General features: G+C 28.4%; 11 protein-coding genes and 1 long non-coding RNA gene across 18 annotated transcripts in view; 7 read left to right on the forward strand and 5 right to left on the reverse strand.

The window, feature by feature from the left end:
- Positions 1-1519, reverse strand: part of LOC118064903 (uncharacterized) — a 1996-nt gene extending 477 nt beyond the window's left edge. For both annotated transcript variants that reach the window (XR_004690115.1, XM_035079832.1), the window contains exons 1-3: positions 1376-1519; positions 1114-1255; positions 1-527 (exon numbers count right to left, since the gene is read on the reverse strand). The exon at positions 1-527 is cut by the window's left edge. Coding sequence is in view for 1 of the 2 variants with exons in the window: in XM_035079832.1 (XP_034935723.1) it covers positions 1-527; positions 1114-1255; positions 1376-1456 (750 nt within the window). In the remaining variant the exon portion in view is untranslated. The remainder of the gene's footprint in view (positions 528-1113; positions 1256-1375) is intronic.
- Positions 1520-2074: 555 nt separating this feature from the next.
- On the forward strand, positions 2075-5102 carry Snx6 (sorting nexin 6). Of its 2 annotated transcripts, XM_035079593.1 has the most exons (9): positions 2075-2263; positions 2435-2650; positions 2718-2839; positions 2920-3364; positions 3446-3628; positions 3930-3947; positions 4223-4286; positions 4593-4678; positions 4772-5102. In XM_035079593.1, exons 1-9 carry the CDS (start codon positions 2204-2206, stop codon positions 4820-4822), a joined length of 1245 nt encoding a protein of 414 aa, XP_034935484.1. In that variant the 5' UTR covers positions 2075-2203; the 3' UTR covers positions 4823-5102. The 2 variants fall into 2 exon arrangements, with proteins under 2 accessions (XP_034935484.1, XP_034935495.1); XM_035079604.1 differs by lacking the exon at positions 3930-3947 and having other exon boundaries at positions 4772-5097.
- Positions 5103-6707: 1605 nt separating this feature from the next.
- dpr12 (defective proboscis extension response 12) lies at positions 6708-13412 on the reverse strand. Its single transcript, XM_035079613.1, has 7 exons — positions 12745-13412; positions 10755-10841; positions 10431-10621; positions 10055-10216; positions 9404-9538; positions 9085-9295; positions 6708-8713 (listed from the first exon to the last, which is right to left on the reverse strand). The coding sequence occupies exons 2-7, from the start codon at positions 10828-10830 to the stop codon at positions 8607-8609; spliced, it is 882 nt and encodes a 293-aa protein (XP_034935504.1). The 5' UTR covers positions 10831-10841; positions 12745-13412; the 3' UTR covers positions 6708-8606.
- Positions 13413-14294: 882 nt separating this feature from the next.
- On the forward strand, positions 14295-15586 carry ATPsynB (ATP synthase subunit b, mitochondrial). Its single transcript, XM_035079753.1, has 4 exons — positions 14295-14436; positions 14620-14799; positions 14895-15247; positions 15350-15586. The coding sequence occupies exons 1-4, from the start codon at positions 14409-14411 to the stop codon at positions 15521-15523; spliced, it is 735 nt and encodes a 244-aa protein (XP_034935644.1). The 5' UTR covers positions 14295-14408; the 3' UTR covers positions 15524-15586.
- A 148-nt stretch (positions 15587-15734) lies between these two features.
- Positions 15735-17451, forward strand: Ada (adenosine deaminase-like protein). Its single transcript, XM_035079740.1, has 7 exons — positions 15735-15964; positions 16110-16225; positions 16303-16494; positions 16562-16799; positions 16867-17002; positions 17089-17189; positions 17266-17451. Exons 1-7 carry the CDS (start codon positions 15923-15925, stop codon positions 17449-17451), a joined length of 1011 nt encoding a protein of 336 aa, XP_034935631.1. The 5' UTR covers positions 15735-15922.
- A 2415-nt stretch (positions 17452-19866) lies between these two features.
- On the reverse strand, positions 19867-90931 carry retn (retained). Of its 3 annotated transcripts, none has more exons than XM_035079855.1 (7): positions 90136-90931; positions 62053-62385; positions 61760-61948; positions 32711-32783; positions 22551-22734; positions 21322-21644; positions 19867-20667 (listed from the first exon to the last, which is right to left on the reverse strand). In XM_035079855.1, exons 1-7 carry the CDS (start codon positions 90238-90240, stop codon positions 19973-19975), a joined length of 1902 nt encoding a protein of 633 aa, XP_034935746.1. In that variant the 5' UTR covers positions 90241-90931; the 3' UTR covers positions 19867-19972. The 3 variants fall into 3 exon arrangements, with proteins under 3 accessions (XP_034935746.1, XP_034935756.1, XP_034935736.1); XM_035079865.1 differs by having other exon boundaries at positions 19867-20655; positions 61751-61948; XM_035079845.1 differs by having other exon boundaries at positions 61751-61948.
- A 6376-nt stretch (positions 90932-97307) lies between these two features.
- Positions 97308-99658, forward strand: LOC118064570 (maspardin-like). The gene is made up of 7 exons (XM_035079257.1): positions 97308-97423; positions 97601-97735; positions 97931-98036; positions 98185-98305; positions 98412-98520; positions 98648-98896; positions 98966-99658. The coding sequence occupies exons 1-7, from the start codon at positions 97325-97327 to the stop codon at positions 99047-99049; spliced, it is 903 nt and encodes a 300-aa protein (XP_034935148.1). The 5' UTR covers positions 97308-97324; the 3' UTR covers positions 99050-99658.
- Positions 99659-99766: 108 nt separating this feature from the next.
- Positions 99767-109808, reverse strand: LOC118064547 (uncharacterized). The gene is made up of 6 exons (XM_035079236.1): positions 109361-109808; positions 106975-109160; positions 106702-106906; positions 106416-106617; positions 104754-106332; positions 99767-100252 (listed from the first exon to the last, which is right to left on the reverse strand). Exons 1-6 carry the CDS (start codon positions 109576-109578, stop codon positions 100191-100193), a joined length of 4452 nt encoding a protein of 1483 aa, XP_034935127.1. The 5' UTR covers positions 109579-109808; the 3' UTR covers positions 99767-100190.
- LOC118064558 (major facilitator superfamily domain-containing protein 12-like) lies at positions 99812-103025 on the forward strand. 2 transcript variants are annotated; one of them, XM_035079247.1, is made up of 8 exons: positions 99812-100136; positions 100613-100916; positions 101034-101207; positions 101280-101316; positions 101440-101554; positions 101618-102019; positions 102178-102431; positions 102569-103025. In XM_035079247.1, the coding sequence occupies exons 2-8, from the start codon at positions 100652-100654 to the stop codon at positions 102687-102689; spliced, it is 1368 nt and encodes a 455-aa protein (XP_034935138.1). In that variant the 5' UTR covers positions 99812-100136; positions 100613-100651; the 3' UTR covers positions 102690-103025. The 2 variants fall into 2 exon arrangements, with proteins under 2 accessions (XP_034935138.1, XP_034935134.1); XM_035079243.1 differs by having other exon boundaries at positions 99816-100136; positions 101034-101316.
- Positions 109809-111351: 1543 nt separating the features above from the next.
- Positions 111352-112538, forward strand: Rpb5 (DNA-directed RNA polymerases I, II, and III subunit Rpb5). Its single transcript, XM_035079990.1, has 2 exons — positions 111352-111836; positions 112114-112538. The coding sequence occupies exons 1-2, from the start codon at positions 111535-111537 to the stop codon at positions 112442-112444; spliced, it is 633 nt and encodes a 210-aa protein (XP_034935881.1). The 5' UTR covers positions 111352-111534; the 3' UTR covers positions 112445-112538.
- An 872-nt stretch (positions 112539-113410) lies between these two features.
- Positions 113411-116738, reverse strand: drk (growth factor receptor-bound protein 2 drk). 2 transcript variants are annotated; one of them, XM_035079636.1, is made up of 7 exons: positions 116580-116738; positions 115843-116498; positions 115425-115522; positions 115089-115208; positions 114807-114972; positions 114509-114682; positions 113411-114170 (listed from the first exon to the last, which is right to left on the reverse strand). In XM_035079636.1, exons 2-6 carry the CDS (start codon positions 115918-115920, stop codon positions 114509-114511), a joined length of 636 nt encoding a protein of 211 aa, XP_034935527.1. In that variant the 5' UTR covers positions 115921-116498; positions 116580-116738; the 3' UTR covers positions 113411-114170. The 2 variants fall into 2 exon arrangements, with proteins under 2 accessions (XP_034935527.1, XP_034935516.1); XM_035079625.1 differs by having other exon boundaries at positions 115843-116081; positions 116159-116642.
- A 1-nt stretch (position 116739) lies between these two features.
- On the forward strand, positions 116740-119646 carry LOC118064775 (uncharacterized). The gene is made up of 4 exons (XR_004690087.1): positions 116740-117282; positions 117606-117784; positions 118864-118931; positions 119108-119646. It is a non-coding gene; the product is annotated as an uncharacterized lncRNA (long non-coding RNA).
- Positions 119647-121896: the final 2250 nt, after the last annotated feature.

Genomic DNA, 121896 nt, shown 5'->3' on the forward strand with positions numbered 1-121896 from the left:
CACGGAGAATTTTTCTATTATATCACCTGTTTTTTTATCAGTTGACGAATTGGTATTGATAAGTCTGCGATTAATATTTAATTTTTCAATACTATCAGGATATAAGCCATTATTTGCACCATCTGTGATGGTATTTGTCGATTCCTTTGTTCTACTTTCACGAGTATTAATATTACTGGATCTGTTATTGCTATGGTTTTCATCAGTGAATGAAGAATTATCGTTGTGAATTTTCGTCTTTGTTTTCGTGGTTGGATTTGTCATTCTACGATCCTTGAGTAAATATACTTTCTTGCGATTATCAACATGAATGATATTAATATTATGCCGATTTTCATTGTTGTTCATTTCAGGTAGTAATGATTTTTGTCTTTTTCTACCCGGAATATTATGACCATAAAGATAAGGTAATTTAGGTGGAGGACGACATTCAACATCATCATCTAACTTCCTTGTTAAAGTAGATGATTTTTTGGAGCTATCATTTACCATGATTGAATTACCATAAATTATTGAAGGGTGTTTATCTGTAAGAAGTTAGAAAAAATTTTTTAATTTCCATTAAATTTAAAATTTAAACAATTTTCTTTAGCCTTATTATCAATGTTATTGGATTTATTCACTTTATTCAAAGAAATTTGATATGATTAAAAAATCAATTTTTTTACGAGCTGAAATATTTATTCAAAATAATTGAGTATATGCTTATTATTTATAACCGTGAACTTTCTTGCACTATCTAATGTTGATTAATGATGAAGAACTGTCAGCTTCACCATAGATTTTTTTGTAGTCAACGAACAATTTTTATGTGTTGTTTAATTTTCATGCAACACAACACAAGTTCATAATAATATAGCAAGAAATCTGTATAAAATATAACTATATCTTAACCTCGCTGAGATCTCTTGCCATTTAAAAAAAAATCGTATGATCCTAAAAAATCAGCTCTATTAGTGGAATGATTATTCTTATTTTTTAACTGATTAATATTTTAAATGTTTCAAAATCCTTCTACAAGAGTGAAGATTCAAAATTTTTTAAAAATTTAAAACATTTTTCCGCTGCTTAGATTGCTACAGATATTAAAAACTAATTTGATGATAATCTTACGTAATTGACCAAAGTCATGCTGATAAGTCGTTTTCATCCATTCATGACTTATTTTCCTCAGTACCAATGGTAGTAAGAATGATTGAGATGAATTTCGCAGAATACTTGGTACTTTTTCATTATTTATCCTCCTATAGAAGTTCTGAAATAAAACAGTAGTGCAAAATATATTGAAATAATTAGATCAATTTTATTCTACTAAATCATTATTTCTAGTACAAAAATGATTGACCTTGAATAATTTTATTACATCAAACTATACCTGACAACTGCAATTTAAATTTTCCCATAATGAATTAAGATTCATTTTTTTATGCACCCTGATGGTTTCGTCAGAATGCATTTGCAAATAATAACATTACTCAATTTAGACTATCAAAAATAGATAAATCATTTTGAATTTCGAAAAAATCGAATTTATTCTTCTCAATTCATGCTTTGAACTGGAAATAATAAAAAGAGAAATTATTTTGAAGTTTGCGCAACTTCATTGTCAAATAATAGACAGCAGGGGCTTTTACGTGGATGTTTCAAAACAAAGTCTAGAGTGAAGTGTATTCTAACCATATCTCATCATTTGCTCATAATTAATTGACACATCCAATCCAATCATTATATGTACATATTGGTGCAAAGTACAGAGATTATTTAATTATAAGTACTTTGTATATTTTAAATCAGTATACTCATTACTTAAACTACTGCTTACAGTCTTCTAAGAAGTAAAATATTTTGTATCCGATACAGTATTTTTTTTTTATGAAACCATGATTCACTTATTCAAGGTACCTTTTTTATCTGTTGACTGTAACTTTTTTGCCGATTATCTTGGCCCTCTTGATAATCGACTGGGCATTAATTTTTCTGGCCTACGGGTGCTAGAGTTTGCCGGTAGAGGCGCTGCGGCTGCTACTACATTTTCTTTATCTATAGTCTCAAACATCACATTGTTGGAGACGCCATAATGGTAGGTGGGACCTGTTATCGCTTACAATCCAGTCGTGCTATTATTCATCGACGAATTCATTATTAAATAAAGTTACTTATCATTCACAACTTTCAATATTACTTGTAATTTTTTTGAATAAAAATGTTACAAGACGAAATTTGTGATAATTCTGATCTTATAAATAATACACCGCCACCTAAAGTGAGTTAAATATTTTTAAATTGAATAAAAATTGATTTTTTTATTTCAATAAATTTATAATAAAACTTTTAATTTATTTTTAGTTATTTATAGTTTGTTTTATGAATATTCAAAAAAGTATGGATATTTTTTTTTGATTTAGTGACGTCAATTTTCATAATATTTTTCTAGGTTATCCAATCTGACAACGTTGATCTGTCAGATAAATCATTACAAGTAGATATATCAGATGCATTGAGTGAAAAAGACAAAGTTAAATTTACAGTGCATACAAAAACAACATTACCCAAGTTTCAAAAACCAGAGTTTCTTGTTGTTAGACAACATGAGGAATTTGTATGGTTACATGATAGATTCGAGGAAGAAGAAGAATATGCAGGTTATATTGTAAGTATAATTAACAGCGAGTATTTTTCCAGCAAAATACAATGTAATAATTTAATAATATTTATAGATTCCACCATGTCCTCCAAGACCAGATTTTGATGCATCCCGTGAGAAATTACAGAAACTTGGTGAAGGTGAAGGTACTATGACTCGAGAAGAGTTTGCTAAAATGAAACAAGAATTGGAGGCGTAAGTACTAACTAAAAATAATCAGTAATATTTTACAGATTAAATTGAACAATATTATGATAAAATGTAATATTTTCCAGTGAATATTTAGCAACTTTCAAAAAAACTGTTGCAATGCACGAAATGTTTCTAACTCGATTAGCTCATCACCCTGTCTTCCGAAATGATCACAACTTACGAGTATTTCTTGAATATGATCAAGACTTGTGTGTTCGAGGGAAGAATAAAATGGAAATGTTTGGGGGACTAGTTAAATCATTTTCAAAAACTACTGATGAATATTATTTATCAGCCACTGTAAAAGATGTTAATGATTTCTTTGATCAAGAAATGACATTTCTTCAGCAATATCACACTAATCTCAAAGAAGCTACTTCTCGAGCTGATCGTCAGACAATGAAACATAAAGATGTTTCTGATTCCTATATTCGAATCTCTGCTAATCTTCTACAATTAGCTACAACTGACTCTGGAAAACTAGAAAGATTTCTGACTAAGATTTCGGAAACATTTGAAAAAATCCGGGTAAGTTTTATTTATTTATTTCTTTTGGAGTAATATTTTTTTGTGTGAATTATTGAACATTGAAATAATTTTATTTTGTAGAAAGTCGAAGGTAGAGTTGCTTCTGATGAGGATTTAAAACTTTCCGATACATTGAGATATTATATGAGAGATACTGCAGCAGCAAAAAGGCTACTATTTAGAAGATTAAAAGCATTACATGCTTATGAAGCTGCTAATCGTGCACTCGAAAAAGCTCGTGCTCGAAATAAGGACGTTCATGCGGTAAGAAATGCTTTAACATTTTTTCAAGTACTCTATAATAGATGTTGAAAATTCTCAACTCCAAAACTGTATATATAATTCTCCAAATTGGGCTTGCATGTGGTTTCTCACACTGTATTTGTTACGTTGACACTATTACACTATCATATAAAATTGCAACACGCAATTAGACAATATACAGGAAAGTAAGAGAATATGCACATCATAAAAAATAATATAAATAATAATAATGATAATTTTGTAAGTTGATGGACTCATCGTTTCATCTTGATTAATTATTTAATTTTTCCGGCTCGTTCAGGCACTGGAGGTTGCAGAGGTGTGTGTTTTTTCTATAATACTTTTTATTATGATGCAAATTAATTACTCTAAAAAATCAATATTTAAGTAACATGGTTGTTTTTCATCATTAATTAAAATAGTATAGATTGGTATGATTTAAAACTTTTTAAAAATTGCATGCTCCATTTGTAGCGATGAAAATTTCACATCATTTGCATTGGTTAATTAATTTTCTTAAGTTTTTTAAATTTATTTAGTAATTTTGTTTGTCATTAAATAAAAAACATGGAAACAACTTGTGTTTTAATCTAGGCTGAAAAAACTCAAACAGCAGCTTGTGAAAAGTTTGAACAAATGTCTGATAAAGGAAAAGAAGGTCAGTATTATTTAAAACATTCAATAAGTTTTATGAAAAAAATATTAAAGGAAAAGTTTAGTGAAGAAAAGTTGAGTTAATACAACTTTTAAAACAACTTGATGATTCAATAAGAAAGAATGCTTAAAGTTAATCACGAAATTCAAGTAAAATTAAACAATATTAATAAGGTTTCGTTTTAATTTTTTTTTATATTGACAGTTTAGCGTTCACTAAACATTATTCCTTTAAAAGACCGTTTTATAATTTAATATAATACTAAATTTACCTGGTAATCAATAATTATTTATTTCATTATTGATTCAGAGCTAATGGATTTCACAACTCGGCGTATAGGAGCATTCCGAAAAAATTTAATAGATTTAACAGAATTAGAAATTAAACATGCGAAGGTAATAAATATATTGTCATTAATTGAAAAAGTTATTTATAAAATTTTTTTAAGAGAAGAATCAATATTATAATATAAAATATTTTTTTTCTAGACGCATGCTGATCTGCTTAAGAAATGTCTTCATGTTCTTCGAGAAGAATGATTCTCGTGATTATAAACAAAGTATAATATAATCTACAATAATACAATTATTATTACTACGACAACTATTCCTACTATTCTTACTATTACCATAATTACTATGAATAATAATGATAAATTATTAATGGCAATCAAAGTATCATTAATACATGTAGATTGAAGAGATTTTTCTACAAAGCAATGAAATAAAAATTAAATGATGATTATTCATTTTTAAATTGCAATATGCTTTGATAAAAAAAAATCTTATAATCTATTTAAAATATGTAAAAAAATTTTTTATCATAAACTAATTTAAAAAAGAGATAATCTAATTTATAAATAATATATGAAAATATTATTATGAACTACTGTAATTAGATTATAATAATAAAATTAAATAATTAATTTTATTCTGCTCAAAATGAACATTGAAATTTTATCTGACGTGAAAAGTAATCATCTGACGTGAATTTATTTTGAAATATTCTCATGTGTTCAGAATATTTGAAAGAATTCGAAAGTGTATGGAAAAAGAAATGAATACAAAAAAACATATGTCAAGTTAGTTTAGTTACAATAATTAACGTATAAATGTAATCAATATAAAGTTTTTTGCAAAATTATAATAAAATTCTAAATAGATAAAAAGTAAAATAGATAGTGTATACATATAAATGAATATGTTTAATAAATGTTTTCATAAAAATTATCAGCATTATTCATTTAAAATTTATATATAAGAATTCAAAGGAAAAAATGATAATATCTTGAATGAAAGTAATAATGTCAGTGAAATAAAATATTGATTAATTCATAATCCTTCAACATTAATAAATCTAAAATTTTTATCATAAAAAATGTAATTCGACCGAAAGTGTTGGTTTTGAAAATATAAAATCATTATCACTCATATTAATGTTTTTAATCATTACCCATATGCATAATCATTTCAATTAATTAAAAAATAATGACCCTCTTTATCGATATCATTTGTTTCTACAACCTTTTTGGTCATTTGCCACGATTTAATACCGTACTTTGTATACCAATAATATTTATGATAATAATAAATATGGACATAATAATTATTACTCTCAGTTTCGTACATATTTATTGAATTGAATGGCTTGTTCTCTATGATACATGATTGCTGACATATACTGAGAAATTTTTAAATTGTAAGGATCGTTTTAATTCATTAAGAATTATTTTGAAATTCCACCGTAATATATTTATATATATTTCCATTCATCAAAAAAATGTTGCCCGACATCTATATTTGCAATTCTCTATAAATATGTCTCTAGCATTTTTTTGATGATTGTTCATTTTCATTAGCTTACCTTATTTATTAACAGATTCTATGTATATTCTACATATATTATCTAGGCGATAAGGTATATCCATTTTTTTATTATCATTGTATATACACTCGATCGCCTATTGTTGATGTTAATAAATAAATCATTGTGATAATAATCGAATCAAAATACAAATATTATTTTTCAATATTTTTTCTTTTAATTTATATACTGATTGAATTTTAATTAAAAAAATAAAAATTCAATTTATAATAAATTGATATTTTTTACACCCCTAAGCGTCTTTATAAAATAATATATCTTAATTAATTAAATAATTTCTACTGTATTTATGTATTTAAAAGTATCGAATCAACTTTTTTCAATTCCAATTAATAAATTTAATTTTTATGGAATTATTTTCGAATTTTAATATATTATATACAAAATATTGATTTATCTTTTTATTTTCCAAGGACAAGAAGTTTAATCGAAATGTGGATGTAATGATTCCCAATAACAAACTAGGATTCAATTAATATAGCCATATTTATTAATCGTACGATTTCATACTTTCAATAGTTTAATAAATATCACGATTAAAACATAACATGATAATGAGTTTTTTTTTGCTTATTTTTTTGTACAACTGCGATTGCGTCCCCTCAATATAATTTTATAAAATGTCTCTAATCTGACAGCAAAAAATTTCACAGATAAATTATTTCTTTATAATCGATTGTTACAGTAAGATTAAACGTATATTTTTCTACAATTTTTATTTAATTTTGGTTCTCACTTTTTTGTAGTTCTTAAAAATTAAATAATATAATTAAATTAATAACGCTCTTGATCATTAATATATTAAATAAATAGAATTTTCTCTTAGTGTAAATAATGTTTATTATATAGTACTCCATTTCAATATTGATTCTATATTTTTAATATTTCCACTGTTCTATAATTTAATTCATAATAGTCAGTTACAAACGCAATGTTTCAACAACTTTGATATTGTTATAATTATTATAACTCTTCTCTTTATCTTACTTCACTTTTTCATCAACCTTTCATATTAAACAAATTTGTTAGTAAACTTTAAATAAAAATTTGAAGTATCGATAACCACATAAGAGAATTAATTACTGTTACTTCCAAAGTGAATATAGATGTATACAGAGTTGATGAAAGTCGATTCAACACTTTTTCAACAATCACGTAATGAATCACTTATTTTTTAAACACATTGATGATTACTTAATAAAGAATCAGTAATAAAAGTATTAAAATTCTTCTCATTTTTGTGATATATTTAATTAATATCAGTAATATGTTGGTAAATAACCAATTAAATATCTAAGAGATATAATTAATAATAAAAAAAATATATATTTATATATATTCAATTAATTTAAAACTTTTAGAGTGCATAATTTTTTTTTGCTCGGCAGTTACATGTAAAATTGACTCATAATTAGAGCTATGATTAAATGGTCATTTTTGTTCCACTATTTTTCAACCGAGCAATTCATCTGATAATTTAGACATATGAATTTTTTCTCCATGACATGATGAACGTTTAAAACTTTTACATATTTAGAATGTCATATTTGATAATTTTTTAATTATAATATACGTATAATGCCTAATGGTTAATGTTACAATAAGGGTGCGATAATCAATTAATTGACGATATCGATGTTGATCGATTAAATTATCGCTCTTTGTATATATTTATCATTAGAACAGTTTTCACTGTTTTTCATGTATTGCTTTATTATTCTCAGAAATATATAACAGACTTAATAAAAAGACTTGATAAATTTTTTCTTCTGAACAAATTCGTATACCTTCATTATCAATACATCTGGATTGTTTTCTAATTATATTGCATACTGTAGTATGACTTAAAAAATATTCAAAAATGTACAAACATATTCTTAAAATATTTCACATCATGATTATTATGAAGTTGTGTTTAACGAAAGGTCAAAGTGAATGTTATCACATACATCCATTGATGTTTATTATAATTATCTCGCATTTTATATTGTAAATACGTAATTATATTAATTATCGCTTAGGGGTGCTGTGTTGCAGCAAATAAATCATACAAGTTTAACAAATACTCATGACACACATAACGATCGTATAACATATATTCGTCAAAGATTTGCCAATCGCAGCCCTTAAAACATAATTATAATTATTTCAGAGTTAAAAACGGTTTATTTCAATAATCAAATTATTAATGGAAGATGAAAGTATTTACATTAATTTGCGCGTAATCGTCATTAATTAATAATATTTTTATTATTGAATTATTTTTCTTTCAAGAAAACTTTGTTCTTTGTGTCAATTGTTTAATAACATATAATTTTTTTAACTTAGTTCTTATCCTGGGTATCGGATAGGAGAAAAAATGAATCGTTTACATTATCAAGTACCTATGAAACATGACATCTGAATTAATGATAATAATGGACATTTCGGATGAAACGCTTATCGCACTAAAACGGTACTGGCCACAATGACCGCCAGTATCAAATCTCCTAATGTCCTCTCTGCACCGGACGTTTTACGGCGTAGAATTGCTGCCATTTTATCGCCTGCAAAATTCACATGAGCTTTCAATTTATCCGGATATAATACTTATTCTCATAAATCTACATTAAATCGTTGAAAAATAATAACAATTATCGCTTTCGAATATTTCAATTTTTTTATCAGCAAAAATAACAAAGAAGGTAAATATTCTGTGGCCGCAACAGATTGGAAGTCTCCATTTGGAGATCGTGTCTACAGAAAAATAAGTCAATGCAACAATTCCATCAAAGCCAACAGAAATTGAGACTATTTCGGAATCAAACCTCAGATCTGTTGCAGCAATAGAGCTTTTTTTCTACCGAGAAAATCTATGAATTGAATTGGATGAAATATCAGAATTAATTAATAAACATAAACATTGAATTAATGTTACCTTCTGTCACAAAGACATAAATTGATGCAGCTTTCGTATTAGATGCCCTGCATGTGTAATTTCCCGAATCCGATTCAACTGCTTGCTGAATGGTCAGTTGACTTTGAGTTGGTCCAGGTTCAGTTTGTACACTGACGCTACCTCGCGCTGTATCATAATTTATCATACGATTATTATGATACCAAAACACGTATTGAGGCGGCGTCGGGCTCTGAAAATTTTTAAAATATATGATTATTACAGAAATAGCCATTCCACTGGATGGTTTTAGTCACATTTTGTCATAAACATAATTGTTTTTCATTTTTTTCATACTTACTTTTTCTATAATGCAAACAAGACTTATTATAGAACCCACATCTACGTGATGTTCTTCGCCACCTAATATAAATGCTTCTGGTATAACAACATTTAGATTTACGAAATGTGATATTATTCCAGTACTTCTTGACACCTGCAAAAACAAAATATTCGGATCATTACTTTTTATAACATCTTGTTACTGATGATTGCAATTTATAAATCTATTATAACAGTTTTAATTTAATCAAATATTTCTGAAAGTATAAGATCACTAATTGATCCATAAAACTTTGATAGCAAGTATTTATAAGCTTAATTTGACCTTATTTTAAAAATATTTTTAAAAAATTCTTCTTCCTCTATATAATTCCAATAAAAAGATAAAATTTATAAACTATCGACTATATTTTTGAAATAAATAAGTTAAAATTAATTAGTAGGTGAATTAAATTAATAAAACTGAATAAAATTTTATTAATATTTTCAATCATTCGCATTTGAAGAGTGAATAAAATTAAATTAAATTAGCAAAAATATAACAAATAAAAGTCACTGGATTTAATAGTTGTTTTTTTTTCTAATTTAAATTGTGAACATATTATACATATACTAAGTGATATCAGACGTCAACGATAAATATAAAATGGTTTACTTTTGCAATAATTACCTGACATTCATATGTACCATTATCTCTCTCTTGAACATATTTTATTTGTAATGTCCAATCGTCTGAACCTTCTGGATGAAGAGCTTGGAATCGTTCGTCATTTGTGTATGTGAATAAAGAACTCGTCAATACATGCCAGTCTCGACGACGGATCCACGATATCTAAAATACAATGCAACGTTTTTTTTTTTTTTTAGCGCTCATACCTTTGATTGTATTTATTTGAATGCTGGTACAGAATAAATTCGCGTGATTACAGTAACAAAAAGAAGAAAAAAAAAAGATAAAAAGACATTGCAGTATGACAAAAAAAAAAAAAGATAAAAATGTAAAAATAAAAAAAATTGCATCTATAGAATATACCATTAATTCGTACCTCTGCATCAGAGATTGATCGTTCGCCTAAATTACGAACTTTACAATGCAAAAATGCAGTTCCACCTAATTGGACAGTTACATTAGAGACTGTGTTGTTGTCGCTTGCCTCATTGACTCTTTGCAGCTCATCAAGGTTGCTGTACCATAATGCCCTCCAGTCTGGTGGGATGTTATATGGAACTCGACGATCTTTGAATCATGAAAATTTTATCACTTAATGTTGCAAAAATTGAAAAATAAAATTTAATAACTGTGAATTATTGTTTATATAAATTGCATGCTTAAATATATATCAAATGTATACAGATAGAAATTTATATACCTTTATCAAGTGAACGAGCTAATAAAATTGTTGGAAGAATTAAAAACACCATGTACCATGATAGTCGATCCCTCATTTTTATTTGTTCTAAAAATTCAAAATTTCTATTAAATTATTGGCACTCTTGTTCACTGAGTTGTTTATGTTGCGTGAAAAATGATATTTAATAATATTTAAATAAAGAGAATTATTTTTTATTATGCAAGTTGAAAATAAAGCAGTACTTGTGAAACATAATATAGGTATATAACAGCTAAAGTTTTATAGAAAAAAAGTTGTGATATTCTAACTCTAATTAATATGAAAAAAAATTGATATAGTCGTCTTTTGAAATTTTCTTATAAAAATAATAAAAAATTTAATCAAGAATGTATTATAGAAGTTATTTAAATATCCCTTGTTTTCAACTGTGATTAAAAATAAATATGCTTCATTTATATTGCAAAGGAAATTTTAAGTGAATTTGTTTGTCGATTTGACATACTCTACATAAAGACAAATTATTTCAAACTACATATGTATATTCAATTTATGCTCAACTTATTTTCAGACATTCAACTGTGCATTACAACGAATTAATAATAATAAACAACAGGAAATATTGATTATAAAATTATATTATATTCTATTTTCTATTATCTTGAAATCTTGATTTTTGAATCAACAATAGTACTTATTATGCCAATTGGAAATCAACTTCTCCACAGTCATATCAAAAATTTGATAGTCAGATATTGAAAAGCCAACTGACAATTTTAAAATCACTAACAAAAAAAAATGGATATTTATTTCAGTAAAAATAATCTGATTATAACTTTATGTATACCCAAAGTATGATGGCGATAGAATATTGGATAAAGTTCAAAATTCACGCGTCAAGGGATTTAACTGCACCAATTGCCACTTACACACATGCAATAATTATTAAAAGCTCAAATCGACTAGCTAGTAATGGAATCTCAAATGTAGTAAATAATAAAATCCCTATTTTCACTTTATTTTTCATTTCACTTTAAAGTCATTGCAAGTACATGAATAACATTTAACGTGAATTGATCAATAATCGAACAAGCTAAAAATAAATCATTGCTAAATACCCTTCTAACTTCATCTAATTTACAAAGTACAATGTAGTTGATAGTTTTACAAAATAAAGTGTTGATTTTTAAAATTGTTATCTTTTACAACATGTTATAAACTAAACTGACACCTTTAACACTGCATATATATTTTTTTTTATTATCAAGTATTTACTCACGTACCATAAATTGAAATTATACTCCAAATCTCTGTTATATTTTCATAACAATAATATCAGTAATTATTAATGCTTTTAAAAGTATAAAATTATTTTAATATATTGGATAAAATAACATTGTGTATATACAGATGGTAAATAATTGTGATAAAAGTAATTAAAAGAATCAGTTGATAAAACAAAAATAACAATAAAAAAATATCCAATGGTTAAGAGAGCAGATGAGAACAAAAATCGTAATGGATAAACTTTTTTTCCTCTTTCTCTCTCTCTCTCTCTTTCTCTTTCTCTCCATGTATATAAAAAAAATATATATATATATAATATACGCGAATAATCCGATTTAACTCTTACTCGTAAAAAGGGGATGTCCATTTCGTCAGAGCTTACTCAATCATAAATTTTCAAGTAGTATTATCATCCAACTTATTGTTGATATATACGTGTATAATAATAATAATAAAAATTACTTCAACATTAACGATTATAAGGCAAATAATCAAGACATGAAATAAATAAAGAAGTAATGTATAAGGCTGCGTGTGAAAGGTCACAAGTAATATTTATATACATGATAAAAAAAGGGTGCTAAAGTGTTTGTATAAATTGCCAGAATATCCGTGATATAAGGTGTTTAAATTGACAGTGAGTGTGAGAGCAAGTACAGATGCAGGTGAAAAGGGTAGACCAAAATGAGAGAGAGAGAAAGAGGAAGAAGAGAAACAAACTTACCCTTAAGGCGCTAGATGGTATACGTCTAGAAATAAGGTGTTTTGCGTTGATTTTTCACAAATATATGTCTAGTATGTGTACAACTGTACGTAATAATTCCCAAGTAATGTCAACCCTCAAATGAGGGACCCGTACGGGAATACATCCCTTCAGTCAACGTATCAACTCTTGGCGTCTCTAATTACACGTTCAAATGCACACTTGAGGCAAGCAACGCCTGACAACAACCCACTTGACTCCTTATTGCACAATTTTTGACCACTTAAAGTTCGATGAAATTGACATCACTGATACACAATGTCTTATCGTATATCGAACTTTATAAAAAACACTTATTATTATTTTTCTTTAAAAAGATGTCGCACGTTAATATTAATTCCATGACAGTCGCCACCACAGTTTTATTAATATCAAGACAGCTTTGTAAATGAATTTGTTATTGTGTACAGCAAGTCGTCATCAAAGTGATGCACATCAAGTATTGTATCCAGTATTGTTTTAGATAGTAAAACTGCTTCAAGACTTATTGGTTGATTATTTTTAAGGGGTTTAGATATGGTACCAGCCCTATCCAGGAGTCCCTTACCCAGATCACAGACTTTTCTTTTGCTATGGTTCCAACACCCTGCACAGGCGCGAGGAGTTTTAGAATTTCCGTGGGCAGCGCACAACGAGGGATGTCGATCGTTGGTGGGAGTTATTTGAGGGGGTAGGGGATAAAAAGGTCCATGTACAAGAACGATATGTTAGTGGAAGAGGGGTGATATTGGAGGGCAGCGCAGGCGTTTTGGCGCACCAACGCATTGATCCTTGGAATTCGCAGCTGGGTTGTAGTAAAAGAGTGACAAAGAGAACGGTAGACTGCGTTAGAAGAAAGACAGCATCCAACAGCAGCGTTTCAACAACTACGAATTCTTTAGTAGAGTTTATTCGAGTAGAGCTTGCCTCATTCGACATTTATTTAAGACTTGGTTTCAGCAGCCAAGTTATACACATCTGATACATACATAACCAAGTCTTGTCAGCGAGCTTGTTATTTTTATGACTATGCATTGAATTCAAATTCGATTACTTCATCTGGAAAAAAATTGTTATTTCATCAATGAAATAATTAACGTCTAATAATTGTTACCTGTGTTTAATTAATAGTTCAAAAATTTTGGTATTAATTAATTCCACGGATTTGCAGTAATACATTAATGCTGAAATTCTTATTATATTCGAAATGAATGAATAATTCATCTGTCTTTCTTGACTATTCAATTAAGAATATTTAATAAATTGTTGGATATTTATTATTTATAAAGTATACTTGAGAGTTCAAATGCTAGAGTTGAAGAACCTCACAGGTCATTTTACTTGAAGCTTTTGAATGAAATGCTCAGTCGGTAATCATTTGATCTACTCAAATGGTGAGTCGGTAAATACCGCGCCAATATTAACATCTGAAAATAATTATTGAAAAATATTCTGTACAATATGAGTTGGACCTTCTACATGACGTATTTTATGGAATCCAATTATGTTGGTATTGACTTGGTTACTTGAGAAGATTATGATGGTATAACTGGACATTAGTAGATGGCCATATTTTTTGCTCAATTCGTTTGGTTCGTGTAGCTCATTGTAAAATTAGGTTGAGTTGACACAAGTATTAGAAAAAAATGTTGTCAAGATTGGCCGTACGAAATGGTAAGAATAATTTCTAAATAACATTAATAGCTTATTTAAAATATGTGACAAATTTATGTTCCTTTAAACATTCATTAGATTATTACTTTCATGACAGAGATAAAATTTTTGGAGTGAATTTTTTCGGTATATTATGTAATAATAATAGAAAATAAATTAATAATTATTTATTATTTATTTTAGTGGCCAGCTGTTGGCCTGCATTGACACGAACATCAAGTAGTGTACCTCAAAAAATAGAAACAGCATCTGTAACAGCCACCGGACAGCGAAAATCGCAACCAATTTATCCATCTCCAGTACGACATGGATTTATTCCAGAAGAATGGTTTCAAATTTTTTACAACAAAACTGGAGTTACTGGTAAGCACAATACCTTGATAATCAAATATACAGAATGAAAAGATTGAATCAATTTTGTTATTATTAAATTAACATTGTTTTTATGGAAATTTCAGGACCATACATGTTCTTCATTGGTCTGTCAACTTTCCTACTTTCGAAAGAATTCTATGTATTAGATCATGAATTTTATACCGGTGTAGGAGTACTTGCGACAAGTATATTAGTTGTCAAAACAGTTGGACCTGTTGCGACTAAATTTTTCGATCAAGAAATGGAAAAAGAAGATCAACAATTAGAAGAATCTCGTAATGCCGAAAAACAAGCTTATGAGAACCAACAAGCTGCCTTAAAGAGAGAGCAATGGAGAACAGAAGCCCAAAAAATGATCATAGATGCTAAGAAAGAAAATATTAAAATTCAACTTGAAGCTTGCTACCGAGAACGCGCGTTCAATGCTTATAATGAGGTTCATCTTAATGATAATTTATTATTCCATAATAATTACACGATAATCATTTTTACAATTTAATAGAAAAATAATTAAACATGATTAATGTTTTTATTTCAGGTGAAAAAACGTTTAGATTATCAACTTCAACTTGCTGGAGTTCATCGTAGAATAGCGCAGAAACACATGGCTCAATGGATAATAAAAAATGTTCTTAAATCAATTACTGCAGAACAAGAGAAGGCTGCTTTGCAACAATGTCTCGCTGATCTTCAAGCACTTGCACCTAAATAAAAAGTAATGATAAAAAATTAAGAAGAGTAAAGAACTGTAATAAAAGATATGATAGAAAAAGTATATAGCTTTTGAATTTATGTAATGATATGCCAATTAATTATCATGGGATATGATGATGTTCCATTAATTATTAATATTGTTAGAATTATACTAACACTGCTGTTGATGATGAATATTACTATTAAATAATAATAAATCTTATCACATGTAAGCAGTGATTGTAACAAAATAATAAAATCTAATGATCTATATATCTAAAGAGGGCACTAGTTGTCTTAACCATTTATATTTTCTGGTGTTACATAAATTTCTTAGATATATATACAACACTTGAGTTCATGTAAAGATATTTGTTTACAAACATAAAGAGTTGAAAATTGGACTGAATACAAGAATATGGAAGAAGAGCTTCAATTTTGTGAAAAAGTTCCAAAAATTGTATGTAATTATTTCTCTTTATTATCATGGATGGCTTTTAAATCTACTCCAAAAATTTTTGTAACAAATCGTAATAGAAATTGTGTTATTCAAAAATGTATTTTAACTTGTCAGTATTATTAAAACATATCATTAATACCTTTAGGAACTTCATGCTCACTTGAATGGTTCCATTTCTCTTGAAAAATTAAAATTACTGAATGACAATGATGTACCTACTTTGCCTCAATACGAAATTACATCATCAACTCCTTTAAAACAGTATGTAACAAAATTTTACAAATTATACAATTTTCTCTTTCAACTTAATCTTATTTAGAAGATTTAATTTTTTTCAGATGCTTTGAAGTATTTAAAATAGCTCATACAATAGTTAATAACCCTCTGAAGGTATATGAAGCAACACTTAGTGTTATTGAAGATTTTTATAAAGATAATGTTATTTACCTAGAATTGAGAAGCACACCACGGATGATTCCTGATATTATGACCAAGGATGTATATATTGAATCCGTAATTAAAGCTATACAGTAAGTATGAATATGTCACTTACAATTGATACAATTGATTAAAATATTCATACAAATTAATATTCAGGACTGCTTCTCTTACATTTCCCAAAATATTAGTCAAGTTTCTGATCTCTGTCAATCGAGCACATGGTATTGAAAATGCTACAGAAAATATACTGTCGGCAATAAAATATCATGAAATGTATCCTGAGTATGTAGTTGGACTAGATTTAAGTGGAGATCCATCAGAAGGAGAAGCTTTTTTACATTTATTGGAACGAGCTCGAAATGCTGGATTGAAAATAGCAGCACATTGTGCTGAGGTAAATATAATAAGCCTTTTATGTCGAATGAATTCAATTAAAATAAGTTATACATTAATTGTTATAGGTTCCTAATAATGACGAAGTTGAAGATATTTTAAATTTTAAACCGGACAGATTAGGCCATTGTACACACATTCATCCTGATTTAAATGGATCAAATGAGCTTTTTGAACAGCTTCTTACATCAAAAATTCCAATCGGTAATTAATTTAAAAAGAAAACAAATCTATCTATTGGTAAGGGTTTTGGAAGTATTTTAATAATAATATTGCAATTTTTTTTACAGAACTATGTATAACATCGAATATTAAATGTCAAACTGTGTCAGACTACTCGAAACATCAATTTAATTATTTCTACAAAGCTAATCATCCGATATGTATTGCAGTAAGTAAATTCTTTTATTTGCTTTATTATAATATCAACTAAATATATAAACTAAGAAAAAAATTTACTTTTCTAGACTGATGACAAGAGTGTCTTCAATACAACTTTGTCGAAAGAATTTCAAATTATTAAAACACATTTCAAACTTTCATCAAAAGAGTTAATTAAATTATCTCTAGCTGCTGTTGATTATTCATTTGCTACTAATAATGAGAAGGAAAAATTAAGACAAATAATTAAAAATTTTACCTACCTTGAATAATGAAAATATTCAAAAATAAGTATAAGAAATATTTTGTACTTTTATATTGAGGATTAAATATAAAAGTAATTTTTTGTACTTTGAGATTTTCGTATAAAATAAATATTTTTTTCCCAACAGAATTTGATGTAAATTACTGTAGCATTTATTGATAATTTCGGAACGTTTACATTGGCTTACAGAATAAAATGAAGTGTTTACTTAAAAAAAAGTTTTACATCATACGTTTTAGTGTCATTTAAATTCTAAATTGATTACAGTTTTATAACGTAAAAGCTATATGTACACAACATTTATTTTCTTGATCATTTTCTAGTTAGTATAATGCATTGACCATTTTATTCGTGATTTATGAATAAGAATTTACGTTTTTATTTAACTAAAAGATTAGATATGAGATACGTTCAAACTGACACCATAATATACAAATAAGTGATCTACTTCATAAAACAATAACAAAATTTATTCCATGTAATTCATTGATGTAATTATGTTAATTATTATTGTTATTACTACTATTATTATTATAATGATTACTATTAATATTATTTGTCATAATGATCTGTTTATTCTTCACATTGTATCTCTCAGCAAACCGATCGTCTCAAATACACATTTGTGTAATTAACTCACGGTATTTTTAACTGAAATGAGAAAAATAAAATAAATCAATCTATTTTAAGAAGTAAATAATAATAATAATAATAATAATAATAATAGCAATAATAATCATTTTGTCGTAACATGATAATCAATTCACTCCAATTATCACACACGCAATATTCTACAATTGATGAGATATTTAAAAAAATTTTCATTACTTAACATGAATTCATTATTATTCATTTAAATTAAATAATTATTAAAACTAATGAAATTTACAAATGATGAATTACAAAATGAGATTCAATACATGAATTTACAATTAATTATTTATTTATTTTTTTGTTAAAAATCAATTTAAAAAAATGAGAAATAATAAAGAGATTTTCAGCTTTTATGAATAGTTCGGTTTTTACGATCTATAGCAGAACAATTGAACATTATGAACAATTGTGTTTATAATACTTTTCTTAAAAAAAAAGTATTCATCATTATTACTACAATTGATGTTATAATTATTAATATTATTATACAAACAAGGTCTAATACCTTGATTGAAATTTTTCTACAATTCATCAAATATTATTTATATTATCGTTATTGTTATCATTAGTATTATTGTTGTGATATCATTATAATTGCCATTAATTATTTTCTTACATAACAGTCTTTTTGGCTAGTGTTTATACTACAAGCATTTTCTTTTTTAAAAATATTAACCAAACAGATAGTTTTACAATAACAAAAAATAAAATTCCTTTCCGACCTTCACATTGCTTTATATTTTTCAGATGATCATTTTCATTGGAAAATCATCTTCATCGGTAAATTTTATTTTGTCTACAAAAACAAATTTACTATTAACAATTAAATGTCAGTTTTTTATTTACCAATATAAAAAATTATCTAGCTCAATAAAATCTCGTCTCGATATGACATAAATCATGAATATGTTCTTTATAAAACTTTTTAAAAAAACCGAATCTATTCTAATTTTATTGATAACATTTCTCTGACTTAATTTTAATTTTATTATTGTTACTATTATTATTATCATTCAGTATTATGATTATATAATGATCATTAATACGTACAAATTCAATTACTAGTTTATTACAGTCATGAATTATTCGAAACAATCAATGCCTCTATAATAATAATTTTATATTAAATTGAATATTAACAATTTATAAGTTCTAATTGGAGACTATAAATTATTATAAGAAATTAATTTAGAACTTTACTCCTGTAATGGCAAAAATAATTAATATTTTCAATACTGTTCATCATCATTCTTTGACTCTTTCTATCTCCTAATCAAAAATCATTTGCATAAAATATAAAAGTGCAAAAATGATGGAATAATTCATTTGTAAATTTACAGTTGCTTAACAGCCACTTTATTAAAAAATGTTTAATCATTAATAAGTCCATGACTATATAAACATTTTGTTTATTTAAATACAAAATGTTGTGAAACTCTCATAATCAAAGAAAGTATTTTCGCATGTAATTATTAATAAATTAATTCACGGATTATTCCATCGTTTAAAAGTATTGCTTTTACATTGTAATAAAAGAGATATTTGATGAAAAGTATTGAAAATATTTATATCGCATAATAACTATGTAAAAATTTTAAATATACAATTTTATGCTTTTGTAGCATACATTAAACATTTTATTATCTATTCAATGTCAATGAATTTCAAATAGCAATGTCTATTATTAAAAAGATAATGAATAATATTAATAATAATAATAATAATAATGACAATAATAATAACAATAGGAAATCGTTAATGACTAAATAGACTAATCACTATTATGCATAAGAAAAAAATACAGATAATTATTTTAGAAAAAAATATTTAAGCGTATATTTTCTAAATTTCAGGTTTTATGCATCAATTTTTGTTTATTGAGAAACTAAACTTCGCTGTGTTTTTGTATTATTGTTGTTGTTTGTTGGATTAGCTGTTCTACCTTCACTTTGCGCAAATAAAACACCCTCATACATAATTCCATTAATTTCCATGCTAACAACTAAAGAATTGTCACCATTACGACCGTCACCACGATTTGAGATCTTGATATGAGTGCCACCACTAACGGTGGGCATATTATTTTTTTCTAAAAGCCCCTCATCATCGGAGAAGGATCTTTTGAAATTTTGTAGTCCAGGTGTACCAGTCAGATCATGATCTCTCTTAACTTGAATACTCCCACTAGAAGATGGAGGACTGTGTCTTACAGGAGATGATGATACTGACGAGGATCTACGTCCTAAATCTAATGCTTCACTTTGTGGTTCTGGACTTGATGTTTGAGGATGTGGTGAATGAGCTTGAGGTGATAGTGGTGGTTGTTGTCCTACGCCGGGATATAATGTATTATTATTATACATATTCCACAACGTTAATCGTGACATTTCTAATGCATTTAAAGCACTATCACGTGGCGGCGTTTCGGATGGTGATGTTACACTCCCTTGTCGGTGTATCATTGGTGGAGGCGTTCCTGCACCTGCATTTCTTAGTTCTTTGTTGAGAAGTTTTACATATTCCACCATTCTTGCTTCAAATTCAGCTGGTGCTAAACCTGGAATCAGCCCTACAATAAATTAATATTATTGATCAATAAAAGAGAATTATTTTAAAGTTAATCAACTAACGTGTTCAGTGTTGATGCTTGTTAAAAGAATAAAGAAGAAAAACACGAGTATTTGTTTGTGTAAAAAAATAAGAAAAAAATTAATAAACTAACACTACAAAACTAATATAGATGAAACTGTTAAAATTAGTGATTTCATGTCCTGGTAATAAGATTCATGATTACAAAACTCATTAAGAAGGTTCGTGGACAAGGTGATGTAGCAACAAACGAGAATTGGGATCACGTTCAAGGGTGAAAATGTAACATCCTATAAGAGATGAATAAGATAGACAACGGGTGCAAATAGTGTAGCGTCAAAAGACGAAGATAGGGAACTTTAGGAATGCTCGTTAGTGAGAGTCATCCGTTAACGCCTGCCTCTCGGCGGATTGTACAATCAATTACGCCTCTTCGCTCGCATCATCATCTCAGGGGAGGCCGAAAGTCTCTAAATACCGATTTAAAATAAACTTTCCTGCGTCTTCCTTTATTCTTTTACCATACAAGTCAACACAGATAAATTCAATAAATGAAAAAAAAAAAAAAGTATCAGATAGAAAAAAAATATTTCTGTAGTTGATTTGTTTAGATTAGTATATAAAGTTAATTTACCAGTGGATGGCTGTCCTTGTGGATGTTGAGGATGATGAGGATGATGTGGTAAAGGAGTATGTGCTGCACTTCCATTTGCTAATGCTTGGTGCTGTCCACCTACCCCCGTGACCAGAGATAATGGAGACATTTGAGCATGTAAAGATAGTGGATTAGGTGTGTGAGGACTTCTTTGAATCATACTGTCACCACCACCGCCCCCATATGCTCCATAACTGCTTCTACGTCCTTCTCTTCGATTTCCATCAATTGCTGCTTGGAGTTCAGCTGGAGTAGACAGTCGACGTTTCTCACATTCATATGGATATAAATACTTCATGTATCTTAACAAAAAAAAAAAAAATAATTATTATTAATTTGTGCTCCAAAATTCTCTCATACAGCATGATATTGTATGATAGAAGTGTAAAACTAATACAAGCTTATTTCATGAAAATTTTTTATAAACATAAAAAAAATGTATAATCAATTAAATTTATATGTTTAGTTTTATTGAAGTTCTTGGTAGGTAATGTTTGTATAAATTGAATGAGAAATTAACGAGTCTTCCTCAAGTTCTCTTGATGTTACCAGAAGCTAAAGTTGAGTTAAATGTTTGATATTATGTTCTTCTTCCCTCGGTTCTTTTGTAGTTCGCGGTGAAATATTTATTTTTGTTTCCTTCAAACGTCAGAACAGCTTGTGATATGGAGCCGCCATTTTAAACTTACCCACCAATTTTTTTTTCTACATCTCAATAATGATGATAACATCATCTAAACATTTTTTAAGTTTCTACTCGTAGATAAGTAATAAATAATTTTTCATTTATCATTAGACACTGTACCATATGTGTACATCAAGAAGAATCCTCTTTTATAAAACAAATATACTATAATGTTTATTAATTTTGGGAGATACGAATTAATGCTTTTGACAGAAATGAAGAAGAAAATGATGTCACAGTAAGGGAGTGAGATAGAGAAAGCAATGTATTAACTAGCACGAGGTCTAATATAAAATCCAAGTAAGCAATGCGACGCATGTTTCTTATATGAAAATAACTCAGCAACTCGGTCTTTATGTGACGTCCGACATTCTGTCAAGACGGTGGTACATTCATCATTCAAGCAATGAGACATATAATACATTAGATTGTGGAAATACTGGCATTCATTTCATTTTATCATTAATTATTTTCAACAACAATTAATACTACAAAAAAAATAACACATTCATTGAATACTTACTGTGTACGTAATGTGAATGCAGCAGAGGTAATGCTAGATGGCAAATGAAGTCCTTTGATGATTTCTTGCCACAGTTTCTTGTTAATAACGTCAACTAATCCACCTCGAGCAATCACTAAATTGTAAAGTTCATAAAGATCTAGAACTGACTTTGCCATTATTGGTAATCGATTGATTGGTGTGCCTGCAAATAAAAAAAGCAACAAATCATCATTAGAAGTATGTCTGAAGAAGATGAAACATTGTAAAAATTAGCAGATAAAATTTTAAATAAATTTATATTTTCTTGGATTGTTTTATCGATATGTAGTCATAAATAATATAAAAATGAATAAAAAATATATGAACAAGTTGGCTAAGACTTTGAAGAACCATCAGTGTTATTAACAAGAGTCATAACAAAATCGCGACTATCACGCAAGCAATGTATTACAGTTTTATGAGGTTGTGCTAAGGTACAGCAACGATATTGAGAACACACAATGAGATGGTATGGTGCATGAGTGTTGGGTATACAACTATTAAGTAGACAGACTCAGAATATACTGCAACCCTCTTGCTGGTACGTTGGCGAATCGCGAATCAAGTTGGATATGTAGCTGAGTCTTAACAGTAAGCTTGCGTTGTATAAGGATGTATTACCATCAGGATCAGCGGTATGGAGGATGAAGGGCGCTGCCGCCATTCCTGCCAGAGTAATAACACTATAGTTGTGGAAGGGGAACCAGCAATTTCGGGCTATCGAGACTTTACCCCTCTGGCTTTATTATTGGCCCTGCAATTATTGTTGATATACGTGGCCCAGCAACCATCAGTTTAATGCTCCCACATAGGACGCAACAATAAAATCCTGCAAGAAGGCAAAATGGCGGCACCGCAGTAATTTGTTTTGTATGCTTTTCTTTACAACAATAAAAATACCTTATGTTTTTTGGCACGTTTTACAATGTGAGAATAAAAATAGGCCAATTATTTGTCTGGTCAATAGCATCATTTATGTCTCATGGAAACTACTTTGTAATTTTTGTATTTCAATAAATACTCTTCATTTTTTTTCAAACTTTCTTTTACATATTATCGTTGTGTGTTCTTATCTATTGCATAATTCAACGCAAAGAGAATATTATCGCTATCACAATGTAATGATTTTATGAGCTGATAACTTGTAGATACTTCTGGGAATATTTTCTGATTTAAAAAATTAAATAAATAAATAAAATAGAGATTTTGAGAAAAATTACATTTTAAAAAAAGATGATATATGAAACAGAGAAATTTATAGAATAAAATTTGACAAATGTTACAAAGACTACAAATCATTGAATGATGAGAAAACCAAAGTGAGAAAGACCGTATCCTTAGCTTACTTATTTGGTGGTGATTCTGTACTCAACATGCCGCCAAGTCGTCAATATAATAGCCGTAGCTGTTGTGAAGCTTTTATGGCGAATACACGCGAGAAGCGTGATTCGAATGCCGGTGGTGGAGTGTATGCTGACTACAGTTGAGAACAAGTTTTACGAACTGCTGACTTTGGTGTATATTATAAGTAATGGAACGAAGGGAATAATAAATATTCGTATTATTTTTATGGACTTCTATTGTTAATAACATAAGTAGATATGCAACTTAACTATTTGCATTCAATAACAATCCAACACCTTTGTTGCTTTTCAAAACTTACTGAAGTGAATAAAAAGGAATATGATGAACTTGAATCATTGATGATCCAGGTTCCAGGTCTTGATTAGCAACGTTAATAGAAAAATTAGCTAAAGTTCTTCAACATCAAGGTGTGAGTCATCTTATTGTGTACCAAGATGATGGTATAGACATCAAAGTATAAGCAAAAGTTAAAGAGTTAAAGTGAGAAGGAGAAAACTGCAGAAACATTCAGGATGCGATTACGACTTTTCTTGGTAAGGCGTCCAATCAGCAGTTATTTTTATAATGACACTACACTGTACAGTCCCACTGCAAATAAATTATGTGAGGGTTGTATGCGCCATATTTGTTTTATTTTTTTCTTGCTATCTGAATCTTAGACTCGTAATAACCGCAAGTACACACATAAGTCTCTAATTGTTGGTCAATTTGCTGTTGAAATAACTGTTGGAGGATAAATAATTTTTTTAGGGTAAATAAATAAAGATGATAATATGATAAGTGTTAAGATGATAGACTTGATGATAATGATGATATTGGGTTTATACTCGATAGATTTCAGGGTCGTCGTCACGCGAGTGATTCTCAGAAAAGTCGTTTTGCACTCCCCAAAGTCTCGGTTCAACGCAGTTGTATATACGTGGGTTAATAAAGGCCTCTCAGCTTCTCTACTCAAGCCGATCGTTATTAGATTGGACACTCCTCTCTCCCGCATTGCCCATCACAATAACCCATAAAATGCAACATTTTGTTTCGTATACCAATTACCATTGACCACCTTGCCTCGCCTTCTTCAAAAAGTAACTCTGCTATAACGTACTAAAGTTCATCCTTTTATAACCAATATTTTATATCAATATTGATCAACTTTTAATTACATTATTATGTTTTATGGACACCTAACGGTTCTTTTTGTTGGAAAATATTTTGTTAGAAATAAATATTTAGCACTAGAATGATGGAGATTAGATATTTATAAAATAAAATGTGGAATCATGAAGAAAGAAATAATAGAATGAAGTCAACTAAGCTGAGTAATTACTTGATATTGATTTATCATGAATAATATTCATTTATGATAAATATATTAGTGCTAAAATAGACTCAAAGTCACATATAAGTTGTACTTTATTGCTTATCTACATATAGTTGATATTATTATCAATATTTTTTTCACTCATATTTTAAAAGCAATTCTGAGAATAAATATCTTAGCTAATTTATGCTCCACACAACTCAATATAATTCTATTTGATTTTAAATGGATTGGAAAAAAGAAAAATAGTTAATAAATGAACAAGAGCTAATCTATGTTATAAGATTAAAAGTCTGTAGACGTCAGGCTGAATAAGTGATGATTCGTATTTATTTTCAAGCCGTCAGAAAGATTTGCTACTTATTTCAGTGTGGAGAAAGAGAGAAAATGAAATCAGGAAGAATAAGAAAGATAAAAATGCAGAGAAATATATGACGATTGGGTTGGAGATGATGATGACGACTTGGTGTCTTTCAGGTTAACTTTGTTAGTGGCGCGGTATTATCAGCAAAGTAAAAGATGTGAAATTGGCATTGCGAGAATGGCCCCGACGAGAGGGTGGAGTCTCATATGAAATACACACGACATTTACAGCCTTACCGGCTAGCCCACAAGAGACGCAAACGTGTATTATAAATAGATCTACCCTCGGTCGATTTCTTTGAGGGCACGAGAGAGGTATTAAGATACTAAAATGTAGGGGCAAAGGGGGTTGTCTATGTGTTCGAGAGATAAACACAGTAGTGAGAGTGCTACAATCTCGTTTATAATCTTGTTAGGATTTCGCGGAAATATTGGTATAATTTATGGTGCGTCGCAAGTTAACTGCTGTCAGTTGCAATTCGTTCAGGGGAATCAAGAAAAAGCCAGACTAGACAAAGGACATGTGAATACAATAATATATCATTGTATTTCACATCTCAATGACTATCCTACTTTTTTGCTTAAAAATGCTTTTCAACAAGTCATTAGTGTCAATTAGAGATATTTGATCTAGACAAAAATCTGAGTTAAATAAATAACTTGATTACTATATACTCAAGGATCCTGTCAACACCTGACGCCACTTTTTCCTACTCCCTTATTATGTTGGAAACATATAACCACCCTAATTCAGACATATATAGAATAATGTACTGCTGTAGGGGGATATTACATGGTCTTATATTTATTTTTACCCTCTCCAGTAACACTTGTTGCTTCATTTAATATCCTTTTATTTGATGTTATAAAAATGAGAGATGAATTATTAGTACTTGGTGAATCACTGTACAGAATTATTTCAATTATAAATAAATGACATATCCAGGAAGAATAAAAAGTTGTTGGAATTATTTCAATATTCTTCATTGACATAGTTCAACTCTATTTTGAGACATATAGTCGTACAGTGAAATTACTCGGCAAACTGCTCAAGCACTTGCCAACAATGTGACGATGCTTTGATGTGACGTAAACTGACAGCCGAATATATTATTCATACAACTTTATTTTCTAATAATATTATTAGAACTTAAAAAATCAGCTCTGATAATTTAATGTAGCTTTCAAAATCAATTACACCCAACAAAAATTCTTGGATTCAAGATGTTGTTGATGAGAAAAAATAGTCAACATGATTCTTAGTTAAGAGATGACTTGTTCAATCCAAAGAAAAAAATGGAGTTAATGAAGTGAACATAAAATTGATGGAAGAATAGTGAATTTTTAAATATGTGTCAGGTCAATTCTTCACTCAACAACCTAATTTATGGCGTATGAATATTGTGGTTGAACAACAATATACGTCACATTGACAATATGTCATCACTTGCTAGACCTAAGACAAGGGATATTCTTGAAGGATTTCTTGACAAGTCTAGAGCTGGTAGTTCTTTCCTAGCATTGATGCAGTGCACATCGTAGTTAACTAACTATCTATGATCATTGATTCGTGTTATTCTTTGCTAAAAATGAATGTTCCAAGTCTTCATCAATATGTGAGAGAAATAGATTTTAATAAACTCAAGATAATTCCTCCAATGTGTGAAATATTTTTCAATCACCAAGAAGTGGAATTGAATTTATATATATATACAAAGTGAGTGTGTGATAAATTGAGTGAACCACGTGGCGTGTCTCACAGCAGGAAGAATGTGCCATAGTCAGTACAAAGTCGTTGAGTGTGTTCGAGAATGAAGTTGGAAAGGATCCATGAATGGGCGTCCTCGTGGCACGAGTCACGCGGGACACTCCTCTATTAGAGTGTATAGTGTAAGCCTGATGCTCGGGACTTTTCAACCAAGTCATCCAAGTGAGAAAACTACCTGTGTAATAGCGGCACATGTGTCGTTCACTAAACTATCTGCTCCTCTCAGAATAGCTTTTGAATGGGGACATATTTACTGTCATTTTCGACAAATATGAATTTCTAAATGTCTACCAGTGCTATTTTTTATCAGGAAAATTTTATCTTTTCATCTTCTGACAGAATAACTGCAAGAAAAAAAGATAGTGAATGAAATAATAGCTAAAGACAGGTGATTAATCAAGATAAATGAATGTATTTGAAGTAGAAATTTCAAATTTTATCGAATGAATTGGAGAAAAACAAGAATTCGACAATTACGTCATTGATGAATAATGAATGATAGAATGTAAGGGTAGTCGTAAAGCCAAAAGCGTCAAGTTGTCTAGCAGAATGTGCAAACGTCATTGAGTTAAATACCTTTCTTTCACAGCTACTAAGCATCTTGTCAGTACAGTTACGTATGTAAATTTCTCAACAACAAATTCTAACTGTCATTGTTTTTGTCATTATTTTGCATACTAAAACCGAATAATATCCAATAAATTATTTAATGTTTCCTGAATGCCATCAAAGTTAGCTATGGATTTAGCATAATTGCTTGATAGCAGAATATTAAAAGAATCCTGCTTCAAACTTCTCCAAGAATTAATAGAAAATGAAGAATGATGTCAACAGACTACATCAGCTTCTTCAGAGTCTGTAGTATCTCTGTCTTTTTTTTATTATTTCCTACAGACATAGAGGGTGGTTCGAAAACGATTCTCCAATAGCATATCCGTAATCCTGACATAATCCAGGTTTAAGGCCCACGAGAAGTCAGCGGGTGGGCTTAGAATCATACCGATTGAGGATTCATGTCGTCATCTCCATCCTTGTCTTTAAAATTTAGTCCCTTATAAGAATATTCCTCTTTTAACCTTCCTTTTTACTTTATTTCCGATCCAGCATCCTTTTTCTACATTATAGATACTCAGAGTCTACATAACTATATCCTTTTTGAATAATTCACTTTCCCTGCTTCCAAGAATCGACCCCAAGGTTTACGATCGATCCGTCAAAGACATCCGTCACGTACAATGACTCCATGACGAAAATCCTCCCATCGAAGTTGCTGTTTCTTTCTCGTTCTTCTCACGGCGTCGGTGTTGTGATGACCATCAAGGACTTACTTTATGGAGCTATCCAACATTTACGAGTGGAATAACACTTGGAATCGAGAGACCCGAATTATCCTTTAATATTTTATGTATTTGTCTCGGTGAAAACCATTTTATCCCATTTCTTGTCTTAAATTAATGACTTCAAAATCATTAATTATAATATTGAAAGGAAAAAAGTTTGAGTAAATTATGCGATAATGATAATGTGTAATTATAATCTTTGAGTGTTAATATTCATACGATTGATTTAAATAACTCTTTTACATTTCTTATTGACGTGTATCAAACTAGAGCGTATATAAATGACGAAACTATTTTCGCAAGCGAGTGTTACTTGGTTGATAGTTATATATATTATTGCGAAATAAAGTCAACCTCGGAACTACTAGTGGCGATATCCCATGTCCGTAGTTGTTAGTTAAGGTACGATTCATTACTAACTAAACTGTACGTGCTTCCAGAACAAAATAATATCAAGTAAAAAATACCAAAAGCTTTTGTAAATCACGTCGTGACTTTTGTTGTTTCATTCAGATCATATTCTCATTGTTGCTATAAGAATAATAACCATTTTTAAAACATCAATGAGTAAGTTTCATTTACTTTCAATGTTTATTTAATCTTCTTGAATTACTTTTATTTCTTTCTCTTCTTTTTTTAAGTCAATAACAATGAAAAATATTCATGTTAATTATGTCTTATTGATTAACAAAAAATTTAATAATCGATCTTGAATAAATAATACAAGGAAATTATAGACAGGATGCAATTAAGGTAATTATATCTCTCCCAAGTGTGTGACGAAAAAAGTACGGGCTGAACACGTGCATATTTAATGCAAAAGTGATGTTGAATATAACGGAAAAAATTATTGTCACTAAATGAAAACAACAGAAGGAATTTATCCATTCAGTTGGTTGATCTTTTTAACTTTCCATTAGGAAGTTACTTTATAATGGGGTCGATTTTTAAAATTCGTTATTCTATCGTAAGTGTTTACGACGTAATTAATATTTTTAATTGTTCATTTACTGAAACGTAACTTTCATACATTCATTATTTGTGTATATATTTATATATTAAAATTTTATTTGTTTATATAACCCAATTTCGTCGTTTTATGTACTGGACTGTCATTGTATCATCTGAACCTATTCATCTTCAGATAAGATAATATTTTTATTAAATTATTATTGATTAAAATAAAAATTATCTAATGATCTTTTCTTTTTTAGCACAGTGAAATTCCTGGCCCTAGTCATAACTTTACGCTTTGAGTCATTTGAAAGCATATTAGAAGGTTTTAAAATGAATGAACGTACGTGCATACGTACGTACGTATATCCGGTTCGTTTTTCATTTTCTATATTTCGAAAACAACTCAAGATATAGGCTTTGGACAAATTTCATTTAAAAGATAATACAATGAAGAAGATCTTATATCCCAAGATTTTATAAACGTGTTAAAATAACACACATAAAGTATATTCAATGTAAAATGCTCATAAACAAACTATACATGATTTGTCGACACTTTTTATGCATTTTATTGTGTGTCAAAAATCTATAGTTTGTTTACGGCATTTAACATTAAAGAGACTTAGTGTGTTAAAAGTATCTACAAGAGTAACACACTTGGATTTGTAGTGTAAGTGTTTACAATGTTAAACACTATAAACAAACTATAGCATGTTGATAAACGACAAGAAGCGTTTAAAATTAATGTAATTTGTTTATGGAATTTAACATTGTAAACACTTTAAGTGTTTAGTTTCTAAACACTTGGATTTACAGTGTTTTGATGGAATATTTTTGTCAATGTCATCATATTATCTATAACAATTGCATTTTGTTATAAAAAAATTTAAAAAAAATAGTAACAATGATATGATAAAATTACGAATTTCAATAAATAAAATAAAATAAAGCTTGATAAAATTTCCGGAAGATTTGAATAAAAAAATATATGATTAGAAAAAGCCAATAGGAATGGGAATTTTGTCATGTGGACACCAAGTGCATCCAGATCCATATTTAATTTTAAAATTGAATATAACTACTGTCAAAATATTACTTACTATAAAAAAACGATTAGAAAATAATACTTCCATGAACTCAATAAGAGAAGTGACGTATTGAAAGTAAATGATACTCAGCATTATGGATAATATTAATAACAGTCACCACCAACAATTCGTAGTGGCTACAGGTATAAATCTAGAGGTGCGGGGGTGATAAATGATCTTTTATATGTTCACTTGTCGACTATACATGGCGATATGCATATCATATATATATACATACATATATATTCGAAAATGTTGGTGTTGAATTATTGTGCGTGGGTTGAGAGTCGGCACAATATAATATAATAGAGCCCACAGGGGGGCAACCACTGACTCTCTTAAGAGTTCTGAATGGTCGTGTGCTCTAAAAATTAAATACCTCCACAACTTTAATTTATTATTTCATAAAAAATAATACTTAAATATTTGCATCAAATGTTATTATCGCCTACGAATCATTTCATTTATGAGATATATTATTTATATTACATGCTCCGAAGACAAAACAATTACTAAAATTAGATACTGCGCCATTTTTATGCTATTTATAAATGACAAATGATTTGGTCTAGGCAATTGTTCATTGTCATGATGTTGATAGCAGTTGGTTAAAGTGAAAATATCTTTTTTTTTAAATAAATCGACTTTATTAATTTGATTTTAGTCTAATTATTGTGAAAAATAAGACTGAAAGACAATAATAGCACCGTCTGTGTCTCGAAGCTCTTCTATCTCGTCAGATACAGAAGAGACCATGCAGAGAAAAAGGATCTATTTCTCAGCAGTTGATTGATGGACGCCTAGCGACTCTTATGTTTATAATTAGAGGTTGAAACGTTTCCGGTTACACGTGCAAGAATCGTCAAAAAAATTAATTTTCAAACTAAAAGTATGTAATATCCTGAAATATGATTATTTATTTATTATTTTTTTAGAACTATTATTTATTTAATGTATATAAATAATGTCATTTATTTGAATATAACTCTGTGATGATTGAAATAAATTCAACAATATTTTCTCTATATAATTATTTCTATTAGAGTGAATTTAAAACTTCCGCAATTTTTTTTGTTATCAAGAAACAATGTTAAAAGTTACGTGTGTAAAATAATTTTCCCGCGCATAAATTCAATAACCGTTGAATAAGAATAATTCACGTGTTCCGGAAGTACAACTGCGGGTTAAGCTTATAAAGTTTCTTATACACGTGTGCAAGTTTAGAAAAGTTTTCTTCAATAATTTTATTTAGGTAAAATAAAAAGAGTAAAAGAAAAATATATATATATATATACACACACGTCCCGTAAATTAATACTTGTAAAAAACATTCTCAAGTATCATTATTTGTATTATATTTACATAATTATTCTATCAAGATGATTATTATAATTAACATGGCGATAAGAAAAATGAAGAATAAAAAAATGAAAGTCCATTATTGTTAAATATTCACTGAAATAATGATATTGATTATAACTATATGAATAATAAAAAATAATAATTGAGTTTAAGGTTGACGTAATGAATAATAATTGATAAAATATAATTGTTATGTATAATACACACTTGGACAGTTGACTATATAATATTATAATAATGTGTATTATAAAATGGTTAGTATTATAGAGGAGTGGTCTGTTTGCCCAGAAATAAGTAATTCAAACCTTGAACATCGATCAAGAGTGTTAATATTTGCACGATTAATTCTTGATGTAAGACTCTTCCAAAGTATAGGAGGTATTTGTGTTAAGGCTTATTGCGAATTAAGATTGCCTTAGTCAAATCGGCAGTTGGCTCATAACATGACTGACCAATCAAACCTTTCTCTCAAGAGTTATTTTATCTTTCATTTATTTAATTATGACACTCATGTAAATTGAAAAAAAAAATATTCCCTCGTTTTTTTTTTATTTTTTATAATATACTATATCTCTACTCACCTCGTTTTTGCATATAACTGAAGAGATCATCGAGAAATTCCTTGCGTTTTGGGTCATCATTTATTTCATATAACTGTAAAGAGAAAAAAGTATGAAAATCAATAGAGATAATAAATAAATTAAAATGAGAATTATTCTTTTTTTTTTTTATATTAAAAAAAGAAGAAGGAAAAAATGATATCGTTATTTGTATGCTAAATTTTATAAATATACTGTATTAATTAATAAAAATATAATAACTCGAGTGTTTATGATGATGAATGTAGAATCGGGCAATTGGGCAAAAGTAAAATGTTATATTGGGGTGTGTAATAAAAACAGGAGTGAAACGAGTATGCTCGTAGCGACAGACAGATTAGTTAACTCCGATTATTAATGATTCCGTTTAACCCATCTCTTATTGGGTCCCAAACACATACCATTTCTCCCTTGTGTCCACGAGTGAATGAAAGCCGAACCCTTCAGGCTAATAAGCAAGCTGTATTATCATATTTGTTATGTACGATGTACTATATCTAATCTGAAACACTCTAATTGCTTTTATAATACGACTCTACCAATCCTTAAATATATATACCAACACCTATTCTGACTATTTCATTCTTTTTTATATCTCTTTCTTTGCCTTGTAAGTAACTTTGCTAAATTAATTTTCTTCAATCATTTCTCTATTACATCATTTACACCAATAATATTTATCTAACCATTTACACTGCAAATAATAATAATTTAAATATATTTCTATTATTTCGTGAAAAAAATCATTAACATAAAAGTAATGTTTGATAATAATGATTCATTTGAATATAAAAAAGGTAATTATTATTTTAAAAATTCTATCTACAGACTATCCAATTAAATGAAAAAAAAAAAAAAGTTAAAAAGTCACTTTGATAGATAGATTTTTTTATGTATATCAATCATAAGAGAATCTCTGAGAAAAAAAGAATAATAAAATTATATGTTATTTCTCTGATTAATATCATGAAAACGATGCCGATATTAAGATTGAAGAATGATCGGTTATATGATCCATAGATGATGGGGAAATGATCTAAGTAATCAAGGCAGAATGAACGAGGCCTTGAGAAATGATCTGGGTGGCAGGATCTTGATCGCCCGTTCATTTATTCCTATCCCGAGTGTTTTTTCCCGGCAACGCCCCCGTATAAGATCTTTCCCACCCTGTTGTATACACTCAAACGAAACACGGTATTTCTCAAGGGCCATTTTGTAACAATTCTTTTCTTTTTTTTATATATATATATTTTTGTTCTTTCGTACGTCTATCTTGGTCTGACTTGCCCGCGGAATACGAAAGATGAGCTCGTTAGGGGCAAGTAAAGCGGGGGCGAAGAGGAAAAGAGGCATATTGATTGATCTACAGTTAAGCGGACTGACGGCAGCCAGGGGAAAAAGACTGAAGAAAAGGAAATGAACGAGAGGTAAATAAAGATGGGGGCCACGGAATTTGCTCTCTCAAAGATGCATGCGCCACAGCCCCGCCTCTCCCACTCTCTTTTCTTCTTTTCTTCCTTCTCCTCCACCACCTTCACCACCAATATCGTCATCCTCCTCTTCATCCTTACACACTCACTACCTTCCTTTTTCTTTCCTCCAACTCCTTCTGTCTCTTCTTTTTGTGGTAGACCGTGAATAATAATTAACAGACGTTAATCGAGGCTCTTGACCTCAAGTATATACCCGTTCAACTTCTTAAATTGTCCAACTCTCTAGACTTGATCGTGATAGACATTAGTAAATGACATTGTATGTAATTACACTGTTAAATATTACAACTGATTAATCAATCAATTTTTATTTAACGATAATTACATGTAAATTAGTCAGTTGGATCAATTCATTTCGATCTTGGTGTTGGCTTTTTTCTTTTAATTTTATTTTACACTTTGGTTACATTGTAACTTTGTTTAATAACCAGCATATTGCGAGTATCGTTATCAGCAAGGCACATTTTAGAAACAATAAAATTATTTATTAGTGGTAGAGAAGTAGGTATTATTATATATGTATACTCTTGTGAAAAATTTCATATGTCCCCAGTCTGACGAAAATCTATATCGCTACTGAAATCACAAGAATTACTGATTGCGACAATTGATAATTTACTTCCGCTCATAATTATTTCCCAACCAAGTAATAAAAGTGAACTTTGCAGATAAATATTCTGTGATAAATTCAACTTATCTACCAGGGTCGTTCAACTCGAAGAATAACAATAAACAAATTCATAAAATTTATTTCTACAGGAAAAAAAAATTCAAGTTAATCATTTTTGTGGTGTGATATGAAAATATTTCATAAAAGTCGGAGAAATGAATGTATAAAAATGTCATAATATCGATTGGAAAAAGGTTAAGTACTGAGTAAAGATGACAATTTTTATAAGTCAGTTATTTCAGTAAATTTTTCGCTCGAGTGAATTGCTTGAGAATATAATAATCGAGTCAATCGAAGGATACTGATAATTACAGGTTTTAAATCATTTTACTGGATTATTTTTGTTCGTGGAAAGGCGAGCAATGAATGAAAGATAAATTTACCATGTTTTAAATCAAGATAAAATCTAAAAAAAATTATCAATAGCAATTATGTTTCAACAATACTAGTTAATTGTTCAATATGCTATAGCTTTGATGATTATTTCAATGATAATAATATTTGTGTTGCAGAAAGAATAGGAAAAAAAAAATTTTATTACTCGAAATGAGATACAAAGAAATGAAAAATAATTATCTCACAATCGTCTAAAAAAGAATATTTCAAAAAAAGGGAAAAAATGGCTAAAGTGAATCAGTATTTTACCTCACCAGATGTCGTCGGGTCTCTTTTACAAATAAAACATTCCATTCTGCGCCCCACACAATCCTCCTCCCTACTACTCAATACGTTTATATATAACTGAATTTTATGTTTTTAGCTAGAAATATTAAATCGTACTTAAATACGTTTTATGTCGACCGCCCAATAATCTCAACTTTTTCTAATTCATATGTATATAAATTCTTAACTTTCTTATATATTCATTTTTTCTTCTTAGCATATTTTTATAACATCAAAAATATTAAATAAAATTCAGAGAGTCCAGATTGAATTAAGGCATTAAATAATTCCAATAAAATAAATTATTGGAGTATAAAATATTTCAATGTAAAGGAAATTAATAAAAATATTAATAAACTGATGAACGAATTGATTAAAAAAAGAAAAGAAAGGAAAGAAAGAGTGTCCTCCTAGTTCATTGAAGAAATGATTTATCATCAATATGTTTCATGATTTTAATTCGGTAGCTTGGTTCAATTTGATCGTTTCTTGCGATATATAATCGAATACAACGATTTTCAATGATGATAAAACTACACTACAAAGTGTGTAATATATAATACACATCAGGTATATAAAATCCACTGAGAGAGCCTTAAGGCTTGGATAAAAAAAAAAATATAAAAATGATGCGATCCTGATACTCTTATTAATCAAGCCAAGATCAATTAACTTCTGGACAGAGATAGTATATGAAGGGGTGAGTATATCAAGGTGGCGCTCATCGTGCATATTCTTCAGCGAAAACTGGTCGCAAGGACCCTATCTCCCACGTCGGCGTGGATCAAATGAGCTCGCGGTTCGATTATAATAAATCAAAGCATAAATAATGTCGGGACGAATGGTCCGAGTGGGGTAATATGCATCCAGCAATCGAATATAGCCACAGACCAGTTGAGATTACTCTTTTTTCCTTTTCTCACCTAAACGTTCAACAGGAATTAATGTTCTTTTGCTCCAGGCATCGTATTGGTATAGGAATCAAACATTTGTACATCTTTTCTTTTTTGGTAAATTTTTGCTTGAAATATTTATTATCATCATCATAATAATAAATAAGTCTTTATATTAAGTTGTGTTAATATTTGAAAATAATTGATAAGACAGGGTATAAAAATAATGGAGTATTCCGACGATACTACCATATTCAACATCTCAACTTTGTATAAAACTCTTGTGGTCAGAACCTGGTCTTCATTTGCTGCGATTTCACTGGTTCAACATGCCTCATGCTTGATGTTCATGCAATGTTATTTCTTGCTTGTATTATTATTGTTTGTATATGTGGCCCTAGTGTGACTAGTGCTGTTGGGCTTATATAATTGTTTTAAATAAATAAATAATCAGTGTAAAAAACTAAACAGAAAATCCTTTGGTAAAAATTGCATGTGATCAATATTTTCAAAGATATAAAGGATAAAAGGTTACCAATCACAACTTGTTAAGTCTTAAGAAGACAAGAAATTTCTTTTTTATGTAGATATGTTCACGATATAAACTGATGATCACAGTGAATTACACAGTTCACACATCTAGGGAAAATTGGTGTAAACATATCGAACATAAGCTGGACAAAAAAGTGCTGATAAGAAAAAATGAGCAGAAATAGGAATGCTTTTGAATATGTAAAACTAAAAATTGCAAATAATGACAAAGACGATAAATAACCAAAATGAATATTGAATGGAATTATTAATAATTAATAAAAAAATATCAATGCAGCTTAAAAGAAAACATGAATTTTAAAATGAATATAAATCCGTAGTGTCATCGGAATTTGCCATTATTTTTAAACCCTACAGATGTGATGAATAATTTTTTATTTAACTGAGAAAGAGAAAGAAAGAGAGAGCAAAAAATGATCATTTAAACATCACTTGTATATCAAAGATTAGACTCTTTCTCTTGGTTTCCTCGTTGTATATTTGTTCGATTAGCGTAAAGGTGTAAGTTGTTTCGTTTCCTCGTTAATAAACGTCCTCCTTACGTTTCATCTCAGCGATTTCTCGAACTCAAGTCAGAAGTAATACATATCCGCAATAGTTCTCATGCTTACAACCACAAGAATATACATATAGTAAAAAGAGATCTAGACAATGCTTTAGCCTGTTTTTCTGCGTGAGACTTGGGTGAAATATCGAAAAATTCCTTTTTAAATATTACCCTCATAGTTATTTATATCACTGTAAATATTAGTGTTTTATTTTAATACATTAAAAGTGTCTTAATATGACGTCACACATTTAATTAACATTGTCTCATATTTAAAACGTTTTCAAGTGTCGTCACGTTTTAATATTACGTCATTGTTAAGTTGGTACTAAATTTGTATCGCGCGACACCTATGTAAGAGGATGAGATAGTGGAGTGAGGCAGTTGGAGCATAGCTGTTGCCGAGTAGATATGTAAAATCATTTTATGTTTAATAAAGTTTACGTTTTGTATTATTTAAAAAACAGTAATTATTATTTAATGAGAAATCATGAATAAATTAACAGTCATATTAAAACACTTTTAATGTATTAAAATACAACACTAGAATTTATAGCTATGTGATTAACAAAAAGAGAGAAAGTACAAAACGTCATTTTTTTTCGTTAGATAAATTTTCCAATAAAGTAATGATAGAAAGGAATAATGGATAAATGACGTAACGAATTTTCTAAACAATTGTCATAATTCTAACAAATTGAAATGGTATTTGTTGGATTCTCTGAACAAAAATGAATTTCAATTTATTCTTTATTTATTTAACAACTTAGTTTTAAGTTTAAGAAATATAAACATGTGTATTTTTAATACACATCTATAAGGACTCCAAACTATTCCTTTTTATTTTATTAACTTCCCATTAGGAAGTTATTGAAATTGGGTCGATTGGTGAAATTTGAATTTTTATCATATCTCAACGTTTCATGATATTTGCAACATACTGACCAATTTTTACTCTTTTTATTACACGGAAAAATTTTCTAGGAATTACTACTAATTAATTTAGAGTAAATTTTACTAGCCAAAAAAATTAATAATTTTTTTAGTAAAATAGCTAAAAAACTTAGGAAAAAGGCCTATGCAGGCTGGTAAAAATTTCTAGAAAAAAATTTATAAATTCAGAAATTTACTTTCTATTCAATATATCAATTAAATATAATTATACTTACATCAAAGGATTATTTTATACTTTCAGATGTTTTTACTTTACTATGGTAGAACACGTCTGTTTGCCTAATTTTATAACTTAATCTTTTTTTATTTTACTGCATTTGAAGAATATGTAATCCTTGACCATGTTCTCATCCGAAAATCGGTCTTCCTCAGTTATATGATGGTTAATCGCGATTATTGGAAGATGAGTACAATACTTTGTTTATTGCACTACGGAGTCCTACATTAAATATTATTTTTTGACTGTTATAAATTTTTTTCTAAAAATTTTTAGCTATTTTTACTAAAAAATTATTAATTTTTCATTTTTTTGGCTAGTAAAATTTACTCTAAATTGACTAGTAAAAATTCCTAGAAAATTTTTCCCGTTTATATCACCTTAAGTACTTGGGTCAGTCAAAGGACCCTTTGATTTTATTTAATATTATGCTACATACTGCAGTCATCTATAAATATGAACAAAGAAAAGAAGATTGGTTGTTTTTACTGTAGAGTAATGTTTAAGAACATTTTTAGTCAGTCTTAGAAAAGTCTCTGAAGGATACAGATGAGCTTTTCAGCACAATCCGCTGTTGTGGGTCCAAGAGTAACAAGATAGAAAAATATTCAAAGACAAGTTCTTTATTGTAAATTCGAAAATTCTATCGTCAGCTTTCTTACAATGTTCAGAAAATAAGTGTAAGGTTTAGAGAAAATGGGTTCCATGTCTGAAAATCCCCCGACAAAATATCCCCGACAAAAAATCCCCGACGAAATTTCCCTAAAAAAAAAAGTCCAACACAAAAATATTCCCCTTCTGAACAATCATTTTATTTTCTTACACTGCATATAAAATTTTTTGTCAATTACTTCATCAAAACATAATCAAAAAATAAAATTTATATTAATCATGATACGCTGTCATTACAACTAAAATCTTATATAACTACATTGTGAGCAACACCTTTTAAATACTCCAAAATATTATTTCTAGCATAATTATTAACCACATTTTCTAAACGTCTGTCATAATCTATATACTTTCTTCCATATTCTTTCTGATATACAATTTTGACTGAAATTTTTTTGTATGGTAAATCCCCGACAAAATTTCCCTCAACACAAAAATATTCCTCTACTGAACAATCATTTTATTTTCTTACACTGCATATATAATTTCGTTGAATTAACGTTGGTTTTGCCCTCAAACACGGGATTGCATATTCTACATAATCGCAAACAATTCTACAAAATATTATTGGACTAACATTTGATTGTCTTTCTGACATACAATTTTGACTGGAATTTTTTTGTTAGGAATATTTTTGTTGGGATATTTTGTCGGGGGATCAATTTATCGGGATATTTGAACGTGTCACGGGGAAAATGCATCCTTTATATACTGTGGTGGTCAGGAAAATGCATAGAGAGGGGGTTAAGGAGCTGGACTGCAAGGGTTTGTTTTCGGATGTGGCAGGTAGAATTTCTGTTGCTATCTAAGGATATGTATATATATAAGTAAACGTAGGTGAGTTATCCTACACCCCTATCATTTAATAAACAATCCATAAGTATTTCAAACTACAAAACAAATTCAGTCTATATTGAATTAATATTCCTTGACCATAATCCTGAATTTCCAACAGTATTATTATTAGTTGTAATAAATAATAATATCAATTGGTAATATAGAAAATATTTCTCAGAGTACCAATAATGATGTAGTAAAAAGAAATGATTGCTAAAAAATGCAAACTCGATGAATTTAAAACGTAAAAATAAATGAGAAAAGAAATATGTAAGTATCTGTTATAGCGATGATGTACAGTGGGAGCAAGGCGCGAACATAGAAACGCACAGGTAGGAGGGCAGTTAGCGCGTGTTTACACGACAATGCTATGTAGCCAGCGACCCTGCAGAGAGCTATACTAAGCATAACAGTCATTGGGCGACGACGTGAACGTTTCTATTTGCTTCAATACCTCTTACTCTTTCTTTCCTAATCTTCCTCTCTTTCTCACTCTTTTTTTTTTTTCACTCTTACATTCATACATTATTTACACTCTTATACCTATATAATACTATGTGCTTGAACCTGAACTGTACAATCATAAAATACCACATAGAGACTAAATTTGTCATTTTGTAAAGAAAAAAATATTAATAAATTATCACTAATGACACTATTTAACTCAATTAATTCATTTCTATTTAATAAGAAAAATTTTTTTTATTTAATTTAGTTTAATAAAAAATAAAAATTCTTTCTATTTTTTTTTTTTTTGCTTGGTTTTATTATTCTTCGCTGAAGTGTATTGTAATAAAGACTCTTTTGTGGATAGAAATTAATTCATGAGTTTATTTTTTTTTTAAGGAAAATTGTGTGACTGTGTTCCATATTGTCCAATGACAGAAATGATTGCAATATGACTCTTTTAACTTAATTAGCAACGATTGATTGACAGACGGTAATATTAAATTTACATAGTTGAGAAAGAAATGTGTGTTGTTGTTATTATTATTAAAATGACGAAAATTTTACTGGAATTAGAGTCCTTAAAAAATTAATAACTTTTGGCTATTATATTTGCATCATATAAAGAGTTATGTTGTGGAATTGTTATTAGATCGTAAACCGAAATTAAATCGTTTTATATATGGATTATTTTTTTTTTTTTTTAACGACAAACGGCAATAGTGAGAGTATTTTCGAATAATTTTGAGAAATTTTTTACGATCGGGTCGACTTTAAAAAGTGTTTATAGAATATTTTAAAGTGAAACGATTTTATTAATAATTTTATTGGAATAGAACATTAATGTTCCGGTTTAAATGATGAAATGAAGGTACCTCTAACTATATATGAACTATAAAACCCTCGCCACTATTGACATTTATATTTAAAAAAAATAAAAAATGGTTTACATATACGATCAATGAGCTGTTTTTATTACACATTGAGTAAAATATGTAAGAAGAATAAAGGAGAGATTTAATTTGAAATGAGAAAAAAAAAGAAGTGGCATTAGTTGATCAAATTCAACACTCTGCTAATGTATATCGCTTTGATTTTATAGCTTACTCGCCGGAAATGTGGTCAGCAGAGAGGCGGATCATGAAACTTCTTGAGAAATATTAAAATAGGGATCTAATTGGTCCCATCGGCATGTGGTACAGACAAAGTATAACATTGAAAAAATTTCCTCTGCCTCACTGATTTAATTAAGACTAATCATTTTTATGTACTATCGATTGAATAAATTTTTTTATAAAACATCATCAATGTCTGACACTTTATAGCCGAAGTTATCTTTTGGAGTATTTTATTAATTACTCCATTATGGGATTACACTAATTTATGATTGGAATAAATTTTTCATTATGTTATGCATCGGTGAAAAATCTAAATTAATGATAAAATATTCTTCTGAATGATGATTGATTGAAATATGAAGAAATAAACACAACAAACCTTCTCTAACAAATTCTGAGTAGAATCTGCCATGTTACTCAAGGGCGGACTCTGTTTCTCAGATGTATTCCACGCGGACTCGTTTACTTCGTTTGAATGCATTTTAAAATATTTTATAAAAAAAAAAAAAATATATCAAATATACTAGTAACTATCTAGATGCACTCACACATATACACATAAACACCGTTTAACTTGATTTACTTCACTGTAATTTATATTGAAAATTATTCAAAATAAATTTCAACTTGTGTGATTGAATAAAAAAAAAAAAACAAAATAAATAAATAGAGTCGATTGGTAAGTAAAGGAATTGTAATGATACTGAAGAGAGTCGCGTGGATCGTGCCCTAACGTGTTAGGCCGTCCATTCGACTGACGTCTCTGGCACTTTCAGGGCAACCAAGACTTTTCGAAGAGATCCAATTGCCGTATGAGGGCAGTTTGAGTATCCCCACCATAAAGGATAATGGACCGACACCCTAACATGCCAGAAAAATCTCTGAAAACATCTTTTTCCCCATTAAATATCGTTGTTGACTGGTCAAGCGTCTTAAAAACACGTCAGTGGTGGGGTCCATAGACTCCCCGTCGTCTTTTTTCTTCGATACTTAAGTTTGCATCCAGGTATGTATCCATCTTATCTAGCAAAAAAATCGAGTGTCCTTCGATGTCGATGGTTGTTGGTAATCTGTGGGTATAGTTTGGATGATTCAATAGCGAATATCACCAAGAAGAACTTGGTACTATTCGACCGGAAATGCTTCCCAATAATGCATCTGTCTGTGTTCCTTCTAGGAAAAGAGTATTTTCTGAGTAATACTACCGAGTATTTCTTTTTCCCTTAAATAAAAAATCCTATGGCGCTTTAATGGTGTAGTTATATGCATATAGCGGTAATATCTTTGAGCGATCTCAAGATTATTTTCAAGTCGTGACCGATTGTAAATAATTCCGATAAATACAGTAGTGTTAAATCCCTGGCATTGACTTGCATTTTCTCCGATGTATTCGCATAATTCCTGCAATCTCTAAACATATGAATATAAATGCTTTCTCGGAAATAGGCATGCTTTATAACATGTTAAATTATCTTATTCCATCATCCTCATTGCAAACTTATTGAGGAAGAGCCGCGGGTACTTTGAATATTGCACGCAACCTCAACCTTCTAACATACGCCACTTGATGGTAAATCTACTTTTTTTCATCTTCTTTGGTTTAATAAACTCACTTATCACCGTTATTTACTTTTTATTTATTTTATTTTTAATATTCAATATTATGTGTACTGTATAGTTGTTTGAGTATGATGTTTTGTTATCGACGCAGTATTTCTGGTAGAATTATTTTGAAATATATGTCATCTACCTGACCAAAATTCAATGTGAATATGTTGCTATAAGAAAGGAAAATCTTTTCTTTGAAATTTTCAGAAAATGCACACACACACATAGACACTTTTAATATGGAGCAATAAAATCTTCATATGTCTGTATATTTATTATTACAATTGAACATTTTTCATGATAAATGCTATAAATTTGTTCATTCATCAATTCTTCATATTCTGATCTAAAAATTTATCACTACTATTCTTATTGGAAATCAATTGATTGTCAATAAATCAAAGGAATTAATAAATAAAAAATAATATTTATTAAATGAATATATTAAAAATAAGGAATTTATTTGTTGTCAATCATTTTTTGTTGTATTGAATAAAAAAATAAAAAGCAAAATATTTCATTGAGAAAATTTACAGTGGAAAAATTTTGAAATATATGTCATACTCATCTCCTAGATTTTACCTGACAATTTCTAATCCTCACCTCAAGAAAAATGAAAAAGAAGATGTATACCTGACCGAGGCTATTTTCAGATAATTTATTATTTATGAATTTCAAGTATTGTTCTAGAATCCGGTGATTCATCTGCTATGAGAGCAACCTCTTAAAACTACAGTGAAAAATAAGAAGAAGGGATTAAGGCGGCGTACTGACAGTTTAAGTCTATCCTAATTGTAATTAATCAAGCTCAAAAGTCATCTTAAAAATACTAAACAGCAGTTGACATAGCCGCTTTAGATTTTATATTTTTTATACGTCTTACCTATCATTATTGTACTCACTCTGATGTACATAATGACACCTAGAGATTTCTAATGAAGATGATTAATTCTTTTGTCATTGTCAATGTTTTATGAATGATAAAAAATTGTAATAAACACGTTAATAATTCAACTGAAAAAAAATTTATCATTGACTTTAGAGTAGAGAGAAAACAAAAAAAAATATCTAAAATAAAAATGTTGAATATTTGCTACCTTTTTTGCAGGTTAAAAATTTTTTCCTTGTACTTTGTAACCTTGGAATATAAATAAATTTATAAGTCATTATAATTGTCATGGAGAACAATACAACAAATTGTGACAGGTTGACAAATTTTCGAATATTGGTAGGGCCAAGGAAAAATTTTCTCTTCACGGAAATCATAAAGGATCTTCAAGTTTTATAGAGGGTTCTTCGGTTACTTTCTAAATAATATTTCTATATAAAGATTTTCAATTTTCACGTTTCATTTAGAAGTTAAACTATCAGTCCCATCGATATTTCAAAATTTTTCGATCCTGTAATAAATCATCAACATGAAAATTTTAGGTCCTGTTAATTGCTGACGAAAAGAACTCATAAAGATAAAAAAAAATATCCAAGACAATGAAATGCAGGATTAAATGAATATATTTATTTAAAATGATAGCAATCTTTAGGATTATTTTTATTTTGATGGATTTTAAAAACCTTTTTCTAGGAAATAATCAAAAAAGAAATAATTATCAGCTTATTTTTATCACAAGTAAAAATAAAGAAAGATGAAAAAAATATTTATAGAAAAATCTAATTAAATAATTTCTTGAAATTTCTACCATTTAAACACGCGAGTTAGTTTATGTTATTTATCTTTTTAATCCAAATGCAATTTACCGCAAAGTGTATTGAATAAGTGAAATTAAAAAAGTGAAAGTACAGTGCAGTGCAAAGTGATATTTATCATGACTAATATATAATTAAATAAAATCACCTACGCAATAGTAAATTCATTACTAAAATATTTATACAGTAAACCATAAATCTAAAATAGTTCTCTATGCTAGAAGGGTACATTTCTAGAATCTGTCCTTCTTCTTATGTGTTTTGACCTCGACGTCAGCTGTAAATCAGCAATTAGCCATGACATTGGAACTTGATATCATCAATCTAAATCTTACACTAGCAAAACAACTAAAAAATATCAGTAAATAATCAACATAACATTGATAAACATGAATCAATTGAAAATAGTAAAGAAGAAGTTCTGGTATCATGTTAAACAAGTTTATAAGAGGCTATATTTTAGATGATTTGAGTTGGTAAAAAGGGAACGAGAGCAAAAGGGAGGGTGGTAAGAATCCGCAGGGCGAAAATGAGAGAAGCGATGGCGTGATAAATGATGGAGTATTTAACACTCTTTACGGATTAGCATATAAACTACAGGCAGTCCATAGATCTTCGGAGCAACGCATTAACGGACAAGGAGCAGAGCATCCAACGAGCCCAACGGCCCTTTACTTCTTTCCTAATACCCATCTCACAGCGATATCGAATGAACCAACAGGTTACAATCTCCTATCCACTGCTATAAAATAACCCAAGCTAACGTGAAACGTCGGCATCAATTGTTTTTGTCGGTTAAAATAATAATTAATCGTTTGATATTATGATGAAATATATATATTTCTACTCTGAAATGCTTCATTATTCTCATCCTTACTTATTTATGTATGAATAATTGTTTGGCCAGCTGATGATCCTAATCGTTCTCTTATATAAACTCTAAATGAGAAAATACGATGACGTAAATCAAAATCTATCACCAGTCCAAAATAATTACCTAATTATGTTTACATATTATTTTGATACAAGATAATTAAACTCTAACATCCACTACCTTGAATCGATTATGATTAATTTATGTTATACCTTATTATTAAGATAAAGAGAAATGACAATTTGAGTATTTCTGCAATTAACATCACAAAGTAATACTTGGAAGATGATTCTTCTCTTTTCATCTTTTTTTTGTTAACGTTATTATAATATTGTTAGATACAATTGAAGGATATATTTATATGAAACAAAAAGAAGTCACTGATCATGCACAAAATGATAAAATCTTGCTCATATTTAACTTAGCCAATAATGAGAATATTATTGAAATATTATCCACATTGAGAAAATTACTTTAATGATTTTATAAGTATCTTCAGGAGCATTTTTTTGAAGTGTACTTACATGTATACATGCGAGATAATTTTACGCGCTTCTAGCTATCATTATCATCGACAATGTTATATTTTTGATACATGACGATAACGTAATTAGAGGGCAAATGAACGTGTGACTGTGAACACACGCCAACAATTTCTATTCAGATTTTATCACAACCATTTTAATCGCATTTTTTTGTGTGCAAAATTGGCCATTGAAATCGATGTCAGAAAGAAATATATTTTTTTAATTCACGATAACACAATATATGGATGAAATTTATATAATTCCATATAATTTCAAAGTTATCAAATGTAAGTGATCATTTTTTTCAACCAAAAATATATCGTGCGTGTATGAAGAAGAATAATTAAGAATTATTTATTGCCACTGTGTTCATTTTATTTTCGGAATATTAAACTCAAAATTATTATGATTATTTTGAAATCTTTTTTCTCCAGCAATTTATTATTAAAAAAAAAAAAAATCCTCATGGAATTTACATTCAAATGAAAGAATGTATGCACCTGGAAACTATTACGGTTGTATAACAAAGCCTCTTTTGTCCTTAAACATATTAAATAAAAACCGCGACTACAAAAGTGAGAATAGTCTTAGACGTACGCGTGCCGGTAACATATACAATAATATTGTATTGTTTGGAAGTTGCGACTATGATCTAAAAGCCCGCTTGCCGTACATCACCGAGTTTATGTGTATGTTTACTTGGAATTGCCCTCTTTTACCCCAATATATACATTTCTTACGCCTGCATGGCTTGCAAACGTGAATAAATATTACTATTTATATTAAGTAGAGCAGTCAAGATAACCATTTACAGTAAATAAACTCTTTGAAGCCGAATTAATCATTTATAAAAACCGTTAGCTTAATTATCAACATTTTTATTTCAAAAAAAATCATTTCTTTCAAATGGCATTTCAGATTGTTTATTAATAAATATTTTTCATTCAATTTAATTGTAATTTAGAAATATATATCGGTATGTATTCAAGGATTATATGAAGCTTATATACCTCAAATATCATAATCTTCTTATCTCAAGATAATTCTACAAATTACCGGAAGAAAGGACAATTATCAATATATCGAATAGATAAAAATCTTTAGATCTTCCAGTTTTGTTACACCCTAATCTGCGGTTGGAATGAACACAATCTTAAGCCAAAACAATCAGTGTGTTGAATGTACATCTTTCAAGGATTAAGTATAGACGCAAAGAGAGAGAGAGAGGAAATAATCGAGTACACGAGCAAGTAATTAATCATCTGAAACGATTTACATAAATGTCAGAGCATTTTGATTTTTTAAATCTTTTATTTAACTTATCAATTTAAAAATACGATTATGGTGCAAATTGTAGTAATGTATACTTTTTATACAAAAAATACAATGTGTTCAGTGTGTAATATTTAACGTAAGGCTCACGACCCACAGGCTGACGACAATATTGTTTTGTCGCCAACAGGTCGTTGGTCACGAACACCATTTTATTATTATTTTTCTTTTTTTTTTTGTTTTATTTTATTTATTTCTTTCTCTTTTTAGTTTCTTTTATTCTTAGGTGCCAAGCTGTCGTTCGCTTCATTTGCCTCGAGACCATTGAGGGTTAACTTTAATAAATGTATCACAAGCATTAGTCAAGTTTAAAATTTCATCTTACATTTATTGTTACTAAAGCCTTTACAAGCTTTAAAATGTTTCCAGTCGCTTGTAATTGATATATTTGAGACGATTTTTTTTTTCAACTCGTGTAATTTTATTTCTTGCATGATATCCAATACTCGACATTATAATTAAAATTTATGGAAAAATAATACTTTATTTATTATTCAATGTTGTAATTAATTAATGATTTAATTATGAAAAAAAATTTATTATTTTTTATTTTTATAATAAAATATATGCGTGCGTGATGTAATGCTTAGGTAGACAGTTAAATGTGGATAAAAAAAATCACGAAAGCAAGGTAGATACTTTGATAAAAATTTTATCTTTAGATGATAATGTAGATGAAATTATTTAATATTATATACAAATAAACTTAGATCCATTAATTTGCTTTCAGTGTGATATATATAATTTATAGATATAAATCATCATACGATTTATGCGGTTTTTAAATTTCAACCCTTTTCTGTTTAATAAATACAAAGTAATATAAATATATCTATACTTTTTATCCAAATTTAAAAAAAAAAAAATTGTTGCTTACACATCAATTTGATTTAAGTCACGCGATACATTGTATATCAAACTTCAATTACATTGACTCACTTGTATATGTAACGTGAGAAAACACGCAGCTTGTACGAAAAGAAAAATATACGTCTTCTAATAGCACTATAATTAGGAGTTAATGCGAATGTTCCCCTTGGGAATGTTAGATTGGTTGGCATATTACATCTCGAGTATAAAGAAGACATCTTGCTATTTTCTCGATTGATTTCTTTCGTATAAAAAAATAACTAACACTACATAAATCAAGTTAATCATCAACTTGGAGTACGAAAGTTCAAATGTTATTTCGTTACTCCAATTGTCAACATGGGTAATGGAATTTAATGGAATTGTTTAATTAAGGTATTTTAATAGCTCCGGGCCGTATTAAAAAAAAAGACCCAGGGCTCTTTGGAATAAAATTAATAGTGGTAATTTTATACTATCACAACCCCCTCGTTTTTTGGCTCTAGAAAATCGAAAAATCAACATTTTAGAGTGATTTTGTTTCTGAAATCTTCATTTTTACGGCGGATTTACGAAAAAAATTATAGAAAATATATCACTTGGAGATTTTTTATTATTGCAATTTTTAAAATTGCATTTTTTTTTTCATAAATCCGCTATAAAAACAAAAGTTTTAAAAAAAACCGCTAAAATCGGATGATTTTTCGATTTTCTAGAGCCAAAAAACGAAAGGACCGCGAAAGTATAAAATTACCTTAATATTTTTTATTGAATATATATACACTAGCTTGCTGCTTATTGGTTAATTTGTCTTATATTACTTGGAAAAATATAAAAAGATTCAAAAAAGAAGGTTAATACCTATTTTATTAAAAAATTTAGACTAAAATTGTTAATAATAATTAATTTTTTTAGCAACAGTACGATAAAACTTGATTTTTTTTACAAAGTATTTATAACAAATGCATTTGTGCACTACGTAATTCTTTAATGTAAAGTTAAAAAACCATTTTGGAATGAATATTAAAAAACCTAGTCTTGTAGTGAATTATTATCATTGGTTTAAATCAGTGTTGGGCATAAAAAAAAATTTTTTTCTATTTTTGAATTATTACCTGATTGATAATAAAAATATTTATGGTATTAAATTATAAGAATGTACTTCCGATAGAGTGTCACCTTCGAATGGAATGCAACTTTGGGCATTAAATGACTTTGATAAGACATGAAAAACTCTCAAGGGATTTTTGGTGCAAATGTCCGATATTATTTTTATGAGGTTTTAATAATTTTATCATTTTCAGTCATTTATTTACAGCAATCATGCCCAATATTCCAGGAATAAGAAATTTTATATTAGAAAATAATGAAAAATATCCCCAGATAGACCTAGGGGATTATCATAAAATGCATGCAATAATTTTTGGAAATTAGTCGTCAACTTTCTATAAATTTTATTTAATATGTATTCAATTTACTTCGAATTTCCGCTAAATTTTCATTAATTTTGTCCTTAAAATTTTTATCATTCGATGCGCAAATATATTAAAATTACTCATTGACAAGCAATAAAAAATGAAAGTTCATAAATTTTAGAATAATTTGATATTCAATAACGAAATTGTAAAATTACTTGACAAATGATTCATTGAAGCACAAAAATTTCGAATTACTGAGTAATCACTAATTTAAATAAAGAGAAGAGTGAACTTTGTTTTCGAATAACTCGCGATCTAAACGATTAATCGATTTTTTTTCATTAAAAAAAACATTTTATTTTCGAATAATCTTTCATTCTAATGCAGTAAATGAAAAACCTTAAGAAAAAATGAATCTCGATCGAAAGACCTTAAATATTGAGGGAAAGAAAGAAGAATTAGCATGAAAATTAAACAAGTTGTTGGTGTAATGATGAGAGTATAAATGAGTAATGTGAATATTGAGCGAAAAAAATGTAATGATAGCAATAGCACGTGGACGTGTATGTATTATAGATATTATTAAGAAAGGCAATAAGGTAAATTTTAATATTTAATATTCACGTCGGCACTAATCAAGACAAATTGAAATCTTCGACTTGCCACTTGTTCTATTCAATGTTGAACTCTTTGTGGGACCGCGTGTGATTTAAGTTCTCGCATATTATTAACCGCATAATGGGTCCGCGCTGCTGAGATCGCCCAGTGAATCCATAATACCTTCGTCTTTTATTACCTGTAGACGTTGAATAAAAAACTTATTCTCGCGCGGGACTAAACAGCGCATCTGCATGAATTTGTTCCGTACCGTCGAATGATTATAATAATAATAATAACACATTTCAATAGATTCTCGACTCTATTTCAAACTTCAGTTCTTAATATCAAGTGTGACACTCCTAGAATGACAAATAATTCTTGTCATTCTTGTTATTCAGATATTTTTTCTATAAACATCTATATATAAATAAATCCATATATATATATTTTCATTGACTCAACTCTTCTATTATTTAATTATTGTTTCAACTTTTAGGACGTTTTGAAATTTATTATTTTTCTTTTTTAATCAATAGGAGTAAGAAAAGAAATGTATTCTTAAAGAAAAAAAAAAACAATTAATTATATAGACAAACACGTTAAATATATGTGTGTCTAATGAAAAAAAAACTCTATTGGTTGGAATCATTACTCATGTACCCACCATTGGATTAATTACTTTTAGGACATGTGCGGATTGGTTTGAAACAGTTAAACCGTTGATTAAAAGTCGAAATTAAAGGTCAACTACCTTTTTTAATCATTCATTCTATATTGATAGTTAAATCGTTTCTGTCGATGTATGATCATAATTATGACACAAAAAATCGTTTGTTAAACATCGAATATGTAAGAGGAAGTGTAGAAACAGGTTCGATTAATCCTGAGTTAATAATAATATTATACCAATTATTATTATACAAATAGATAGATAGATATTTTTATTCAAATAAATGAATGGAGTAATTATATTTTACTTATTTTATTATATCAAATAATTAACTTAATATTTTTCATAATAATTAGCTCACATTCTGATACTTATATCCGTATTAACAGACATAAAATATCGCGTGCATCACATGTATTCAAAGTGAAATAGCATTATCACGCGTCAATATCTCTTTCATGGTACAAATGATTCTTGTTTAGCAATTGCAGTACATACAACTTAAACAGTTTACTTGTATTTGTTTTACTAAAAATTATTTTTCAATGTAAAATAATAGTATTAAATAAAGTAATAAAAAATAATCAAGTTATTATTTTTCTTTGCAAAATAAAAATAATCAATATTTTAAATAAAAATAATCATAATCATAATAAAAAACTAATTTATCTTTCTGACAATGTAAAAAAAAAAAAAAGAGGAAAATATTTTTCTTTTTTTTTTTGTTACAAATAGATGCTAGATAAATCATCTTGGATATTTGGGTGCTTAAAAAAATGAGAGCTTAAAGCTCTGTCTTTTATTTTGCTTAAACCACAAGTGGTGTGTCGAGACTCTACGTAACATCAAATAAGCGACAAGTTTAAAAAATTACGGAAAAAAAAGAGAAAGGATTTTAAGAGCTGTCAACGAATTCAAAAACAATCTTTCGGAAAGTTGACATTATTTTTTAAACATCTCTACGATTCTTTCACTACATTATCTGCCATTCATTCATCATCCTAATGCCAAATTTTATTATCATCTTTATGTCAGAATTATTTTAAAAATTATTTTTATATCACCAATAGAAGTATAATAGTGAAAAATTAAATAAATAAAAATATTTAAATTAAAGTAAGTAAAATGAATATATATATGTGTTTAATGTGGTTATATATTTTCTTGTAATATTATTGAAAAACACGGAAAGGGTACTTTTCTTTTAGAGGGTTTCGGATCTAAAATTAGCAGCCATGTCGCGCAACAATGCCGCCAGCATCGGCAGCATCTGGACCGCACTCACCGACAAGACGTGCCTACTACTAAAATTATCTCACCAAACGATCAACTCCCATTCTCCCGACCCTTCGTTAGATACCACCGGTAGCTTTTCAATGGGACGCGTGCCACTTTACTACTTTATTTCTCTCCTACTATATTACATTTATTGTCTTGGATTTTTTCGATAATTATTTCTTGCAATAAAATTAATTATAACCACATCAAAGGAAATAATACCTTAATACAAAATGTTCAAAAGTGTGTCATAGTGTTAGTTAATTAGCCTAGATCTTGAATTTATTAAAATAAAAATGAATTTTAATTAAAAATAAAATATTAGTTTTGGAGCGAATGGGCAAAAAATGATGTGTATTTTTTATGAATTGTCCCAGCAAAGTCTTTATTTAAGTCTAGACATCCTGATGTTAAATTCTCAGTATCTCTGATATTTATAATCGCGAAACTCTCGCGTCGCATTAAAAGACTCGATTCTCGGATTAGCGGAAGTGAGTGCGGTCTTAGATCTCACGGGAGACGACCGACACATGTCGTGTCAAAAGCTAAGCACGCCTTTTCGTCTTCTCCTCCTGTGTTCTTTAGATGCATATATACTCTTATTACACATATCTCAGTTTTTAAATAGTTTTTATATTCTTATTTCATTCTTTTTTCTACTTAGGATTACTTGTTCTGCCCACTATTTTGTCTCAGTTGTATCTATTATCATTTTATTCCATTTTATTTTATTTAACTTGACAAACCGCAAAGACTAAAACGATTAAGCAAATTTGCTTCTCCTACGCATTTGTCGTGAAAATTAGATTTTTATGCATTCATTCGCATTTGAAAAATAAAGTAAAAGTGAAATAGACTGGATAATTGGTAAGGATGTGAGTAGGTCTCTTCCGGCCGGCTGCGACTGCGCCCCTTTTTGTTTTATATATCCACCCTTGGTCTATACAAGTTTCTCTGTGAACACGAAATGCGCATAATTTGTCTCTTAGTTAATCATTAATGCGCCTTTATCTTTGCACTCGTTGCACTGTTTTGTCTCTTTAGAAAAAAATTACTTCAGTCATTCAATCCATCTTTCCTTGCTGATTCATTTGGATGGACCCGAATACAAGTGAAGTTGCAAAAAACAACTCACAGAATTGTTAATAACATTTTTCATCTTTTCATTCAACATAAAAAAACATTTGGTTTTATTTGCAAATTCTCGTTTGAAGTAATTCTATTGCAATTCTTGATATTAGTGCGTTATTTTAACACTCTTAAAACGTATAAATTTGACGCCATCTATTTAATTAATATTGTAATCACTCTCAACACGTCTCCAAGTGTGTTTAAATTAATTAAATAATAATTAAACTCAAAGTCCGATATTGTACATTAATCGAATGGTATTGAATATAAAAAAAAGTTATACCATTAAACACATAAAACATAATTTTAATATAAATTTGATATAAATAAATAATTGATCAATTATTAATAAACGAGTGAGGATTTAATTATTTAATATTTGATTTGCTAACGGCTTTTGTTAAATTTTTTAAAATACCACCAGAGGTCTTTACACTACAAATCTCAAATTTAATTTAAAACACTTAAGACTAGGCTTTACTAACCTCAAATCACCTCAAATTTTTCTCGTCAAACTGTGCATTTTTTATTAGTTTTTCTCATGTGAAAAATATTTAGGAATATTTAGAAAAGTGGCATACACATCGGAAAACAAAGATTTTTCGTACCAGTGTAATAATAATCGTAGAATAAATAACTTTTCAGTGAAGGGCTCATGACAAGTGCATCCGCCATGACACCTCAAAATTCACTGAACAGTTATTTATTCTACGATTATTATTACACTTGTACTATAAATCTTTGTTTTCCGATGTGTATACCACTTTTCTACATATTCCTGAATATTTTTTACATGAAAAAAACAAATAAAAAATGCACAGTTTGACGAGAAAAATTTGAGATGATTTGAGGTTAGTAAAGCCCAGCCTTAAAGTGTTTTAAAACGACGTCACCCATTTGATTAACATTGTAGTCACTTTTTAAACACTTCCAAGTATCTAAAAAGTGACTATAATGTTAATCAAATGGGTGCCGTCGTTTAAAAACACTTTAAGTATTTTAAATTAAAACACTACAATTTGCAGTGTACGTAGTCGATATTGCAACAAAAATTGAACGACAATACTTGCTACTAAATATAATTAATCGATATTGCGGTACATCAATAAATATTATATATTATATAATATATAATAAAAAGTCATATTTAAATATTTTTATTGCATTGAAATAACGCACTTGAAATTAGATTTCGAGTCTAGAGTTTTATTTTGATACTAAACTATAAAGGATGAAGGTATGCGTAAGGATAACTATCCATATCTGATAGAAAACTGTCGATTGTAAGGATTGTAAGGACTGTATGGATTGTAAGATGCACTAGAGGGTGGACTATAGGGTGAACTGTGACACCTACCGTGTCATAGACCATAAATTGAATGATGGAGTGATGAATCGTAAGATTGACTGTAAAATGGTATGTCACATAAGCTGTTGAAATTCAAGAATAACAAAAAAGAAGTCATACTCCGAAAAGGAGGAAATAAATTAATATATCTTTAGAGAAATCTCCGTTATATATATATATTTATTACAGAATGAGCATTTAAAATTTTATAACGGAAAGCAAGCTTTAGAAAAGCCACATTTTTATATAGAACAAAACCCTTTTGATGTATTGTTCATTTCTATTATTCTTGGGTTCTTGACACTTTTGACGACACGCTTGTAGAGAAAAGTGAAAAAAGTCTTTCCAGGCAATTGAAACGACATGCAACATGATATGCGCGTGCGTATAATATATGCAGGTGCCATTGAATTCTGACTCCAGTACTACGACCCATCCATCAAAAGTCGAATATCAGAGAGCAGCAAAGTTGAAAAAGCTACATAAGAATGACATTTTCAATACATGAGCCCTTTTTATGAGTCAAGTATTTAAACAAATCAGGCCTTTTTTTCTTGTTTTTTTTTCAATTGAAATATTTTACAGATTAAAATAAAAAATTATACATATCTATATATAGTTAATTTAAATGATTAATATTCATATGTTATTTCTTACAGTAAGTAAAAATGAATAATTTATAAATTTATATAGAATTGCGTGAATATCATCAGACCAATGGCAATTAACTGACTTAATTTTCAGCCAATCGTAAGTTAGCCTTGACTTAATTATGTATTTAATTGCGGAAGTATGTAATAATATATATTTATAAGTCACATACTTGCAATAATATTTTTTATTAAAATTATTTATAAAACTTTTACTCATTGAACATCATTAGATCCATGGGAAAAATGTTACTTTCAATCCGTAAATAATACCAATAATTTCTCAATTATTTTCAAAAGATCATGAAACGTTTTTTTTTTATTTAAATTATATCTTTAAAAAGCTTTTTCCCCCCTAGGTTATTCAGGTGTAGAGTTTGGAATCAATCATCAACTTTACATGTGAGAAAATTTAAACACTAATTTTTCAAAGTATGTATTAAGATTTCAAATTAGAATAAAATATTCATATTTATTTCCATATTTACAGAAATAAGTCAAAGAAAAAATAAATGAAAAGCTGAAGAATCTCTTTCAACAAATTATCATTTCTATGTCATTTAATCTGACTCTTAATCATCACAGTAAAATTCATTTCATGGATAAATTATTTGAATATAAGAATTGAAAACTCCAATAGATGAATGATGCATATAGACTATCTAAAGAATATAAGAAGCTCATGACAATAGAAAATCATTTTGATCTGCGGCTTTGTCACTTTAGTTTGGAATATAAGAGCATGAATAATAGAGTATTGAGCCCAACCTCACGCACATTTGTCTCTCGCGTGATATGCCCAGAACATGGTTGAGAAGTGTAAAGAGAAATGAATTCAAGTCATACCTATAAGGTGTCTCCTATTAGAAAGAGACTTTGTGAACGATAACTAAGACATACTTGTTGATAAATATTAGTGAATGAATACTCAAGACGACACTTGCACCCACATCATTCATTGAAATTCAAATATCTTGACTGCTGTCAGTGTAAACCACTGAAGAAAGATGGAGACACTACCTGTGTGAGTACCTAATACGTTTAACAACTCACTTGGATATTATTATTATCATCATGTACCAAAAGACTTCCAATACTAAAGTTAATATATTGGTATACGAGAAGTTTCCTTAGATCTAACTGACGGCACATTTGTTAAAATAACTCTAACACTTGACCGTCATATATAATATAATACTCTTTTGATATGCTAACTGAGGTCAGAATATGATTCTCTTCAGCTTTATTTGTTAAAAACGATTGAACCATACAATTTGATCCTTGGTATTATTTTGGATTTTATCAATAAAAGAAGCACACCAGTTAACCCGTCATCTATAAATGCTTCTGCTATCTCATCAAGTCTAGAAATAAAATAGTAACAATCATAAAATACTCTAATGTAATGATGATTATTCGCTGATCCTGGTGGTACTGACTTTACTACTGTTTCGTTAAATTAAAAAAGTCCAACATAAAAAGCAATTGCAAGTATTACATATAATAAAATTTATCAGATGAGACTTCTAATTTTAGGTTTGAAAATCAAAAGATAAGAAATAAAGTGCAGTGCGTTAAGTTGTACGTAAAACATCAATTACTTGTACACACGATAAAGAAAAAACTTCCGCAATGAATGACACTTCACCCATGCAATTTGACCACCGACTCGTCACATCCTGTGTCTTATATGCTATAAGAATATTTCTTTTTTTCACCCGTGCTTTATTCTTTTTAAGTGCAACGAACCGCTTTATATACTATCATCATTTTTTACTAACGACAAATTGTTTGTACCTTGTTCTCTATACCAACTCCGCCTCCTTATTCTCACTACTTATCGTTGTCTTCCTGAATCTTCGTTACAGATAATAAAATACGTTCAGTAACCTTCGTCCATTGTCTCTTATGGAAATTATTGGCATGAGAGAAAACAGTGCGAAGAAGAAAGCATCTGTATTATCTAGATCAAATCAGCTTAATAATTTTAGCGTTAAATTACACTAAATGGGGACATATTAAATAAAGATAATCATTATTTATTTATACTTAAGAAAGTTGGCAAAATAACAGTTAGTTTGATTCTCTTATTGTTGAAAGGACTCCAAAAAAAAAAAAAAGAAAACTAACCAATTAAATATGATAATAATTGATGAATGAATATTTAAATGATTATTAATAAATTAATAAGTAGATGAATGAATAAAAAATAATGACATCTAAAATATAGTGTAAATGTTCTTTTTTCAGAGAAAAGTATTTATCGTTGTACTATAAATTTTTATGACTTTAGGAAAATATAACAAATGCTGGAATACAACGAGGTGATGATGATACTAAAGTAAGAGAAGATAGCAAGAAGATAATAGCAACTGGTAAATTTTACGTAAAGTGCATTTCAACCAGCGGTCAATTTTCCCATTGAAACTAACTCAGGACGTTTATTATCTCATTCTATTATCGAGTTTCTAGTTAAAATATTTGTGTGTTGTAAAATATATGATAATAAAAATAATAACAAAGATTTTTGTTATTATTATACAGTTATTAAAATTAAATAATTAATTAAATTTAATACCAAACTCAATTGGATGAAATAAAAAAAAATATTCTTTTACAAGAATGAAGTTAACTTGGATATTTTTTTTTTTTTATAAAAAAATATTGCTTGAAATATTCTTCAACATAGGTGTAAAATAAAAGTCGAGTATCAACGTTATATCATGAAACGTAGGAAATAATGAGTGCATAAATTAAACAATCGAAATAATGGCAATTTGCGATATGGCAATGCTTGGAAATTCCGAGGTCAATTTCGTCAAGATATCTATACACATTGAAGTACGGGTAATGAATAAATAAAATAAAAGATATTGTACACTGGTAGAAGCCTTCAAACAATATATCTATATAATACCTATATATAATATTCTAAAGATTATATTTTCCTTATTTCAAAGCATTCAAATTAACTTCAATTAACTCTTTATCTACTTCTATTTATTATTCATATAAATAAATTACCGATAAACTACTTTTAGTAAAAATATAAAATAATTGCTTCTGCTTTACGGTTCTGGAAGTCTATGAATCATTAATTGGAAGAAAAAAAAAAAAGAAAACTGTAAATTTATTGAAAATAATTTTTTCCAGTGAAATCTAATAATTTTGCTATTGCTTTTGAATGCACTGCATATTCATATGAATTATGTGTTTTATATTAACACAGTGAAAATGTCTTATGAATCATTTCAATGGAAAAGTGTGTTAGATATTTATTTTAAATATTTTATTTTAATAATTAATTCAACACAAGTGAATTAACAGTGTGGATAACATCATTCAATCTTGATGAATGTTTCTTCTTCATAGACATCATAGATGAATTAAATTAAATTTAAAAATGATAAATATATAATGTAAAATATTGAAAATAAAAAATTGTTATCTTGATTAACATATCCACAAATGCAAATTTTAATATAATATTTGAAAAACAGAGTAGAATAAAACCAGACATTGAAATATATAAATTTGTATCTGCAATGATATATTCCTCCAAGTTTGAGGTGTTCATTTGCATAATGATAATAATGCATCTGCATAATGACAATGATAACTCAACAGTAATTCAAAGCATATTCGAACAAACGAAGAGGGATGGAGAATGAAAAGAAAGTGTGTATGTGTGTGTGTAGGTACATAAGTAGAAGATAGAATGTACATATATAATAATAATAACAACTACAACAGCAAAAATAATAATAAAAGCAGTCGTATAAAGTCTGTCTTAAACGTTTTCTGGAGATTTGCCTGTATGTATGTAAAAATCATAAATAAATGAATTAGCACGAGTATTATCATCAACTTTTTTTTTTCTTCAATAACCTCTACATGTATATCTAGACATACATATGTATGTATATTGGGTTCACTAGTGTTGGCTATTAGTGGTAAAAATGTAGAATCCATACACATGTATGCAAGTAAAATAGCCGGCAATTTGCTGGTTTACGAGTTATTTCACAATGGCTGCAAAGTATAGTGCTGTAGTATTATTGCCGTAGTAGCTCCATCATATTCACCACCAAGTATAGCCATACTGTGTGTGTTGGTACATTACTTTGTGTCCACAGTAGATCCAGTCTGTATTTTATATTAAGTATTTTTACTTCAGTTCAACACGGTTAAAACGAAATAAAAGCCCAAGGGAACGAAGAACAAAAATAAGATAAAGATGGAGGGATAAAAAAAGAAGAAATGGACATCATCTTTGATTTTCTAAGTGAGAGAATGATGAAGAAGCTGAAAAGAGAGGGGTTGAAAGATGGAAAGAAAAGAAAGGTAACTTAAGAATAAGGAAAAAAGAGTAAGAGAGAAATTGTTGCAATGGTGTTCTGAAATTTGCCCAGGGCTGAATCTGGTACCCTATTTCAAGACAATAACCAACTGACTATAAACCTGTCCAACATATACTCTCATCCCTCAACTTACCAACCAATGTCTGTATGTAGTAGTCTCGACTTTTTAAGTATAGTCAAGACTGTGTATTTATATATATACTATGGCGAATTATTTTTGGCTATAGCATTTAATTCAGCTAATTGAGACATGATGAATGGATATATTTTTAATTATTAAACCAAACTTTATCTAGCTCAGTTATTCACTTTAAAAATTAATCCAACTCTGATCTAGCATTTGCTTCTAATAATAAATAAACTACTCTGCAATTGATGAACTTCATCAACAAAATAATATTTGACTTTAAAGATTATTTTTATTCAATATTAATGCTGCTCATCCTTCACTTGAATGCACAATTATGCGAGTTAAAAATTTATTTATGGCAAAGTAGAAAAAAGAAGAAATGGTAAAAAATTAGAGTATTCATTTCATGTGATAAAGATGAAAAAAAAAAATGAACTGCATAGAGAGGGGAATATTCAGAAGATGAAGTTTACAGAAGACAAGAAGAAGGAAAAGATTAAAGACCGCGCAAGTACGCCTCCACGGGATGATGGATGCGATGTGGGAGACGCGCGAACTCCGAGTAGGTCGAGCTTTTCATTTTCATTCCTCTCTTTCGTTTCACGTTCTCCCTACTCTCTTGTATGTCTCATCAGTCCGTAACATTATTACTCTAGTCGTTCAACATTGCATACGCTCAAGCAATTCAATTCTTTGTTATATATATATATATATACATACGCGTACTTGAACAATTTGTTTTTGTCTTCATTTCAAGAACATACATCTTTTGCCGAAATTCTCATGAAATCTACACCCGTTACTTATTTACGTGCCACTAAGGTTAAAGGAATTTTTCATTCAACAACTTGAAGTGCTTTGAAATTTTTCCTTTATAGCGGGCCTTATTTTTTCGTAAGGGTTGCAATCTAAATGGTAATCCAATACCACACCCTCTAGATGATAAAAACTGTAGAAAAAGCCTAGGCAACTTTTTCTTTTAAAAGACATTCGCGAACGATCCGGCGGCAAAAAGTGATAACAAGGCCACGATCCTCATGGTAAATTCTACGAGTGCCACAGCATACACACTCACACAAATATATATCCTTTTTCAGCCACATCACAGTTGCCGCTTATTGCCCTATTCATATATATATATCCAAATGGACGACCAGAGCGTGGCAATTATCTCGCACCGCGTGTAAAAATAATAATTAACTGCCATTCATTATATTAATTAAAAAGATCCAACACGTTAAAAACCCATAATTGCACACTTATATATGTTATATGTATACTATAGCTTTGTTAGCTTGAAAACAATTAAAAAATTTTTATCGCTTTTAAATGTATGTTTATACCCTTAATATTTCTTCATTTATTAATTAAATTCTATATATCATCTGATCGTCATCAAATCAATCTATGAAAATATATGATTAGTGAAAAAAAAAAAAAAAATAAAAATAAAGAAAGATAATAACGTTAGGTACTTGCCTGACGCACCTGTTTGAACTGCTCCTCGAAGCTCCAACTTGATTGATGTGCATTATTGTTATTCTGTTGACCAGAGTTATCACGAGCTTCACTGATTTTTCCTGAACCTTGTGACGATTCACTGGAATGGGAGCTTGCAGATGATGGTACTATATTATTATTTCCACTAGTAAATGTTGAATATGAAGTTGTTTTTGTCTAAAAAATAAAACAGATATAAAGTTAGAAAAATATTCAGCAGGAATGTATGTTTTGTTTTTATAATAAAAATATAAGATATAATTTCGTTATTCTAGGATTACCGTTCCAGCAGTACTTGACGTCTGTGTATTATTATTATTGGTGCGATGCTGTGGTGGTAGAAATGCAGCTGGTGGTGGAAACGGAAATGGTAATGTGAATCCACTGCCCATAGCAGCTTGGAGAGCTTCTAATCCTGATTTATTGTTCAACACATCCATGTCATTGGTCTGTGATAAAAAATTCATTCGGTCATACATTGGAGCAGGAGTGCCGGTAGGAGTTAATGCTTTATCAGTTGAAGTGTGAGTATTTGTTTCACGAGGCTGTGCCAGTAATTCTTCACCACTCTCTTCATCTTGGAGATCAGGGTCTGAATCTTCCTCTTGGTGTGACTGGAAGCATAAAAAAAAACAGATATTAAATGAATGAAATAAGTCAAATATTTTACTACTTTGTATTGTCAGGGTCTTATTTTCTAACTGATGGAAAATATCTAAGTCAAATTTTAGTCAACTGCCTATCAATTTTTTAAACACTTTAGCATATTTCAAGCACGTGCAATAATATTTACTTTTTTGAGGACTATAAGATGATCTGCATAAAAGAGAATCCTATTTAAACAAACGACAGGTCGTATCCTAAAAGATCCGGTCTTACACAAAAGATCAGACGGATCAATCTTGTATAAAAAAAAAAATCAACTTCCCAGACCTCCAACGAATATTTAAAGGTAAAAAAAAAATGAAATAAAAGTTGCAAATGATTGGTTAAAATAAAACGAAATTTATAAGAATGACAAATAGAATGTATCGATTTAATATTCATCTGATTAAAGATCCTTAAAGACTGAATAAATCAATTCAGAATGTAAACCTAAACGAGAGACAAGGGAGACCACAGCGGTGCTCGATGACCAGGTAAAAGCGTGTCACCTTCAGCAAACAAATGGGCGCGGCACGTCTTCCAAACCACAGGGAAAAAATCACACCCACATTAGGCACACCTGAATCTATACATTTCAATCTCCACTGATTATTGTACTAAAGTAAACCTACGTCTAACAATGTTGATGATGAGGCTGGATTTTTCTCTCATTTATTTCTCATTTATTTTCAATTAATTCTTTTCCATCAATAACCAAATAATCCATGATTTTCCATGGTTAAATAATAATTTATCAAAGTAACTATTTCTTGAAATAAAGATTGCTGGCTACCAGGTGCTTTGTATTCTGGCTGACATGTATCACATGATAAAGCCACTACTGCTTTGATAGAAAATTTATAAGACAAGAGCCAACAACTGCCATTAATTATGCTAGAGGAATGCGACAGCATCTGATAGTAACAGTTTATTATCTCTGCACCAACAATAGCTGAACATCAGCATCAAAGTGCAAACAAGATAGATACTATAAAAACATCAATAAATGTTTTGGAATATTTGCAAAATAAATAAATTTATTTTTTATTTATATAAAAATTAATTTGATATTTTTTGTCTTGTGCACAATATGTTTATGAAGAAATTTTATTCACATAGGTTTATTTGTTTATTAAACATTTTATAGTAATAACGAAACTTACCAGATGACATCAACATATTTTTTGTTAGATCAGATCTATAGAACATTTGTTATCTATCTTACCCCTATCTCACTAGAGTCGAAATACTGAAAGAGTAGAATCGGAGGTTATACCGGGAAATTATTTTGGCGCATGCGCACAAATTATTTCTGAACTGTCCACAACTCAAAATAATTAATTTCCCGTATAAAATAATTGCCTGTATGATAATGTCTGATAAATAACAGCTTAAAATAACTTGAAATAATATATGATAAATAAAAAAAACATAATAGCTTGAAATATAATAATTCTCCGTATAACCTCAAATTCTACTCTTCCAATGTTTTGACTGTAGGAAACAATCGTTTAATGGAGATGAAAAATACCTGTCATTGGATTGTTGTAGAAGTTTCTAGTCAATCGTGTACGAGATTTGTGTCTAAAAGGTTTAAATAAAATTATCCTAACCATAAATATGTATTTTGTTATAATAACAATAATAATTGATAAATTAATCCTTCCTTCTTTATTTTGCAATAAATAAAAAACTTGGTATAAATAAAATAGCAAATAATCTGTTGTGAAAATAATAAACAGACTGAAATTTTAAAAAATGAAAACAAAAGTAGACTTGTGTTTTGACACAGAGTCCCAGTGTGGTTATAAGTATAAATTGTAAATAATTTATAGAATCTAAACTGAGTTAAGTTAAATGGTTTATTTAATTTGTTTCTTTGTGGATCTCATGATTCTTTCAAGTCTACGAAGGGTGTCGGAAATGTGGTGACACAGAGCCGTCAACTTTAGTGACATTATTGTCGCTGGTTCGTGACCCTTGAGTTTAACGTGTGGCGTGACAAGCTAACAGGCTAACACGGAATCGTTTACATTGTATATTTATGTACAGACGGTGCGAAGAAGATTTAATATAAGTCGAGACAATCACTATATTTAGATGGAATCCAGTAGTCATAAACTACATATAAATCTACGTTTAATTTATATCTTAAAATATAATATTCACGAATCACGATATAACCTAACTCCACATTGTGAACATGATAATCCCTCTGGACAAGATTTATTCGTGCGGGTGTAATATTCTAAGAATGAACACTTTGTGTAGTCTGCTTTAAATGAATTTCCAAATATTCAATTATGTGTTTGTTTATAAATAATTCAAATACTCTAGAGGATTGAATAGGTTAGTTTCCAAAGTTTAAAATCAATTAGGATGGACGTTAATTAAAAAAAAAGAAAAAGGGAAATAAATAATGAAATAGCAAACAAGATAAAAATTAGCAGGTAAATATTAACAGATCAAGTGCAAATTTAGTTGACCAATCTGTTGCATAGTTCACCCACGCATTCGCTGCGTGAGATTGGCGGATGTCCTCCTGACAAAGTGTAGAGAAAAGTATGCACGCACGCGCCTGCACAGAGGGGTGCTTAAACCAACGAGTCACGACAATTCATTCGTGTTTATAATAAACGTCCAATTAATTCTTTCAAATTTTTCACACGAAAATACAACACCTTAACTGACCTACATTTAACACCACATCATTTTTATCATACTTAAACCTATTATTATTCAATATAAAAATAAAAGTTGTTTTAAAAAAAAAACACTGCAAAGATATAATCAAATATTTATGCGAAAAATAATAATAATCGATTCTACATAACATGTCTGTATTATCTTTTATATACGTAAGTTTTATCTATTTAGTAGATATAACAGGTATGTATTTAATATTATCAAGTATACGGGAAATGCGGGTACACGGAAATGTGATGTGTTAAGGTAACCATTTGTTTCAACTCGTTAATTGCCATGAAAAAAAAAATATAGCAAAGTATCAAGCCAAGTTCGGTATAAATACTTATAGATAATAATTATTCGCTTTGGTGAAAAATAATTATTTATCGATTATTAAGAATAATTGTTGCATGATATGCAATCTATTTGTTTATATAATAATGATAAGTAAAAAATCATTAACTCATAAATGGAAATAAACATATTGAGCTATAAAAACATCTATAAGAATATTGGAAAATGTTAATTTTAATAATAATAGTGAAATTAAAATTCCATTTGAAGATTAAAATGTTGCAAAATTGCAACAGAATGACAGATAATTATGATGAGTACTGATTAAAATTTACATCTAAATAAATGAAATGTAAAAAATTTTTTTTTCCTTCATAACCAATTGCATTCAGGTTTTAATAAAGTTGAATAATTTATTTGCATAAAATGCAAATTTGTTGTCTATAATTAACATAGAAAATGATTGATTTTCAAATAAAAATAGAAAAGTTAATAAATAGATCTATTAGATGTGATAAAGAACACCATTAAATCTATTCCAACTATCATCAAATGAAAAAAAAAACCAACAAAATGGTAGGTTTTATTGAATTGAAATATTTTTGACAACTTTATACAAAATAATAAAAGGATGTATCGTTTTGTTCAGGTTGTTATCGTTGAAAAAAATTGCACAAGGGCGAGGCATGAGAATGAATGGTTTGTACATTTTATCGCAACATAATAAAACGAAAGCATATAAGTACGTACAAGAGTTCTGTTGGAACCCCTGCCGAGTTCCCACGTAGACATCACGGCTTCATCTCATACGACTTTTCATAGTTGTTTATATATACTTGTATATACTTATATATGTTGACAATCAGTATCGGTTCTTGCTCATACGATTACAAAATGAATTTAATGGTGTCTCATGATAAACTGTCTCCGATCCAAATCACAGGAGGTAGATAGATTGATTTAGATCCGTCAGATTATTCTAATGCCGTCCACGCGTTCTTATACCGTCTTCTATATCCTTCTGATTAATCGCTACGTCTCCACACAGTTATTCTCTTATAATCAATTCATAAATCATGACAAAAAAATTTTAGCATTGATTATTCATGCTTTTCTTTTAACATTTATTCTGCATTTAATTTATTGTTATCAACGATGATCCAATCGAATTATATGATTGATATTGATTTAGATATGCTATCGAATACAAGATGTACGTTGTTTTTTTCTAATTTAATAAAGACAAGATCTTCTTGTGATCTTATACAGAAATGAACATACCAAAAATAATACAAGTCCTGTTCAATTGGATATTGATCAATAATTTACTATAAATCAAAGTGTTTAGAGTTCAAGTGATTGAAGTGTTTACCATGTTCAACATCATCAACAACCTACAGCAGATTTGTCCACGAATTTAAAACGTTTCTTGCCATTTATAAAAATACTGTAGTTTGTTCAACATTGTTAACTGTTGGAACTACTTTATTTCCATGTATTAAATGCACTCTATTTGTGATTGGACTTTGCCTGACAGTCAGTCTAAGTAAACCTCTCTAAGAAGATGATCCTGTTTATATTTCTATTATCAGTCAGTCTTAATAAGGTCTAAATATTCTTTTCTTTGTATCCCAACTATTGTTCACTTCATATTAATTCCTCTTTGACTTGTATTTACCAACATAAACACTTAAATATTTCTGAATGTGCAGGGAATAAGTCTACTAGAAGCTTTTGCGAATAAGTAACTGAAAAAGGAAAATTTCTGAACATGAATGGTACAGAAATGAACAACAGGCTCATGATTGAGATAGCATTGACCACCAAATGGTGTTATCATCCAGCCATGACCCAGTTATGGATCCAGTTGTGCTCTGTTAAGATTCTTAGATCAAGAATGAATCTATCTTTGACAAGGTGAATCCATTCTGCTATCATTCTATCATAATCCTGTCTTTATCCACGTTATGTTGAACATGTTTTATTATTTGCTGGTAAAAAATTCTTTATATTATAGCTTCAATTAAGAATGATATTCTTAAGAATGAATTCATTCTTGATCTAGGAATATTGTCAGTGAAGTTATGTAGTTGATCAATTAAGTAAAAACTTGCAGTGTAGATTATTCGTAAATAATTCGTCTGTTCATTTTAATACTTGATATTGTAGAGTTAAGAAAAGAGCAAATGCCAGCCTATCCATGCACGATCACGTATAGTATTTATAACTGATGAGCGAGTAGATTTGTGTAAAATATAAATCGAGATACAGGGTGGAAACGAGCAGCAAAAGATGGTTGGCTCCGCCAGATTTAATTAATGACTCGGCGAGTTTGATCTGCCGCTACATAAAACAGTATGTACATATATAAAACGAACGTATGTCCCATTCGTATTTGTACCACATATATACATGTTATTTTTGTCCACTATTAGGGTTGCTTATGCCTTCGCCCCATGCAAGTATACTTTTTATTTCAACTTTCATCATTTTCTATTTTATTCTTGCACCAGCTTGATTTATCTTTGGATATATAATAAAATAAAAATATCAATATGACTTGATTTCAGGGAAAAAAAACAAATAAAAATCAGCTGTTGACATCTAATGTCTCACTCTTTCTGTGATGACAATTATACATACAATAGTTTGCAGACTGAATTGCAATAATAATAATAATAATAACAGACGAAGAGGATGGTTGACCCCGCATGACGAAATAAAACAAACAACGATTGTACATGGATTTCCCCTGAGATGAGATCAACTGATGAGACTTAAAGCCAATTTAGAAAGAGAAAGATACAGTCTCTGACGACTGACAAATGTCTTGTTCACGCGAATGACCCCGACACGTTGAGTTATTTTGAACTTGACCCAAATTTATACTTATTATCCGGTAAAAAGTACGTTTGATCATTTATTTTTCACTCTTATCAGTCAACAGGATTGATATAAACAGGTTCTACAAGATGATGAACTTTTATCAAGAGAGGAAATCAACTATCTATCTAATATACAACATTAAAAGCACCATTTTTATTGATAATTATTTTAATTTTTAGATAAAACACATGTAGGAGGCTTTATTAATATATATATATATATATTTTTTTTTTTCAACGAATGAATATTTCTATCATCAAAAGAACATGATGATGTTGATGGTAGGAAAGAAAGTAGCTGAAAAAAAGAGATTTTAGTTTTAGAAAGATTGATGGATGTAATTTATGTCACACACTAAAATGGTTAAAATATTAAATATATAACTAGAAAAAAGGAAAACCGAGGAAATGAACGAGAAAAAGAGAGAAACGAAAGAATTTGAGATATCTGTACGTATGTTATATACTTGCGGGGGTACAAGACATAATATTAATAGCGCGGGTGGATAGAGTCTTCGTGGAAGATATTGTTAGAATTTTGGGACTGACTTGTGCTGTGTTAAATGACAACCAAGGGAGAGATGAAGAAAGAGACGAAACTTTGCCTTTGCTAATGGGGTTTTAATGATGGCCAGCTGTCCGTCTATCAAATACTTTCAAAAAACAACTAGTATGCATCAACCATTTATACTTGTGATTAAATAGTCTGCATCTTGAACTTATTAAAAATGTTTCATTATTTACACAAGGTTCTCATCAGCAACCATCATCCCAGGTGTCTAGACAATCAATTATATTTTTCAATTTTGAAGAAAAAATATCTTTTTATTTATTAATAATATTGTTGGATTCTCAAGTTTTATTTAAATGTTATTCAATATGAACCCTACAAATCTTAGTGTTTTATTTTAATACATTAAAAGTGTTTTAATATGACGTCAACCATTAGATTAATATTGTGTCCTTTTAAAAACGTTTCCAAGTGTTTTAAAACAACACAATGTTCATTAAATAGGTGACGTCATATTAAAACACTTTTGATGTATTAAAATAAAACACCAAGATTTGTAGTGTAATAATTAGGTATTTAGTTAGTATTAGACTTTACTGTTAGACTTTTTAGGGAAAGTTAGGATAAAATGCATTAGTTGAAAATGAATATTAAACAAAAATAATTGAAATGTTGATCACAAAGAAAGCTGTTAGTTTATCTGGAAAACAAACCTAAATCAACGAAATTTGATAGCAAAGATTTAAAAGCGTTAAAGTAAATAAAAATTTTCAAATATTTTATCTTGATTCCTTTGATAAAACTTAACAGATGGAGCTTACTTATTATCTGTTTGTCTTATTAGAGATTTAAATTTATACGATAAAGTTGAATCTTATGTAAAACATACACTACTAAAATATAATTCAGGAAAAATTTATCATGATGATTCATCATAAGAGTATGATACATGAATTGTTAAATTATCTCAGAGAGAATGAAAATAAGATTACGTGATTTATCGTGGTCTTTTTTCGTCGTGAGTTACATTTCATCAAGAAGCGTCAGATTTTGACGAATACAACGTGACATATCCTCGACACAATGAAATCGTCAAATTAAAATAGGCATAGACCTTATGTACGCTGCCAAAATGTACCAACGCCCACTCACGTATCAAGCTTCTGTAAAACCGGATGGCAGCAGCTGAAAAAACACCCAGTGATCACGCAATGTCGACATTAATGTAATTCTGATTCGACGCATCATATTTTCTATTTAATTGTCTCAACAACATTAGCATGTACTAATGCCACTAGTTAATCATTTAAGAAATGTCATATTCACTTTGTCAAATTGTGAATAGATATTTATTTACCTCGTTAAATCAACAGTTATTATTCACCTAATTTCATGTATTTTATCATTTAATAATCTAATGTCTTTTCATTTTTAACTCTTTTCTAAAAATATACACTGATTTATCAAAAATACATTTATTTATGTCACATTCGATCCATGGATCTCGACAACCACTTCAAAATAATCTAAAATCTAAAATTATCTTTACTATCCATACCAACAATTTCTAAGGACAGGATATGGAAATCAAGAATTCTATATATGTTAAAATAAGGCTGTACACATGATATTTGGGAGTGAAGAAGACAATCTAATTTTAATGTTCAGCTTGACTTGATTTTATTTTTAATTTGTCACTTGTAAGAATCTTTCATGTTTATTTAATCATTTTAAACTTTCACCCTACTCCTTCTCTCCTACTGAATTGAATCAACTAGACAATTTAGATAGCTGTAATATTTTAAATGATTGATGTGTCACTTGGAATGCTAAAAGCAATTTCCATTTGTTTGCAATAAAATCCCTTGAAAGATCTTGAACAAGCAATAATCCGTGCCAGACAATCGATTTTAAGGATCGAGGTGGATGGAAAAACCTCGACTTAAGATCCTAGGATTTTTCTTGACATCTGCTAGCCATATGATTTGATTTCTCACTCTACTCTCATTCTGTACTACTTATTTTCTTTCTCTTTTCCTTTTTCTCTTCTATCCTTTTCTAACTTCTAGACTGTCTCTTTTCATCGGCTAAGTATTATAATATACAACATTTGGAAAATTTTGTCCTGTCGTAGAGAAAATAATTTACAATTCACATCTTTCTTAAAATCTTGATGAATTTGTCATAAAATTGGTAAGTAGTCACCCTATTCAGCATGAGGTTGCATAAAACTTTCTAAATTATAAAACAGCTTATATCTTAACTTTACTAAATAAACAATGATTCATAAGAGTTTAGTTATCATTAATTGAAGAAATACTAATCGTTTTATAATCCTTTCTAAACTTTAAAGGAATTTAAAGATATGAATATTCTTTTTGAAGTTGATGTTCACTTGGTGGCATCAATTTTTAGTGGAGGTATTTTAGAATAAAATTTTTGGAGAAATATAAAGAATGGTAGAAAGATGTACATCATAATAATAACATAGAAAAATAGAAGTTTATGACATTTGATGCATCTTTCAACCAGATGACAAGAAAAACTTCCAAAGCTCAATACCACCCGCATTTCTTTATATTCTATTCAAAATCAAACTTGTAAAATTTATCCAACTAAAAATTATTCATATAATAAACTTCAACGGAGAATAATTTAGTTAAATAAGTACACTGTAAATCTCAGTTTTCCAAAATGCATTATTTTAATGCGGATAAGTGTGTTAAATATGACGTCACCCATTTGATTAACATTGTAGTCATTTTTTACACACTTATAAATGCCTTAAAAGTGACTACAATGTTAATCAAATGAATGACGTCATATTTAACACACTTATCCGCATTAAAATAATGCATTTTGGAAAACTGAGATTTACAGTGTATGGAATTTTAGTGAATGATGTAAACACAGCTGTGTTTGATGTTTTATCAAGAAATAAGATGATAATAATATACGTGAATGGACCAATTAAAAAGTTGATATTAGAAATATAGAAAACGTGGTCTATATTGGATAAGAGTTTTGACGAAAAAGAGGAAATAACCTTGTCCTTGAAGTATCAAAGAGTGGCAAAGGGTGCCACAAGACGCGTGCCTTGAAATCTTCTACCATGCGGTCGCGTGTTTGCCCTTGAGACCACTAGCACTCATTCGTGCACTCTCGCCTTCTTTTTACTCTTCTACACCCACCATTACTTACTATTTTTCTCCTGAGATCCCACAATTTTTACTATTTTAAAATTCTCACAACTAAATTATTTTGTTGTATGCAAAATAAAATGGAGTGAGTGAAAGAAAGAAAAAAAAAACACCCCCCATTTCTTTTTTTCTATCTTTGTAGTCATTGTCTCTCTGTACTATGTGGTCTTATTTCTTTTCGACCACACATGAACGAAGCTTGTGGTTTAATGTAACATTTATTAGTATCTCCGGAAATACAAGTGGTTTCTTAACTGAATGAATCACGTGAGAAACTGAATTGATTTCATTTTTCATGAATCAAAAAAAAAACATAGAAAAACAATTTGTCTGACCATTTACCACATTATTCTATAGCTTACGATTAATAATAAGTGAAACAAATATTTTTCGATCATACATTGAAACTGTCATTGATGATATAACAAGACAGAGTAAAATGGTATTTATAAAAAAATCTCCATACTCAATGCATAAATTGATAATTACAGCATACCAATAAGATATAATAATACGTTAAATTATAAAATAATCCTATTGATTTTTATTTAATTTGTATCATTTACTTTATTATATTGTTTCACAAAATGTACCCAAATTGTGACTTTGTTTAAAGTAAAATACATAAATTAGTAATGAAAAAGGCATAGAATGATGCTGCAATCGTGGCATGTTTCAAGGACATGACAATCTGAGTTGTTTTCTCCTTCTCTCTCACATTTTGATAATAATACTAGCCTACTCGAGCAAGATCGCGTGTCTTGAAGATTCGGAAGCCGACGGTGGCTTTTTGGCCTGACTCCTTGAATGAATAATCGTTGAAATTTACGTCCGCTCAAGCGAAATATATAGAAGCCCGATTATCTCCTGAGAAATTACGCCCCCACGTGACCGTTTATTTAGCATTTATTTAATAACATAGCTAAGCCTTCGTCACGATACATACTTGCTTTATAATAGATAGACAAACTGACAACGATCTTTCTCCCGCACTTAGGTTCTCAGAAGGACCAAGTCAATCCTCAACTTGCCTTCAGGATTTTTTCTAGGATTTCTCGTGTGAATTCTTCAAGAGTTATTATAATAGATACTTATATTGGAAGGATAAAATAATATATAAATACATGGATAAAAATACGTGTTGTTAAAAATGGAAAATTTTTTAAAAAATTTCTTTTATCATCCTAAAATTATTTTTGTTCAATTTTTTTTTTTTGTTACCCATCGAGTTGTCTGTTGAAATATCACATTCATTTTTAGAGATAATTTACGATATCATTCAGGTCAGAGAGAAATAAAAATAACAATAAGTCACTCGCCCTATAAGGCTTAAATCAGTGTATTTATAAACTGAAGATGCTGACTCTAGATCAACTATTTCAGATTGATCTTAACACTTTGATTTATTGATCAGTCGAGTTGTGAGCATTGGAAATCAATAATTTCCTATATCAATCCTTTGGAATTTAATAATCACTAATCATTCAATTCTTCTATCAGATATATCTCCATCTTACCACAGAAACTTCCACCAAAATAATTATTTTCTCAATTAAAAAACGGTTTTAGAGTAAAATAATTCCCCTAGATGAGTCATGTAATGATGAACTATTATTTTTAAAAATAGATACCAGGATTAATTTATATCAAAGAAGTGGTCTTTAGTTTTATGGTAATAAAGTGATGGCAATAAATAATAATTTATCAATAATTATTATGTCTCAAGATGCTCGTACTAAAAGAGATCACGATTTTAGCTTAGATGTAAATATATAGATGAAAAGAGAATAAAAATGCAAACAAGCACATTTGACTAACGCAATAAACGCATGACGATAATATTCGAATAATAAATATCAGGATGTAAATCCATTGGCAGAAATAACGTTGGACATAAATCAACGAGTTCGCATTGAGAAGAGACCGATCCGTCCTTCTATATATACATATATTTGTATGTCCATCCAACTTTTGTCCTTCTCATTGCTTTTAGTTTATATATCTCTTCTCATCTCACCAAGAATTTCCGTCGTAAACTCGTCAAACTCGTCGAGCATCATGACCACAGTATTAGCAATGTTATTTGAGTAATACAATTGTTGTCAATGAGATGAATAATTTGTAAAAAAAAAAAAAATAATCACAAACATTCGCGACATGATATAATATTTCTCAAAGGTATAGAAATAAATTTCCAATAATGAAATATCTAAAAATTGTGATGTTGCATGTGCAATTTTAAACTTGGTATATTATGTGGAATAATATAAAATTACAGGGTTTATTCGCGAGGACTGCTAGCTAATTAATCCAATTATCGACCAAGTCGCAGTCTTACGAAATAAAAATATTAAAAAATAAACAAGTTATTCCAGCTTCTTTTGCTCTTATGTATCCCTTATTATATATTCTTCTGAATTTTGGGAATTCCTGGCGTCACGCGATATCTCGATATGATTCGTGGAATAATTTCCACGAACGTTTATATTTATGAAATTTAATTTTTTTTGTTTCTTTTTTTTAAGTTAAAATATGTGGATAATAACTTTTACTTTGATCAATATTCTTCATAATTTCATCTTATCATCCACTCGTTAATTATAATTAATATCAATTATAATCATCCACTATTTTATCCTTGGCTTCAGTCTGAAGACTGAAGGAATGGATGAAGCATTGGAGTATTCGTGAAAATGATGGAGCACTAATTTGGATAAAATATTGAAAATATGAGTGAGTAGTGTATGACGATTATTTACTTGAAAGTAGCTGTAATTATTAATAATTATGTCTATATGTCAGGTCAGTTTAAATAGAAATTAAATGTGAAGCTTGAAGTAACTGATGAATGATTAAGGAAATCTCCACGGTAGAACTAGATGCTAAAAGCGCGTGACACATCTACTTACGTTTAGCTTTAACTGGAAGACACACGCGTGCCAAATGCCCACCACATAATTTGTTTAGTTACGTATTACGTACATAACAGGTATAGTAGAACGTAAAAGCATATACGTCATAAGCTTGTAAGACGTAAGAGTCACGAGTCTTACGAGACAGAAGCAATCTCGGCGCCCCAATGACTACAAGTATTGAGAGTTTATTATATATACAGTGTACATTGCACTAACGTACATGTATTCACGCTTCGATTCTGACGTAAATGCTGGATAATTGTTCAAGACATTCGATGAATTTATGATCAGACTATTAATCACCGAAAATAATCGATTCACATTATTTTGCCGTTACAATACTTGATGTTTATGCACTGAGAAAAATATTCTTAATATTTGGAATAAAATATTTTATTTGATTTAATTATATTGTGTTTGAAAAATGTGATTTTTATTTTTTAAGACATTATGGGTTTTAATAAATAATTATTCATTCAATTAATTTTTTTTTCATGTTAAGAAAAATTTCACTTGGAATAAATATATAATGAATTTAACAAAAAAAAATATAATAAATTAATTTTTTTAGACAATTTTATCTGAGAATAAAATGGGTCTAGATGCACTCTGGGTTCACACGACCAACTTTGCATTCCCATTGATCGTTTATAACCACTCTAGTAAAGAAAATAAATTCTTTAAAATATATTTTATTTTAAGAATACATTAAAATATGATTATTCAACCCAATCTTGTACGATTGAATGTAAAAAAATATTTAATTATACAATTGATTAAATGAATACATTTAATTGTATTTCTATTAATTAAATTATACAAAATTTAGCCGAATAATTATATTTTAATAAATTGCTGAAATAAAATATATTTTTTTCTATGAGGGACTGTATATGAGAATAAAAAAATCATTTATGAGCAACTTTTTTAGTCTGAATTTTGTATGATTAATGCATGATTAATTTAACTCCGATTGAGTATTTCTCAAGCATCTTTCAATGGAAATTCTTGAAAAGAATTTTTCAGATAAATTAAATTTATCATGCATTAATCACATAAAATTCAGATTAAAAAAGTTGTTTATCCATCACTTGTATATCTTCCATTTATAATTCGTATAAGAATCATCAATTATTTTTTTTCTAGAGCACATTGTTTTTTTTTACAATTTCATTAAAATTTTATCAATCTCCATTTTATATATTTATTAATATTCGTAGTTTGATCATATCATTGTTATTTTGTTCTTTAAAATTATCTATAACAAGTTAAGATTGTTATAAACAATATACAATTGTTATAACTCATATAAAATCATTAACAAAACTATTTCATCAATATTAACCAAATTTTCCAACAATTCTGATCATAAAATAAATAAAGTCAATTCTTAATTGTTTTTTACTTCATTCGTTCCACAACTTTTTTTGTTATAAAAAAAAAAAAATTGAACCGAATTAGTTTAAACTCTTTTCAGATCTTCTTCATTGAATTATCTTTCAAATGAAATTTACTCCAAGTCTAAATCTCCAGCTGTTCTCGAAATATCAAAACCAATGCAATAAAAAATTTGTCAGATTAAATTAAAAAAAAAAAAAATATTTCTATTTCTCAGTAAATTTATTTCTCAATGTAATGTTATCGAAAACTCCCTAAATACAGCTGTCAAACATTTTTCAATTCTCCAATTAACATTTCAAGTAAATTTGGAAATAAAGAATACATTGTTAAATATAATTGTATTTGAATTATTTTATTTTTAAATTGAGCCGTTGAATCGTCATGAATCGAATTTTTTAATTGAATTCTGTTGCTCACCGTGACAAAATGAGCCTTCATTATGATGAAGTGTAATTTTTATGACCGCTAAGACTGCATCAAAGAATTGTATATGCAAGTATAATGTTACAATTTTTATCGACATATTATATTGCTTTTTGTGTCATTTTGAAGTTATAAAAAATTGTACTTTTTTTTTTTTTTAATATTTATTATGAGTGACACCGGTGAGAGGTAATAATGTGGTCACTAAACTCCCACATAGCAGTTGGCTAACTAAACTCACCTCTTAGTCGCTTTTCAATCATATCAAAAGTGCCGCTTTGGCCTTCTCAACTTCCGTAACCTTCCGCACTGACCTTTCAGTCGTTAAAAAAATGAGTGAACAAAGTGTATCAAAATTGGGTGGTCTTATTCACTGCTCATTCAATACAGTCACATAATCTTGACATAAAAAAATTCTACCTTTCATCTATTTATGAATTTCTTTTTAAATATTTTTTCTTATTAATCATAAAGAAGCTTAAAAAAAAAAAAAGAAATAGTTTACTGATTTAATTAAATTTCAGAAGAAAATAATGAGGTATTGAGATGATATATTGTGTCAAAAGTACGAACACTCAATAAGAAATAAGATACTGTAAGCATATAGAGGCTTCTTCTTCTCCTTTCTTGCCTTAAACATTCAAGTCAACGATGATCGCAAACTAAAATATCACGTATATCAAGAAAAGGAGTTGATGTCGGCTGCACGCGACCTCATGTACGAAGGCTCGCGTGATCATACTCGCACTTGTTACTATTACAATATGACTATGTTCATTATGCGTCTTTATATACTCATGTATAATATACATACATGTGTATAACACGGGATATAATTCAAATTAAAAACTAAAGCTGAATAAATAATCGCCTATTATCTTGATAAAACATAAAAGTTTAAGCTGAAAAGAAATTTTATTAAAATCCTCATAAAGTATAAGAAACAAATACACACTGATATCATAAATATATGCAAACCGGAAATCAAAAATTAAACCATATGCGCTGTGAGTGTAAAATAAATTGTAATTATCTTCCGATCATGAGAAAAATATTAAAAATAAATAAAATAGAGTGAAAAATGATGTTTTTTTTTTTACTGATTTTTACCCCTATCAAGAATTTATACATGATATTCAACACATGGAAAATTAAAAACAATTACAGTTTATTACATTTTTATGTACGCAATAAATTGTAAAAGATTAGAATTTCTTTTTTTTTCTTTTAAATAAATTTCCCACTTGTGAATAATTAAATTGATTGAATCAAACTAATAAAGAAATAATTTTTTCAATTTTCTAAATGATGATTGTATTGTGTGTTTGTAATTAATATCATTAAAACTCATTATTTTCCGTTAAAAACGTTGATTTTTATAATAATTATAATATATACTACAATTATAATTATTTTCTCGTGTTATTATTAGAAAATATACCACGAATAATGAAGAATAATAATTTATATTGTTTTTAATAATATTATTATTCGAATAATTTACTATCCAATGAAATTCAAATTTTTTATGTTAAATATTTCCATGGGAATTAATATTAAAAACTTATTCATCACGCAACGAATAAAGAAATAAAAGAAAGCTGGTTATAATAGTGATAGATTATAAGTTCTCTATTTTATTTAACTTATGTTCATTTTTTAAAAGTAAAGTAATATCAAACGCGAGACGTTTTCATATGGATTCTGTTAGTAATATGCTGCATTGTGGGAACCCCTTCGCCTGCATATTATCCGATACCAATAATGCGACTAATCAAGTTAGCCAACCCTTTAAGCTGATATGGAGTATTAAATATTATATTAAATATCGACATTATTCTGGTTAGATAGTGAATGTATTCATCGTCAATACTTTCATGCATCAACGATATTTTTATTTGCAGAAAAGGTTGCTGTTGAGTATATTCTTTGATATATCATGAAAAGACTTGACCAACAAATTCTATTTTTTTATATATATATATATATATATATTAACACCTGTAGAAATGAATGCAATGGAAGTGCACATGGGTTGAGAAAAAAGAAATATTAACTCGATATCCTACCGCGTGTCTGAAGAATTCGGCTATTAAAACTCAAACTCTTCGAAAGACCTATAAAATTCGTCTGGCCCCGTGTTGTCTGCGAGTGTGCATTTAGCTGTGGTTATATAGGATTGGTGGGTTACAGGTGTCGTGAGACAGTGGTAGGGATATGCGTTTAAAGCACATAAAAATGCATCTTACCATAAAAATATAAAAAAAATATAAATAGATTTTTTATGCCAATGCTATTATTGTATCCATTTTTTTTTCTCCACGCTATTCTATTCAAAAATTAGTGATATAATTTATAACTTTTATTTGAAATGAAAATTTAATACTCTTTGTCAAATAACAAAACAATAATATATTTTGCAAAGAATTATTTTAATTTAAATTTCTCATATTGAAATGACAATATATAAGTAATTTGTCATTACTTCATGACTGGCCTGTGTAATAATTTATTAACATGTTTAAAAACTGTAAAACATTGACAACGAATATTACAACTAAAGCATCTTTGATATACATAACAGTTCAAAGTGTGCAATATTATTATATATATATACATATGTACATATACATAGATATAAGATGAGACGTTTATATACCTAAGCGATGTCTATAACGCTTCGAAATACGAGACACGTTTACGAGCGAATGCAAGTCTCTCAACCGGACGTTGAGAACAGGCTAACGTTGGCCACCCATTCCCAACTATTATATCGTCCTTCGCCTCAAGTTCTTCCTTATATCCCCTCTATCGTCGTTTCATTCCAGACAAGTATTTCGACAGTTATTAGTAAACCACTTTTGAGTTTTATTCCAAAAATATCTTGTTATTTATTCTCACTTAAGTTATATACATACTATTGTAATGCTACATTTCATCTTCATGATTCATTTTGGAGCACAAGATAATTTTTTTTTTTTTTGTCAACAATAATATTTGTGATTAAATAAATTGTAATTATGTATTATTGTGATTAAATATATTATCTTAAATTGATGAAGAGTATGTATATATTTTTATTCTTGAATAATGCAACAATAATGTAGACATATTCAAACAAAATAACAAGATGACAGTCTTGGAGTAATAAAGATTAGATTCATGTGTACATGAGGGCAAAGTAAAGAATAAACTCAGAAATTTTTGTTCAAAGTAATAATCTCTTTCTGGACAAGAATGCGTACTCAGACGTGACCATTAAATGAATAATTTGTGGTCAGGAGCGCCATTGTAAAATCCGATACAATCATTATAATATTCAACATTTTATTATCGGTCTGTGGAGTGCATGCTAATTTACTGCTAATTGTATTCGCCTGCGACAATGATATGACTCTCTAGTATAGAGTGATGATTATTCTTTTGATGTTACAGAACTCTTTAGTTATTAGAAGATATGTATAAACTCTTGAGTGTGTATGTATTAGTGGTGTACAGTACTACTGTGAGTTATTTATTTCTCAATAACTATTATTTCTTATTTCTTCCATTGTTTTACTTTGGAATTAATTTTTTTTTATAATTATTATTAAAAATAAGTTTGAAATAAAAGTCATTTGTGGACTGATAGAAGAGATTTTTAATAGTAAAGGAGGCTTTTTGAGTGTTGAAAAATATTTTTTAACAGTAATTAAATCTTTTTAATTCTTAAGGAATCTAATGTAATCAATATAATCCATATTTTATTGTGGATTATATGGTTTTTTTTACTATAAAATGACATAAAATTTGAATGAGGTTAGGATTTGGCTTTATTTTATGCATATTTATATTAATAAAAGATAAGCATAAGGCAAAAAGTGAGGTTTTAAAAAGTAAATTGATAAATATGACAGTTTTGGTTGTTATAAAATTAGGTGGCGTTAAAAACACCGGTTCATTAATTGTTAAAAAATATTTCTTATAATAAAATGAGACTTATTCATGATAAAACAACTGATATATTCATAAATAAGGCTTTTTTATTGTCATAAAATATTTATCAGCAGTCAAAAAACATTGATTTTAAAAAATTAAAAATTGTTCTCTAACACACTGTAAATTTTTGTGTTGTATTTTAAAACATTTGAGACGATGTCAATTAAATGAGTGACGTTTTATTAAAATTATTTTTTAACTGTTAAAAAATATCATCTTCATGATTAAATAAGACTTATTCATGATAAAACCACAAGTGTGTTCATAACTAAGGCTTTTTTATTATTATAAAATATTTATTAATTATTAAAAAATATTAATTTTAATGATTGAATAATTGTTTTTTAAAATTTATATACTCTTCTATCAGTGTAAATTCCTTGACTTTGTAGTTTATAAATAAACTCACTGATGAACCGAGGATAATCTTATTACAGCTGAGATTTTTCAAATACTCCAAAGTGTGTCCTTCCTCTTTGAAAAATCAGCAGTAATAGAGGAAACATACGGTCGGCACGTGCTAACCACCCCTCAATATCTATTAAGATCTAACCAGTGATTCTCAAAATACACTCATTATTAAGATTTCAATTCTACATCTTGAGACTGATTACATTCAATTATTAAATATAGAAAAAGATAAATATATTTTTGAAGAACTAAATAAAATAATAATCAACCATGACTTAGATTATTTCAATACTTTCTTATAAAGTAGAAAAAAATTATCCATTGGTTATTACTCATGCAATGACAACATTAGTATATCAATATAACTACTGAATGATTGACAGAGGTCAAATAAAACGTGACTTTACTTTGATAAAAATGACTAAGAAATTATAAAGAGATATATAATTGACCAAGCATTCCAGTTGTAAAGTTTAAGTTGATTTTTTTCTATTTAGTAGCAATATAAAATACATCTGTAGTGTATTGTTAGAAGAAGTATATATAGATAAAAATTAATGAATACAACATAAAAATGTTACACATGTAGTAATTTAGTATCCGACAAGAACCAAGTAAATTTTAAACAAAATATTCGTTACTATGTTAAAAAAACATTACTTCTACATCAGTTATAAAATACCTATGTAATCAAAAGTAATTGCGTTTCTTCTTTATATCTCGGAGTTTCTCATAAATCAATAACAAAATGAAACAAATAATAGATAGAAAATAGTGTATGAATTTTTTTCACTCGAAAAAACTTGACATTTTTTCGTGAGAAAATTTTTATCTTCAAATGTCAGATGAAATTAAATGAGTTTCATATTATTAATAATTATTTAATTTATACTTGCAAGACTCAATCAATCTATTCAGTAATATTTGTATAATGTGGAAATAAATTTTCTTATTCTTGTGAAATATATTCCGAGGCATAGAACAACCTTAATGAAGGAAAAAAAAATTTCAGAAGAGTTTACAACAGTTTTTTTTTTTTATTGCTAGATAAAAGCCAAGAAAAATTTAGGTAATTTTATTTACAATAATAAACCAGGATAAAATGAAAATAAAAACTTATAAAAATGTCAATAGAAAAAGAGGATAATAAATGTGTAAATATGTTAGATTCGGTGATTGTTCATCTGAGAGTCACTGAATATACTATTTCAATGATTTTGTACGGAAGAAAATATAAATTTATGGAGTTACCTGAGAAAATAAAGTAATAAGAATAAACATCCGATATTAACTGGATAGCAGTGACATTGGACAAAAAAAGACAGTATATAATATTTAGTGTACTGAACATTAAATCAAATAGAAAAAAAAAATCTTAAATGTAAACTCATAAAATACAATTTGGGTTTTTTTTCTTCAACATAATGGCTATTTTTAAATTTTTTCATATCTTTATCAACCTTACTAATTAATTTCTCAAATAATACTATATTTATTTTCTTCCACGAAATTGATTGAGAGTTTTTTATTTGCTCTAATAACTCCAAAATTATTCCATAAGTAAATAAAAATATTCATCTGAATATAAATGTTAGGGAAAACGGGGCAAGATGGGATACTCAGCATGTGGTACTTCAAAAAATAAAAAATTATTCCATAAATAATTAAATCATTAACAATAAATAATAATTAATAAATTAAATAATTTATAAAGGTTTTTAAAAGTCTTCATTGAAAACATTGGAGTAAATAAAATTTTTTTCATCTCTATATTGGTCCAGTCTACCCTAAACTATTGATATAATTACCAAAAAAATGTAATTCAGTAAAATTAAAATTGAAAGAGAGATATAATTTTTTATGCATGAGTATAAAAGAGAATAATTTCTGTTTATATGGCTTAATTCAGAGGCAAAGTAAAGGATTGAAGGATGTATATGTATATTCATATAGATTAATAGTCAGGGAATATACAAGGCTCGGTGTAGATCGTAAAAAAATAATTGCAACGATTGCAACAATGTTATCTAGACACCGGTAGAGATAATAATACATGAACGTATAGTTGTTCCAGCTGTCGACGTATTATAGTTGGGAATCCATTTCGTTGTATTAAAACTCAATACGCATATTACAGGTCTAGTACCGGTGTGAATAAACGTGTGCGTATACTTTTATATGTATATATATATATATATCTATTCATTTCTATACATAATATACCACAACAACGTTAGTACATATTTCATCTACATACAACACTGCACAGATTATATACAATATATAGTCTAAAGCTATAATCAGACTAATTATTAACCGTAAAATTAATAATAACAGTTACTTTTTTATGTCTCGTTGAAATTACCCTGTCCTAGATTGCTGACTTTTATTGTAATTTATTTATTTATTCATAAGTTTTAACAACGTTCGATTTTTTTCCTTTGTTTCAATTAATTTATATTAAATTTTTCTTTCATTTATTTAAAATTTCTACGAATCGATAATTCATTATTATCGATAGTTTTATTTTAATAAAAATAATGATATGTAATTAAACCATTTTATGATAAATAGTTATTTATAGTTTTACTGTAATCTCAATTATTTAAAGTCTATTTAATTTTTTTTTTTTAAATATTCTCAAATTAAAGAAAATATTTCCCCTTTTTTGTTTTTTATACCAACAATTTTTACTTTAATTAAAAAATTCTAAGAGGAAAAAAAATGTATATTTTACTGACATTTAATACGTTTGAGAACAATTAAATGATGAAATTTCGTTCATGACTGGACACAAGTAACAGACTTAATATCCGACAAATGAGTATCTGGATTACAACAAAAAAAAATTCATTAGGTTGTGAAAAGTTAATTTTAAATAACGCGAAAGAGTAATAATTATTTCTTAATAAAACAAAGAGAAGAAAGGAAAGAAAAAATTTATTTATTCGTCATTCACTGTTTTCCTTTCTTCACGTAACAATGGAAGAAAAAAAAAATTGAAATTAAAACCGAATCTTGATACAAAAGAATAAATACTTGGAAAACAAATATTTCTATGAAATTGCCGACAGGAAGTGAAACATCGGATCAGACTGAATTTCGGCATTTTCAATTGAACCGTAACAATATTCAAAAATGGACACTTAAGCGGATTATTTGAAACTAAAATTATAGAAAGTTCTACTGCGACTCCATTAAATACAATAATATATTGTATACTCGAGTGCAACGATTTTTTAGTTCGAATGAATTACATTCAACATCATGTTCAACAGTGTCAATTATAAATATAAACTGAGAAAAAAATTTACTTTATACAAAAAATATTTCATTCGATCATTAACATCGAAATTTCAAATAGTCGCAATGAATTATTTCTTCGAAATTATGAATATTTGATTGAAATCATTTTATTTACTCAAATGAATAAAATGTCATTTGTTTTCAAACTTGTCGCAACATTGAAACAAATGACAAAATGTGTTTTTGATAACACTACTATTAGTCTGAATAAAATATTATCTTGAGAATATTCCAAGTTTCTTTTATTGATTGAATAAAAATTTTTTTCATTTAACAAAATTTTTTTCTCAGTGTTCTGATAGAAGAGATTTTTAATAGTAAAGGAGGCTTTTCAAGTGTTGAAAAATATTTTTTAACAGTAATTAAATCTTTTTAATTATTAAGGAATCTAATGTAATCAATATAATCCATATTTTATTGCGGATTATATGGTTTTTTTTTACTATAAAATGACATAAAATTTGAATGAGATTAGGATTTGGCTTTATTTTATGCATATTTATATTAATAAAAGATAAGCATAAGGCAAAAAGTGAGGTTTTAAAAAGTAAATTGATAAATATGACAGTTTTGATTGTTATAAAATTAGGTGGCGTTAAAAACACCGGTTCATTAATTGTTAAAAAATATTTCTTATAATAAAATGAGACTTATTCATGATAAAACAACTAATATGTTCATAAATAAGGCTTTTTTATTGTTATATAATAATAATAAATATTGTTATATTTATTATCAGTCAAAAAACATTGATTTTAAAAATTAAAAATTGTTCTTTATATTATTTTATATAATATATTAATATAATATAATATAATATTAATCAAATGGGTGACGTCTTATTAATACACTTTTAATGTTTTAAAATAAAACACTAAAATTTACAGTGCAATAATAAATCTCTTCTATCAATATAAAAATAAAGCGTACATCTACAAAAATGACTGAGTTGCTAAAGAGGAGAAAAAATTTATTAACTCAGCAATGAGGATAAAATGATTGAGAAACGGAGTATATTTTTATGATCTAGAAGTTAAAAAGTGCGCCTAGTCAAACATATGAAATTAAATTAAACGGCTCGCGTGATTCCGAGAAACATATGAGCATACAGGTATATTATACATATAGAGTCCGATGACCCTGACGACATGGTATATATATACATACCAACATTTCTATGTATATTAAATGTACATATATGAGTATGAAGTGTGTATGATGTGCGAGACTATGACTTGACTGGTCGAAGAACAACATTGGAGTAAAGCGAGTAAAGTTAATAAGTCAACAAGGGCTGGCCGTGTGGAAGCATCTTTTCTCATTTTTTTTTTAACTTGTTTGCACGACTTCGAAGAAACCCGTTCCATCTTTTCACCGGACCATTGGCCATCACGCCAGTTTACTTAGGACGCGATATGACAGTACCATACGGAGAATATATATGAGATGCAGGCTCAAATTAAATATTCAACCTAAAGTACGCGCAGATTTTGTCTCAATTCCATTAGCCATCACTACCTTGTTTCCTCTTCACATCATCATTTATCATCCATTAAATATTATCATCTCATTTATTATTATTTACTAAAATCAATATTAACCAAAAAAAAAAATATTATTGATATTAATTCCTAAAATCATCAAGCAAGTTTCTTTTAATCATTACCGACAATCTCTTAAAAATTATTTATTCATCTTAAATTTATAAATTTCAATCACCGCAAATCCAGAAAAAATTAAAATATTTATTAGTAAAACGCTTAAAGTGTTTAATAATAAAACATCTAAATGTTTACAATATTGAACGCTATAAACAAACTATAGTATTTTGGTAAACGGCAAGAAACGTTTAAAATTCGTCGACAAAATTACTATAATTTGTTTATGTAATTCAATGTTGTAAACACTTTAAATGTTTAGTTTTTAAATACGTAGATTTACAGTGAATAGTGAGTGAAAGTTTGTTAAATGTTTACATCTTGTTAGAAGCACAAAAAGTATCAACAGATGAAGATACCATTTTTTTTCTAAAGGAAAAATTCTGAAGAAAAGAAGAAGAAAAAAAAAATGAGATGATAGGTCTTAATTTTGATGAAAAGTTTTGTAAAACATCTTAAGAGCGAAAAATCGGTTGAACACAGGCGACACGTTAACGAGAAATACAACTGGCTCGTGCCGATTGGGTCCTATTATTATATTAGGTATGTAGGTACATCTACCTGGAACGTCGGATTTGGAGTTGCACGGTTTACATCACGCCGCTTCTTTTTCTAGCATTGAAGAAGAAAAGAAAAAGAGCGAGAGAGAGAGAAAGGAGCAAATAAAGAAGGAAAAAGCCGACCACAGTGTGTTGACGTGGTACAGCAGTCGTTCTGTAATATAAGCTTCTTTTAATACTTGACGGTATACCTTTTTTCAGGCAGGGGTGGAAACCAATTGGGTCGCTAAAGCATAGTGGAGTTTCCCACTTGACTTAAACTTCAACACAACAAACACAGTGTGTTTCCGGGTTTTGTTTCATTCAACCAATGTTTCGTTATTTCTAAAAAAAGCAGTATTTATTATTTTTTTTATTTCCCCGTTTATTTTATTTTTTTCTCTTATTCCAAGTACGATCGATATCGGTAAATGTGTAATTGCACTTTTTACGAGGGATACCATGGAAACCTGTGGTTCGAGATTGCGCCAACGATATGCTCTTGAAGAGAAATAAAAGTGGGCGTGATGTTAGATCGTCGTTGAGCCAATCCCCAACGATACTTGCTTCGTTTTTTATTCGACTCCCACCAAAGTCATCACTTGAGTCGTGATCCCCCACTTATCGTCAATATTCCTTTTGACCAATAAGCTTTCCTTGATTTTACATCCTTATCACTAGTTTTTAACTACTTCATTAATTAATTCGTCATCATTATTCTCTTTGCTTTATAACTTTAACGCCAGAAAGGAGATGGAAAATTTTCTATCTGATGCTCAACCACATCTATCATCTTGGATCAACGAATAGCAAGACCACAAGAGTGCATAAATAATGATTGTTTTATTCAAACTAAAGGCAATAATTTAATTTAAAATTCCAATACATCAAAGAACTGCACGGAGAGAAGAGTTTAGTTATAATAACTAAACGGATTTAGTTGAAAGATTTATCCAAGTATTTGGTAATTATTAATTAATGTTATTAATAAATACTTAACGCATAGTTAAAAAACATAAGTATTATCAATTGAATGAATCAATTGATTTATTTCGGTATATTTAGTTCACATAATTAATTATTACAATCCCACCAACAATATGTAATGTAAAATAAATTATTTCAACATCATGATGTTGAAAATTAATGTGATGTACATTCGAAAAAATTAATAATTGAGTCTCATAGTTGGATTTACAATCATGACAAAAAATAGTTGAGTCTTTTTCAAATTAATAACAATAAATGAAACCATCTATTCTTTTATAAATTGAAAATGAAATTAATTGAATTGGAAAGCTTTTAATACTTGAAGTGAATTTCTGTGAGTCGAGATGATTATTTATTTTAGAGTGAACAATAAAATAAGTAAACATAGATAAGAAATGGATGTAAAACAGAACAAAAACAAGTATATTATAGAATATTATATACTGCATTAATTCATTGTCACATATACATTGTGTGCAGGCTGAAAAATTACATATAGGTAATTTTGAACACGCAATACATCAACCCCGAGTAACTTTTTTCATGCTCTTCACATCTTATCCGATTAAAATCGCATCGAGTGTATGATATATCGCGTCACGATTTTGACTTAATTGTCCATAAGATGTGAATTTTATGGTCAGCGGATAGTCATGTAAAAACACTGTATGATATATAAATAATTATGAATACTGATGTAAAATAGATTTGCACGCATCATAAAAAATATATAATACATTGATAGAAAGCAATGATCATGTGAACTTAATGAAAATGTTATATTAATTGATTATTTGGTTATATTTACAACTGATACTGTATAAAATTGGAGTAAATTACATATGTAAACATTTAAATATTCATATAATCTGCATAGATGAAATGCAAGTCGTGACAGAACATCAATTTAAAAGATCGATTTAACTGTTCAAGGGCGAGGATGAATTTGTTAGAAACAGAAGATAATATTATTATTATTTTTTTTTTTTATCTTCATTTATTTTTTGGAGGATAAAAATGCATAAAGAAAGTGTTTTGCAATTTTAAGGTGGTCCCTCAATTCCAATAAACCGTCCCGGCCGCAAATTACCTTTGGAATCTAATTATAAAAGTTTTATAGGGCTATCGTAAAACGCCCAAATATTATCCTCAACCGTTTTGTTGAAGACCGCACGGACTGGACAATTATAATCGCTTTTCAGACGATGTAGGTATAAAATATACCCATTAAGAATATTGTAAAGGCTATATAATCCATGCAAAAATTTTTTAAAAATTGAATATGTTAATTTTTTATCATAACATTTAATACTTGGATATGGATTTTTAATTTTTATTCTAAAGTAATTGTCGAGTCAAAAATAAATGTGACAATAATTATGATGATATCATATTAAGTAATTCTTTGAATCAGTTTGCAGTAATATTCACGGTTATTACAAGGTAAAATATTCTAGTTCATTTCGATCATTGTTTATAATTGAAAAATAATTAAAATAAAAAAAAAATAATAATGGTGGCATTTAAATTGAAAATTTAAATTATTATTATGATAATAAGAATTTGTTTAAGTGTTAAAATAAATAATAATTGATGGAAAAGAATTAATTAAGATGAAGACACTTGGATTAAATAACAAAGTAGTTCACAAAAAAGTGCATATGATAGCTAATGAGATAAATGATACTTGAGAATAGCGCCACACATCAAACATGAAGTGGATGTGACGTCATGATATGGCGTCGTTGCACAGGTAATGCACCGCTGAAATAAAATACAACCACACAAGAATCCCTAGGTGATCGGACTTGACTGACCGATCGGATTGGCCGAACGGGAAATCCCCGCCTTTGCGCCACAACAAACATCTCGCGAACACGACGAATAGACGGGGATTCAATTCAACCAATCCCTTGACGATCTGGCAAGTTTCTACTGATAATAAGCGCGGTCACGAGGCGCATGTCAGATCATTGATCTTCTATTTAGTTTTTTTTATTAATTTTATACTCTCATATATCTTCGCGAGATACACATTTAATCGGTTCTAGTATTTCCATCAGTAAATATTATGATACAATTCTATTTTGACAAATATATTAACACTAATCATTTTATTTTCAACATAAATTTCTATTATTAACCATAATTGTGTTATCTTCGTTGAGAGTAAATATTACATGGTATTTACGTTGTTATAGAAATTTAAAGAATTTTTTTTTTCTAATTATTTACATTCAGAGTTATGATTTATAAATGTTATCAATTTATTCAATTGATTTTTTTAATTATCTTTACTTTTTGAAATAAAATATTTATTAAAGAATTTCAATTGCTTTTAATGACTGACTAAAAGTAATTTTAAAATTATTTTCTTATTTAGTTTTGTTAGAAAGTATTACTCTATTTATTTAAAGAATTTATTATAAGACTATTTACTGATGGATAAAATAAGAATATTCTTGGGAAATTTTAATCGCAATAGCCGTAGATTGAAAGGTTTAAAAGGTAAATACTTACCAAAGGACTGTCTGGAGTGTGTCCGTGATGAGGTAAAGGAAGGTTAGCCATGGTAGCCCCTCCTCCAGGGGTACCTATGTCCTGGTAATCATCACTCATTTCCATCGCGTAGGATGGCAACGGTTCTCTGTTCTTTACCCGAATTTTGGCTGATTTTTCCGCGCTGCGGTCCCAATAATATCCTACAATTAATTGAATCCCACTTGTTTATGTGAGGATTAGTTTTGAGTTTTGTACACACTCAAGTACAATTCGTTGATATCAAACTTGTCAAAAGTTTTGTCGATGAAAATACGTATCCCGTCGATCAGATCGTAATGAAACAAATTCCGTGTAACACTGATATGTCATTAAAGACTTTTCAATAACTTATATAAATTTTTCATCTATTTATTACACTCATGAAATTCTTAGTAATTTAAATTGAAAATAAATGGTGCTCCACTTGAATGTAAATGAAAAATATGACTGTTTATGATTCACAACGTATAACAATAATCATTGAATAATTTCTCAACGAATTATAAACACTATTTTGATGTGTAGAAATATCGCGCGCGCGTTTTCCACCTTGAGTTTAGAAATCACTTCACCAAGTTGTAATTATCAATGATATTCGATTAAATACTCGGACCGATTAATTAATAACGATACCGATCAAAAGATAAACCGTCCGTCATAAAAACTATTTCTATTGACGCCGGTGTAGATGAAAAATCCCGCGAAACAGCCGAAAACACGACACAAATTACCGGAACGCTTTAAGTCACTGTAAAGGTGATGCACGCGCGTTCGCGTTCTCTTTCGATCTGAACTGTAGAAGATCGAGCTACCAGCATTCTCCCCACTTCTTTGATGCATTAAGGAGGTGGAGCTATTGTACATCATCGTGGGTGGGAGGTTGCTTATCCCGTCACGCCCTTCTTTCTCTTTAGCATCCACCGCAAGCTTCTGTAGCATTACAATAACCTCTTCACTTGGCTCCCACGAAAATTTCTTCTATCTTTTTTATACCTGCAATTTAATCATTTTATAAATATTCAAGTTACATTATTATTTCTCTTTCTTATAATCATCTGACTAGAATTTTTCTCTTGCTGCTATTCACATTGCCTCTCATGTTTGTAAATAACTCTTTGATATCAAATACTTTAGAGATTAAACCAGTCATGATTATATGTCAGATTTGATATCAAATAATCTATCAATATAAATAATCAAGTTTAAAGATACAAAAAAAAATCTAGCTTTTGATGTATTGTATAATTTTTCGTTTTTCTGATCATCAATAGAATTGTTAATTTTATTTTTCATATTGATATTTAAATTTTAAGTGAATTAAATTTCCCTAAAATGGAAATTTTTCCATCGTTTTATAATAAGAACAATTGATCCTGACACAAATCTAAGGTAAGTAAACGAACATTTCTACCTGTCTTTTAGGAAGTAAGAGTCTTAAAATTCAACAATTCTTAATTTTAATCTAAATCGTTCTGGGTTTGGGACCGTAGTCACCATATTTACAGTTCAATATGGTCATCTTCTCATTTGGTATCTTGGGTAACAAGCTGCAAAGCTTAATGCCTGCTACATTTTACCTTGTATTTGCACCTTTCTTAAAAATTGACCTCCTGTGATTTATTCTCGCAGTTAGGAACCGAATAGATTGTTGTTAAACTTCCTGGGCAATATTTGAAGACCCGAAACATAAGGGCGCCACCAAAATTTTTATTGTTCTAATAGTACAGTTCCAATGGAACAATGTCATCATCCCAATAGCATACTTCATATAATTTTACAATTCAAATGAAATATTTATAGATCAGACATGGTATTTCCCATCATTTGTCATGATACATTTTATGCAAATAAATATTGATGTGTATGTGTGTAGATAGTTAGGACAGTGTAGTTATTACCAGCATCTAACAAATTACATATAATTGCAGGCTCTGAACTTGGAGAACAACATAAATACATCTGAAGGATCAATCAACTCATGAATGTACATATAAAATTTTCGATTTTATGATTTACTAACTTTGTTATATTTTTTTCCAACATCATAACAATCAGTTTTATTTCATCCACAGCTCAACTGATTTGAATAAATAATAGAAAGTTTTCTAAACCAGCATCACCAAGCAATCGTCATAAATTGTTGCATATTTGCTACTGATTTATTGCTCAAGAAAATCCAATTTCTCTTGTTATCAAAATTTAAATATAATAACTTGAATGGAATATTGATAATAGGATTAAAATATATATTATAAAATGTATGAATGTCTCCATCTATAGATTGATTGATTAACGACAGTTTGTTAGTTAACGACGATTGCTTGACGATTAGATTGTTTATAGCAACGAGGGGAGAGTTTGTTTATCTCCAGTCTTGTCTTTGATTCTGTCACTTTTAATAAACTTACTTTTAATATTAGTTGTTCTCATTCTTTTATTTTACAATATTTATCGATAAACTTAAAGTTATAATAAGTAATCATAGATGATTTCACCGATTCTCGAGAATTTTCACGAAAAAAAAAATGTACGTAAGATCATAATAATTAAAAAGTACGTGATGTTAAGTAAAGGAAGGATGTTTGTGGAGCCACACCTGGTTTACTATATAAATTTCTGAAAGTCTCTTGGCACTTTTGATTGACAATTCTCATGCTCTGTTCACATTCATAATGTTCATCAGAGTCACATTTATATATTAATGTTCGTAAAAGGTAACTAAGCTAATATAAAAGCTGGACTATCCAATGAATACACATTTACAAAGCTATATAAAAATCTATCGCAGCAATCGCACCTTGGTGTTATCTTCATTTCATTGACCATATGTGTTTAAATATTTGTCGACGAGTAATAATTTTACTCAATGTTGTTTCACATTATAAACTTTCACGAGATGGAATAGTAATTATTTCTCATATCACGTACAAATTCTAATTAAATAAAAGATAAACTATAACCTAAATTCAATTTATTTTAAAATCTAAGAATATTATTTACCAACATTTTTTTAGAATATCAAACTTTAAAGTTATTACCATGATAACATCGAAACTTCTTCTACATTCAGACATAATTTTTTCTCATACCTCCACTATACTCTGCCAAGTTTATCTTTTTTCCTACACCAACCTCTCAACCATTTTCTCGAACTTCTTCACTTTTTCACTCATTCCTTTACCACCCTTCAAACAATAATTAATCATGGCCTTTTAAATATTTTACCAACTTCTCCACTGCTATTATGTATATTTTTTAATAGTTTAGTGCAGTATTTTTCCACTGCCTCTACTGAATACATAAATTTTTTTTAAATCATTAAAATGCCCTAAAATAATCTTTCATTCATTATCCAACATGTGGAGCCTTGAAAGAGTTATACATAAGTGAGAAGATCCAAGTGTCAGCTGTCTTGAATGTACCTAAGAGAGTCTTTAATGACATGTACGAATTGTCACTTAACGATTATTATAACTTGTCGATATTGTTATGACAATCGAGTAGATATAACAATGGATTGGTATAAGCATTATCTCAGCTAAACTTGGAGAACCAATCGTCCGGGCGTACAGTTTTATCTCGGATGAATAAAGAAGCAACGAAAGCTGGAATTTCCGGTTGATTCGGCGCACTAACGATGGGGGTAAACTCTGTCTATCCTTAGGGGCGAGAATAGGGAGCTCATACGATGTACATACATATATACTATTCCCATCTTATTGTCCTTGCCAATACCATGGGTGTCAATCTGCTCGTCAATGATTTACACAATAATGGATTCACTCTCTTTACAGTAAATTAGTGAAAATCCGTTAGATTGACCGTCAGGAACGCTTGTACTTTTTTCTTTGCTCATATGCATTGATGTTGTTTTATCTATTATATTTTTCTGTATTGCTTTAGCATATACGTAATTTATTTCAAAGGATTACTGGATACAATTATTCTTTATTTCCTGAAAATGAATGCTTATTTAAAATAAATGTTATTATGAAAAAAATATATTATTTCATTATTACCATTTTTATCATTATTTACCCTCGCAATGTACAATGTATGTACCGTGATAAAAAGAATGTTGATACATAGATACTTTAATTGTTTTACGTATATTGACTAATAAGATTAATGATGTAAGATCATTGGACATACGATTCGATTCGACAAAGTATGCTTAACTTTAATGGAATTTAGTTTTGAGAATATTAATGACTTTGGATTTGAATTATCGAAACGTGTCAGAATAACCATTTTCTAACAGTTGCTAATGAATGTACGAATAATAAATAGTATCAGACAATTGACAAGAGAAATTAATTCAGCATGTGGATTATAATTATTTTTGATTGGTCATCAAATCATTGAAAATCATTTAAAATAAAAATATTGTTTGTTTTATTAAATTTTATTTTAATTTTAAAATTTATTTTTGTATAATTATGATGATGTTTTTATATTTATTAATGATGATAGTGCTGAAGAGTAACTATTTTATTTCTTTTATTTTTAGTCCAGTAACGGTGCAATTAAAAATAGGGGTATTAGCAAATCTAACCTCCCACTTTGAATCAAGGTTATTTTTATGTAAAATTGCACGAGGATTCTAAAAAAAACTATTCGCAGGCAAAAGAAGTTTAAGAGTTATTGAGTTTTTTTGTTATAAACAATTTTTTCCCACTACACGGAGAGAAGGATCGAGTAAAATTTACACTGAAAAACAGGGTAAAAATTGTTCTATGCAGCGTAATGCTGGGACAGTGGTAATTTTTACATTCTGCTAGGATAAATATTACTCGGTATGCAGGGTAAAATTTACCCCTGGTGTCAAATTTGAATACTAAACGAATAATATTCACCAAATGTAGATTATTTATAAATTGAAAAAGTATAAAAACTTGATATATGAATTTTCATGAAACAAAAAAATATTTGTAATACGTTTTGTTCACCTTAATTATAATAAATAAATTACATAATTAATTAAAATTTCTGTTAGATGATTTTTTTCTATTATAATAAAAAAAAAGAATTTTCTTGTATAGAAGGAAAAGGATTAGAAGCAATTGATGAAAAGGTTTTTTTTCAAAAAGAATAACTTAGATTTAATTTGAAATCATGAATAAGTTATTTAATTTTTATTGATTTACTGCACATAACATCTTGAATATTATGGCCATCTTCTTACAATATAGCTATCACCATTGCTGATTGTTACAATGTAATAAATTGTTCATCAATTCTTGTACTTAGAAATAGTATTTCAATTTATTTGGTGCATATGGTGATTACGAATACACCCGAAGACAACCGATAGTACAAACTTGACAAAATCTGAAAAAAATGTCGAGTAAAAGTCTTTTACAATTGTTTATGTAAAACATGGGAAAAAAACGCTGAGAAATCGTTTTGAAATCGATTGGAAAAAATTCTGTAATACCGAAAAATTGGTATGATAACTGTAAAATAGTTAGTACGATCTTTTTTATTTTTTGAAATCGAATATCTCAAAAAATAGGCGGAAAAAAAGAAAAGTGAGGTGACAGAAATCTTCGTTAGACGTTAAAGAACAAAAAATATTGATGAAGAAAATATTAACTATTGTTTTTTTCAATTATTTATGGGAAAGTGTTCACTAAAAGTAGAAGGACATATACATATTATTTCAACTATTTTTCTTACGATGGTTGGATTCCATCTTCTTACAATTATCTCCAGAATTATAATTAGGAATTCATCTAATCTCTCTGTAAGATATGCCACACACAATGCTCGAATTTCAAGAACCAATAGGTGTACTTTGTCCATCTGGAAAAATATAAATTAACAATAAATAAAACAAAATAAAAATGTAAATCTAGTATTCACACTATTTTACATTTTTTTATTTTTATTTATTAAGGTCTTAACTTCTTCTTTAGAAGAGTTATTCAGCATAAACATTGGATACAACTTATTTACAATTGATTCATTGGTGAAGACATCGTATAATCACAGTTTACAATATAATTATACCTGGGCTATTGACATTTAAAATAGCAAGTTGCTTAAAAACAAAGTGAATTATGTTTTGTGCTGATAAAAAGTCTAAGAGTAACGACTATTAGATCACTTTTCAGACGGACCAATACTGTGTAATAGACTATCAATTAATAGACTATAGATAAATAGCAGAAAGACATGAAGCTTATGGTCACTGATTTTTGGGGGTAAAAATAAAGGAAGAAAGACTCAATATTAATGAAGATAGAAATAGAAAATAAAATTGAAAAGAGAATCTTGGTATTACTGTGGACAATGATAAATTTTTATAATTGCAGAAACGTTTTAAATTATTAAAACGAATGAAAGTTGTGGAATCAGATGATGATGAAGAACAAGGGGTCAGTAAAGAAAGAGAAGCAATAGCCAATAAGCTATTTGAAGAAGGTTCAGGAGACGTAAGAATTACTTAGTCTTATTACAGTATTAGTTGTATCATATTCTACCAAACAGATAGAAATGAAAATTTTTTAATGAATAAGAGAAAAAGAGGCTCGGATACAAGAAAAAATTCAAAAAAGAAGACCGCAGTTACTGGGAGCTGAAAAAAATAGAGAGGAAGTTGATTTTATAGAAGATGTTGATCTGGAAGAAGATGAACCTACTAGAAGAAGTAATCGTAAGACCTAGTAGTAAAGGTTCGGACCACCTTACTGTGACATCGAAAGTAACTGAAGGTATTCATCAACACATTGATGTAAAAGAAGAAGGCTAAGCAAATGCGTACTCTTTAGGGCAAAGTCTGTGGATCGGCAACGAAGAGTTTGCATAAAAATGCAAACTTTATCTGATAAAGAAAAGATCAGATGATTCCATCTTTGAAAATTATAGAAATTTACCTTAACAACGACAAATTAAAGTCATTCCTACTTTATCGACGGAAAGAACTTACCGATAGCAATATTGAAGCAGAAAGAAGACTGAGACCAGAGAAGAGAAGACTACCATAGAAATTCAACCGTATACGTTTTCCCATATTTACGTATACATTTTTTCTCGTAATCATAACAATACATGATAATTGTTCTTATCATTTCATTATTACCAAGCACTTAGTTGTTGAGAGTATTTTTTATTTTTTTATTGGAAATTGTGAGAGAATGATAGATAAAATAACACATTAATTAAAATGTCGTATACGAGTGAATTGTCTCGTTCTAAAGAATACCAAAGTTTTCGTAGTTCTGTGCCTTTAAGAAAAATTGTTGTTGACACAGATGGAACAAAGGTAAAAATGAAAAACATCCTCATTATATCCTTTGATCCTTTCTGCTCCATCAAGTAAGCTTAATGGATTTATCAGAATGTTCTTATAGGTTAAAAGAATATTTGAAAAACTTTCGAATATGAATATTCTATATTTAACTATTCATTTATAAAATTGATACATTAATTTACTTTTCAGGGATGGAAAATATATGATTCTGGTCCTAAAACTATTAAATGTCCATTAATTTGTCTTCCACCTGTTAGTGGTACTGCAGATATATTTTTTAAACAGATATTAAGCCTCACAGCAAAAGGATATAGGATCATATCAGTAAGATCGTTATTATCATATAATAATGAAATTGCTATGAATAGAATTTTACTATTCTAAATGCATGGTATATGTTTAATTATTATTGTTATTATTAAATACGTTGAGAATCCTTTCATGTTTATTGCAATATGAATAAACCAATTGATTTGAGACTTTATATAACAGTACATGTAAAAACGAATTTTTGATTAGGCAGAACCTCCAGTGTACTGGAATGTAAAGGAATGGTGTGATGGATTCAAAAGACTTATAGATTACATGGAATTGGATAGAGTTCACTTGTTTGGAGCTTCTCTAGGTCTAAATATATTCTCCATTAATATATATTGCATTTTTAAACAAGCTTATCATATTTGAATGATACTAATTCTTCTTCACAATAACAAATCTCAATAAATCAAATTTTATATAAACATTAATAAGCAAGAATATTTTTCCACTTACAGGAGGTTTTTTAATCCAAAAGTTTGCAGAAATAAATGCTCACTGCCCACGTGTTGCTTCATTAGTTTTGTGTAATACTTTCAGTGATACATCTGTTTTTAGTTATAATGAATCAGCTGCATTGTACGTTTATTATTGTTTCTTTATAATGCATCACATGTTTCAATTTATCTCTATTGACAAATTACTCTATGATCAATTGTAATAATCATGATTTATTGGTAATTAGATTTTGGGTTTTACCATCTTTGCTTCTGAAAAAAATGGTAATGGGTAATTTCACAACGAATAAAGTTGACAATGATATGATTGATGCCATCGACTTTATGGTTGAAAGGGTAAGATAACTTTTATCGATAAATTATTTTGTTGATATATAAAACAATTGTTTTATCATTTAATCAATAATTATGTCATGTATTAAATTGAACAAATTATAATAAAATGATTAATTGTTTGTTTTAGCTGGAGACATTAAGTCAAGCTGAGTTAGCCTCTCGACTAACATTGAACTGTATTAATTGCTATGTAGAACCGCACAAAATGGGTGATTTGCCAGTCACAATCATTGATGTTTTTGATGAATATGCACTTTCCAATATTGTAAGAGAAGAAATGTATAAATGTTATCCAAGTGCAAAATTAGCTCATTTAAAAAGCGGAGGAAATTTTCCATATTTAAGTCGCTCTGCCGAAGTTAATTTACATCTACAGGTAATTAATCAGATACTTGAAATATTTGTCAGACAATAAATTGTCTGTTTAATCATTATATTTGTACAGATTCATTTGAGACAATTCGAGGGAACTGATTTAACAGCTACCCACATAAGCACAACTGTTCAAAACAATGAAAATACAGAATAAGTCAAGATTTATTCTTTAATTTTATCAGAAAATTTTCCTTCATTAAATATAAAAGGAAAATAAATGACTCTATTCGTGAATTACTGATATACAAAAAAGTTTATCAGTGACGGTAACCAAATAAATTGCGATAAATATTGATATAATCAATTAATTTTTATTTTTTTACGATTATGATTATTACATAAATAATTTAGACTATTTTTGTCATTACAAAGAATATATTTACACTTTTTTAGATTTATTATAGTTCGTGGTGATATTAATAAAAGCATAAATTTTTTTAATGAATTTTATTCAGTTTTATTTCAATGTTATAGGCAATAATTGATAACTTATGTAAAATTAGAATGAATAGATCAGTACTAACAGAACCAGTAGAAGAAGTGTGATTGCGAACAGAGAAACTTATTAAATACTCTAAAGTCTTTGACAATACCAAATTTTGCCATGACAAAAAGAAAATTCTATTGTTAAATTATTATTAGAATATTCTTCTTAAAGAAAGTGATTGATTGTAAATTGTGCCAAATTTGTAAATAATTATAATATTATAAACAATTATTTGTAGAAACACATTGATTTATTACGAATATAATAAACATAAAAAACTAGGTTCTGATAAATTATTTTCTTTTATTTCTGATTCTTGAGTTAGACTTTTATAGTCATGTATTTTTTTTATTATCTTATAATAAATTTTATATGTTCTTTTCTCATTGAACAACTAGTGAAAATAAAATCAAATGTCCAACAGTTATTGAACCTTCAATCAAAGGTATTTTCAATATGAGAGACCGTACAAAAACGTAAAAGTATCGATTGTACAGAGTGGTCACTTGTATGCCTCTTTGCGATCTCGGGTTACCAGTCAACGAATCCAGACGTTATACTAGGTAGTTAAAGTGTAAGAGTTATAAGTGAAGAGACAACTAACACATCAGTACGGAATATAACATAAAACCGCAGTCAGTGAAAGTTTTTTCTCACAACAGCGGAATTTATTTTAACAAATCAATGAAATTGTTACGAATATTTTCTATTGTAATTTTATTTAAAACAAATTATTATTGTCTGTAAAATCAAAGTAAGTAATAGTAATAGCGAAATCCATCATGTATCTAATGTGATTCTTAATTTATTATGATATGTTCGACCAGCCCATTGATTTATTTTTTCGATCTGTAATCATAATGCTGATATCTAAACATTGATAATTAATTTTTAGTTGTTATAATGTTCCTTTTAAGATAGTGTGCAGATAACTATTGTGATTAGATAAATATGACAAAAATTTTCTATTTCTATTCACCATAAAACCTAAAGGAATAGTATTAGAATAGATATATAGACCATTTTTTTCAATTAAAATTTAATTAAATATTGAACAAAAAATCAAATTTGTTATTTTTTTTTTAATATTGAAGTTTTAAGTTGATGATTTCCTCACGTATATCTTTTTTAAGAAATAAAAATAAATAATATAATTGAAATTACTTTGCATGCGTTGTTAATAATTAAATATTATCAGCTCATTGTCTTGTATATTTTTCTTTTCTTTAGTTTTCAAGTAATATTAATATAGGTATAAAAAATATACGGATGTTTTTAATTGTGAAATTAATCAGAAAAATTTATAAAAAGACTTTGGTAAAAGTTTTTGATGTAAATTGTGCTACAATGCCAATAGTATCAGAAAGAATTCCAATTATCTCTGGTAAAGTTTCTTGGAGGACCAGACTAGCTTATTCTCTAGGTCATATTTTCAATGATCTTACTGCAGCAATGTGGTTTTCGTATATTTTAATTTATTTACAAAGAATTGCATTGCTTGCACCAATTACTGCTGGTGCACTTCTACTCCTTGGTAAGTAATTACTTTTACTATTATTTATGTTTTAATGGATACTTTATTTATGAATATCTCATAAAATAAAAGAGTGATATGAACACTGATTAATTATTATAAAAATTTTATTTGAAGGTCAGTTGGTGGATGCACTTATGACGCCAATCTTTGGAATACTAGTTGATAAATATAGCAAGAAAAAAGTATGGCATATAATTGGATCAGTTCTAGTGACTCTATCATTTCCTATTATCTTTGGAAGTTTTATTGATACTTCTAACTCTACGTCAATGGTTGTTGATGTAATAGGTATAACGATTTTTCAAACAGGATGGGCAGCAGTTCAAATTTCTCATTTATCTATGATTCCATTATTAACAGACTTGCCATTAGTGCGAGCAGAATTAACAGCAATACGGTAAATTATCTTTTAGACTTTGTCTTGATGATTTTCACATGAAAACTAAAATTCTCTTCAATTCTATAATAAATTTATTCCTCAATAATTTTATTTCAAATGATCAATAATGATTTCTGATAGATATTCGGCCCAAGTAGGTGCAGCAATAGCTGTTTTCATCGTCACTTGGATTATTTTACCCACGAATGAAAGCTCTGTTGCTCGATTGAATGCAGAAGACGATTACAAATTTCGAGTAAGTGATGAGATAGTAAAAAATAAAAAAATAATTTATTATTCGTTGCATTAATTTATTTAGAATATCGTGCTGATTATAACGACATGCGGAGTAGCAACAACAATTGCATTTCATGCTTTTTTGAAATCACATTTGTTGGAAAGTAGATCAATATCATCAAAAATTGATCGTGATAGTATATCAAATAGTTTAATGATTGAAAATAATAATAATCATAATAATTATCATACTAATTATCATTCAACAACATGGCTCAGTATTACATTTTTATTAAGAGTAGCATTGTTGTACGTAGCAAGTCGATTATTTATTACTTTAGCTACTGTATATTTGCCTCTGTACATTGAAGAAACAGACGTTGGTGGAAAACAGGCCTTGGCAACTGTACCATTAGTTTCATACTTGGCATCACTAATTACTTCATTGTTATTTAAATACATTAATAGATCATGCGGCTCTAAGGTAATTAGTTTTATTATTAATTTTTTTCTTTCAATCATGGAATGAAAAATTTAATTATCTCAAAGTTCCTGCAGTACTGAAAAAAAAAAAATGATTTATGGAAGTAGTTTGAAACATTACTGGATATCACCTTTAAATAACTAATGTAATTTCAACAGATCTGTTATTTACTGGGTATTCTCATTGGGATAATAGCAGCGGGAATTATAGAATTTGCTGGAAATTATGAAATTTTGATGTATGTAATAGCTATCTTTATTGGAGCAGCTAGCTCTATAACGATGGTAACTGCATTGAGTATTACTGCTGATTTTATTGGATCAAGAACTGAAACAAGCGCACTTGTATATTCAATTGTTACATTTTTAGATAAAGTAGTAACTGGTTTAATTGTTATATTTATTGAAAAATGGTAAGAAGATATTGAATGAAATTTGTTTAGAAATTTTTATTAAACTTAATAAAGAAACAAATAATATAGTGATAGATTTTATGGAAAATTCAATGAAGTCATTAAATAACGTGCTAATGAATAATTAAATATTACAGGAGGTGTATTGACGAGAAGCTTTGTCCCAACTATAATAGAGACACTTTAGCTGTAGTTTGTGCTGCGTCTATGATTCTGGGTTTAATAGCTTTAATGTCAATTTCACGATGTTTAACATAATTAGTGAACAATGGACTGAATCCATTTATTCATTGATTCATTTTTGTATTAAAAGAATTTGCATTCTTCAACTCAATAATCATTTACATTTACATAACGACTGAAAAACTCATCGACTGTTTAATCAAGCAATATAAAAAAGTACTTTTTTTATTGAAAAATAAAAGACAAATATTTATATTTAATTGTTAAAAAAACATAAATAATCAAAACGAAAATGAAGAAAACATTATTATGTTAAGTTAATTAAAGAAATTAATTTTTTATACTTTTAGTATTTGTTAAATATTTTAATGATTCAAATTATAATAATAAACCTGGTACAAATATAGTATGAGGGCCGCTTTTCAATTTGTACTTAATAATATGAGTAATTTATATGACAATTTGCTATAGTTCTTTTAATCTTCATCCAAAAGCATTTCGTCTCATTAATTATTTAATACTTTTACATCTTATTTTTTTTCTTTTCATATTTTTGTTTTATTTTACGCTACACGTTTACCATTAATATAATTATAATAATTAATATTATGAAGTTGACAATCATTTAATACTATGTACTGATAGTTAAATAAATTTTTTATAATTATAAATTTAAATTTATATTTATCTAAAAATAATCGTAATATCACACTTAAATCGATAAAAAAAATTATCATAAAAACACAATGCTATCATAAAAAACTTTGTGCACAGTCTTTTATGAAGACTATTGGTTAAAAATTTTTTTTTGTTAAATTATTAGACAATACAAATGAATAATAATTATAACTAATAATTTCAATATAATTTTTTAAACAAGATTTTTGATGAAATTTTTTTCCGATAACTACAATAAATCAAATAATCATAATTTATATACTAAGTATTTTTCTATATATACATATGAAGTTACGTTTGAAAATAAAAAAATAGATATTAAATTTTTTGATAATTATTAAATAGAAATTCTACAATCTAAAATTGCCGGAAAATGTCTACTGATAATTAGATAATAGTATAATAATATTTCAAAGCCCCGTAATTTGGCACAAAAAGTCACTGTATTTTATATACCTTTGGTTTCAGCTTAGTAATAGATTAAGAATGTTTACTAAAATCACAAATATCTTCTACGCATATTACATTAAGCTACTTGTACATTTCTATCAAAAAAACTTTGTTTCTTGGTTATTAATCGTCCAAGTAACAAATAAAAAAATGTTTCTAAGAATAAATTAATAAAAAGAAAATATATATTTACAGTCGTCCTTCATTCAATAAAATATCTTGTAAATTTTCCAAGATATTATATTGAATATTCATAATTTTATTTATTATTGTGACTAGAATATGAGTAACTGTCATCAAAACTTATATCACGTGATAAAAAATTTTTTTTGATGATTTAGTTATTTTGTTTTTTCATTGACATTATTAGGCAATTTTTTTCCAAAGTTAAATTTTTATCATATTTATCTCAAATATAATTGAAAAATATATGGTATATATTATTATATAAAGTGAATATTATCTCAATCGGTTTAATTATAATTATAAATGATCTACAATCAATAATACTTTAATAAAGTAATTAAGTCAGTTGTTTTAAAATAGTTTTTAAAAAAATAATGATTTTTGTAATCATAAATCATTCTATAAATAAAAATTGGTTTGTTTTAAAACTTGACAATAATTATTTGTCAATGTCTTCTTCATTATATAGAATACTTCTGTTTTTTAGAGAAACTCGAAGTAGTATAATCTAATAAAAGCTATTATTAATATTAATATAATAAAACAAATATAATAATCTAGAAAGCTAACTTAATTACTTTACTTAAAAATCATTCTAAGATAAAATTTGTGCTTTAAAATTTTTGAATATCAAATTTAAAAAGTAAATAAAATAACTATTAAAAACTATTTTTATAATATTGACACATGGGTTTTCAATCAACAGATATAAAAAAAACTATTTTAAGTTTGATTTTGAAGTCTTTTTTTTTCTAATGAATCAATGTGCCAATAATAAATAAACGTGAAGTAAAAAAAGAAAAAATATTAAAATTTAATAATAACCTGAATAATGATGATAACCAGGCCTTGGTGGATGATAAGGTGTAGGACTGACAGGATAAGCTGAATTATAGCTAGTTAATGGAGGTGGTGGTGAAGAAACCATTCGATTTTCAACGATGTCTGGAACAATATGTGGAGTAGTTGAAGCTGGAGGTCTAGGACTAGTAATCATCCTCGTACTAGTACCATGAAGATGGTGAGATCTTGAAAGGCTTAAATCAACACTATGTCTTCCACCAGGGGTAAGATCTAAACTAACGACTCTTAATACATCACTATGAGAATATGGAGGCGGAGATGAAATAGTATAAGCACTAGTTCTACTGAGATCAACACTTTGACTTTCAGAAATTTCATACAAATGATGATGATGGTACCTGCCACTTTGTATTTGAGATCCAAAACTGTGGAATCCTCTTGCAGACATATCTAATCCTTGCAATTCTCCATTATTAAATGAAAGAGGTTCGAAATTTCCTCTTTCTCGATTTCCAAATTCCAAATCAAGTGGATCATATTTGTATGATGTAGATAAATCAAGCTGTAATGCTTTTTCTTTAACAGAAATACTAAGATTTTGTGCGACAGAATCTCCTTCATCACTTGATAAATTTTCTGTTGGAACTTGATGATGATGGTGATGATGAACTTCAAGATATCTAGAATTATTATTTGTAGAAAGTGAATTCAAATCTTGTATCATATGTATACAATTATTTGAAGATGGTGAACTACGTGGAGGTTCTTCGTGATGAAGATATTGTTCAATGTTGTGGGTCCTATTAGTATTTACATATTCTATTGACCGATGAAGATGATAATCTGAATGAATGTGAGTTGGAGATGAATTTCTGTTGTCTGGAGTAGGTACTGGAGACATTAAATCTTCTTGCTGTTGAATGTAAGACTCCAAATGAGGATCTGGAGATCTGGAAGGGAGTGGAGATTGTAACTGATTTGAAATGGTATATAAATTACCATCTCTGTCGGAATCATCAAGTATTGGGCTGGAAACTGCTCCAATATCTCTTTCTGCAGCATCTAATGCTGCTTCTACAAGTAAACTAGCATTTGTGCTTTCTGTCCTTCGATAAACACTTAAGGAGAGCTTGCCATCATCTATTAATGATGATGTAGGTAATGGAGGAGATCGTTGTTCATCTTTTTTTATAGTATCTTCGAAATCATAAACATCTGTTGATGTTACGGGCGGTAGATTGGATGTTACAGAAGAATGCATAGAATGATCAGAAATTTTCGTGGTTACTGGAGGATTAAATTCTCCCATCCATTTTTTACTTCCTTTAGATTGCAATTTTGAAGGCCCACAAGTATCATGTTCTTGACGAGCATTATTAATAGATAAAGAATCCATCGATACATTTACATTAACATGAGTAGCAATTTCTTGAGATAGTGGTGATTGATTACTTGCAACCTCATGATCTAAAGGATGTTTAACTACGGTTGGCTCTGCTTCTAATTCTTTTGATAGGTTATTATAGTTAGAAGGGGATGATAAATTGTTCTTTAAACTACTTTGAGAAAGTTCTTCTCTTGATAACTCTTGTAATTTTTCCTGAAAAATTTAATTAATTACTTTGACTATTATTCATATCATTAATAAAATAAAATACGCTATTTTCATTCTTTCTAATATACCTCGGAACTTTGTCGGTTTAATCGTGGTGTTTTACCCCTTCCAGTATCTTCAATAAGTCCTCCACTGTATGCATCAAATGTATATGCAACTGATCGCTCAATTTTCGGCATCATTTCTTCAGTCAAACCATGAACTTTTTTATAATGGAACTGAAGACATTGTTTTGTTGTAAATGCAGCTTTACAATTCTCTTCTTTACACCTTTAATAAAATTTGATTAAATAAATTTGTTAACGAATGTAACCATACATTTATTATATTGAAATAAATTGAATATTTTCTTACTTGAAAGGTTTTACTCCACTATGGGTTAACATATGAATTTTTAAGTTACTTTTATTTTGAAACATTTTACCACATCGATCACAAGTTGCTGCACCTACAACATCTTTATGATGTACTTCTTTCATGTGACGTTGAAGTGCAGCACGTGATCCCAATAATTTTAAACATAATTTGCATTGAAATTCTCGGAGAACTTCTGACATATCTGAAAAATAAATTGATTAACAAATTATGAATATATACAAATTAAATTAAAGTAAAATAAGTACTTACCGCTATGCATACGTTTAATATGAACCTTCAATTTTTGAGGCTGACAAAATTTACGACCACAAAAATCACAAAGTGGTCTAGATCGTTGTGGATTTTGAGCACAGCCGTAAGTTCTGTGCATTTCTAAATAATTTAATCGTAAGAAAAATTTACGACAGTATTGACACTGATAAGCTCCTCGACCTGCATGTAATTCAGCAGCATGTTTCATAATATTATCTTTGCCCAATACTGCAGCACCACAAACTTTACAATGATACTTTCTAATAGTAAGGCTATAATTTGTGTCATGGAAGATACAGCAATGAAGACGATAATAAATGGAATGGGCGAATGTCAAATTGCATCCACCACAGTTTGTTTTATCTGATTTATTTTTTCTCATCCAAGCTGAAGATTGAGAATCAGCCCAATAAGTTAATTCACTGCCAGGTGGAATAATTTGCGTTGTAATAAAATATAATTGGGAGTTTTGGATAACCACAGCAACACTCCTTTCTTCTCTCGTTTCTGCAGGTCTCATGTACCGTATCCAATTACTTTTGAGTGGATTTGTAGTACTGATATAACAGGTTTTTCCATCAATATCTAACTCCCATATATGTCTCATTGGAAAATCATCAGGAATGTCCATTTCTTTCACAAATTTTCCAATAAGAGGACCAAATTTCACGTAAGATGATATAGAAGTTTTGGCAAATACTCCTAAACCATGCTCTGAGTTGGTCATTTTTAATTCTAAACACTCAGGTAATGATTCTCTAGCATATAAAGGTCTTTCTTTATCAACTTGTAGTCTTTTTTCTTCTGTCTGAGCTTTATTTTTCTGTTCAGAAGCCTCTTCGTCTGATTCGAAGCCATCATCAACTGCTTTTCTATATCCTTCAGACATTGGATCCTCAGAAGTAACAGCTTGCATAACTTCAACATTATCGTTATATTTATTTAACCACTGTTCATAAGAAAGATTATCAGTAATTTCAATAGATGCCGAAATTAATGGACAAGCTCCTTGGATATGACGATTATTACAATCTTGACATAATTTTATTTTTATGGCTAATCTTTGAGGTTCAGAATTATTTCCTTCATTTTCAAAATCAGCTTGAGATGAATTCAAAGGACCAGAAGATGATTCTAAAGACTCTTGTATTTCTGAAGGTATCATTCCATTTTGTGGAGCTTTCCTCACATCATGATTCTTTTTATTTTTATATTCTGTGGTGTGTTTGTGCTTTTTCTTTCGATGCTTATGTACTGATGACTCTTCGTCAAGTTCTTTTGATACTTCAACATTCGCTTTCAAACAAGAATCACTTCTGAGATGTTTTCTTCTTTTCCTTCCTTTCTTTCCCTCTACGTCATCATCTTTTTCACTTTCGCAAGTCCTTGTTTCATCCAAATTCGTTACTTTTTCCTGAATGTTAGAGTTATTTTGTTCTCTATCTTCTCCTTCTTGAGAATTAGAATTTTCAAATATTTTTGAATAGCTCTGAATATTTTTTTCTGTTTCATGTAGAGATTTGCTCACATGTTTGACTACTGAACATTGAGATGATAAATTTTTTGTAAATTCTGGAGTTTCGTGAACACTTGTATGATCATCGATTAAATCATTATCATTTTGTAAATTTTCACTGATGTTTTCTTTACTATCTAAATTACTTACTAATACTAAATCTAATTTCTCAGTCTTTTGAATAACAGATTCATCTCTTAATCCACGAGGATTTGATTTTTTTAAAAATTTTGACAAATCTTTTGGAGAATTAGCATCCAAAATATCTACTGATGAAGAGCTATCATCAAGATTCTTGTTGTTAGTTTTTTCAACTGAAGAATTAATAGTTACACTATTACTGGTCTCAATAACTCCAATATTTGCTGTAACTTTTTTAACATGTTTTTTCTTTTTACGTTTATCTTTGTGTTTTGTTTTATTCTTATGATGTTTTGTTTTAGATTTATGCTTTTCAGATCCATCATTTATCAAATTTTCTTCTAAATAATTGGATTTTTCTATATCTATTTCATTACTTACTGACATCTCATTATTAGAATTTGTGGGGATTTGATTACTTCGACTTTTGGGTGAATTTAAATGACATTTTTCAATATCACGTGATTCATTCTTTTCATTTTTGCCTTCTTCTTGTTTATTTCCAACGTAAAGTTTTTCATTTTTCCTACAAAAATAATTCAATCATGAAAATATCAACAACACTAAAAACCATAAACAAACATGATGTGTATTTGTCAAGGTAACATCAAACGAAAAACATTATAAAATAATGAATTATTTTGTATTGTCAATGAATTATCTAACATTTTAAAAACTCTTGACAAATGAACATTAGACTGAAATAAATCATATTGGTAAGAATACCTGACAGCATCGGCAAGGTCAAGAAGATGAACAACGAGATCATCATCAGAAACGAATCCCATTTGCTTTTTGAGTAAAAACCATCGCTTAGCATTTTTAACACCAATTTGAACACTTTGTAAATGATCAACAATTGTTTTAGAATTCACATCAGTATCATTGTTCAGTGTTTTATTTATTCCTAATGTCTTAACGTATTTCGAATTTTTTTTCGGCATAACTACATGGTAAACCGCTGATTTATGAGCGGTCAAAAATTGGAGGTAATAATGAATACGTACGGATATTATATTATCCTTTTAAAAGTTAAAAGTTGTAATCACTTTTTCATTCCATTAAAAATCATTGTTCTTCCGAGTGATATCAATAATACTTAGGTGTTTTTTGGCTTAATACCAAAGTAATAAAATAGATTGGAAGCTACAGATTCTTTTTGTTGCTTTTATGTGCTGATCACAGAAAAAAGGCTCTCTAAGTAAAAACGTAAATTAAAAAATCGAATTTTTTGAAAATTTTTAATTTATCAGCGCCTCTTATCTATTAATTCGACATGCACTATTAAATTACATAGATCAACAGAAGATGACTTATCACCACATTCCATTATGATGGCTTCGAAGATTCGGGCGCCAAATTTAAAGATTTCAAGTACAGCCCTGAAGCAGACGAAAAAAACCCTGGGAGTCAGGCAAAAAGATGGATCACTCAAGCATCTATTCTAGACAGCTACACCTGTCGAAGTAAAATATATAATATTTAATAAATGAACGGAATAAGTACAGAAAGGACTATTGACAAGTGCTGATAATGAATGTAAATAAAAGATTGTTAGAATTTCTATAGGTAAATTAAGTCTAAATAGGGAATGAAAATAAAAAAAATTTATGAAGATAAAAAACAGTAGCCTTAGAAGGAACTGCCCTTCTTTGAAAATTCATTAACTTAATACTATAGTAACAATAATAATAAGTTACAGTAATAACATAATGATTACAAATGTGCAAGTACATTGAGAGATGAAAATAAACGTGGTGATAGAGAGTGAAATAATTTATAACATTGATTAGTAATTAATGATGATAATTCTATTAAAAACAATAATTAGATTATTCGTCTCATATACTTATTATTACTATTATTATTGTTATTATTATTTTTCTTTAGAAGAGAAAAAATATATACTTTAATCGCGTTTCACCGTTTCACTTCACGTTAACTTAAGAATTTTTGTTATTTTCTGTTCACGTATGAACGATCAACTTGAAAATGATGCCAATCTGGTGAAAAATGTTCGTTTCTCTAATTTAGGGAATATTCATATTAAACGGAGAGACGAACCTTCTATACCGGATTAATTGAAGAAAAACAAAACGCAATATGATTTATTATTGTTTTCCAATATTTTTATACTCTATATTAATCCTATTTTATATTTTTTAACATTAATATATAGCTGGACAAAAACGTCAATAAATATTTATTATAAATTTATAAATAAATAAAAATTTTATTTAGTAAATATTTTCAATTTAAAACTGACTTCTTTTACTAATCACAGGGAATTAGTATTTTCATTTTTAACTTGAAAAAAGAGTTATGGTATTCTTTCTCTTTCTGATTAAAATTCACGTACTCTTATCATTATTTTCTCTTTATACTCAAAACATTATAATATTATTACACATACGCTTTTATAGCTGCATGTCTTCCATTAAAAATATTTGTATTTTTATTATTATTGAAATAGGCACCAGAAGTTGTAAATGCAAGTATAATTTAAATTTAAATTTTATTCAATAAAAAAAAGATTAGATGATATTTCATCATTAAAAATTATAGAAATTTACCTTAACAACTATAAATTAAAGTCATTCCTACTTTATCGACGGAAAAACTTACCGATGGCAATCTTGAAGATGGGCACAAAAATGGTAAGTACAAATGTACAAATGTGTGGGTACAAAAATTCCGGTCCAGTTGTCGCTTTGGCACACATGGTCGCCTGCCATTTGTTCTTGTTTCCTGTTGCATGAGAGCTTCTTCAGTTATCGTTGGCATTCATGAGCATAGTTGAAATATTTTCGAAAAGTTGTATTGTAAAGAAACTTTTTTCACATTAGTTAAAAAGTAAGAATCACACAGTGTATATTAGTAGTTAATATTCATTATTCACCATGGATGATGAAGCTGAAACATACAAACTATGGAGAATACGCAAAACAGTCATGCAACTTTGTCACGATAGAGGTTATCTTGTAACACAAGACGAGTTGGATCAGACTTTAGAACAATTTAAAGACCAATTTGGCGATAAACCCAGTGAAAAACGTCCAGCTAGAGGTGATTTGATTGTTTTAGTAGCTCATAATGATGATCCGACTGATCAATTGTTTGTATTTTTCCCTGATGAACCAAAAATCGGTATCAAAACAATCAAAACGTATTGTCAGCGTATGCAGGAAGAAAAAATTCACAGGTAATTGATTACTTAACATTGTTGGATCTACTATTAAAATTCATAAATTTCCAATTTAAATTCATTATTTAATTAAATATTTATTTAGTCATTTAAATCCTCAATAGATATTATTTTTAATTGTCACTGATTACTTTTTAGTTTTCATTTATGTATTTGGTTTTATTGATATCATTTTAGACTAGTAATTATTATTCTATAATTAATTAAGAATTATTTTTACATCATGATTTTTTTAATATTTCATAAAAATTAATTTATTGGATGCTATTTTCAGGGCTATTATTGTTGTTCAACAAGGAATGACACCTTCAGCCAAACAGTCGCTGGTAGACATGGCCCCAAAATATATTTTGGAACAGTTTTTAGAATCAGAATTATTGATTAATATAACAGAACATGAGTTAGTGCCAGAACATATTGTACTAACTCCTGATGAAAAGGATGAATTACTTACCAGATATAAGTTGAAAGAAAATCAATTAATGAGGATTCAAGCTAGTGACCCGGTAGCACGATACTTTGGATTAAAACGTGGTCAAGTAGTTAAGATTATTCGTCCATCGGAAACTGCAGGTCGATACATTTCTTATAGGCTTGTTTGTTGATATATTAAGTTTGTATACATAATTATATATAAATTATTTACTTTTGTATTAAAATAAATAAGATATCTAAATAAATCTTCAATTATTTAACATATAACGACGTTGTAATAATTTTTTTAATATATTGCTATTTCTAAGGAATAACTTGACACGTTAAGAATTTATGGAAATGATTTCTTTATTTGTTGAAATTTTTTCGTTGACACACTCATAATTGTTCATTTTTTTATACACTTTTTACTTTTATATTCGAGAAAATAAGCTTTCGCATTCGATTATTAATATAATATATTGCAATATATAATAATAATAATAACATATGCAATATATTATTGATATAATATATTGCATACTAACAATTCAATATTATAATTAAGAAATCATAACAGTATAACGATTAATCATATTGTTTTCGTTATACTTTTTTAATAAAAGTAATTGAACAATCTGTATAAAGAAACATAATAAGATCACAAATTTTTTTTTATTGATATATCTTAAATTGAAAAGGAAAAATAATTCTAACTAATATTACATTGATTATATAAATTATTTATTCATAATTTTACAATAACCCTAAACTTATCGCATATGAATTGTTCATCAGTTTCATTATTCAATGTATTTCTTTAAATATCTGTAGTAACAAAATTTTGTTAAATTCTATAGATTAATCAGTAAAAATCATCATATTAAATCATAACTATTCGTGACTAATTTTTAACAAATTTATTTGTAATAATGTTTATTCTTTATCTTTCAGACATTTATACATAATAATCACGTGAAAAAAATAATTATATAATATTTAATTAATAATGACTGATGTTAAATGAAGTGCTATTGTATTTTAATATTTATGACTGCTTTTTAACATACATTTAAAAAACATGCTAATATATTTTCGCATTTCTCTAAAGTATTATTAATTGTTCCAAATTAATAAATTTTAAGAAATACTAGGCCTTTTCTTGGTCTAATACCTATTTTAATTCCCAAATACAAACAAATGCTCTTCTATTCAAAGTACAACACTTACATGTATTAATATAAAATTTTAAAATAAAATCTTTCAACTCGATTCACACTCATGGTGGGCTACAATTAATTGTTCTATATAATCATAATCATAATAAAGATTGAAAAAAAAAACATTTCGAACGCTTTAATGTCTTGTGTGACACAACGATTAAAATTTACTATGGAACATGGGTTGTTCACACATAAAAAAGTACAAAATTACTTCGTATACATATATTACAATAATTAAGAAATTCAACGTTAGGATAATAATAACCACAGAATTGAATATGAACAAAAGTTGGAAGAAAAAATTATTCATATAAGCTAGTTTTAATTATTGATTGAGTAGTTCATTAAATGATCAATAATAATGATCATCTTATTGATGTTGATAGTAATAATGATAATAATGACGATATTGATAAGGATAACGATTATTTAATAATAATGATAATTATAATTATAATAAAAACAATAATTAGATATTATACATATGCATTGCGTTAAAAATGAAATAAAATGGCAACAGAATGGCAATGAAATGTGAATCTTTTAGTATTTTTTGTTGTGAATGATATTTACTGATATACATTCAAGTAGCCCACTCAATGAGAAATTAATATCTTCCAATAATTTCAGATTTACTTGATTTTGTACATGTTAATAGTAATTAACGTGGTCCTTTACGAATATAAAAAATAATCTAAAAAAAAAAAAAATTATTATTAATTATTGTTGTTTTAGATAAATGTACCAATAACATTTCTATCAGTACTATCTTTGTAAAAAAATGATTAAAAAATAAATTAAATATTCTTTAGGTGTAAAAATTTTAATCAAAATAATAATCATATTTTTTTATCAAATAAATCTTAATTTGTTCTCGAAAATATAACAAAAATGATAATTTTTATCAATCTATTTATAAATAATTATGAATAATATCAGCGAAAAAATAAATAAGATTTTAATAAATTACAAAATTATTGGATTCAATCAGAAATTTAAATCTCAAAGTAGTAAAAAAGAATGAAAATGTACCTAAGAATGATAAGGCGTAACATAAGCTGATGGAAACAATCCCCGTCTATTTCCAATTGCTCCATGCCACCAGTTCTTGTCTGTATGATCTGTTACAGTAATAACGTCGCCTCTTCTAAATTCTAATTCACCTGGTTCTTGTGGCGTAAAATCATATAAAGCTTGCACTAAGTACTGCAAATTACATAATATACGAACATTAATTTGATATAACAGAACAAAAACAATTTGATTGGAGATTTTAGTCCTATCTCCAAATAGATACATAATGATAAAATGTTATTATATTGAATATTACCTCTTCAGGAACCATATCACGTAATTTTACGTCTTGTGAACGTGAAACTGACGCTGTACGATGATACTCTACTAATTCATTGAGGCTACTAAACTTGACTACCCAGAGGAAAAACTTTCCTTGTGCATCTCTCAACACTTTGAAATGTTGAACGCCATCCGAGCATCTAAAAACATTTAGATAAAATATATATTCCATCAATACCATGAAAAACAAACAAAAAATGAGGAAAACATATTATAATGAAATATATTGAATGCCTGTTTACTTAGTATTACTCACTTTACTGATAAAGAAAAATCTCCAGGGGAACTTTCACTAATTCTGATCAAAAAGGCACCCTCGTGCTTATTTGATAATAATCTCTCCGCATCTGCTCTCGTTATTCTTCCATAGTACCAACTAAAAGCAGATACAATAAATAGTAATCACAAAATAATAAGAAAATTACAAGATATAAATTGAGTTTTACAGAAACTGTAAATGAAACATACTTTATGGTGCTTTAAATAAAATATTAAAAAATTATTCAAAACATTTAGTTATACATTTAAAAAATTTCCAATGATTTCTCTTTTTAAATCACACAAAAAATCATAATCAAAACGAACTTCTTACTCGTGATTTTTCATTTCAATGTAATTACTGGGAATTAATCCTTCTCTGGAATCTAACTCTGCTCTGTACCAATTCATATCAGCCTCCATATTGAGAATCTATATGAAAAAATAAAAATAAATAAATAAATGATGTTTTGGATCCATTAAATTCTAAAAATAATCATAATTAATAAAAGGAAAATCTTCAAGTAATATCTGAAACCATAAATACATTAACTTAATGTACCAATAAATTACTTGATAAAGCGTATCATTGACGAGAATGAAAATAATCGAACAATAGATAGTTTCAATAAGTGCTAAACAACAATATAAAACACTTCAGAACTTTAACTAAGATGTATAATATGACACTTTGTGACTTGATATTTCATTTATAATTTTATCTTAAAATGAACATATATATATATAAAAACCTTTAAAACTTGATTCCTTCGAAAACTGAGTTCATCTTCAGCTGTAGCAGTGAAATCGTGCTTCGCAATCGCCTCCATTCTGTTTTAGATTTTAAAATAGCTGTATAGTATATCACAGTCTGGTCTCTTTCGAGTCAAGTATAACTAAAACGACCACCGTTTTCTTTCACTGATAACAAAAGTTTAACCACTTAGTTTTGATACTGGTTTTTCATTAATCAGATGGTCTTAGCACGCTTCTAAAATCACAATTTACATACACCTATTATGTTTTCATGTAATTGATACCCTTGGTGATATATCCTTTCAATCTTACCGAAATTTTCTTTCTATCAATTGATTTGCAGCAAAAAAAACTTTGAAAGTATTCTAAATGTTGATTTTACTTCTTTTGTTTCAAATAAATTCTCAATGAATTTACTGAAATGATGTTGAACTGTTTCTTGGCTAGGTTTAAAATCGAAATTTTAATTTTAGAGTAGTGTCCATGCACAATACGTAATATAACGCGAAGCGACTACTTTCTTGTTTCCTTGCCCCCGGAATGCCCCTCAGTCTTCTTCAAGTATACTCCTTAGCGATCTTCCTTGTGTTTCACTTTACACATGTAAATTTCAGCTTTATAGTCGTTGATTTCATGAAATCTGGATATTCAACTGTTGATTAAATACGTTTTTTGGTTGAATAAATTATTTTTAAAACTGTCAAAGGTTTACGAATAATTAGTCATGCATTACTTGAACAATTACAGACACCCATCGCTTGTCTTATCAGACGTTATACTCTCGAGGCTATCCCAGTGGACGGATGCTTCGACCACCACCTAAAATTGTATATTCATGCGCAGACATCTTTGAGCATATACTGACTGACGTCAGATTCTCGATTATTCCGTTTAACACAATACACTAGCGGATCATAAATCTCTTAGACGCGGAAATTTGTCATGTTATTTGTATCAATGTTTGCTTTAATCAATTTATTATTTTATTAATAAAAATTTTTTTGAGGCTATTAAAATTCTCTTATGACAGATTTATAAATATGGATCTACTTTTCACTGGCGTATTATCGCGCATGCGCATAATGTTTTCTTTTATCGCCATTTTATGTATTATTTAGTTCCATACCGATTGCCTATTATTTTTATTATAATCAATTCGAATAATCACATTTATTTAATAATTAACAGTATATCTTTTTACTGTCGTTTTCTTTTTCAGGCAAGAAATAAATTCCAATAACACTATATTCAGCTTAACAATTTATGATATAAGTTGAAATTTCAGAAGAATTCCTGTTATAAGATGAATTATATACTGTATTGTAAGATGCTGATATAAAAAAATTCATATAAGATTCAATGAGAAGACCCTTAGGTTATGATTTTTCATAGCTAAACAATTTTTCTTTGATCTTTCTTTTAATTTATTGATGATTGTAAGTATTTACTTTTCTATATTTGTATTTTTAGTACGAAAACAAACTTTCAGTTTGCCTAACAACAGTTCAAGTACTCTATTATTACTTTCAGTCATATTTATGTTATAAAAAAATTAGTTTTTTTTTTTAATTAAAAAAAGACACAAGTACTTGAAATGTTTGAAATTCCAATTTTAAATATTTCCCTCATTTATTTATATTCATTGACGTTAGATGTAAATAAATAAATTTTGTTATTACGTAAAAAAAATAATTTATTTTTCGAAAAATATTTTCTAAAAAGATAAAAATACTAAAAAAGTGTTTTTTCAAAATTTCAGAAGTAAAGAGCCAACTAATATTGTAGACTAATACTTTTTGTCTCAAAATAGTGAAAGTTTTCGAAGACTATAGTATTGACAAGTGGGGAAAAAATTTATTGTTTATTTTTTCTTTGATTTATTTGCCAACTACATCGAGTGTGCCCTAGAATCTTAATACACTGAACTCTGCTGTATAGGTATGTATACTTGGCAATATACAATTTATATATAGATATTATATAAAGACAAATATATACACGTTCACAATAGCTAAGAATGTGTATGAGACATGTCTGAATGCTTTCAATACGAGATATTATATGAACGCAAAATAGTGGCGTAGTAATACCCGTGCAGTAGCGCGGAAATTAAATTACTTGAGTAATACCGATAGCAGTTTTGCAGTTATAAAAGATGTTTGCATAAACAAGGGTCGATAATCAATCCTGATTGACAACAGAATTTTTTCTAAATCATACACGTGCTTATTATTATGATTTTTTTTTCATTAATATCTATTTGTTTATGATCTGTTAATATAAAAGAAATATTAATAGTAAAAAATATACTTATCAGTCCAATTTTTTATACATAGACCGATTTTTGAATTATTTAATGATTCAATCCATAGTTTATTATCAATATAAATATTTTTTACTATTTGACTCCCCTATGACTCCATGAATAATTGCGTATTCACTTCCTGTTCCCTGTATCCGCTATACTCTACTGTTAGCTGCCTTCTTCCGCCCACACTCAATAAAATCAAAAATTGTGGATAATGTCTTGTTTTCGAAATTTATCATTTTAATTAATAGCATTTTGATTAATTTTTTAAACATTGAAAGCTTGTCAGAGTTGTTGATGATTTAATGCTGACATGGAATCATAGTTGGAAAGTAATATTTTATTTTTTTTTTTAATGTAATAATAATTAGTTCAGTTAATCATAAAGTTATTCTTTATGACAACACTTTCAAAATTTTGAAATTCAATTCTTTGTCATTGTCATGAATTGCGGAAACAATAAAAGAAAAATAAAAACAGAAAATTGCCCTTGATGTTGGCATTACGACACAATCATGATTGCAATTACCATAGAATTTCCGCCGTGGCTATTTTTTGCATTCAATGACTTAACAACATTTAAATAAAAACAAAATATACACGTGCATATTATAATACTGTTGAAAAAAATTGACCTCGTGTAGAAAGAAGAGAAAAGCGGAATATTTAAAGATAAATAATATCCATACTGTTTTTGGAATTATTGCAGAAGTATGTTTCTCAAACAATGTGTACTGAACGTGCAAAAAATTACAATAAATATACTATATACCCAAGGTAAGAGCTTAATTTTAAGCCACTGAATTTATTTGATTATAAATTATATATACATTTGGAGTAATCTACTCCACAAATTAATAAGATAAATAACATTAAGACTTGTTGATATAGTTTGATATAATGTTATTAGATCGGGTACAGTACAGTAATATTGACTTGTTTTTGTTCAACAGATAATCGTTCTAGGATATTTAGATGACTCATGTATCTCTCAGTATTTTTATGAGAGAGAGTGGAGTGTCATGCAACTCTCAGACTTGGAATTTAATAAAAAAATTTCTACAATGAAACTGTACAGTAATATTGTATTAAAGAAAATTAAGCATCGTCACTACTTTTTAAATTATTTGAAAATGAATAAGCTGTGAAGAAGATTTACTATTAATTCATTTAAATTAATGAAGCTACTTTTTTAATGTAAATGAAAAAGATGTTTACAATGTTCAATTATCTTTGTTATATTTCACAACAACTAATCAGAAAATTATAAATTGATATTTTAAAATATAAATAAGATACAATGTTTCTTACCGTGTGATTTTACTGTTTATTGGTAAAAATTCTTAAAACCTCCTGAGATACATACATGGAGGGAATAAGTGTAAAAGAGATAACCTGAGAAAAAGAGAAAAGAGAGAAAAATATGTGCCAGATCTTGACGTCATTTTCTGACGTAGCAAGTGATTGTACAGCTCATCGTATAATGTTATTTGAAAAGCACAACAATTTAATGTAAACAGCGTATTCACTATTTTTGCTTGAATTAAAAAAATTACCATTATTAAATTTATAAATATTTATATAGTTGGTTTGTTTCTTTAGTATTTGGAGCCAACCAAGTTGAATGTTAAAAAAAAAAAGAAATTATCAAGATTTTGTAGCCTTCATCGTTTTTAAAAATTATTTTTAATATTGTTGAATAAAGATTCAATATGATTGCAAAATTGGAGATGATATAATAGAATTTGGTTCAATACAAAGGTAGTCGATTTGATGAGCAGGAGCTGCTGCCATCTGCAATAATCAATGCAGTCGACATAAACGGAAACTATTGAAACCGCATGTATATTTAAACACATGATCAGAAGCATAAAATCACTACAGAGGCCAAAGTCTTCGTCGTCAATAAATTGTTATAACAGGTGTTTTCTGCAATAAATAAGAATTCACACGTGTTCTTGAAGTGGATGCTTTGTAAGTAACGTTTATGCTCAAGAAATATATGAAAATGAACGATTTCTTATAATAAACTTGATATATATCAGAATAGAGCATGCAGCATATAAATAAAAATTTATTTTATTCCAACTTTTTTTTAGAAGTCCAAAAAAAAAATTCTTAATTAAATTAAGAAGTTATTTGTCGATTTTACTACATCATGTGTGTTACTTGGATTTCATAGCAAGTTTTAAATAAATTGAACATCAATACTGATGAAAAATATAAGTTTGAGCGTTTTAAATTCGATTAAATAAATTGAAAGACGTAAAACTCAGCATATGAATATAACCTGTCAAATTCAGATACGAAATGCATTGCATGCATTGATGCTCAATTGAAACAAGAAAAGGCAATTAGCAGATCCAATGAACAATTAATCAAGTACATTCCCGTGTCATTGAACGATACACGGTTAGACACAAAATACATATATACAATAATGTAACGTACGTATCTATACGTACTCTATTCTGTCCAAGCCAGCAAGGATATTAATGACAGTTATTGGTGAATCTGTATCAATATCATCAATTCATTAATCTCATCCTTATGGTAATTTCTTTTTGGAAAATATCCATACACTATTATGATATTCAATAATTTTTATAATAAATGATCATATCATTTAACGAAAATAAATAAAGAGGATAAATTGACAAACGTAAAATGTGATACGTTAATGAGTGGATGAACATCCAATCTATGCAGCAAAATATTGATATGATATAGTAGATTGAAAATTAAATGAGAAAACTGGAAGGGAAAATTGAATTATCAATTGCCAAATGTAATTATTTTATTATTTATAACATACAAAATTCAGCAATAATTAATAACAACATATTGATATCAATGTTATCAAACAATCTTCCAATGATGATAAAATCCATGAAAAATGAATTTGACTTATCACTCTAAAATTAGTGTTAAATTTACATCATCCAAGTCTCATCATACTAAGTTTGGCTAATAAATATGCTATTTACTTATTATAAAGCAATTGAAGTTAATTTTAATTAACCCGAGTTCATGATGATACATAATTCGATTAATGACAAAAAACCGAAAGAAAGGTATCCAAGTGAAAGAAGTAAGAGGCTTGGAAGTAGCAAGCATGTTGAGACGATGGATGCAACTCGGTGGTAAGATTGGAGTCAAGTCAGAATAAGAATAATGTATTTATGTGGCTCGTGTGTAGAGTGTATATAGGTGAATGGCGCCGTACCGTTTATCCTCTCGCAGATCCCGCTATTTCATGGGAATTGAGAGGGGATGAGGAGAGTTGTTGTCGCAGACTCGACCCATATAACTGAGAGCACGCGTGGCTGATGCGACACACAGTCGACAATCGAGAGCAGCACGTGCACTCAGTCCATGGGTGTTGGTTTGCGCGCGAATAGGTCCTACTATATAATAATACTACTCGGAGTTGCCAAGAACATAACAACTGAGAAGTTATCCCTACTCTCTGACTCAATACTCCAACCAGTATCGGCAGACCATGAGGTCATTAATTTAATGTCTTTCACGGCCATTCACCTACAATGTGTATACGCAACTATACAACTACACGAATAATCGTAATTTTCATTCATTCATAAATTCTTATCTGGCTTTTATAAAGTTACCGATAGAAAAATATAGTGGGCAAGTCATTGTTTTGAGTTAAACATAGATATGTATTTGTATTATATGTATATACATTAAAGTTTGTAAGAATGTACGATGTGGATAGATTGAT

This window comes from Chelonus insularis, unplaced genomic scaffold (assembly GCF_013357705.1).
Source record: "Chelonus insularis isolate UGA/USDA-ARS -01 unplaced genomic scaffold, ASM1335770v1 contig_117_pilon, whole genome shotgun sequence".
NCBI classification, from domain to species: Eukaryota; Metazoa; Arthropoda; class Insecta; order Hymenoptera; family Braconidae; genus Chelonus; species Chelonus insularis.

Coding starts and splice junctions, on each gene's coding strand:
- Rpb5 (XM_035079990.1), top strand. CDS start 111,535: ATGGATGATGAAGCTGAAACATACAAACTATGGAGAATACGCAAAACA. Junction 111,837..112,113: donor CAGGAAGAAAAAATTCACAG/GTAATTGATTAC, acceptor TGCTATTTTCAG/GGCTATTATTGTTGTTCAAC.
- dpr12 (XM_035079613.1), bottom strand. CDS start 10,830: ATGAGGGATCGACTATCATGGTACATGGTGTTTTTAATTCTTCCAACA. Junction 10,217..10,430: donor GATCAATCTCTGATGCAGAG/GTACGAATTAAT, acceptor ATTGTATTTTAG/ATATCGTGGATCCGTCGTCG. Junction 8,714..9,084: donor TTATGTCTTTGTGACAGAAG/GTAACATTAATT, acceptor TGAATTTTGCAG/GCGATAAAATGGCAGCAATT.
- LOC118064547 (XM_035079236.1), bottom strand. CDS start 109,578: ATGCCGAAAAAAAATTCGAAATACGTTAAGACATTAGGAATAAATAAA. Junction 106,907..106,974: donor TATTAAACGTATGCATAGCG/GTAAGTACTTAT, acceptor TTTATTTTTCAG/ATATGTCAGAAGTTCTCCGA. Junction 106,333..106,415: donor TAAACCGACAAAGTTCCGAG/GTATATTAGAAA, acceptor TAAATTTTTCAG/GAAAAATTACAAGAGTTATC.
- Ada (XM_035079740.1), top strand. CDS start 15,923: ATGGAAGAAGAGCTTCAATTTTGTGAAAAAGTTCCAAAAATT. Junction 16,800..16,866: donor TAGCAGCACATTGTGCTGAG/GTAAATATAATA, acceptor TAATTGTTATAG/GTTCCTAATAATGACGAAGT. Junction 17,190..17,265: donor ATCATCCGATATGTATTGCA/GTAAGTAAATTC, acceptor TTACTTTTCTAG/ACTGATGACAAGAGTGTCTT.
- Snx6 (XM_035079593.1), top strand. CDS start 2,204: ATGTTACAAGACGAAATTTGTGATAATTCTGATCTTATAAATAATACA. Junction 2,264..2,434: donor ATAATACACCGCCACCTAAA/GTGAGTTAAATA, acceptor ATATTTTTCTAG/GTTATCCAATCTGACAACGT. Junction 3,365..3,445: donor AAACATTTGAAAAAATCCGG/GTAAGTTTTATT, acceptor TTTATTTTGTAG/AAAGTCGAAGGTAGAGTTGC.
- ATPsynB (XM_035079753.1), top strand. CDS start 14,409: ATGTTGTCAAGATTGGCCGTACGAAATG. Junction 14,800..14,894: donor CAACAAAACTGGAGTTACTG/GTAAGCACAATA, acceptor TGGAAATTTCAG/GACCATACATGTTCTTCATT. Junction 15,248..15,349: donor CGTTCAATGCTTATAATGAG/GTTCATCTTAAT, acceptor TTTTTATTTCAG/GTGAAAAAACGTTTAGATTA.
- LOC118064558 (XM_035079243.1), top strand. CDS start 100,652: ATGTTTTTAATTGTGAAATTAATCAGAAAAATTTATAAAAAGACTTTG. Junction 101,317..101,439: donor GCAGAATTAACAGCAATACG/GTAAATTATCTT, acceptor GATTTCTGATAG/ATATTCGGCCCAAGTAGGTG. Junction 102,020..102,177: donor ATAGATCATGCGGCTCTAAG/GTAATTAGTTTT, acceptor TAATTTCAACAG/ATCTGTTATTTACTGGGTAT.
- retn (XM_035079845.1), bottom strand. CDS start 90,240: ATGGAAATGAGTGATGATTACCAGGACATAGGTACCCCTGGAGGAGGG. Junction 62,386..90,135: donor ACACTCCAGACAGTCCTTTG/GTAAGTATTTAC, acceptor TTATGCTTCCAG/TCACACCAAGAGGAAGATTC. Junction 22,735..32,710: donor CAGTTATATGCAAAAACGAG/GTGAGTAGAGAT, acceptor TTTTATTTGCAG/GCACACCAATCAATCGATTA.
- LOC118064570 (XM_035079257.1), top strand. CDS start 97,325: ATGTCGTATACGAGTGAATTGTCTCGTTCTAAAGAATACCAAAGTTTT. Junction 97,736..97,930: donor AAGGATATAGGATCATATCA/GTAAGATCGTTA, acceptor ATTTTTGATTAG/GCAGAACCTCCAGTGTACTG. Junction 98,521..98,647: donor TCGACTTTATGGTTGAAAGG/GTAAGATAACTT, acceptor TGTTTGTTTTAG/CTGGAGACATTAAGTCAAGC.
- drk (XM_035079636.1), bottom strand. CDS start 115,920: ATGGAGGCGATTGCGAAGCACGATTTCACTGCTACAGCTGAAGATGAA. Junction 115,209..115,424: donor ATTGAAATGAAAAATCACGA/GTAAGAAGTTCG, acceptor ATCTGCTTTTAG/TTGGTACTATGGAAGAATAA. Junction 114,683..114,806: donor GTGATATGGTTCCTGAAGAG/GTAATATTCAAT, acceptor TGTAATTTGCAG/TACTTAGTGCAAGCTTTATA.